General features: G+C 38.6%; 5 protein-coding genes, 1 long non-coding RNA gene and 5 other non-coding genes across 14 annotated transcripts; 7 read left to right on the forward strand and 4 right to left on the reverse strand.

Moving 5' to 3' along the window:
* Positions 1-2,900: 2,900 nt before the first annotated feature.
* LOC144645287 (MAM and LDL-receptor class A domain-containing protein 1-like) lies at positions 2,901-32,463 on the forward strand. Of its 3 annotated transcripts, none has more exons than XM_078504805.1 (17): positions 2,901-3,059; positions 19,259-19,396; positions 19,908-20,155; positions 21,977-22,106; positions 22,717-22,854; positions 23,586-23,848; positions 24,340-24,457; positions 25,303-25,449; positions 25,947-26,185; positions 26,674-26,836; positions 27,431-27,559; positions 28,178-28,425; positions 28,607-28,745; positions 29,482-29,613; positions 29,710-30,041; positions 30,740-30,876; positions 31,329-32,463. In XM_078504805.1, exons 1-16 carry the CDS (start codon positions 2,972-2,974, stop codon positions 30,845-30,847), a joined length of 2,760 nt encoding a protein of 919 aa, XP_078360931.1. In that variant the 5' UTR covers positions 2,901-2,971; the 3' UTR covers positions 30,848-30,876; positions 31,329-32,463. The 3 variants fall into 3 exon arrangements, with proteins under 3 accessions (XP_078360931.1, XP_078360932.1, XP_078360930.1); XM_078504806.1 differs by lacking the exon at positions 2,901-3,059 and adding an exon at positions 12,167-12,302; XM_078504804.1 differs by lacking the exon at positions 2,901-3,059 and adding an exon at positions 16,153-16,306.
* An 8,304-nt stretch (positions 32,464-40,767) lies between these two features.
* Positions 40,768-42,681, forward strand: LOC144645705 (uncharacterized). 2 transcript variants are annotated; one of them, XR_013569329.1, is made up of 2 exons: positions 40,768-41,076; positions 42,278-42,681. It is a non-coding gene; the product is annotated as an uncharacterized LOC144645705 (long non-coding RNA). The 2 variants fall into 2 exon arrangements; XR_013569330.1 differs by having other exon boundaries at positions 42,284-42,681.
* Positions 42,682-46,050: 3,369 nt separating this feature from the next.
* LOC144645881 (uncharacterized) lies at positions 46,051-48,285 on the reverse strand. Its single transcript, XM_078505408.1, has 2 exons — positions 47,976-48,285; positions 46,051-46,748 (listed from the first exon to the last, which is right to left on the reverse strand). The coding sequence occupies exons 1-2, from the start codon at positions 48,283-48,285 to the stop codon at positions 46,051-46,053; spliced, it is 1,008 nt and encodes a 335-aa protein (XP_078361534.1).
* Positions 48,286-62,604: 14,319 nt separating this feature from the next.
* Positions 62,605-62,676, reverse strand: Trnad-guc (transfer RNA aspartic acid (anticodon GUC)). Its single transcript has one exon. It is a non-coding gene; the product is annotated as a tRNA-Asp (tRNA).
* Positions 62,677-66,662: 3,986 nt separating this feature from the next.
* Trnad-guc (transfer RNA aspartic acid (anticodon GUC)) lies at positions 66,663-66,734 on the forward strand. Its single transcript has one exon. It is a non-coding gene; the product is annotated as a tRNA-Asp (tRNA).
* Positions 66,735-72,258: 5,524 nt separating this feature from the next.
* On the reverse strand, positions 72,259-72,331 carry Trnak-uuu (transfer RNA lysine (anticodon UUU)). Its single transcript has one exon. It is a non-coding gene; the product is annotated as a tRNA-Lys (tRNA).
* Positions 72,332-73,113: 782 nt separating this feature from the next.
* On the forward strand, positions 73,114-73,185 carry Trnad-guc (transfer RNA aspartic acid (anticodon GUC)). Its single transcript has one exon. It is a non-coding gene; the product is annotated as a tRNA-Asp (tRNA).
* Positions 73,186-73,835: 650 nt separating this feature from the next.
* Positions 73,836-73,908, reverse strand: Trnak-uuu (transfer RNA lysine (anticodon UUU)). The gene has a single exon. It is a non-coding gene; the product is annotated as a tRNA-Lys (tRNA).
* Positions 73,909-75,217: 1,309 nt separating this feature from the next.
* Positions 75,218-79,537, forward strand: LOC144645395 (vitrin-like). Its single transcript, XM_078504964.1, has 7 exons — positions 75,218-75,602; positions 76,190-76,213; positions 76,383-76,578; positions 76,997-77,167; positions 77,881-78,080; positions 78,654-78,722; positions 79,130-79,537. Exons 1-7 carry the CDS (start codon positions 75,341-75,343, stop codon positions 79,177-79,179), a joined length of 972 nt encoding a protein of 323 aa, XP_078361090.1. The 5' UTR covers positions 75,218-75,340; the 3' UTR covers positions 79,180-79,537.
* A 13,870-nt stretch (positions 79,538-93,407) lies between these two features.
* On the forward strand, positions 93,408-106,647 carry LOC144647539 (uncharacterized). Its single transcript, XM_078507333.1, has 16 exons — positions 93,408-94,044; positions 94,537-94,590; positions 95,495-96,061; positions 96,381-96,422; positions 96,767-97,393; positions 97,855-97,881; positions 98,194-98,832; positions 98,925-98,954; positions 99,106-99,672; positions 100,396-100,425; positions 100,663-101,298; positions 102,483-102,533; positions 103,280-103,822; positions 104,416-105,087; positions 105,500-105,544; positions 106,064-106,647. Exons 1-16 carry the CDS (start codon positions 93,408-93,410, stop codon positions 106,645-106,647), a joined length of 5,751 nt encoding a protein of 1,916 aa, XP_078363459.1.
* Positions 106,648-106,681: 34 nt separating this feature from the next.
* On the forward strand, positions 106,682-113,486 carry LOC144647540 (collagen alpha-1(XII) chain-like). The gene is made up of 9 exons (XM_078507334.1): positions 106,682-106,736; positions 107,249-107,266; positions 107,669-108,304; positions 108,741-108,797; positions 109,544-110,092; positions 110,613-111,281; positions 111,403-111,432; positions 111,879-112,110; positions 113,120-113,486. The coding sequence occupies exons 1-9, from the start codon at positions 106,682-106,684 to the stop codon at positions 113,484-113,486; spliced, it is 2,613 nt and encodes an 870-aa protein (XP_078363460.1).
* The last annotated feature ends 310 nt before the right edge of the window (positions 113,487-113,796 follow it).

Below are 113,796 nucleotides of genomic sequence, written 5' to 3' on the forward strand. Positions count from 1 at the left end.
TATTGAGAAGAGCAGTTTTATGTTTTTATCCAACACTCGAAAGGAAAACTTCATCGAGAAACGGGGTGTAGTACGAGATATTTGCTTCGTTTGTATATTTTACCGGCATTGTGTTGTTTAGTATTTTCTGGGTAACCAACAAGTGGGGCGGATATGTTATGGGGGGGGGGGGGGGGGGGGGGGGGGGGGGGGGGGATGATGGGGAATGTATAATAAAGGCGGGGGGGGAGGGGAAGAAGGTGGGGGGAGGAATTTTTGTAACCAACTATTGTATTATTATACTGCATGTATTATATGAGGTTTGTCAATTGGTTATACTGAATGAGGCCTACTCTTAATGCTATCCTTGATTGTGAAAATAGAAAAGATCAAATAGATATTTAATGACGCTTTAAAACTACAGATTTAGAGCTGAATTAGATAAAAACTTTGCAAATGAACAGCAATAAAACTTCGCTAAAAGTGATCCATAAAAAAAACAAGTAGATCCGTGTAAGATTTCAGGCTCATCTTTTGATCGACAAGAAATCCAAGCTGAAGAAAATTTTCAGATGATGAAAAAGATGCTTTTAAAATATGATTCAGGAGATTAACATCTTAACAATCTTATTTACTAATTAAATTACCAATGCACATTGGAATATTCTGGAAGCACAATAAAATTGCCAAAAATGTAATTGCTTTTTATTACATCCTTTCATAATGTGTTAAATCAAACTTTCATGCTTTTATTGGGTTTAGTTGCACGGAAAAATATCTTTTGTACTGTAGTTCCTTTTGTAAACAGAAAACGGCTTTAATTGTCGGAAACTTTCTTTTAACAAAATATACTGTAACATCAAGAGTTGTGCGTGTTTGGTGCCACTCTTTGATAAAATATTTCGTTATAGAGCACAATTTAGTCGACCACATCTGTACCAAATTAATATTCTGTCCTCAAATCTGAAGCACGTGGCCAAAAAATGATTTTTCTTAACAATTTCACTATTCATATGAAAGGTTACGTTTTTTATTTACATCAAACATGTGTAAAAAAACTTCACATTTAAGCAGAAACCAGACTTAGCAATGTATTCCCCTTCACGTGATTTTACGCTTTTACCTTAATAAATGCAAGGATTAAGACAGGAATATTCCAGAGTATAAAATCCCAACACACACCCAAAGTAGTCCGGAAATAATCCTTTCCATTTAGTTATCTCAGTCACAGCGTTTGGGTCTAATTAATGTATTCCCCTTAGCTGGTGGGCTTAGCCTTTTCCAAGTCAAATAGAATAAAGAATATTCTAGAGTGTAAAATCGGAAACCTATTTATGTAGCAAAGGTAATCTCTTCCATTTGGTCTATCCGTCCCAGCTTCTTAAAAGTAACATCTTGGCAGTGATCCTAATAGCAAAAATCGACAAGATGTAAGCTAATTTGACATTGTTGTCATTTAATACTAAAATACTAACGTACATTCCAGTTTATTTAATGTCGTCTATTTTATGACTTCGCGGCCTTGCAGGCCCTGCTGAAAAGGGTCAGCGAATTTGCTGTTGTGTTGAGTGAAGCTATGCGTGATGTTTGGATCTCAGTTTTAATCAATGTTTTTCCCTTCGCCATTGCACTTTTTCTATAACGTTCAACGTACTAAAGAATATTCTAGAGTGTTAAATCCGGAAATACACATGTATAGGAGTTAATCTTTTCCAATTGGTATATCCGTCCCAGCCTTTACTTAAGTTAACAGTGATAACAACAAACATCAACAACAAGACCTACAATAACTTCTAGTTACCATGGCAACCGGTTCAAGGCTAATATTTCAGTTTACCTCATTTCATTCATCTTTTTGATATTATGATTTGTTATGCTTTTTGTAAACAGCTGATTTGTGGTGTATTTGGGTTATCCTGTTGTATAATTGCCTATTGTTTTAACACGAGACTGTGTTATTCGTTTTTAAGTATTTCATCTTATAACGCAATTTCCAACCCTGTGCGCTAATTAAAATTTTCATTAATTCCGTATGCATGGGCATTCCGCATTACATTCAGTCTGGATGAAAGAGTTGATTTTATTTTCCCGCCGCAAGACAACAAAATTCAATTTTACTATTTTTTAAGGTTTCTTTTTATTTCCATTCCAGATATTTTATATAGGTACATAGAATATCATTCTTATTTCAGCAACTGGAAACGTACTTAAAAAAACCTCGCTAACTTATTAGAAACATTTTTTGGAGTTGGGGTGTGTAAAATGATTTGCGGTTTTGTTGGTGCTGTATGAGGTTTTTGGTTTTAATCGAAATTTATTGCGGTTTGCGGTTTTGAATGCTTTTGGCTTTGCGGTTTCTAATAGGCCCCAATGCCCCCATGTGCCCCCCTATTAAATAACGCAGGCAGCCATTTCAGTAACTTCGACAACAACGTAATTGGTTTGGATTGGACTTACACACAATTTTATAGACTTCAGTTAGAAATTTTTGTTAAGTAAATAAGTGAACAATTAATGGTGGAATTTGGTTTCTAGTAATAAAATCAGGGGTGAATAATTTATCATCCCTTCACAGCTCCGTTGCTTGCATTGTTGGCCAGTGTTGGCGTGGTCAATCAGTTGAAATTCCAGGAAATGCTTGCATTTCTTATTCGATTTTTACTACTTTATCAGGGAATAAAGAAACATCGACTTCATATAATGTACCAATTTTAACTCAGGCATGATTTAACACGTGTACGAGACATTTCTGTTTGCGAGACTTGCAAGGTGCACTTTCACCTGAACAGTTTAATTTACTGTCACATTTCACTGTCACCACTGTTCTGGTTCGGATCTGGTTGAAATGGGGCAGAGTATTCTAGATTGTTCGCCGAATAACTCTCCTGGAGTATTTAACAGAAGCACCTGGCACAGTCAGCGCGGAATAGAAGAGAGAGCTATAGAGGCTTTGTTGAAGAAAACCTTCCATTTCCCCTACACATTCTGAAAGATGGCACGCCAGTTTTATCTCTTTTCAGCCGCTATGGTGATTTTCATTTTCTTTGGTTGGGCAGTGTCTCAGCAAGATGAAATTGGAAGTAAGTGCCGACTTCATGCAGTTTAGCTTTAATTTCAATTTTACGAGGGGTCATATTTTAGGTGACAAGAAGAAAAATTTTGAAGGATAAAATGGGTTGCTTAACGAGCCCTTTATATAGAAGCAAAAACCTATCAACATTTCTTCGCCTTACTTACCGGGCGTGGGTTATTCGGTATTGAATTTCTTTTTTTTTATTGCCGAGACAAAGGAATAGAATTTTATATTGCAAAATGCAAAAAAAAAAAAACAGTTTCTCATCTTAAAATTGTAAAGAATAATGAAGAATTCATGCGACGACCAGTTGTTTTCTGAAAGTGAATTTATACAAAAATTGGGGCTTTCAAACTGTTGGTAAAAGTCAAAGTTTTTATTTTTAATTAGATTAAGAACATAGATTCAGATCGTACCTTAGAGATTTCTTTCGCCTCTAGGATGTCCTAGCTCCACTGAGAAAGCGTTTAGTGACCAATACAAAATGAAATTATAAGTAAATTTGAATTCAGTTCATAAACAATTTAACTGTTGAATATTTTGCAACAATAAAGCAGCGACCCACGATAGTATTAACTGTCCTTACAGTACTGAACATGAGTGATCATAATAATACAATCTCAAGGTTATTAAAAAAATAACTGAGCAAATTTAAGAAGCAACCCCAAAACGGTGTCGTTGGTTATGCAGGCAAGTCTACGTTGACTTTGATATGTCTTGGTTTTGGCTATTGGATCACATTGACTTTTTGATTTCGCTAACACCTGCAATTAAAATTTAAACAGAAACATTTCAATTGAAAGAGTAGCGTTTAAATGCTTTTTCTCCCGCGTTTCGATCACCTATTACAGCTCTAGACCCAGCGTTGTAAGTGGATGATCGAACTATAGCACAACGATGCATCATGAAAAGACAAACATTCACGAACAAATATTCGCTTGAAAATATTTCGGTAATCTTTGTAGCCCTTTTGATTATTGCTCATTCAATTTTTCAATCGATAATAAATGAATAACTATTTCCAAGATTGATCAAATACCAGACTAAAGGGAGTGCTTAAACGTAGAATCTCGCATGGTTTAACGCTAAGCTGCGTACAATTTTCTCAAGTCAAACTTGAAAGGGCAAATATTCAGTATAAAAGCCTGCTTGAATAGCTTTAAGCAGGAATCTGTAGCACTACAAGTTTTCGCCGATAAAACCATTTATGGTCAACGGTGTAGGGTTACCAAAAGTGAGAATAAACCGTTATCATCATTGCTGAAATTAAAGAATTAAAAACAAAAAAAAACAAACAACTGTTAAATAAAGAAGTAGGGAGAAGTACAGAAAAAGCAATCGCTTAATCCGAGTTTTTATTAGAAAAAGGAAGTATAGGGGGTACGAGAACTTCAGAGGGATTTAAAGATTCTCTCTAAGGCACACCACACCAAGCTGCACAATAGTTGTATCTCTAAAACAGCATGCAGCCGTTCTTTGGTATTGAAAATGAGATTTTCGCTATTCAGTTTGTTAATTGAAGTCCATTTCAAGTAAAAATGAAGTGTCTTTGCCTTTGGCTCGGTTTACGAACCCACAACAAGAAGAACATCGACGCGAGAGCATAGATCGAAATTTCGAGATTTCGTGTCAGGTATTTCCTGTAAGTTTATATCGATTTCCGGACACAGACCCACATCACGCCACTCGTCCAGTTTTGTTTTATAAAAATGTGTGCAAATTTCATCAAACTCACCGAAGAGAAGGATAATCTAACCGACTTTATATAGTTACCAGTTACCAATAGCTATTCCCACGTTGACACTTGATACCAAGAAAAGTTAAAACGTTGTAGCCAATATTTGCTTCATTCCTTTTAAAGTAAAGAACTTTGTCGTTCAAACCTCGATCGAAGGATGACAAGGATATTTTGGTGTTCGTAAATTTGTTCAATTTTGTTCTAAACCTATCAAAATTACTGGAACCAATATTTCGATCTGAGACATTTATGAAATGAAACGGTTCTCTAAGCCGATCCGTGTTTTACTACGGCTAAATTTTCAGAGTTCAGCAAAAGTTCGTTGGTGCTCGCGCTACCAATCCAAAGGCTTCTGATTAATCAAACTTACTTTCATCGAAATCAGTGACTAAACACGAATAAGCTGAACATTGTACAACGGCTAGATCATTTGTCAACTGCCAAAAGGAGACAATTTGAAGAAGTTCCTAACTCAGTTGAGACCAAATACAACCTCACTTAGTGGCTAGCAGTTTTACTTGACATTGATTACACTAAGAAGAGTGGAATCCCAGTTTCTTGAACCTCCAATAGAAATGAAATTGGCTTGAGAAATCGGGGGTATAATTCAGTGAATCGGGAACACATTGTATTGTCAAAAGAGAACGATTTTCGTAATAGAAACGTACAAATTGCGCAGTTTCTTTATTGTCAATTTCCACCTTCCTGATGACCTATTAACATGAGCTTTTCTTCGGTGCGTTCCATTTTGTTATCAAGATAAATATTTGCTTTGTAAAAGCCTCTCATGGGGATTTTAATGCTTTTCTGTCAAACGTACTAAAATTGGCAAATTGGTCTTCTCGTACATGAAATGTACCTACATCAAGATGGAGATTGAAAGAAGAACTGAATCATAATTATCTTTACGTGTTTTTCTAGTCCACAAGGACAAAACTTGAAAAAATCAGCCTGACGTTTTCAAGTTGAGATCTTAAGTTCCTGATGGCATCACAATAATATCACTTGTTTATCGCTTCAGTACACTTGCATGGTGTTTTTTTTTTTTACTATTCGTAGTTTTCATAAGTCTTTAGGCTCTTGAGTTTTTGAAGGGAATCTGGTGACAGTGTCACTTTAATGGCTAAATATTTAGCGATATCACCTCTTCTTGACTAACGTTTTGAAAAAATTGTTTCTGTTTGAGTTTTTTGGCAAAAGAAGAAAACAGGGCACTTGTATGACTAGGCCCTTTGCCCCCCACTGTCAGTTTTGCTTCGTATGTGAAGCTAGAAGTTCTGCTAAATCTGCTTTACGTTCGCAATACAGTTCTTTTAGACTGAAATTCCCTTGTTACAAATGAGGTCAGTGTATATTCTAGAAATCTTCATGCCTTTTGAAAGTCAAATTTGTTAATTATAACCTGTTTCCATCTGCATGGGCTTATTGCGTAACAATAGTACTCTTCACACATGTTAATAATTTTCGAGCACTAGTTTACTTTTACCTTAACGATAAGAATGTGATAATTAGCCGTGCAAATGTTATAAGTGGCTTTTGACTGCCGTAGTTTTGCGGGAGCTTTCAGAAGGGATAAACAAACCGTGGGAAACCTTGTCTACTGCGACTGATCGAGACTGAGAGGCGCTCATGGGGTTAACTATTTGCCCCTTACGACAATTGTTCGATATTGAAGCATCTGATAAGAATTACTGATAAAACATTATCAGTACATGTTTTCAATTATCGAAAAAGAAACATTTTACTCCTACTTATCTTGCAGTATTTAATACTAGGTAAAATAATTAGCCCTAACGCAGACGACTTACTGAACAGGGTATTCTTTCACGGTGTTTATTTTCGCTCTTGGTGCAAAATGTTAACGAGGATTTTGTTTCTCATGTAGTTTTCGTGGCTTGAATGTTAGAAGGCAATATTAACGTATGTTAATATTGTATATTTATATTTGTATATTTATTTTAGTGTCCCCAATTAGCTCTTTATCTAAATACCTTTGACATTTAAATAAAGTTTATGTATGTATGTATGTATGTTTTTTTTATGTATGTATGTATGTCTCGGAATGAAAGTGCAACAGTTAGTTTACTTACTAGTTAACGCCATGCATGTGCTGGCTACTGTGTGAAATTAGTTATCAGACGATTTAAAAGCTCGTTTTCTCTTCCGTATCTAAATCATTTTCTTATGCATTCAGACGTGAACTACACAATCTTCAAAAAAAAAATGGTTGGCATTTTGTCTTTGATGAAAGCAGGCTTGTATACGGGTTTTAATCCGTTGATATCAATCTTCAAATTGCCTTTATAAAATTTAAACAGATAAAAGATGGTCACTGTCTAGAAAAAGCGTCAAATCCTTGAAAGGAATTTAGCAGTTCCCCCCTTCCCCCTACCCTGCCAAAAAAAAAACCGTTTTGCCTGGGGCCATAAGTTGACTTTCCAACCTTTACCGACTCCTTTAAAATCCTCTGACAGATGTTTTCTTTTATCTGATTCATCCCTGTGAATTGGGTCAATAAGGCTAATATAAAAACAATGAATTGTCTGGCGAGTTTATTCCGCTATGTGGATCGTTCCGTTTATCGTTTCATTGCGGCGATGTTTCTGTGTTAAAGGTCGTGTATGTTTGTCTACGAGTTACATGTATACGTATCACTAAAACAATTCTTTTCAGCCCTGTACTTGTATTCTCTTTTTAATTTGACGACATCTGTAAGTGTCTAACGTGTACGAAATCGTATCGCTTCTGGACTGAATTAGTGAGTGTTAGTGCAATGACATGTTAAAAATACTCAACTGCTTCCAATTATGTTTTCTGAAAACAATACTTTCCAATCGCTGATAACGAATGAGAGTTCGAATAATCATCGCATGATTATTGCCTTCCTTATCGTGGGATAAGCCGAGCACTTTAGCCATTTAATGCCTGAGGCCTTTTTGGGACCTTTTCGTTGAAAGAAGCGAAAACTACAAATAACTTCTATTCTCAATTGTGAGTGCCCTCTAGACTGGCTTTTGGAGTTTAAAATGCGATCAATGAAATCTTACAAATTAAAAAAAAATCGATTTAAACTTGTTTTAAACAACTTTCTTCCAATCTTGTTCAGTAGTTCGATGTGAGAAGTGGAGGTTCGCTCTTGTGGTTGGGTTTATCAAGGGATTTGTTTGACAGCGTTTATTTATAGGTTTTGTTAATAACGAGTGTTCTCTTTGGAAATATATATCGTTTTGATCGCAAATGACCAAAGGAGATCAGTGGATAATTAATTAGCATGACAAACAATTCAACAGCCATTAATTTTCCCCACAAACAGGATTAGCGGTCAGTATCGCAAATAGCTCTTTCCGTATCAAGTCCGTTATTCTTGACTTATCTTTACAATCATATATCACATTCAAGAGGTAAATAATGACAATTTAAGCATTTGACCGCATGAAAACGTCTTCCAGGGCGAGTCCGAAAAGATGTACGAAAACAATAAAGCATACTTTATACTGACCTTGAGATAAAAAGGGTTAATCTTGTGTTCAAGGATTTAAAGCTTTGAAAGAAAAACCCAAGACTTGATGAATAAGATAATTTTGAAGAGAATGTCTGTATTGTGCCAAAATTAGGGTCATTTGTTAAAGGCTCGTTCACATTCTCGTAACGGCTGGTAATGCAATCAAGAATCTAAAAGCCCAGGACAGTTCGCGGGACAAAGATTTTTAAATCAATGTCTCAACAATTTAACTTACGGCAACTTTGGGGGCCTTTCCAACTGTGGAAAAAAGTGAAAAACTGTTAAAGAGGGCAAAGTGCAGTCGATGGTATTCTGTCTGTTGCTTCCAGAAAGTTCTTTTCATTGAGCAATTTCCTGAAAATCATTTTGCGGGTGTCATTGAGAGAAATATAATTCTAAATTCTTGAGCAATTTACAAAATATTCAACATAGTTAAATCTGAATGAAATCTAATTAGTTTTGTTAATATCATATTAATTTTTACAACAAAGTAAGCAAAATGGTTTCTCGAATTCGATACGAGATAATTAGAAGAGGAAATCACTGAAAGAATTCTTTGGCAAAGTTAATTTTCACGATTGCCGTGTGATCAACATGTGGCCAGTGGAAACTGCATATCACATGATAGCCGTATTTGATTTTATCAGGCGATTAACCGATAAACTGGGTGATTAAAGTAAATGTCTGCAATCTTTTTTTGTAGTCATACTTGATCAACTTAGTATTTCATGCCCAGGCGAAAGCCCACCATCATGCAGAGATGCACGCTTAAAATTTCACACATAACGGTAAGAATTTCGTAATTAGCCATGAAAATGCATAAGTGGCTTTTGACCAGTGCTTAGTTGGAGCATTTAAAGGATTAAAAGCAGTGGGATAACTATTGAGTCCACTGTGTGTCTGTGGTGAAATATTTGCTCAAAGTGGCTTGTACTGCGAACAGAACTTTCGGCCAAGGTCAACGTTTTATTTTTAAAAAAGTACTCTCATATAAAATTGTGATAATACGGTAAATATGTATTCCGAACACTTGTTTGCAAATGAACAGAGTATCATTGAACACGAAATATTTTTTATTATAATTTTTATGATTTACCGTTAAAGATTTGAAGAGGTATTTCATTGTTGCCCTTCCTTAGACTTGGCCTTGAACTTCAAAACTAGTTATTGTTTCGTGATTAAATAACGTAATACTGAAATAAACTGTGGGTGTTGTTGTTTCACTGTGTGAAATCAAGGAGCAAATGATTTTTTAAACTGATTCTTACAACCAAAGCATCGAGGTGGAATATTTGTTGTGGTTGTAATTCTTCGTTTAAGGATCAAATAAGTGAAGTTAAAATTGACAACAATAAATTAATCAATTAAATAATTTAAAATAATAAACTTTATTCAATACTCATAAAAAATGACCTATGTATAGTGCTTCGAGATTTGTATCTGTAAGAAAGAAAATAAAGTCTCTTGAAATATTATTCACGAAGATGTTTTTTTCTAAAATGTTCCTCTGGTAATCAAGGATAAGAATACTAATATAACAATGATGATAATAATAGTAAAAACAATAATAACATTTCACATAATAACAATAACTTTATTTCACACAATCATTAAAAAATACAAGCATCGATAAAAAGATTAAGAATTAAGATGCAGCTGGCATCTTGATATAAAAAAGTCAATAAAATGTCTTTGCATTGGTAATTAATTTTCGTTTACATCATTATTAATTTTTTAAAAATCAAATTTTACAAATAGTGAATATTAAAAAAACTAATAATAATAATAATAACAATAATAATAATAATAACAATAATAATAATAATAACAATAATAATAATTTTCTGTTTGTACTCAATATCCATCAGCACGATGAGTTATGATATACACCACTTTCATAATGGCGGCCAATTTATTTATTCTTTTATATGTATGTTAATTAGCCCTACTGGCCTCGTCAGCATGTGAAAAATTCAAAAGAATTTTTACTCTAAAACGAGGCCAGTAGGGCTAATTAACATACATATAAAAGAATAAATAAATTGGCCGCCATTATGAAAGTTGTGTATATAGCATAGCCAAAAAAAATATTACGTTATCCTATGAGAAAAATTATCAATATCAATCGGCAGCCACAAGTTCGAACGTTTTCAATGTATATAATCAGAGAACGCCTTTATGTTAAACTTTCAAGCATAAGTGTGCATAAACATGGTAAGCCTAGTTTTGACGCAGACTTAAAGAAGACGATGAAAACCACTTTTTGAGTCTAAGTGCTGCTAACCACAAGAATGTCGCTGAAAACCATAAACCAACTTGTCACTTGACTTTTAAAAAAGTTGCACAATGCGTCTAAAAATATGATAACACACAGTGTGTATTTATATCGTGGCTTCACATGAGATTATAAGTGCCAACCCAAGGTAATTCGTTGATAAACATAAACCGGGAGTCACTAGACTTTTAATCTTAAAAAAATGTTGTATTATGCATCAAAATATATAAATATATAATCATTTCGTGCTTGTCGTGACTTGCTTATTATGAATCAATAACTCCCAATCAAAAGAAAGGTATTGGTAAAAATACTGCATTTATACATGAAAATATAATCATTTCATATACTGTGGACGATGTTACACTCAGGTTTTCATTTAAGTTTCTTCGGTAGATGGCGTCGTGACGTCACCAGAGTGAAATTGTCTCGACTGGCAACTTACGAACAACGATCACTTTTTTTTAAGTTGGTTATGTAATATATCAAACACGCGAGAGAGTTTGTTTCATCACATTTCTAAGAGTCGAGAAAACAGCTATTTTGAACATACGACGCGAAGCGGAGTAACTTTGGCGAACGTAACTTAACGAATTATTGATAAGTTTGAGAACTCCCAGTCAAGATCCACTTTTACAGTCTAACCAAGAAGCCATAGCCATTCTTGAAACAGGTGCATGAGCACTTTAAAGTTTGGGTTGTTTGACTTACTTGGAAAGCACTCTTTTCACGATTGATCAACATCAATTTTTTCTTAACAATACCGATACTTTGTTAAATTTTACTTGTAAATATTAATTGCAAGTATCAAAATATTTTTTAGCGTTTAGATTTTAAGATATAATTTTCTTTTTCTTTTTTTTTTTAAATGGATTAATTACTTTAACACACACGTACACGTTTAAACGAGAACACTTGTACTCCTTGGTGCTGCGTGAATAAAAAAAATTGATTTGATTTGATTTGAGTTTTTGTTAAGCTGTCACAAAAGTATAAGAAAATTAACTTTGGGACTCTAACTTGATGTTTACAAACTTCTCCAAACTCAGCCGTGTACAGTAACATTAGACGCAATTCGGAGCTATCCATTTAATCAAAGAATTGGGATTCCTAGGGGTAGATTTGCACCATCTGGGTTTTTCTGGTGAAAACCTTTTGAAAACATCCTGGTCTTAATAAAAGAACCTGTTCTCGTCAGCGACGAGAAAGAATGTAAACTCTGCGACTGATGAAAGACGTGAAGAATTGTACAATAAAAATTTGGACACCCAAGCACTATTTCTTTTTATTCTGGACGTGATAAGAACATTAAAGAATCGTTTTAGCTTTTAAAGATTCCAAGGCAATGTTTTTCAAAATCGCGAGACTCTAAGAAACTTTGGAGACATTCATGGTATCCTTCCTTGTACTTTACTAGATGTGCATGTTTCAACTCAATTACATTTCCCATCGGGAGTCTTTCAGGACTTTCATTAAATTACCACTTAAGTAACTTTATTTTAGCTTGAAAGCAACCCGATTTTCGTGCTTCAAATGCCTAGATATGAGTTTTTCCCTATATATAGTACACCCAAAGAGGGTTTCATAGGCAGACGCTGTATACGCTGTATCAAGGTTTGCAAATAACGCAGTGTGGCATTGCTGACCATGCAGGCCAGAATCTTTTTCTTGTGTTTGACAACTTCCTTTTTGGTTGTCGTCAGTCATGGATTTGTTCTGCCTAGTAGATGGAATGGTAAGGTGCAGTAGTTTAAATAGCTTGTTTCCTTACTTTGTCACTAAATTATACACCACCCAGGCACACACATAAGCTTCAAGCAAAAGTAAATAAGAACGCAGTATGCTCGAATGTCAAGCTGGGATTTCTAACATCGAAAGTTAGCTAGAAGTATGAATTTCACAGTGTTTCAGTTGAGCTATACTTTAATAAGCCACTCGTCTGCAAAAATCTAAAAAAATCGGCCCCGTTCGAAATTGGGTGTGCCTGCAAACATCACATCTTCAAGTTATACCTGTGACGTGATTTTCTACAAAAGATATTTTTACGAATATTTAGACTCTATCACAACCACATGCGTCATATTTTAAATAAAAAACAAAAGAAAGGGGGGAGGTAAATAGGTTCACGGACCGACGGATTTTGCCTTCAAAAACGGACGGATTGCAAACTTTTGCTGGGCGGATTCGTCGTTTTCGAAAATACGGAGGATTGCGGATTCCGGACTCCGCCTGTCCTAAAGTTCGGGTCGTAGATCGTAAACAAAGTTCACATCACGGATCGTTGGTTGGCCTTCCTATTCGTCGGTGTGTTGGCTTTCGTCCAACATAATATTCAGGTTTTATTTCATTTTTTTTACTTTAATGCCCGTTATATCGATGTTTTATATAATGCTGTGACATTACTTTTGTATCTTAAAGCAATGATAGGAAACTTCTTGAAAAAATCGGCATCGAAGAACATTCAAACATCTCCAGTCCCTTGCAGTGCAGCTATACCACAGAAAGTTTACAATTATGTGGATCCAATTTGAGCGAAAAAAGTGGAGAATCGACGGCCAGATAAGGCCAAAAATAGCAAGTATCGGGGGATTTGCGTACCCCTATTCGCCCTCTCAAAAAATTGGGCAGTGTTACATTTGACGAGTAGCCTGTTTAGTTTGCGAACTTTTCGATTCAAACTATATCGTATACTCTTGATTGATTGTTCGTTTGTTTAGAACTTTTAGCTTGATATCTTTTGGTCTAGATGCTAGAACTTTGCTAGGAAATCTTCATATGTTTAGTTGCACAAAGAGTAAGTCAATATGAACCAAAAAATCCAGTTAAAAATTCCAAAGATGTCTCTTATTGAAGAGAAAATAGTTTTGGAGTTTCATTTCAGTGGAAACCCCTTTTTTGCTTTCACTAGTTTTGGTGTGCATTTAGTATTTCGTACCCTTATTAGATATTTCTAAAAGTTCGGTTCAGGCCAAATTCCAGATTTAGAAGTTTAGCACGATAAAAGAGGCTAAAAGCTCTTAATTTTTCATCTAAATTACGTATTTTTCATAAGCAGTCTTCACAGCAATCGGAATAACATATGTTCTAATTACATTGTGTTTACAAAACTTAAATCTACCCCACACACTTGTTCAATTGAATCGTTATTCAACACTTGTAATTGGATATATTGTCGGAGAGTTAAAATAAATAGCGATAATTCTTTAAGTACCAAAAGTAAACAGTACAAGCAATTAAAATTTACATACATTAGAAATCACTGGAATGCCACCAATCCTGAAGGTTTTTTTTTCTTTTACTTCTTCCACCAATCGAGTAAAATATAAAACAATTGCAGAAGTTCTTTAAGATTTTCTAGCATCATATGCGGGCGTTTGTCACTGTAAGGATAACATACTAATTTGAGCCATTTATGTGTTCATTCAGTGTGCACGTGTTAGTCCAAAGTGTTCCTTACGCCTCACGTTTTTGTCCAATAAACAAAATATTTTCTGCTAAGATAGAACATGTGTGAAGTAACGGTATACGCTAATAGGTCCCAATTTTCACGTTTTTGCCTAGAGCAATGTTGCACTGACAATCGAAAAAAACATATGCTCTAAATTAGAACAAGAGTACGATGAATTAAATACATTTACCCACGCTTTAAAACTCACATTTTTGCAAGTTTTGGCCCAAAGCATTATTGAAAGACTTCAAGTAACAGATGCTGCAAATTAATATAAAATAAACAGGTGGACTTTTCAGTTGGAATAGATAACAAGCCTTTGTGTCAATTAAACTGTGATAAGTAATTAAAAACTTCAAAACTTACATTTTTGCCCACGCTTTAAAACTTACATTTTTGCATGATTTGGCCTTAAGCGCTTTTGAAATACAAGACAAACTTAACACGGGCGAAAAGTTGGAATAGATAACAGGCTTTTGTGTCAATTAATTTTTTTTTGGAGGAATCTGAAAATTATACCCAGTGGTAAAATTTATGTGGATGAGAGGAAAAAAACTCTCGCACGTGCAACTGCACGTGCAGAGAGTAGTTTGTTGTCATGTTGTTTCCTTTTAAGGTAAAACCTGTTTCTTTTGCAGAATGTAAGCAAACCTCTTGTGGACACGGGGATATTGAATAACCTAAATTACAGTCATCAGACTCTTGATAAATTAAATTAATTTCTATGTTAGACTATTAATAATGGATTAAACCTATTCTCAGTAATATATAACAACACATGCATAATCCCCAGCTCAACTAACAAAGCGTGCTCAACTAATAAAGCGTGGATTTGTATTCGGATCTTTTTCAAAATCAAGAAACAAAGCTGCGGGAAAGAGGAAGTAATGTAACACATTTTAATACATCAGAGCAATTACAAGCCAGCTTTTACCCTAAAAAATGTGTTTTGAATAATCGAAACAACATGTGTTGTAAAAAATCAAATCTCAAGTAAAATGAAATTCCCCGACACAGAATAGAACGAAACTCCTGTTATGTGAATATACTGGCGTTATGGAAACACATAACACCAAAAGCAAGTTTGCATAGTAAGTTGCAAAAACTACCTATTTTCAAATCCACAAGTAACCGAAATTCAGCTCTTACGTAACTTAGGGCAACAAAGTTATCTCAGTCACTCGAGCTCAAGTTTATACACACATACATATTCTAAGAGGTGGTCTTTTCTTCGCGTTTATGTTGCTACACGTTTTTCGCCCAAGACATTGTTTCCTACATTCGATATGATCCACAATTTACAGTATGAAAGCATCCCTTTATAATTTTTCAGGTGAATCATTCATAATGTGACAAAAGCAAACGTCGATAAGTAATCGCTTCCAGATTTAACTTTTTGAGCTTTTCTCTAGTTATTACACAACCATTTTTTCGTAGTTCATTAATCAAGATTTTCCTACTTGTATTACATTCTTCAAAGCTGCGAAATTAATATAAAGAATAAAATTCACGATAAAACCTCAGCAGGAATAAGTTGTTGGCGTACCAGTCCCACGCGCTAAAAGGTACGCTTTTGACATTTTTCCCGCCACGCCGACATCTCTGCAGAGGTTCAGCAAGGTTCAAAGCGTTTTTCAAATACCTCGCTGAATGTGGACTTGAATTATGCAATTACAATTAAAAAGCAATGCGGTATATCGTTTCTGGAAGTTTTCAAAGAATTTCAAGGTCATAAGAACAGCGGTTACATTCAAGGTCATCAGAAAAACGGTTATGTTTCCCTTTTTACGAATTAGTCAGTCATCAAATAACCTATTCATTCAAGCTCAAAATCGTTGGAGTCTGATTCCATTGAAGTTAAAATAGAAGAAAAAAGTGTTCAACATCAGTTATTTGACCACATTTGCGAGTAATGAGGTACTAAGGACGGTATGAAGTGAACGCAAATGAAAAATTCTCTTCCGTTTCCATAAGAAGGGATTCCCACAGTTAGATCGAAGATCTCCTTTCAACAGCCTTAATCAACTGTGGGGGAACGTTATACGTTCAAACTGTGTTCCACACGTGTTTTGAATACCACCTTCTAGATATAAGGCGCTAAACAGCTTGACGAGTTTATTTTATAGCCAGTGCGAGTTTGCTGCAACGTGAAGGCTAGACGAGAGTGAGCTGTTACTCTACTGACACCACGATGACAAATCTTGCCTTTTTTCGTTTGGTAGTATGTCTGTGCTCGATAATTCTTCCATTTGCTCTGTGCGCTCCGACATCGAAGGATACTCAATCCCCAGGTTGGTAGTGTTACCCTTTGCCGAAAATCATTTTACATGTTCGGAACAAGTTCATGATTACAGTGTTAATCTTCTAAACGTTCAGTGTCATTTGTGCAGCCATGAATCCCTCCAATTAACACAGGAAATTTATGAGTAGGATAAAATAAGTCGGTTTCTAACCACAAAATATCTGTATGGTCTGTTTTGGCATTTGTATATGTTTGGACTTTCAATTTGTGGTTACGTAAAGTCGTCTGAAATGAAGACATCTGGTGTAAAGTTCTTACGAATAGGAACATATAATCTTATACGCTACAAACGTAGATGATAAAACTCTTGCTAGAATGAAATAACAGCGTGATTACCTAAAATCTTTCTTCGTATATATTGAAATGACCATATTCTGTGGAATACTTTTCTAACTCGTGAACATGTTGTAATCTTAATTCGAAGAAATTACCAAAAGCAGTAAACTCTAGAGATTCTAATGTTTGCACGTAATGGACTTTTTTTTAAAAAAAATAACAATATATTATATATTAAAAACCCGATTCCTTAAAGATGTAAGCATGACGTGAATGACCTCGATGCAAAAAACACTATCAAAGGTCGATAAAACGTGACAGTAATGTAAATCTGTTTTTCAAATTGTGGAGTTGTTAGTTAAAATTGTTCCAACTGAAAAAGAAGGAAAACAACTGCATTGAGATAGCCGTAACGTTTATACACGCGGGAGCAGCTTGGATTAGGTTGTCCGTCGTGGAATTGAAGAAGCTGAAACAAATTACTGGAAAGTACAACCGGGACCGGATCTACCAAACTCAAATATGTACCTTAAACATGTTTAAGCTAAAGAAATATTCGGGATAAATTGTTTGAATTTGAAATCCCCAAAGTGTCATCCAGACGACACCAGAAAGATTTGATTAATGTGTTCTTGCTGTTAAGAAACTAAGGTAACCTTTTCTGCAGAATAAATAATTCCATGTCTGCAGTTTTATGAGTTTTGCTAGCATTTTCTTTGTGCATCCTGTACTGGGCAGCCAAGACAAATTGTAAGATAAAGTCAGCTGAGCTATAGGTACCACTGGGTATCATATGGTGCACAGACATTCCTAAGGGATGAATAAATGTTGCGCACTTAGTTAATTACCCATATTTAGCAAGAAAGAGAAAAAGTTCACCAATAACCATCTATGATTTTGAACTAGAGTAATAACTGTATTTCTCGGCCTTTCAGGACGTATTGCTGTCTTTTTGCACACGATTCGTGGACCTTTCTAGAATTCTTCAGATTCCTGATATATAGAGTTTTGTCATTGAGAAAAAAAAATACCACCTTAAGCAAAATGGGAGTCAAATCTTTCCTTGTTAATCCCGTGGTGAAATGTGGTGGCCTTTTTATAGATTTTTACTGTGAAAGGACAGCTACAAAACAGATTGCGCTGAAACTCCATCCATCAGTCCGACAGTGTTGATATCAAGTTCCTATTCATTACATTTCAGATCCAACCGTTATCGATAACAAAATGAAAAACAATAATTTCCGTATAAAGTTTGCATATAAAAATAGTGTTTTTCAATTTAAGATGGGCACACTCCTTGACAGAAAATGTTGTCATAGCCATTAATTATTAATTATTATTTAGAATTGAGGTCCTCAAATTTTACTATCTGAAAAGCTATCTTCTTTTTCTAAATTTTAAGTGATGCAAGCTTTTTTATTGTAAGGGAAACGTTTGAGATGTTCGTGAATTTTTGCAATTTTCAATATTCAATTTTCTTCCTTTGGAAGAGCTTGTATTTTCTCTTCGTGGAGTGACTATCAACGGTGGTTCGAGCAACTCGATCTCTACTAAAACTTGTAGTATGCATGCAGTCGTTAATAATCTTTTAGACAGTCTTGGTAAGAGGCGTGCTGGGTCGGTCAAAAAGCAAACATTATATTTGGTTCTGTCTGTAGAGAGATTAAGCATGACGTTATACGGCAAACGGCAAACGTGAGCTTGCCTTTCATTTTGTTACCTCTCTATGGAATTCTAAAATTAATCCCTTATAAAAATAGGGGGAAAATCCCACATTCTCACAAACAAAAAACTACTCATTTCCGCGTACGAACGCCAAACGGCGGACGGCTGAAGTTGAATTTTTGCCGTTTGCGAGAAAAATAAACGTCATGCTTAACCAAGGACGAGTAATAATCAAAGCCGACCAATAAAGTAAGCTTCAGCATCAAGGGCGGGTCTTGCCAGGATTAAAGCAAAATCTATCAAGCGCTTCGTTCATCTTTCCTTCTCCATCAGACAGGATACCCCGCGTTTGAGAGTTTTTTAAGTAGCACATGCCCACTATAAATGAATATTTAATTGCATGAAAAATGTATACACCTAATTGCAATAAGGTTGTCATAGAAAAAAGTAAAAAGGAAAAAGTCAAATAGGAATTAATTAAGCGCATGCATGAAATTTATTTGTACAAATGGCCTCAAAATGCTTCAAAATACGAATAAATCAATTAATCTTGTAACAGCATAAAAATGTGGACTTAAAAAGTGCAGATAAAACTCGTGAAATTTCTGTAAATGCTACCAGTTATGAAACTAAGCTAATTAATTCCTATTTACCTTTTTTCTTTTTTACTTTTTTCTATGACAACGTTATTGCAATTAGGTGTATCTCTTAGTTTTGAAGATGTTCGCTGCCTCAACTTTGGCAATTTGGTGTATATATTCAAAAATTGGCCGGGACTCCTGTTGTCGTTTACAATACACCGCACTTACAATGATGTCTTCGATTCAGGCTGATAAATTGGCACTCCGGTTAACTGTTGATACAACCCGTCAAAATGTTAGGGCACCTGCCAGTGGAACTATCATCCCATCCATCCCCTCCCTGGGGAGTTAATCACCCACCCACCAATGGGTCATTTTCCTAGGTGAAGACTTTAATTTTTGTTTCCATTGCTCTATAGGAGACTGCAACTTTGATGCCAGGACATTCTGCAAGTGGCGCCAAGAAAGGGGTGACTATGACAGGTTTAACTGGTTGTTGCAAAATGGTAAGACGCCAAGCTCAGGAACTGGTCCAAGTAAAGATAACTCCGGGAAAGGTAAGCAACATAATCTCTTGAGGGGAACATTCCTATCAGCCTGGTCTCCACTATAAGCCTGGTGGTTTCTAGGAGGCCTCCTCGCCTTAATAACTAGTTCTACCGTTATATTACTGTTATATGACTAATAAATGATGATGATGATGATGTGAGGTGATGATGATGATGATGATGATGATGATGATGATGATGATGATGATGATGATGAAACACAGCTGAACTTTGTGAAGTAGGATGGAAACTACGCGAGCAATAAAAAGTTAAAAAATAATAACTGCACCAGCTAACAAACTGTTTTTGTAGTTTCATGATCATTTTTGCATTGTATTGAGGTATAAGGAAATTCTGCTGAATTCATTTTGGTTGAAACTAGCTCGCTTCTACATGTTTCAATCACCCATTTCGGACGAAGCCCTCCCCGTATAGGCCATTACATGTAGCAGCCCCTCCCTCCCCGACGTTTTCCCTGTAGTTGTCTTTAATCGTCGCTAACATGTCGACTCACTCCTAGGTTACTATGCATACATCGAAACATCCTCTCCTCGCCGAAGCGGTGATAATGCCCGGCTCATCAGCGGTCCGTTCAGAGACGTGCAATGTCTTCATTTCTCGTACAGCATGATCGGCGACTCAATCGGAAGTCTAAATGTTTATCACAATCTTCATGGTCAAGACCTTGATATATGGTCAAAAAAAGGTCCACAGCGTTCCTCGGAATGGCACTCAACCAATGTTACTGTGTATGGAACAAACTATTACGTAAGTCTTAACTACTGTAAAAACTAACATCGGGAAAACAACAGGCTGGGAAATGGGATTTGGGCAAAATTTGGGCTGGGAAATGGAATTTTATACCCCCTTCAGAACCCTCTTGTATTGATGTAATTATGTCATGCTCATGCTTATGGTAGTGCCCCCCGTAGCTTTAAAAATACGCGGTGCCATTTACTTCTCTTATCAAGGCCAAATACAATGACAATTCGACTTAGTTTACTTTGTTCTTTGTTTCTTATATGAAGAAACATAAAACATACTAAGTGCAGAGACTTTCTAGAATTTTGCTATGGAAATGATTTCAAGTATTACAGCTTAAAGTACAAGTACTTCTTTCGGCATTTTGGCATCTGAAAGACTCTGAGGTGTTCTTATTTCTACTGAAGCGCAGGGAATAACCCAAAGTACAGTAAAAACCGCGAGTAAGAACCTAATTTTTTAGAACCAGTTAGGCTAACATTTGCCAAGACCCTCTTTATCCTAAAATCTGGAAATAGGTTCTTATTTTCTAAAATCGATTGAAAATGTTTACTTTTAAGGTCGCGGGGGATACCTACTGCATGAATAAATTCATGAAGGGAAATTTTGCTTGACCTGCATCTTTTGAAACGCTTATTTCTCAGCTGTTATTGGTGCGATTAAGCTCAAATTTTACAGAGACATACAGAAATGATGAAAGATTGTGAATGTCATCTTTTATTTGGTAGATTGCATTTAACGGCGATGTTATAGCCTCGTTAGTGCCAAATTGGGAAAAACATGATTTTGTGGCAGAGTTTGCGGAACGAGTAGGAAACAGCACACTGTGATCTTGTCAAAAACTAATCAGTCAATACCTCTAGAGTGTCATAACAGAAGCGGATTTTTTAATTTAAAGTTTGCCAGCAAGTTATGGCGGTTTAAGTGTGCAAATTTGAATTTAATGTCTTCTACCTCTTTCTAAAAGCGCTCTTTTAAAATTCCGCTTCTGTTATGACACACTGCAGTATTCATAGTTTACCTATCTGCAGAGGCAAGTCATGAAGTTCTGTATCCGCGCTGTATTCTCTGCCACAAAATTGTCGGAAAAGTCCAAACTTTGAGATTTCCGAAGGTGTCCCGACCTAAATACGATCATTTTGCCAAGGAGAGATGTAATTATGGTAATTATATTCCACGCTTTCATGGTGAGAACAATGCGTTTTTTAAAAGGACACGATTGTTTATGCCGAATATTTTTGTGATTACTCCGAGTTGCAGAAAAATTTAAATTTAAATGAAAATAAGCTCAAAGACTTCCTACAATCTATATGAACGTATATCGCTAAGGGTTAAAATATCAAAGAAACTGGGATTTTTTACAAATCACGTGCACGCGCCCATATTTTTGTCCAGTCATAAACATCTCGTAAAGTTGTCGATGTCAGTCGTTGTACTTCGTGCATACGCTTTAAATAAATGCATAATGATGAGCCTAAGGTGTCCCCCGCGACCTTAAGGAGACACCTAGGAGCCTTATCTCTCGAGTTGCAGTGTAAATGTAAATGTTGAAAATCATAAAATATTATCCTTGATACAATCACAAAATATAAATAAAGTGTTATGCCAATTTCCCAGAAGGAAAAGGCTGAATAACATTAAAAAATCTATTTACAACAATGTTAATTTTTCTTTAGGAAGTAAAAACCTATTTAGAACCAAAGTAGCCTAAGTTTGTGCTTGTTACCATTTATGTAAGAACCTGTATAGGCTAACTTGGGAAACTGCAGGTTCTTACTCGCAGGTTTTTACTGTATCCCAAATGTTAATGAGCCCGTGTCGTTGCAGATAATATTTGAGGCGGTCGTGGGATCCAGCTACTCTGGCGACATCGCTATCGACGACATTTATTTTACAAAGGGGTCTTGCAACGGAGAGTCCTTTTCATTTCAGAACGACTCAACTGAAGATACCGGAGGTGAGTGTTCGACAATATAATATATTAAAGACACCATTGTAGGTTCTACCAATACAATGTAAGAACGGCTGACGGCAGTCGAATTGCTAAAGTTTGTACGAGCTTTGTTTGACGTTAAATTTTGCTCTTTGATAAGTAGCTTAAAATTTAATTTATCGGTGAATAAATGAGCATTTCACAACAGCTAAAAATTAAAGACGCATTTTTGGCAGGAATCTCCAAATTAGCGTCGCTTAGACCTTCTAAACCAAGTCTTGTTTTTGCAACATAAATTCCGACTCTTAATGTAATATTTTTTCTGCTACCCTCCTAAGGGTCTGCAGTTTATTTTGGCTAATACTGTAGCAATAAAGGGCATTCCGATTCGAAAAGGAAATAGGTGTGTTCCCCCATTACTGCATGTGCTCATGACTTTAATTTCACAGCCACTGTCCTGTCTCCAACCATCTATAAAAATTCAGGCAAAAAGTTTGGGAAAATTCAGTACCCGTTTCATGTTTTTAACAACACTTCGTTATCAGACTACTAAATGTACATAAAAAGTTAAGTTACCTCGCCCTAGAAATTTCCCGTGCTACTTTTTTAACCATATCATTTCCTACCTTTTTAGGGAAGTGTAATTTTGACTTGGGACTTTGCGACTGGGCAAACGATTTGGTTGGTAGTGATAAAAGTCCATGGAGGTTGAGTACTTATAGAAGCAGCAAAAGAACGGCTGTCCAGAGACCAGATCATGGACAAAGACTTGGTATGAAGATGTTTAATTTCTTTGGCTCTTTGTTTTCAGAATTGGTTGGAATTATTCGTTTCGAAACATGATGTCTCCATTAGTGAATGATCTCCCTCTAACTCGCCGGGTTTAAAAAACTTATCAAACTGGCGGTTCCTTCCTCCAGTAGAACAGAATAGAGCAAACAAATTTGTTTTCTTCTTTTTGATTACTTGTGGGGGATAACCGCTCCACCTAAAAATAGTAACTGTCTACAATAGTCGGCATGGTTATGCTCAAACATTGTATACCGCATCCCTTCCCTTGAATGGAACTATAATGTCTGTAATGTCTGACCTCAACTAATATTTTACGAAGTACTCTTTAAAGTGGGCTTTTTACTATGAATTAAAAGCTGTTAAAACTTACGAAAACAAACTTGCTGATGACAAAATGATTGATTGTTTTGTCTCGTAAGTGAATCGCTTGCCTTTCCTTTCGGCTTGGGAAAAATGTAATGTTCTAATATCCTGGCAAGTCACAATAATTATATTGATCAACCTCGTCTAATATTTCAATATCATTCAAAATGTTATAAGCCCATAAGAGAAATCTTTTCTCCCAATTGTTGAGGATGTCTTGGCAACAAATTATAAGAATTTGTGTAGTTCCACACCAGTGCACAAGGAAGACAGATATGTGCTTGAAGACTGTAGTATGTTGACTGGGAACTTTGCTAATTTCTTTGCCGGTTTCGCATTTTCATATAGGAGGAAAGTTTGTGTACGCAATGAAATCGGGAAGAAAAGCGTCCAAGCATCGCCTGGTGAGCGAGAAAGTATGTGGTCCAAAGTGTGTCGAAATATTCTACTTCATGGAAAAATTCAAAAGAAGTGAGTTCAGGCTGTTAGCGAGGAGAGCCAACCATAGCGACGAGGATCGCGTGTGGTTTTCATCCGGAGATGGAACAAAAACAAATGATTGGACAAGAGCAGTGGTCGAACTAAACGCTGAAGATGAAACATGCTTTCAGGTATTGATTAAGTAAAAATAACATAACAACCTTATCACTTCTAAACTTCTTTTAACCCTCAAGGCAACATAAGTTTTGGTACAAACATTTTCGCATAAACATCATCAGGCGAAATACCGGCTCAAAATTCGAGAAAGCGAGTTGTTGGTGGTGTTGGCCACGTATCTAGAAAAAGTCACTTGTGTGGCTTTGGTCAGTAAGCATCTGTAGCCATTTTTGCCATCAGTGGCCTACCTGCTGTTACTGTTATTTCAAAAAGTACAGTGCACACCGTATTGGAAAGCTTTTTCTATAGCAGTGTCTGTAAAACCTGAATAGCTTGGTGTACGTAACAACGATGGTAGCCTCACACCCAACTACATTTTTCTACATTTCATACGGTTTAAAGGTTTTATTACCTTTATAGCAGACAATCTTTAAAAGAACAACGGTCAGGTCTAAACAAGTGATCAATGCAACTGACGTTTGAAACCTTTTTGTCGATTTCACAGCTTGTTCTTGAGGCCAACCTTCGAGGTGAATTAAAATCGATAGTTGGCTTGGATGACATCTTTATAGCAAATGGAAGCTGTTGCCCAATGGTTAACACTCCTGAGGACTCTGCTAAAGGTATTTATCTCCACTGATGTATTAACTCTGTTCTTTAATAGAACTTTACAAAACAGTGATTTTTGAAGGCACTTTATCCTATTTTAAATGTAGTAATTTAACTAGTAGGAGATGGGAAGGTCGTTGCTTGCACTAGCCGTAAGATAATTGAATGCCTACACAATACCAAATACCCTTAATGAGACACGCTTCAAGGGAATCATGGTAGTTGTGTTCTGCAATGCCAAGTCTCGCGCATGTTTGGCTGATACGACTTCATGTACCTTGATGCCCTGCAGGCGAGTCTCATAAAGGAACCTGACCATTTGCACGTTAAAGACATTGATGTGACTTATCAATCTAATACCGGAGTAACCCTCGAGGCCCAGAAATCTACATCAAGGAACGGATGGAATGGTGATGCAAAATAATTAATAGCAATTTACATTTCGATCAGCTTTTTTTAATTATGGGTTGACAGTCAGCTCCCAACGTAGAGGTGCCAAAACCCTTGCTCTTCACTGGATGGGGTCCAACGTTTATTCCACCCTCTTTGGTACACTGAATTCTTGAAGTGATAAGAGGCCCAAATTCCTCGCCTTGGAACCTGGGAGTTTTATAAACTGGAGTCCTACGTGGGTCCCAATCATCCTTACTGCTTCCAGTAATAATAACGTTATCGTTTCCTGGTCATGGAAATCGTAAAAGCAATTTTAGTGTCATGCAATTTGACTATTATGTTCTGTTTTCAGCGTTATTTATCTCCAATCTGTACGAAATAGCATCGTTTTCATTTCATTTTATCAAGAAATCGTTTCTTATTGTTTTTCCAGAAGTTTTAATTAACGTTTTTCACCCTACTCTAGCAAACTGCAATTTTGACACTGGAGACTTTTGCAACTGGAGACCCTCTACAAAATCAACTTTCCTCTGGAGCATCGGAAGCGGACAGACTCCCAGTGGACTAGCTAGCGGTGGCGTGACGGGACCTACGGCGGATTCTTCGGGCAGCGGTAAGCAGTATGATTGACTGACTGACTGCTTGCATGCTTAATTGATTGATTGATTGATTGATTGATTAGTTTGTAGATTTCTTCTAACTCCTTAATTCGCCAGCTATGCAGCGTATAAACTACTTACACAGTACCAGCCTGTCTCGACCTAGATATCCAAACAGTTAAAGATAAATCAGGTTTTGTGAAAAACACCGATAGGTTAACTTGGTAGGAGAACTAGAATTCCAACTTGTCTGCCCTAATTGCAATGCCGCCCTTTCCGCGCTTCATGCTATTAAACTGAAGTAAGTACTGAAGCTGATAAACCATTTGCTACTTTGAAAACGACAGAAAAAACATAGAGCTAAAAAACATAGAGAAAAAACATAGAGCTAAAGCAGTAAAATGACTTTGTGCCTTGCATGTTTTAGTCCTACTACTTCCTTGTAATGCAAGAAGATGGTAACGAGAAAGTCTTTTGAAGGTAATAAAATCCAAATTTTATGAATTCACAGGGAAATATGCATTCATTGAGTCGTCTGAGCCTCAGACACTGGGTGATAAAGCTGTACTGGTCAGCGACATGATGGCTGGACAACAGTGCATGCGCTTTAAGTACTACATGCACGGTGAAGACGTTGGTTCACTATCAATTTATAGGCGAGGATTTATTGTATGGAAAGAAATTGGTAACCATGGAAACCAGTGGCTAGAAGGCCAGGTTGATTTCGACTGTAGCATGTCCCAATACCAGGTTAGTTTCATGCTATCTGCCGAACTTTATTTTTTCGAGTTCCATCTGATTTAGAATGGCTGTGATCTTGAATTGTGCAGGTTCTAGGACCTACCTGACCTATCCTTTAAGAAAGCAAGTAAACTAATTTGATAACCTATAGAACGGTTTTCACTTGAGTGTCGAAAGTAATTTGCGTTTGCTTTGGTTCTGTATTACTACGCTTAGTGATTGGTTTAAAAATCTTGCGCCACTTTCTTAGCCAATCAAAACTAAAACTAAAACCTATCGTGTCTCGCTCGCGCACGTTTCCCGCGCTTCGTGTCTGCGACATATATCTGCTTCGAGTTTTGATTGGCTCACTGGTTTGTATGTGTACCTTGTGATTGGCCAGTTTAACTACTTCGCTTTTGATTTTACGACACTCAATTGAAAACTGCTCTATAGTAAGTGATATAATATGGGAATTAACCAATCTCAATCAATTTAATTTATATTCGCACATGCAGGTTGAAATAGAGGCCACTGTGATTGGATGGCGCGGTGACATTGCAATCGATGAGCTTACTTTCACTCCAGGACTCTGTCCTATAAAGTCCATAGCTGTCGCTGCCGGATCACATCAAACGCCGCCAATTCCGACTACCACCCCTCCAATAGCACCACCACACAGTAAGAAACTACATGTAATTCTCATAAATATAGATTGAGAAATATGTTTACCACGTACAAATCAAGACACTTCCCTACAATAATGCAGACTAGATGATGTTTTAGTAACTAAAAATAATAGCCCAAGACCCATAATTTTCTAGTTTAGCGATGATGTCATCCAGAGAAACATGCAGTAACTGTTGGTTCACGCCCTGGAACAAATAGAAATTGCAATTGCCAAAATTGGATCCTATTAAACAATTGTTCGATTCTTTAAGTACAAGACAGTCACTCAATCCGGCCTATTTTCTTAGGTTGCCTGAGCATTACAAAAATTCTTGTTTAGATAAAATTTGAATAATTTAGATACATGGCAAGAGACAACTTAGGAAATTACGGATAAACTCGCACTCCGACTAAAACTCTACGATAATTTAAACTTACTTCTCCATTCTTGCTTCTTTTTGGCAATTTTTGATAACCCCGAGAGTTTACTTAAAGTTGATACCCATCGTATCGCCTTAATGTACCCAGATTTATGGAACTTTTAAAGTAATAGCACTTACTCTTCTGGTATCGTAAAAGATCGTATTTCCTTACTTCCTCCTTAAGGTATCTGTACATTCAATAAGAACTTGTGTGGCTGGACAAATGCCTTCAACGATGATGGGGAATGGCATCTTCACCATCATGAAACGCCGTCATTTGAAACTGGACCTCAATACGACAGCGATGGAAATGGTAGGATTTATTTCTTCTGTATTCTTAAAGAGGTTGGAAAAGATTTGGGGAGGGAGAAATGTCCTTTAGACAAGCTATGTTTGCAGTTATTGCTACTGTACTTTGACACGGTATGAGAGCAGAGCTTTTTCTCTTTTCCGATGAATGTTTGCTTCTGTTTGAGTCAATGACATGATCTTCTACTTCCTGAACTTTTCAATACATAAATTTTTTTTGTTAACTTCTCAGATTATAATAAGCGGGTTCACCAGGCAAATTGTATTTTAATTCATTACCAACTGGGTTGAGTTATCACAATGTTAAGCAGCACTCATTTAGTTTTTCTTCAAGGTGCAATTTTATAGCTACCATTTTTCTGTTAATGTAGATCTTTTTTGGTTTATAGTGTAAATTAATTGTTGTTGTTGACAATCTAGACGTCCTAAAACTTTCTTTAGTTTTGGCCCAATATATACATACTTTTTCCACACAAGTCCAAATGCCTAAAATTGTGTTTATATTTAAGGGGGCGGTAAACTGTCTATTTAAATTTCTCTACTCTTTAAAGTCACAGAAGGTTAATTAAAAACAGAAATTTGGAAAAGATTACTAAGAATGTTGCGTTATTTCCACTCACAGGGTACTATATCTTCATGGAAGCCTCAGACCTGCTTAAAGGACAGAAGATCCGTTTAGAAAGTCGAGAGTATTCTACTCCAATTTGTTTACATTTTCACTATCACATGTACGGCAAGGATATCGGCGAACTGCGGTTGGAGCAGCGTGACCTTAAAAATAATTCAACGAAGGTCATCTGGTCAAAGACTGGACAACAGGAAGATAACTGGCACTTTGGCTTTCAAGCTTTTTACGGAGACCATTACACGGTAAATTTGAGGACTAGATCCTGAGTTTAATGTTGACATGTTGCTGTTAGGTCGAATTTTGGACAAGCGGCAAGGCGTGGACCATGCATTATGGTGTAACTTGTCTGAATTAGCTGATTGATTGTTTGCTTCGTTGCCTTCAGTTTGAATAAGACTGTCTATTTTTGTTTCTTCTATACAGGTGTCATTTGTCGGTGTCAGGGGTAACTCATATCTTGGTGACATTTCTCTTGATGAAATCAGTGTTAGCGAGGCAGAGGATTGCAAAGTTTTGGAAGGTCTCGGAACAGCGAACGATGTGGTGTTTAATGGAGATGAAGGTGAGCCTGTTATAGCAGCAGATCGAGCCATTCTGCTTTTTAAGCAAAACGGTTATAATCTAAAAATTTTGATTTGGTCTGCTCGATTCCAAGTTCTTCACTCCTCCTCGCTCCTGTCGATGGAGTGAGGAAGGAGCAGGGATGGCGCAGTGCCGAGAACGCTCACCTCCCACCAATGTGGCCCAAGTTCGATTCCCAGACTCGGCTGGGTTGAGTGTGTTGTTGGTTCTCGTCCATGCTCCGAGGGTTTTTCTCCAAGTTCTCCGGTCTTCTTCCCTTCTGAAAAACTAACATTGCCAAATCCAATTCGATCTGGAAAGAGTACCCGCATGAAAACCAGCAAGAGCTGATGTGGCTTCTTCTCTTAATATAGTAATGGAGCATTAGGAATGAGAAATCTTCCTCTTCCATCCTGAGAAAGATGTAAGATTTAAGGCTACATAGTATTCGACGCGCTAGGGTCAAAGTGGGCCCATCATGCATTTCCTGTGATGCTCTTGAGATGTCCACTGTCTCAAATGGGTTTTTCCACCAAGCTTCACTTGGTGGCTCTTTACCTTAAACCCGGTAATGTGGAGTAACAAAAGCCAACGTGAGCATCCGGAACCTTTACATTAAGGGAATACAGAGCTAATCTAATGAAAGATTACCCGGGACAGTCTGCCAGGAAAGTCGCCTAAGTGTTTCAAGATCATCTATTTAATGTTTATCTTTTTTTTACTTTTTGTGTCTATAGGAAACTGTGACTTTGAAAAGTTTGAAACAGACTGCAAATGGTTGAATGAAAAGGGTGACAATTTTGACTGGACAATTCACTCAGGTAGAACCCCATCATCGGGAACTGGGCCGTCATTTGATCATACAAAAGGTAGATGTGAATTCACGTGTAATTTGTTTTCAAATTCATGTTCTTAATTCTTCTTCGACAGACCACGCAACTTTGATCTTTACTTTTTTATTACAGGTCAGCGGGGACAAGGCAAATATATGTATATTGAAAGTTCCAGTCCACGTAGAAAAGGCCATGAGGCCATGCTTCTCATCAAACTAGAAGGTCGGGCTTTCTGCATGCGGTTCTGGTATCACATGTACGGAATAGACACTGGATCACTTTCAGTTATGCGGATTGTAAAAGAGCCATCTGATGACCATAAGCCAGAGAGAAAGGACTTTAGAGAAGATCACGTATCTTGGGAAAAATCTGGAAAAGACAAGGATCAGCTGAAGGATCAGTGGAGGCAGGCTGAGATTGAACTTGAAGTGGACCGAGCGGTGCGAAAGGGAACTATTAATTGGGTAGGTTGTTTGCTTCCCGTCACTTAAAGGGGCTAGGTCACGGTATTTTAGGTAATTCTATTTATTTTCGTTAATTAGGAGCTCTAAACTCTAAATTGGCAGAACAAAAGTCTTTTATTGGCAAAATTACGGCCACATAACAAACAAGGATAATTTTTGAGCATTGTAAAATGCACTGTCATACAAATTGAGATAAACTTGAAAAAAGTCGGGCCGACGTTTTTCAAGTTTAAACCAACGCAATCCGTTTTAATCTCCTCGAATTTTGCCCATCCATCCCCCTTTTTGGCCTTTCTGTGTTTCTTTTGAGTTATTCTACAGTTTAAGCCGTCATTGTGATATTCAATTAATTCTTTGACCAATTTCTCAGGGCCGAAATTGTCTAAAATTGCGTGACATAGCCCCTTTAAAGTCCTGTACAGTTCGCTATTTCCGGCTTCAAGAGTCCTCATGGGCCCGATGAGGATAAGTAAGTAAGTAACTAGTACCGTTCGCTATTTAAAATGAAAACAACTAGCTTGTATAGATTGCGTCCCACTTAACACTGTAAACCTAATTGGGTTATGTTTGAATAGAGCAAGGTGGTGCAGTTTAGATTGCTAATAGAGACCTCAAGATAACCTCTCTGATTGCGATGTTCTGCAGAGTTTCAAACGAAGTCGCTTACTAAGCATGATCATGTTGATGTTTTTTTCTAGATCGCAATTGTGGGTACAGTTGGCCCCGCATACAGAGGGGACATCGCAATCGATGATATTATGTTTACAGAAGGACGCTGCTCCTCAAAACGGAGATCTCAGCATTAAATACCACCAACTCAGTGCTTTGTCTTCAGGTAGTAACCGTTTCCATGGTAACTAACTTCAAACATTAACATTGTTACTTATGTTATTCTTATTTTTATTCGATTCCGCTCTTTTCTTTTACTTTTTTCTGAGTGCCACTTACTTTCTTACTTACTGACTGACTTACTTACTTACTTAGGCCGACTTCACATGAGTCGAACCTAATGCAAATGACCAAAAACAACAGGTTTTGCTTATTTGCATTAGCTCGACTCATGTGAAGTTCGACGTTTGGCCCCGGCCTCACTTACTGACTGACTGACTGACTGACTGACTGACTGACTGACTGACTGACTGACTGACTGACTGACTGACTGACTGACTGACTGACTGACTGACTGACTGACTGACCGAATGACTGATTGAATTCAATAAAAAGTCACAAATCGAAATACTATTTCCTCAATTAACAACTGATATTTTTCTGTCTTGTTTTATCCAGGGCAACCTAAACTTGTCAGACAAAGTAGGAGTGACGTCATGGCCGATTAATTGCACTGTGCGCTTTTCGCAGTATAAATAAATTAAAAAGTCTTCTCGATTGGGTTATACCCTAAATAGGACAGTAAATCATTTAATGGCTCTTAAAACTCAGTTTAACTTGCCAAAAACAACATACCTAAAATTATTATAGTTAAAAACTCGCAATGATTCGTTTGATTGTTAAATGGGGCTACAATGTAGGTCTCGTTTTTTACTCTCCTTTCAATTAGTCAATAAATGAAATACTTTACCTTCAGACAACGAATCTGTGAGCATTATAGATGACGCTATCACACCGATTAACTATAAAAAAAAATTAAGAAGCATTGAGACAATTCTTGGAATGGCTCAGTGCTTCAACTTAAGAACGTTTCCTCGCGTTCTCATGATAGCAGTTATTAGAAATGAATTAACTTAAGCCCGTCGGCCTTGCAGACATTGAGTCAGATTTTTGTCAAACCTCGATCATTCATGAAGTTTTGTCAAAAGTAATCTGGCTGGCAGGAAAATGAAAAAAATTGAAACACATTTAATGTAAATAAAAAATATATGATAAAATAAAAAATAAAAGGTTCCTGTTTCTACGCTTTTTGGCTTCTTGGTCCTTCTTCGGTTTCATATGCTTGTATATTTGCATATTATATACCAAAATATAATTCAGGAAATGAATATCGTTTGAAAATGGACTGAATCAATTATACACGCTCTTTATGGCTTGACTTCTGGTGTGTTGAGAGGAAGACCATGTTACGATGTTTTTAGACATCAGTACAGGTTTAGGTTTGTAGACATGCAGATGTCGGAGCTTCAAAAGAATTGTTTAGCCTAAATATTATTTCAAAAGCAACGGCAATATTAATATCACAAGCAACTGCACTTTACGTATATTCCCTTCCTATAAATGTCATGTTTTAATCCTCTGTAACTCAGTGAGTGACAACCTCTGGAATTGATGTTGTTAAATATTATAAAAAAAATTTTTGGAGTAATCAAATACATGTATACTATCAGTAATGAGATAGTTGTGTAAAAAAAACTGTTGTCTTGAGATCTGTAATATGAGTGATTTTAATAAAGACTTCATCAGTTCAAAATGTTTATTGTTCGAAGTGTCCATAAGGTTACTGCATTTAAACAACTATAAGGCCTACCACAAATAAAACAGGACAAAAAACAAGATGATCAAGAAGGGCTCAGGATCATTGCACACAAAACGAAAAACGAAAATTAAAGATAATTCAACTGACGTCCTCACTGATTAAAATGCTCGCTAAATTACTTGAAGTTACTAAAATCATTTATCTTTTGGTTAAGATGGGGAAGTATTGTATATCTTATACTTGTCCTCTTCTAAATTATTTTCTTGTAATGCCGCGAATGATATAATTTTTTTTTACAGTACTGACAGAGTAAGACACCCATTCTTTACAAGTTATACATGTATACAATTCGACATTCCAAGGTCAGGTCTCGATAGTTATATTTGCAGGTTTATAAAGGAAATTTTGCATTGGAAACACGACAAGTGAAATTCCCATAACTAAAATAGAATCAAATATATATAGAGGATAATACATGGTGCGCGGAGATATGAAATTTATCTTCGAGTGTTCATGATCAAATCGATAGCTCACGAGTAAGCGTAGCGAACGAGTGAGATATCTGTTTTGAACACGAGAAGATAAATTTCATATCTCCAAGCAACCATGTATTATTCTGTTTATTACATAAACCTACTAAACTTACTACTACTTTGACGATTTTCCGAAGATTTCCGACCATTTTCCGAAGATTTCCGAAGATTTTCAAAATATTGTCTGAAGGCCGAACGAATGATTCCGAACAATTTCCGAACTTTTCCGAACATTTTCGAAGATTGCCGAGGAAGATCCGAAGATGTTTTGACTTAATATCGATAAACTTTGGCTCATTGAGCATTGAAACATGGGAAACTCTGCAAGCTGATTGGTCAAACATGATATCACACATGTGTGGATACCATTTTTATCCACACATGTGTGATGCCATTTCTCGATTTCCTACCACTCGCTATACCACTGCAGTTTATATAATAAATATGGTTATCAACTGGGAGAGAATTTATATTTTGATCTAGCCTAGAACTTGAAAAAATACATCAAAGTAAAATCCTAAGTAAAATGTCGTTATCAAATCAACATAAGCAGATAGATAGACTTACGGAGCCGCCTGCCGGCTTAGAGTTCAAATAGTATATCAATTTTTCGATGTTGTTTCCCTTTCTTCTCTTGTAGCACGGAAACAAGTTTGACTTACCGAATTAAAATTGTAATAACTTACATTTCTTATCAGTAGTTTTTCGATATTTATCACAAAGGCTAGAATTTCGCAGTATTCATTTCTTTAATTTGTGGTCTCATAGGACACTACTAGCGAAAAAGATAAGTAAAGGTCAAGATGAATTTCACCGATAATCGAGCAATAAATCTTTTAATTCTAAGACAGGTCTGCACTATTTTGACTTTAATGCCGGCGATATTGGATGATTAACAAGACGGGTTTAACTTTCATATATCAATCATATACTTCAGTCACGAAAATTACTCCGAAGCGCGAAAGCAATAAATGAAAACATAAAACAAAATACGCGTGCTCTGCAATGGCTTTCAAATTAAACAATTCAGCTTTTTCCATCTTGGGTTCAAGAAGGAGTCTTAATTCAAACATTCAATACATTTGAACAACACGGCAAATAAAACAAGTTTCTTTTGATTTGTAAAGATTTAGTTTTCATTCTTTGTTTGCTTTACCAAATTAAACCGCCGGGATTGAGTTATGAAACATTCAAGTTTGATTGAATGGCAAAGCTACGCGGAAGCGACTAGGATCTATTGTTCCGGTAAAGTAATTAAAACAAGTAATAATTCGTTATCCTTTAGGCTTGAGAAGTTCATAAATAACCTGCTTTTATTACTATCGCATATTCGACACGCAATATAAATTAAACTTGCAGTTCCAGAAAATTCACTTTTACTCCGTCTTCGACTTGGTAGGTAAGTTTACCATAATAGCATGTTAGTCACATGTCTTTTTTATAAAGTGAGATTACGTTGTGTTAGCTACTTGTATTATTTTGTTATTTCTTAAGCTGCTTAAACAGTCAAGTTTTAGAAAAACTTTGATAAAAATATTAACGTAACGAGATTAATACTTTCATTAATTTTTGGCTAGCTTTAAGATTGTGGTCAGCTTCGAGTCGAAATTTAATGAGTCGCGATATATAAAAATTATGAATACAGTTTACATGTAATCCTTCAGGTGATTTCAATGTTAAAACCCTCGCCCGCATTAGAAACGAGAATTTAAACACTCTAAGGTTATCTCTGGATATTTACTAAGGAAAATCTAAAGAGGAAGATCGTAGGCAACTGCAGTCATGCATCAGCCGTACGAACTGAGATTCAGCCGTACGAACTCCACATACTCACACAAATACAAGAAGAGGCACCATATATTAGTTTAATTTATCGTTTCGTTGGCCCGCGATATTTAGTCACAACCAGTAACTTAGAGCAAGTTCTAGGTTCCTCCAAACGTGGCAATTTATATGGCTAGAAAAGCTTCATTCATTGTCAATTTCAAAATTGTCCTGTTTCTTTTTGGTCTTCCTGCGGATGCAGTAACATTCAAAACTGTGACTTGTGGGAAAAATCTCATTGTTTAAAAGACAGAACCACTGATAGATGATTGACACTTCGTGACGTCGGCAACATTGACTACAGAACATCTTTTTTATTATTTTTTCAGCCAAGCACAAAATGATTCATTTTTTCATCAATGGTTTTATTTCTTGTTTGGAAGCCCGAGGGAATTGAATAAAATGATAAAAAATTAGCACGATATCCTACTCCATTGTTCGCCATTTGTCCAAGCTTTCGATAACTTTTAATGAACAGTTACTTTTCTATATATATATTTATATAAAGTAACAGTGAGCTCATGAAATGCCCATTCTGAACAATTAACATTTCAATAAGAAAAGACAAATTACATGATATATACATTCAATTTAATATATATTAAAAACTCCTGCAAAGCTAAACGAAAACAAAAAACAATTCACTTCCTTGTTTTAATAGAAAGGGGGAATTATTGTGAATTTTTAACTGACAATAAGTCATTTAACTTTGAAGAAAATATTGATAACTAAAAGAGGATGTGCCTTTAACGGTTGAAAGCTAAGCCCCCCAAAAAAATGTTAACATGCCAGTTGATAGTCAAACTGTCTTCATATGGAGCTCCAAGATTATTAAAAATAGAAAGATATATTTTATTTCATAAATGCATAAAACATTTCCATAGCCCGAAGGCTTTTTATTACACCTGGTTGAATTTATTTTCAAGGAGTCAGTCGATAAACTCTTTGCATACCTGTTCGCCATTTGATAAAGTACGTATCAGTCAATTAATTAGTTTGACAGAAGTTAACAAAAGCTGAGAAAAATAAACAAATCGAAAGAACCAAATCAAAGTATTATCCAAAACCTAACATTAAGCAGAGTATTATCTTTGTGTTATAGGTGATAAAAAAAGTGAAATGCCAAGTTTCTTTTACAAGAAGCTGTGTCACATTTTTGGACAACCCTTTCGAACCCTTCTTGTCAATTCCCGAGGGTAGATTTTTTTTATCCAATAACTATGATAATGAAAATTGTAATCAAACCTTTCTGAGTAGAAAACCCTTGCGTATATCACAAGAGCCCAACCATAATTTTTCTTGATTCGGTGAAAAGCACTCAACAGCTCCTTGCGAAGTAAGAAACGGAAGTTGAAGCAGGACAAAAAAATAAAATAAATGTTTATATTTGTTTGAACGGTAAACGGACGCCACAAAGTAACCCACCCACGGGTTAACTGAACTCGCCTACAGTAGATTCTATAAGGGAAAGCAGGGAAAGGGAAGGGTAGCAACGGGAAGGTCTTAAAGGAGCTATATGTCACGGTATTTCAAGTCATTCTTACTTTCAAATAATTGAGGGAAACCTCAAAATAATAGTTTTCTCACGTAGAAAACACCATCAGAGGTATAAAGAGCCTAAAATAAACAAGGTTGGTTTCGACTGACAAAGATTAAGATGGACTACGAATGACAAATTTGAAAGCATTTGCTATTTCTTTCATAATGTATTGTCCGTGACGTGGCGCCTTAAGGCGAGGTTACATTTGAAGTCCGTTTAGCTACCGCTTAATATCTTGTTCGCGTTTTAAGCAATTCAAAAACCCTCTATGTTTTGTGGTGTTTTGTTTTGATTTGTTTTTTGTGATTTTCGGGGGTATCTGGGAGGAGACAGTTTTTCTCAAAGGATTAGAGAAATAAGAAATATCGAAGATTTAATGTGATTTTAACATTTGAATTTAAAGTTAAAAATTAGTAGATGGCCACCAAACAGTCCCCCTGGCAACCTTACGTGCGGGAGGGGTCAACTGTCTGGTGATGTTCCATTTTCCCCCTTCTCAAAACCTCTTAAAATTTCACTTAAATCCACGTTTACCTCCGCCTTAATACACTCTATTAGTCCTCGTTCTAAAAGCCTGTGGCTTGACAGGTAGTAGGATGTATGCGTATTCCTCGCTCTAAAAACGGGAAGTTGACTTCCCTGTGGGCGAGTCAAGTACCCCGTGGGTAACGCTCAAATAAACATAAATCATTTCTATTTCTGCATTGCCGTGATATCAACGTCCGTTTCATAGAAGTTCTTCTTGCTAAATTTCCCTTTAAAAATCACAAAACAAATGTTCTTAACAGTTTTTTGATAAGTATGTGTGGGAAAACTCATGGCAATATTTCCTTCCGTTGACAAGTCCACTCGTTTGTAGGAAAGTTAACATGTTTGCGACTTTTCACCTGACTTTTCAACACGGAGATGAAGAGCTCAAAGAAAATAATCTGCATCAAAGCAATCAAATTAAATACAAATTATAATATTACGCCCTCGAGGAAAAGGAAATATTGTGATTGTCAATTCCGATTGGCTGATTGCATATCGACGCGAAATTCTTTAACAGTGAAACAAAAAAGACGTGGTCTCTTTGGGTGTCGACAACATCGATTGTTGTTTAATGCCTTAAAATATCGCGACTTTAACGCAGAATACTGCACTAATAATAGTTGAAAATCGCTGCAATTTACAATAGATGCATTTTGAAAAAAACAAATTAAGAATTTGAGAGTTTTGAGAGTTTCGACGGGAAAATTGTTGCTGGTGAGCGGTATGAGTGGGTGGTAGAAACGGCCATTAGACACGCACAAAGCCGGAATGCTCTTGACTTGCTTACATATCCGATCATGGGCGGACAGCTAAAGACGGTCATTTTTAAAGGAAGGTGAAGATAAACGAAATTATTTATCAACTTAAAAGGCTTTACTTCGTGTGGACTGCTCAGTTCAATTCAACTAGTCTTGAGACACTGACTAAGATTGTTCAACGTTCTGAAGGAGTCAGGTAACCGACTAAGCATGCATCAACAGTTATAGCAACTTTAGTAAAGGCGCTCTAAAAGTTCTGTTTCATATTATATAGACCATCGTAATATTGACTGAAAATTGCCCCCGTTTTTCTGAATCATGGCACGTGATAGTGAACTCACTAAGACACACCTTTTTACTCAAACACAATCGGAAGGGAGGGATATCGTTTTTTGGGCATCGGACATGAGTTCATGTTGGGTGTTTCCGTCGATAAACTGTTTCTGTCTTATATGTTTTGTTCTGCTTTGGTTATTTTTCACATTTCTGGTCGCAGCCAATCTTCACCAAAACGGATACTGAATGAATAATCACCTTAACAAAATTTGTTTTTAGACACAACCTTTGCTCCGCAATTCCGCAATCACGGAAAACACAAAAATGTTCAAGGAAGTGAAACAAGTGAAACCCACTGAACAGATTCTTAAGAAATAAGCGAATGGGAAAATTGTAATGTTGACAGCTTTAATTCACCTTGTGAGGGCTATTGACCGATAATATACAATGGTTTGTCAATGCTACTGCTGTGAATATAATGACGATTAATAATGACGAATAATGAATATTAACGGCGATTCCAAAAGTATTAATCTTTACTTTGGAGTAAAATCTGTACACTTTATATCCTAGAAATTTGAAATTTGAATGTGAAATTTGTTCAATACAATCGAAATATTCTGTCAAGTTTCTGACCTGCAAGCAAACATACAAACAAACGTAATGGCCTTTTAAAAAACAGACACAATCAGGCACAGGTGAAAATCGTCAATTGAAAGGATATTGCCTTAAGGCGCTACCAAATTCTCACAACAAACATTCCACTCGATATGCGACAAATTGTACGGAGACTCAACACTTTAAACGAACAGTCCGTTTTGCGCAAGACTATGCCGGCATGATGCAGCGAAAGGTCGATCCATGAGTCAAAACGATTACTGTTTATATAGTTTGCTTGACCTTTCTCAAGATTTCTCATTAATCAGAGAATTGAAGACAAGCGATTAAATATAGACCATGCACAGAAAAATTGTGGAGTTCATTAGAAGCGATAACCAAAGGCATCGTATGTAGGAGTTCATCGTATATAGTATGTAGTGGTCACTTACAGTATATAGTATATACGTATATCGTATAAAGTATACAAGGCTCCGTAATATTCAGTTACAGAATTCTTTACAAGGGTGAATTAGAAATTACATAACGTATAAAGAAAAACCATAGAATAATCAATAGTTCTTAACTTTGCTTTCAGTATTATCTGCATTTTTTTCTCTTCGAAGAAAAAACACGATTTTAAACTATTTTTTTTTTTTTAAAAAAAAACCTTGTTTCATTTAATAAGACAGTTCTAGATCTAGAATTTAATTTATCCTTCACATCGGCGTCCAAGCTTGGGAATTTGCAAGCCAGTTTTTATAAATGATAAACATTGAAGCATGGCGCTGAGAACGAAAATCTGCAAATAACAAAGACAAATATTTGGGATCGTCGCGAGCATTTATTTTTGGAATATGTAGTTTTGTTTGCGGTTTGTTTGAAGAGCACATAGAGAATTAATTCAGTGCCGTCTAATCCTAATCAGATGATATATTTCCACGTCCGACAAAAACCAATGACGCCAGCGGCCACTAAGTTTTCCGACTTGACTGAAAAAAGTTACGATTATGTATTAAAGCCTATTGTGTGCCATTTGCCACAGAGTTTCAACTTTCAGTTTGGCGTCGGGAATGATGTCCGAACGTATTAAAACACTTGAAATCGAAAGCAGTCAAAAAGTCTACCCGTGAACAATGACATGACACGGAATGTAACCCCGAACGTTTCGGAGGAAAAAAAGGTTTTGTAAAATATATGAATTTTCGATGCAAAGATTTCGAAAATAGCTGCCGAAGTCCAATCGGCTTTCGAAGAAGAACGTGAACACGAATCTTTTCTTACTACGGTGTAGGTGTTCCACCGCAAAAGGCAATTCTTTTAAGGAAAAGGTTATCTCAGGCAGCATTATCTTTACATCGGCGGTAATAATACTAATTTTATAAATAGAACAGGGAACTGAAAGATATGCGCACCCGCGTGTAAAATCTTTATACTGAAATTATTTTAATGATATTGACTCACTGGATATACTTCATAAAATATCAGAATGAACAAATAAGAGGTTCTGTGAGATATAACTAATTAAATATACCCAACTGTAAACAGCAAATTTGCAGCGATTTCAAATTGCTTTCTTATATTCTTTAAGTAGTCTGGCGTCATTGTTTTTTTGGTAATAAAGCAACATTTCGGCACATATGCCTAGTTTCTCAAGCTGCTATTAACGAATTGACTTTTTAAACACAAATTCGTGTAATTAACCTGCTGTTAATGATACCTGTATCGTTTTGTAAACAATAGTAAGTATAAATTACGGTGTATTTGACAATCGCGCAAATGGATTCGATTAACGATTTCGCAGGGCTATTAAAATACATTTAGAAGTGATTTGAATGTTATTGATTTGAATACGACAACATTTTGGCAGTTTTTCGCTCCCCGTTCCACATTTCTTTACTATTTTTTCGTTTTGATTGAGGTGGCATGCTGAGCCGATAATATAGTGTTCGGTGGTTTCAAGCACTAAGTCAATTTCGTAGAGAAAAAAATTTTGCACTTAAACTATTTGAAGAAGTTATCAAAAATGTAAACAAAGGCTTTGCGCGTAAGTCGAATATATTAGCCATTGTAATGAGATAAAGCTGTGTTTATAGTGACCGCTTCCTTTGGAAAACTTTCAAGTCTATTTTGGGCATAAACTTTTTGTCTCTGACGCGCCACCCGGCAAGAACACGTTTCCTCAACTTAAAGTTGAGGTTTCCTCGTTTATTCAAAGTTTTGTGTTTACCGAGACGTAATTGTTTTTTTCAAGGCGCAGCAAGTTTTAGAATCAAAGAACAATGCTGCTTTAGTAAAAACGTAATAAAATGAGCTGCAGCTTCGGTAGCAAGCTCCAAAAGATCTTCGCGTCCCAGCACCGACTACAGACGGAATCATCCTCTCTCGCGTTAACTTCACCATCATCGTATCGTTTATTTTGCAGTCAAATCCAGCATTGCTCAACTAAACCATGGATAAGAAAATCTTGTTGATTGCTTTTCTTCTTCTGGCTATTTCCACCAAAGAGATGATGGCGAGAGATTTTCTCAGAGCGTACAGGGAAATGGTAAGTTTATGAAATTGTGTTTGCTAATAAAAAGAGTCGCCGCGGGTAATTTTTTTTTCTCCACTAGTTCATTCCGGCTTTATAAGGGATTCAGTTTTGCTATCAGTCAAATGTACATGTCGGCGAAAACGAGAGCTTAGTATCGATTAATTTTTTTAGATTTAACGTCCGTAATTAATCATACATCGTTGAAATAAGTTGCGCAACTCGTTGGCGCGGAGCACATAGCCCTTTTAACGAACGACGATTAGTTCAGTTGAGTTGAGTTAATGTGACCAAATGTTTTCAACGCCCCCCCCCCCCCAAAAAAAAAAAAAATAAAAAAATAACTGACAAAATTAGCAGATTAAAATTTCTGTTCTTTTAAAAACTCACATTTAACAAATACAAAACACAGATATCGATCACTGCTTTCTGGAAATAAGATTAAATTTATATGCTGTATATAGTTTCAACCTTTATTCAATCAAGGGCCGGCCGTGAATTGGCAAACGAAGTATATGTTAAAGTTTCCTAGAAAAGCGTGTGTAGAAAAGACAAGCCGTGATAAACAAAATGATTATTATATAATTTTCCAGAATTGAGCTATTTGTTTGCCATGAACGATTGTAATTTTTGTCAAATATATATAATGAACTAGATAAAATATGAAATGACCGTTACCAACATATAGTTCACTGATTAACCAACGTACAGTCATTTTTCCACTTTTAACTTGAAGACAACGCGTTACAGTCATATAACCTCAGTTAAAGGGACTGTGTCACGGCTGAGTTAAGTTTATTTTATTAAGTCAGTTGCTAAATACTCGCTACGAAACTTAATTGTTTTTAAGGAAATAACTTCTATGGATCGCAATGGCAAAACCATAGCTTCATTACAACCAAACAGGTCTTCCGGGCGTTATAATTTTAAGTTACAAGCAAACGAATTCAGCGCAACAGTATTTCAAAAACCCACATCGCAATCCGTTTCAATCTTCTTCACATTTGGCCATCCGTTCCTTCTTTTGCATTTGCTGTGTTATTGAAATGTTCCGTCACTATTTCAAGCAGTAATTTTTTTTATATTTCACCAAAAAGTTAGTGGCCATTTCCCATGTCTAAATTTCGCTAAAATCCGAGACACAGTTCCTTTAAAATAAATAGACAAAAATAAATTATATAAATAATTTAAATTACTTTTTTCTATCTTTTCTCAGCACCAGCGTCCAAAACGAGTCGCGGACGGGTGTCTGTCAGTGAACACCCCTTGTAGCGCAATGCCCTGTGAGGGACTGAAGTGTGAGGGGGAGCCCCTAGGATGCTATGATGGCATGTGCATTCCTGAAAGTGCTGCACCATACAAAAGGAAACGGAGTGTTAACTTCCCAATGGAAAACTAAGGTGTTTTTGGCCCTCGGTTTGTACATCTACAATGAACACTTGGCCGAAGATATGGACCAATAAGGACTATATGAACAACATATAGTTATGTATTAACGGACAAAACGAATAACTTTTCGCGAAAGTTTCTATTTTATTTTGTATTTATGTAGATATATCTACTTTATTTCCAGAGTTGTAATGTTCCATATTATTATTATAAATCAATAAAATTGTTTGAATCTGATTTGAAACAATTTATTGTTGTCATGAAATATACCGCGCCGGCCGGCATTAGATTTACCTCGTACGTTGCCAAGGAAACCGCTACGCGGTATTTCGTGCGTCTTGTGCCTCCAGCCATGCATTACTTTTTAGTTACGCATACATATAGTAGAAGTAGTTTTCCATTGATTGTATAAATATTGTAAGTGTGATACTTAAAAAGACGCAAGATTCAGTGTTTTCCGCATTTTATCGCTCTTTCGGTAGGGCTATCCACAAGTTGCTCGAGATTTCCCAAAAAGTTGCCCGTAATTTCTCAAAAAGTTGCTCAAACGTTGCTCCAAAAAACCAAAAAAGTTGCTTCTGATAATAAAAGTTGCTCCAAAAAATCCAAACCGCTGCTTCTAATCAAGATAATTTTTCTAAATACATGCTAATTTCCCTTGGAGGGTAAGAGTTCTAAGCAGGGTTATACATTTTTACAGCAAAAGAAGTATCTTAAATAACAAGGATTTCTTTAACTGTGAAAAATCGTGAAGATATCAATGACTTCATGTTTGCTGACGAGTTTTGTAATGCTTTAATGCAGAATGAGCCGAAAGTTGAAATGTCTTCAGATGTTCCTCGTAAATCTTCGTAAAACTTCGGAAACGTTCGTATTGCCTTTGAACAACACTCGGGTAATCTTCGGAGATCTTCGGTATGGAAATTGCTCAAAATGCAACAAGGTGCTCGAGAGGAAAAAAGTGGCTCGAAGGGGAAAAAGTTGCTCGAAACATAAAAAGTTGCCAAAAAGTTGCCGAGCAACTTGTGGAAAGCCCTACCTTTCGGGGTTCCGCCGTCACATTTCCCAGTAGAACACTCGCCGGTCCAGTTCAGCTTTCACCAGATATCAAATTTTTTATTCCTCTTGCCTCCTTTTAGTCGATTTCAGCTGAGCAAGTCTAGTCGACTTTCTCGTTTTAACAGTACTAGGCTACTGACTCCTGGACTACCTCCTTTTGATCAAATTTGATTTGTGTGTTTTTCCAGTCTAGCTATGTCAATTGATCACCCGAGGCCGAGGTTGCCTCGTTCCCAGACGCCTCAAAAGTATGTAGCGTCTGAGGAGGAGGCTGGCACTGAGGCATTCTATTTTTTATTCTGTTTGTTTGTTGATTTTTTGTGACCACTGATTTACATGAACTCGTAAAACGCGAAGTACCCGACCCCATCGAGCTCATCCAGATTACAAAATTTCACTGCGAAAATGTCTATATACAATGCTAGCTCGCGCACAATGCTAAAATGCTCGGCCATGGCTGAGCCCAGTCATAGTTAGTCGAGGAGACTGGTTATGAAAGCCGGCGGACTTCAAAGGCGCCAAACAATAGCGGCTCTCGGATGATGAGCCTGCACGTCACGTGACACTGACCCTGCACACACTGAAACAAGATGGCAGAAGATATGGACGCGCTTTTCATATTTAGAGATGATTTGGAAGCAATTTTTGACGCATTGGAGGAAGATGAAAATGTACAAGAAAACTTTTCAGTTGCTGTGAGTAATGAAAGTGTGAAAAGCGGATTTTTGACTCGATATGTCGATCGAACATGCTAAAAATCTACACGATTTTGTTCGTATTTAAGCAAAACTCGCCATTTTTTTCCAATCGAGCGATCTTGTGTTCGATACAGACATTGCTTTTGACTTTTAAGCATCCATCTACTAACTACGGCCTAGTGAATAGAGCCTATTATGACCCTAAACGTCCCACGGGGTCTGCAGGCCTATTTAAGGGCCCGATTATATGGCGATTATATGGCGAATTTCAGCCCGGTTTGCCGGGCTGGAATTTTGTTGCTATTACATGGAAAATTTCAGCCCGGGCTGAACACTTTTAAAACTGAATAATTATCGTGGCCGCTATCTTCTTTTGTTGAAAACCACCACTGCGCATCCGCACGTGCATCCAGACGTGTTTATAAGAAGATTTGTTTTGGAAGCCGGGCTGAGATTCGCAATGTAATCAGGCCCTAATCGCATCAATTCAGCAAGGTTTTCTTCCTCTTTCAACAAGATTTGCGGTCTTGCAGTCTAATCCACGCCGTACGTAGCAGCGTTTTCATCAATCGTATGGCCCCCTTGTACGCTTCCGATGCTATCAATTCGATGTTTTGTGCCGGTCGAAGCTCATCATAGTGCAGATTTACTTCCTCAGCAGATGGGCGCTCGCTGTTAATGTTCAGGTATTTGTCGTCCAATTTACATATTTAGTTTGCTTTGGTCGCCTTCTTGATATTTTTTAGAGGTTTATTTATTTGAGTAAGCCGTTATAGTAGTCCGCTTATTTTCTATTTTCACTGCAAAAATGTGCACGAAACAAGTCCACGCGCAAATCTAAAAATGCTTCCAGTGCCTCATAGAATATATAGCTGGCAATGACACTTAAGTCCACAGGGACTTTCTCACCTGTATGGAAGCCCACTTTTTCAGGTTTTCTGCCTTTTTCGGAAAGTTGTGTCCATTGTTTACCTTCTCACCTCCTCTTTGGCTCCGTGTACCTGTTTTTCACATCTCTGTCGTGTGGCCCTGTAAATCTCGCCACCCATACGGTTCGGGCGTTTTCCATTAGTCGGAACCGGACCGGCATATTCGAGAACATAATTCCTTTGTTAATCAGATTTGTCCTATCAAAACCGTCGATACATAAATATTATACACTGTTGTGGTGGATTTGTGGAGAATTCTCGTGGAAAAGGGGCCATTTCACATTCAAAACCACCGGACCGCCGGCCAGTTCAGACTTATGGGAAACGCTCTTAGCGTCGCATTGGCAGTTAATGGTTATACTATTCACAGTGAACATGGTTTACGATTTCTCTTCGTTTCAAATTTTAATTTTGAATCACCGGCGCCATTCTTTATCTGTACACAAAAGACCTAGCAGAGTTTACAAGAAAAGAACTGGAAACTACAATTCAGTAAATATAATTTGAAATTGGTGGAATGGAGTTGCGTGATATAATAACTTATTTCATATAAAATTATCAAAATTTTGGCACTTTTATGACAAACGAATTTAAACACTTTATTCTTCTGAAGTTTAAAGACGACAGTACTGTCTACGCGTTTTAAATTCAGTCTTTACGCAAAAAACAAATAAACCTTTAAGATATAATTTTAATATTTTTCAAGAAACATATCCGCCATTTTAGTTGACAGTGTTTTCTCTCAAAGGTTTAATCCTTTACTTCTTAAAAGTTCCATTACATCTACCTTACCTTTAAGTTGAAAATTAAATTTCCTAAAGGTATTATTAACTTTAAGTTGTGATTTGGACCTTTAAGTGCCATTTAATTTCCTTAAAAGATTAGGAAATCTGTCATTTCGTCCTGTGAAAGAGTCAGTCCCAAAGTTCGTCACGTGTCTTTGGTGAGGAATTCCTTTTCATGCCTGCTTTATAAACTCTTTCAAACGATCGACACTTCCATTTTGCAACACTGATCTGTCGCGAGTTGAGTGCCTCGTTATAAACCTGCATGCACGATATACGACCGCGAAAATTACGCTTGTCGCCGATTCGAGCGCCCATTCTCACAGGATAATTAGTCGCCAATGAAATGTTGCCAATATATTTGTTGTCTTCCAGCTTTCCATTTATCCACAAGCTTGCCCGTCCAGAATTCTGATCGTAAACTGCGCCGACAAAATTCCACTTATTGGGTTTGATGTGAGTGCTTTTTATTGCGGGTAAACGTGCCTCTTGCTCGCGGTCAACGAACCGTGCAAACAGCTTTCTGGGTCTCGCCATCCAAAAATTTACACCCCAACCGTCTGTCTTGTAGTTAAAAATTGGACCTGCCTGTTTTGGTAAAACCCACGCCAAGAGGGATATAGAATTTTTCGCGTCTAATTTTCCGTTATTTGGGAACTCGATATAGCTGTCCGGGGCGCCCAGAAATGAGAGAGAATTGCCGCTTTGGTTGAAAGGTCCCGCTGCCGGAGCAACATTGTGTACAACTCCAGGAGTATTTCCACCAATCACATCTTTCGCTTGGTATTTGGCGCTGAGGGGATACAGAGCAACTGGCTTTGGATAAGCTGAAAGAAAAAAGTAGGCATTAGTATTAATTTATAGTCGTTACTTTTTTATTAACTGATCATGTATTGATAGTAAACTTCGGTAAACTCTTGACATTCTCTGTCTTGTATCACTGCTATAAATTTCGCTGAAATCTCAGCCCTCGTGTCAGCCCTGATTTCAGCGAAATTTATAGCAGTGATACAAAGATATACAAATACTTTTTTAATATTTTAACTCCAAAATCGTGCGTTCAAAGAATAACAAAGACTGAGAATGTCAAGAGATTACCGAAGTTTATCTTATTCTTTTATCGCTCCGACAAAAGAACTTTCTGAAGGATTGATAGTAGATCTAGAGAAAAGCAATTAAGCCCCTTTTCACGTTCTCTTTTGTGGTATGATAAGTTGGTGTGTAACATAATACAGACAACACCAGAAACCTAGATTTTATAGCAACGAATTAGAGTGTGTGAGAGAGATTAAGCTTCACTTTCTAACGGCAAACGTCAGAATGCAGCTGATTCTCTTTACATTTTCTCTAATTATTGAAATAATCAATCAGAGAAATAGAAAATAATTGACTTATTCACACTACTCACTTTGACATACAAGCGGCAAACGACAAACGGCAAAATTTGTATTTTTTGAAGTTCGCAGGAAAAACAAACGTGAAGCTTTATCTCTCTAGTACACTTAGTATTTCTATGTATCAAAATCTGACGCCATTTGATTCTCGAGACTTTAAGGTGTGTTCTCGTTTGTGTTCTCGTAGTGAAACAATTTTCATTGGTTGAAAAATGTGCATTGCACATTTATATTAGAGAAGGTCAAATGATTTCAGACCGAAACAAGAACATTGCTCCGGCTACACATGTCTACTTGTGTCCTATTCCGCCTTCCACTCCACTGGTATGAATTTTATTGACCCCTCAAATGCTTTCAGTATACAAACAATTCGAAGTTTGGGGCAGTTACACCTCAGTAAGAAAAATAGTAATTTTTAAGCTCGGTAAATAAAATGAAAAAAAAAGATGTAACTAATTTTCTTTTGTCAGTTAGTTTGCTAAGAATTAAGCTCCCATGCGTGAGACAGTTAAACTTACTTTATGCAAAAGCCGTTTAATGATCTTAGGAAAACCACGATGTTAAGTTTGTGCCCGAACCGGCCTCGGGTCTATGTTGCACTGTCTTGTCATCTGATTTGAACGAGCTATTTGAACGTGAAGTAGGAGCTTTTCGACTTACCACTTATCTTCCTAAGTCTTGAACCGACTTTCAATGCTGCCCCCTTAACCAAAGGCCTTCCTGTGAAAGTCAGTGAGTCGTTTCTTCTCGAACGAGGCGCTTGTTTGGCCGCTGACTTTGCCCTCAGTGACCCTGCCCATTGCTCGAACATCTGTGAATTTGCTCCATTTGTGTAAACTTGCTTGTTGGTGACGTTGGTACTTTTCTCATGTACATGCGAAGAGTGAAGTAGAGACTGTTCAGCGATACGCTCTTCGCTTGTATCGTTCTTAGGTACTTTCACTTTAGATACTCTTTTCCTCCTATTCATGGGATAACCATCCGAGGACTCGGATTTTCCTTTAAAAGTGACCTCTGGAGTATGTTGTTTGACTTCGCGAACCTTTATTTTCCATTTCATCTGGCGTGGCGGTAGTTCCGGTAGCCCTATCTGGTGATTCACGTTGAAGTTTTGCATACCCTGCTGTCTTTGGCGCTTCACTTTCACGAGAGAGCTTTTTTGCTGCACCCGTTGGCCCTCGTCTTATGCCTTCTCCCAGCAAGTTTTTGTCCTCGTTCATTAGATAACTATCTAAGGTTGAAGATTCTCCTTGAGATGACACCGAAGGAGTATCTGGTTTACCACCCTCACTTAAACTCTCCTTTTCATCTAACATTTCTGAAGCTCCCATGCCCCTTCCGGCCTTTCCTTGTCGAGGTACTGCATTAGATGCCGTCTCCATCCCTTCAATGTCACTGCTATTCCTAAAGGGTCTTAAAGCTTCACCAGTTGACCTCATTCTGATATCGCCTCCAGTCATCATTATACCAAGACTTTGTGGACTATTTCCTCTCAGTTTTATTGCCTTTCCACTTGGCAAAAGGGGCATACCATATCCACCTCGACTATCTACTCCATTGCGTTCACTCTCAGTAATACTTGATCCTTCTACATAATCAAGGCCATCAGGGGTCGCGTATGTCCCGAACCCCTCACCAAAGTTTTTTCGATCTAGTTTCTTTTCACGATCTACATAAATATTTTTAGACATAAAATACTGTACGTTAATATGATATCAGTCTATTAGTTGACGATGGCTGCAACGGCTGCTCCCTTTGCTCATCTTATACCTTTATTTAGTTTTATATCATTTTTACATCAACTTTTCAGCGATTATAATTCGATTTTTACACTTTTAGACCAACTATTTTTAAGTTATTAGATTAGTATGATTATTATTAGATTTTTATCTTAGTATTGGTATTTTACACAGTTTTTAATATTATTAATTGTCACTTTTTGTATTTTTTAATCATGTGTACCCAAACTAGTTAGGGAATCTTCCCTAGCTATGCGGTTTTGACACTTCAATTAAGATTTTCATTTCATCCATTCATTCGATTGAATTCTTCCGGCTTTCGTTTTCGATCCGATATGTTACCTTCTTCTTCAAACGCCGTTTCCTCGTCTTCATTAGACCCAAATTGCTGCTCCATTCCTCCTTCACCAATCATTTCCCCTCTAGAATTTTCATCGTCCACCATCTTTTCATTTTGCGGTCCAAAATTCGTGACGTCATCTGCTCTGATAATACCTCCACCTTAAATAATAGAATATGTCATAAGACTGAAAAAGTAGATTTCCTTAAAGGCCCTCTGGAACTACAATAAATGGCCAAACAAGAAAAAAAACACATACCTATTCTTTGGAGTACTCCCCCAGATCCTAGAAAAAAATAATGAATTGATTGAATCGTTAATTTATCTTCACTATCAGAAGGGTCACAAGACAGAATATGTGATCCCTTCCTACACTGATTCCTGAGTTAACGAGCGAACTTAGGAACTATGCATTTGATTATAAAGACGCGCCGTTTTATTGACACCCCAAACTATATATAGCCAAGTTAACTGATATCGTATTATTAGTGTTGTTATGTCTAAGGTACGTGTGAGCAGTGTCATCAATAAAACTGTCCGCCTTAGTTAGTTGTGTAATTGCAGTGGATCAAAAAGTTTTCAATTTTAGTACAGAAATGAGCACGCTTAGTGAAAATCCGCTCTTTAATATAACATCCAACGATAGCTAGCCATGTTAGTATAGGTGTAGAAGTTAAGCGTAACATTTTACTTTTGCAAGTCATCGCCAGGAGTGACAATTAAAACTCGGGTGTGTCCAAACGTTAATAGTGCATGAAACTTATTTTAACTGAATTACTCCTCCTATAACATCCAAAGTTAGTTAGTAAAAGTGTTTAAAAGTTAGTTAGTTTAAAAGTTAGTCTTGGCACAGGAGTGGAAACAACATTTTACTTTTTTGCAAGTCATCGGGATTGACATGATAGAGAGCTTAAGCAAACTACTACGACAACGTGAACAAGAACGTCACCAAACAAAAGAGCAGAACAATTCCTCTACACGTGCGTTTCAAATCCTGGTACATTTCTTGAATTGGCCTTTCTCTTTGAAGCAACATCGTGAAAGCACCAAATTCTGCGTATTTTAGACAATGTGAACGACGACTGCTAAATTTTCATATTTCTATTTGGAGATGAACGCTCTTTCTAGATATTTAGCTGGAGCTAGTTCCTTAACCAGTTGATACACTGAATACATCTGGATAATCGCGAGACTATCGAGTAAAATATAAATTCATTTTTCTCCAGACGTTGTCATTTTTTTACAAGGCGTGGCCGCCGTCATTGCTTAAGCTTCCTTATTATTAAAACCGGAGCGTCCAAGAATTGAACGTGTGCACACACAAGATATGTAGCAGGTATATGCTCTAATAACACGTCCCATCATGGCGCAATGCATGGGTCATGTCGCTGCAAAGTGTTCCTGTTACATTTACTTGGGCGTGTATATGTTGTGAATTTGTCCCTACTACATGTCTTTGCGACAAGTCTCTTCGTATTTCAGCACTTCTAGAATGCTATCGAACTTACTCGTGCAAACCTTGTCTTTGATCTTCTCAACTAAAGATGAATGCAAATGCGAAAAGTCTGATGTAAAGACGTGATCGTGATCAGGATCGGTTGCCATGGCATTCAGTTGATTGACGTCATATTCTCTCCCAACACCTAAGCTCAAAACTGTTACACCCATATCTCGCAATCTCTTTGAAGGTTGGTCAACATCATCCTTTAAGATTTGATAAGAAATTATATTAGAATAACAAGACAGCTGTAGGTACGTATAATTGGCATGGGTCATATGTCCAGTACGAAATGTTTTGAGTAGATTATGAATCTTAAAAAGGGAACTGCAATTTATGTTTTTATCATTTCGAGAAATATTCTTACTAGGGTCATTATTTACAAACGTCCCCTTACTCTGTATAATTTATCCCATGCTTTTATAGCACATTTGTGGAGTGTTCACTATTCGAAATTATAGTATACAGTCAACTCTCTCTAAGACGAACACCGTCGGGCACGGCTTTAATTGTCCGTCTTAGTGAGGAGTCCGTCTTTTAGGGAGTTCAGCAACGGTAAAATGACTGAAAAACGGTAGGGACGGGAAAAAACACCCAGGTGTCCGTCTAACAGATGTGTCCGTCTTAAGATGGTGTCCGTTAGGAGAGATTTGACTGTGTGCTAGTTTAGTATAAAAAGCTGTTCTTATATCTTAGTTATTAAATTTCTTTATTTGTTTAATCAGCCGATAGAGTTCCGCTTAGCGTCCCTCTATTCTGTTTGCAGCGATGAGTGTGTGTGTGTTTTTTTTTTCTCTTTTTTCTGATCATGAGCTCCTGTTCCCTTTCCATCTGCAGCTGAGGGCTCACTTCTTCTCATGACGTATTGTAGTTTGGGCTGTTTAGGAATGAAAGGAGCCGGTTGCAATATGCCAAAAAAAGTCGTTTAAAGAGTTCTTCTTACATAAGTAATATTTGCGCCGTTTATATCGATTTTATCGATTTTTCACTTTTAAAAACTGCCTGTGACTAGGCCTTTCTGATTATTGTTTTTTTTGGTTTTTTGGTTTTTTTTTTTTTTTTTTTTTTTTTTTTTTTTTTTTTTTAATTTTTTTTTTTTTTTTTTTTTTTTTTTTTTTTTTTTTTTTTTTTTTTTTTTTTTTTTTTTTTTTTTTTTTTTTTTTTTAATTTTTTTTTTTTTTTTTTTTTTTTTTTTTTTTTTTTTTTTTTTTTTTTAATTTTTTTTTTTTTTTTTTTTTTTTTTTTTTTTTTAAAAAATTTTTAATAATAAAAACCTGTGACGCACTATCAGTCACGACCAACAATATCCTTGGTACTCCTTGCCTCGCGCTCGCGTCAAACAGTTGGGTCCGCACCGCGTCAAGACCTTTTCCAATGAAAGTACCCCTTTGCGGGTGTTTTATGTTATCAATTGCTTTCAACATCGTCCAGATATTGAAATATTTCTCGAATCCAAATACGGTTTTTGCGTCTCGAGCGAAGACGACAATTCCCACGTGTGTTCCTTCTTTGGCGATATTAAATCCACTAACAAGTTGCTTGATAAACTGTAGAGATCTCTGATAGTTTCGCACAGCAAGTTGCTTGCTAAACTGTACGGATATCCGATATCTTCGGTCAGCAAAATTTTCTACGCTCTGAGATGCGTCGATGAGGATGGCGAGATCCAATTTAGCTCTACACACTGCAAGATAATTTAATTAGGAGTGTATTGATCAGCCTCTTTTAACTTGTACTCTCTGGGTTCTATATTATATTCTTTTCTGGCTCGAAAGGAGAAAGACTAAAACAGAATAGTGGATTTGCATTGAAGTTTGCCTATTAAGCCAGGCCTAAGATGCATAGCTTCATAGAACTTTACTATATTGAAATGCAAAACAAGCTACAAAAGCTACAAAATAGAGCAGCCCGTGTTTTGACATTCTCATACTTTGACGCGCACGCTGGTGATTTATTTGACATTCTTGGATGGAAAAATCTAGCACGCCAGCATCAAAATCAAAGAGCCACGATGGGCCTCTGCACGGGTTGGCTCCAGACTCTCTTTTCTTCCAATTTGAAAAACGAGAAACTGCGTCCAACCTAAGGGACTCTAAGAACAAACTCAATGTTTACTACCGCGCACTAACTATTACAAAAATAGCTTTTTCTATAGCGGCGCAATCTTATGGAACAGCCTTCCTTCCAACGTAAGACAAGCAGAGTCCCTTGGGCAATTTAAAGGTCTATTAAAACAAGTACTCTAAGGCACGGCATTCGTGGAAAATAGCCTTTCTTAATAATAGCTTATCATCTTAGAGCTAAAGTATTTATGTAAATTAGGATTATAGTATTTTTAAAGCTGATGAATTATCCGTGTGACATACCTACCTTACCCACCTACTTTGCATGGCAGGTAAAATAATTATAAGACATATTTTGTACTTACCTGTAGGAGCTGGATTTCCGGGCAAGGAGTCATAAGCGTAAAACAAAAAACATATATCAGTTTTAATCAGATTAGTTGATCAGTTTTTTTAATCATTTGCACTTAAAGTTAATAATTTAAATCTGGAAATATGCGCGTTTTCTAAATTAATTGTTACGAACGTTCAAAATTTCACATAGTAAAAAAAAGACGCTTGATGCTCTTGTTCCAAGATGCAGATTTAAAAAAAAGTTTTTTATGCATTTCTAATGCCCGAGTACAATAGAGCAGTTTTCAACTGAGTTTTGTAAAACCAAAACCAAAGTAATCACTCTGGCCAATCACAAAGGACACAGACAATCCAGTGAACCAATCAAAACTCGAAGCAAATACATGTAGCTGGTGCGAAGCGCGGGAAAACGTGCGCGAGCGAGTCACGATTGGTTTTGGTTTTACTCCTGATTGGCTGAGAAAGTGGCGCGAGATTTTTAAGCCAATCACTAAGCGTAGTAATGCAAAACCAAAGCAAACGCAATTTACTTTCGATACTTAAGTGAAAAACGCTCTATTTGTGGTGAATTACTACTTACGTGGTGCTCGTATTATTCCACCGGAACCTAAACGCAAGAAAAAATTCTATAAATATCTCGGAGTGTTGCTGGGTTGCATATACGTAGAAGACAGAGAGACAGACAGACAGACTGAGGCAGACACGTAGACTGGCAGACAATTTAGACACACAGACAGACAAAACAAAGCCGTGAAAAATTTAAACTGATTTCGGAAATTCATCTTTGCTTAGTTATTGGAATTTAGTGCTTTTAATGTTTATTTGTGAGCCGTAAACCAAGTGCTGACGGTCCGCAAAAAAACTTTCATTGTGAGAGAAAGGAGTCGATTAAACGCTTTTATTATATGGCTACAATAGTACGCGCGCTCTGATTGGCTGCTGAGCGGGCATTATTTTCTTGTAATGACCGGGCATTATGAAAAATTTTCTCGGCTCGGCGGTTTTTTGAGTTGTGAGTAAAAGCTACTAGCGCAATTGCGAGAACGACAATAAATACCGACAAAATGTAACTATCTTTTCAACAACTGAAAGAAAAATATTAGCATACCGATACTTCTTTAGTATGAGCGACGAAGAGAGCCACAGAGAGCGAGAGCGAGTTTCACCTTGGTGTTTTTTAGATATTTCAGTTTAGAATACCGCTAAAAGGACATATAATAAATAACTTATTAACCTCGTCCGTTCGGTCATTACAGGGCATTCTCATACCTCGGCCTTGATGTATTGACCTCGCTATCGCTCGGTCAATACATCAAGGCCTCTGTCTGAGATTCCCCTGTAATGACCTCACTCTCGATTAATAAGAAGTATTTCACTGAATTACTTATACACATATTAGGTAGACTGTAACAACAAAGAACATAAAGGTAATTTACCCCTGCATACTCTATATTTAATCGATGTAGCAAGCGCATCAAGGTCATTGAAGTCAACTTTATACACGTGTTTTGAATCTGGGTCTGTAGCCATTACTCTCAGCTGCTGAATGTCGTAGTTACCAACTCCAACGCTAAATATGGTCACGCCTGAATCTCGGAGTCTTTGCGCAGCTGCGGCAATTGGGTCTTGCGAGCCCCCTCTAGTGAAAATAATCAGCATTTTGGGAAGCCCGTGTCGATCACTTTCGTGGTAAAGCTTGTTTCTTGCAAAATCCAAAGCGACTCCAATGTTCCTGCGACCTCCAGGGTATCTGATTCCAGCAATTGCTTCAAGGACGCTGCTTCTATCATAATGATGCTTATTGAGACCTGAAACGACCTAAAGGAAAAGCATTTTGTGGTTGATAATACAATGAATGACAAAACACTTCTTAATATTGGCGGGAAATTCATTTTAGGACCCTTTTGGTTTTGCAGGTGACTTCCAATATGGAGTCGAAAACGATGGCCTTTGAGGAAACATGAACAGATAAAAACACATTTAAGTGGGAAAGCTCATTTATGGAGATATTTTGTTCATACGTGTGGCATGTGATGATGTGAATTCGAGGGAAAACATGTCAATCCATCAAGCCTCGGAAAGAAGTTCACAATTCAGGTATGTCCAGTTAATTTGGTCGCCTATTCAGAACACATAATATGTTATTATTTTTCTCGACAGGTTATCGTGAAATTATAGGATACAACTAATTTCACATGCATTTTGTCAATATTCGTTTAATCTCAGGCTCTAGTCTAAAAGCTCGAGAAATAAATAGTATTGTGACAAAAGGCGATTAAACTCCACCTCATGATTAGATTACTCACTCTAGTATTTGTACTTTAAAATAAAATGCAAATTTACGTAAAAGTCGACTAAAAGAAGGCAAATGCATTACTTTTACCACTAAAGAAACATGTGAAACCAAAAGAATTCGTTTACTGGATTCATTTAAAATGTCGTGCATCTAAAGCAGAGTGCAGAGATTAATATTACCAGTATCAAGAACAATATTAAGGAATGGCTTATACAAACCCTGGGACCAGTGGAAAAAACAATAACTCCAACATGTACACCATATGTGGAGACTTCGAAGCCGCTAGCAATTTTCTTGACAACGCTCAGCGTCCGCCTGAAATTTTCTAACCCGGATTTGTCTATACTTCCAGACCCGTCGATCAGAAAGGCCAACTCGACCTTGGCTGCGCAAACTAGCAAATATAAAACATTAAAAGAAATTAACAAAAGTCATTGACATCACTCTCATAGAATAGAGACACTAGAGCTTCAGTTCTTTTAACAAAATCGGATCCACTTTTGAGTTTGCAAAACATGCATAGGACTTAGGATTCTTTACAGAGTCCAGTTATTTTACCACTCTTCTGGCTTTTTTTTAGCTCGGTGGTATATATCAAGAAGAGTCGAGAGACCAAAATCGACAAAATTTGAGTGCTCCCGATCTCATTAGGGCCGTTGTCAACACGTACGTCGTTGACAATCAAAAGTTACAATTTTTGTTGATTTTTGAAATCTAGACATGAAATACAAATTACAGTTCTTGTACAAACAAATACCTATCCAATCAGAACCCTGCTAGTTTATATGATAAATGTTCAAATTCGACACTTTCAGACAATCGTAACACTTGAGGCAAGTTTTTAATATCTACCAGTCTTTTCATGAGTCTGCGACCAAGGTGTTTTAGATAAGAAGAAGCTCCGTATATGTGAAAACCAAATGCCAAAAAAGTTCTTGAGTCTGGGAAGTAAAACCTGGATGAAGGGCGAGTATTTAACTATGTATTCTTACCAGCGACCCCCCTCCCCCCTCCCCCCCCCCCCAGTGACCACAACTAGATATTTTTTAGATGCTCACCTGAAGACTGATGCGGTGATGATGGTAGAAACATTAGGCGTGGAGACTGGGAAGGAGGCGTTGCTGTTGGAATCGCAGTAGTAGGTGTTGTAGTTCCAGGTGGTGCCTGCGTGACTAAAATTGATGGTCAGTGAGAATCAACGGATTTATTGGTTGCAAAAAAATAATACTGCTTAACGTTAGGGACATTCACCTAAAGTCTACTACGAAATCATTTTCCATTATTAGAAAGACTTAAAATATAGACTTAGGTCGTTTTAGAGCGCGTTTGGAGCTCTTTATCTCAATGATATGTGATGTCCGTTTGCAGTAACACTATCATACACACTGTTTAATGGATCAAACAGCATTCAACAGCTGAGTGAAGATTTAAGCACAGACGAAAGCGCGTCCCGCAATACGTTCCAAGAGGTTTCAGTTTGCGGACGCAAAAAGAAGTTCTTGCAAGCGCGTCTTTATAACTGGGCTGTACTGTATTTATACTCCAGGTTAGGAAGAAGCTAAGCACTGTGATAATAAACTGTGTTGGCCAAGAACATAAAGCGGATCTTGCTATCAGACCCCAAGTGCTAACCATCAAGTCCTTGCGCCTAAAAGTCAATCCTAGGTCAAACCTTTCGATCTGACTGCATGTTAAAAGTGAACAAGGAAGTTAATCTATTGTGAGTTGTTATATAATAGGTATTGTTCAGATTGTTAGGACTGCGCATGTGCAGTTACACGTGTTATTCGGATGTTCAGATTAAAGAGAATTGAGTTGCGTTTACTCAGTGTTTACTTCTGTTCTCGATAATTTATCCGTTTACAACATCTGGCGACGAGGATGGGATCCTCCAGTGATGTGTTGCTGTCTCCATGGCGATTTTGAAAATTACGAAGTTCTTCTGTGCGTTTAATTTCTGTTGTCCGTGCACGTGGTTGCTTGCCTTCTTGCTTTTTGTTCGGCCGCCATTATGGCTTCCCCGCTAGTTGGTTCCATTGGGGAGTTCGATACTTCTACGGAGACTTTTACGGCTTATCATGAAAGACTTGATCAGTATTTCGTTGCGAATAGTATTGGCCATAACGCTCCTGATGCCTCCACAGCTGATAAAGCAGCTGCGAACAAGAAGAAGGTTGCAGTGATGATTTCAGTTATCGGCAAGAAGACATACGGAACACTTCGAGATTTATGCAGTCCAGCAAATCCAAAGGACAAGACATTCGAGCAGTTATGTGAATTACTTGAGCTACATTTCAAACCTAAACGATTAGAAGTTGCACATCGTACCGATTTCACCGTTGTTTTCAAGAAGAGAATGAAACTGTTTCCGTGTACAGTGCTCGTTTACGACATCTTGCTTCCAGTTGTAATTTTGGTGCGTTCTTAAATCGTTCGCTTCGCGACCAGTTTGTTTGTGGGATTCGCAATCCGGCCACTCGTAAAAAGCTTTTAAGTGAAGATCGCACCTTCCAACAAGCGATGCAAGTGGCAATTGCTGATGAGATAGCAGCGAAAGAATCCATGCAAGTGCAGCAGCAATTGTCTCAACCAGTACATGCAGTCGCCAAGGACCCACCTGCCCTTCCTTCGCGCCGAAGTTCAAGTACACCTCCAGTCTTACCACCAGCTGGTCGTCAAGGGTCATTTCCTAAATCGCCTCGACGGTCTACCTCCTACACTTGTTTCTCATGTGGTAATTCTGACCATACAAGGTCTAAATGCAGATTCAGAAATGCTGTGTTTCACAACTGCAATGGAACTGGACATATTGCTCGCGTTTGTCAGAAAAGTGGAGTGAATAACATGTGTGTCGAAGAAGGGTTTCCCGAAGAACAGGTACCTGAAGAAGAAGAGTTGTATGTTGTGTATGATGTTAATGCTATGTCCAAGTCTGAAATTTCTGTGCCATTGAAGATTGAGAACAATGATTGTTTAATGCAGTTAGACACTGGGTGTGCTTTGTCTCTTGCACCACTTAGTTTCATAAAAGAAGTTTGTCCTGATGTTACTCTGAAACCAACCAATGTGGTTTTGTCAACCTACACAGGTGAAACTGTGCATCCCTTAGGGGAAGCATCTGTGAATGTTGAGTATTCGGGATCACAGTACTCATTGCCCTTGCTTATTGTACGAGAAGGATCATGTGCTTTGTTTGGTCGGAATTGGCTCATGGATGTCAATTTAGATTGGAAAAACCTGCCAGGGTTGAATCACATTGGCCCCTTACCCTCACCCACTTCATCAGTGCCAGGTTCGACAGGTAACCAGACTTTGGACTCTGTCCTTGAACAATACAGTGAATTATTTCAGACCCGACTTGGATGCTACACGGGCACGGCTGTTGTATTAAATGAAAGTAAAGAGGCTAAATTCCACAAAGCTAGACCAGTTCCTTACGCCCCGCAGTCAAAAGTGGAGAGCACATTGCTTAACATGGAAAAGGATGGAGTTATTGAAAGAGTTACTTCTGCTGTCAGTGCAGCCCCTATCGTGGTGGTTGGAAAGAAAGAGAGTGAAGAAGTGCGTGTATGCGGAGATTTTAGTGTAACATACAATACATGTGCTAATGTAGAAACTTATCCTATGCCTCAGATTGAGGACATGCATTCAGCCTTGAGGGGACGCACCGTGTTTAGTGTCTTGGATATGAAACAAGCTTACCACCAGATACCCATTGCAAAGGAATCACAGCCTTATCTCACTATCAAGACTCACATTGGACTATTTGCATTTAAGAGGTTGCCAAATGGTATACATTCGGGTCCAGCCATTTTTCAGAGAATTATGGGCAACTTACTGTCTGACATTCCGAAGGCAGTGAGTCGACTTGATGACATTCTGGTGGCAGGAACAGATCAAGAAGACCATCTCCACACTCTTTCTTTGGTTTTGGATCGACTTCTTAATGCTGGCTTCCGACTGAACAAGGCAAAGTGCAAATTCCTCCAGGCGTCAGTGGTTTATCTTGGTCACAAGATAGATGGTGAGGGCTTACATCCCACTGAAGACAAACTTACAGCCATTCGTGACGCCCCAAGACCTAAAGATGTTGCTGCCTTGAAGTCCTTTCTGGGACTTATATTCTATTCACGATTCATGCCACATCACTCCACAGTCCTGGCACCCTTACACAACCTATTGAAGAAGAATACACCCTGGAAATGGTCTAAAGTTAAAGAAGATGCATTTGTTGCCGCTATGCAGCTGATTCTTAGCTCAAAAACGTTGGTACATTATGATGAAACACTTCCCATTTTTCTATCATGTGATGCTTCATCGTATGGTGCTGGAGCAGTTCTGTCTCATCAGATAGATGGACAATTTCGGCCTGTTGCCTTCGCCTCTTGTACCCTGACACGAGCCCAACAAAACTACTCCCAGTTAGAAAAGGAGGCATTCAGCATCATTTTTGGATTAAAGCGATTTCGTCAGTACTTGTATGGTCGCTCCTTCACAATTTTAACAGATCATCGCCCTCGATCTGCTCACCCTCTTTGGACCACAGCAGCCAGTTCCTGCTCATGCAGCAGCTCGACTTCAAAGATGGGCCCTCATCCTGGCATCGTACAATTACAAAATTGAGTACCGCAGCACTACAGCGCATGCTGATGCAGACAGCATGTCACGTCTTCCTTTGCCACAAACATGGTCACCCAAATGTGAAAATGTCGAGTGCTTCTTCTTAGAACCTGAAGTTGTAACCAATGTGACCAGTCAGATGATCAAAAGAGAAACCCAGGTTGACCCCGTCTTATCCAAAGTGTACAGTTATGTCATCAGTGGATGGCCAAGTGTAGTAGATCCGACATTAGTACCGTTCAAGAATAAACGAGATGAACTGACAACCCAACAAGGCTGTGTGTTGTGGGGTACTCGGGTTGTTGTACCACCTTCCCTTCAAGAGAAAGTATTGCATGAACTTCATGAAACACATCCAGGAATTTCCAGAATGAAAGCACTATCAAGGTCATATGTATTGTTCAGATTGTTAGGACTGCGCATGTGCAGTTACACGTGTTATTCGGATGTTCAGATTAAAGAGAATTGAGTTGCGTTTACTCAGTGTTTACTTCTGTTCTCGATAATTTATCCGTTTACAACATGAGTAAATTACATTCTGATATAGATGTTACCTGTTTGATTGAAACCTGTAAAAAGAAAATTGCACTAACCGTTAAAAAATAGTGAAACATGTTTGTGAATGCAAATTGTTAAACGAGATCGCCTGTGAATAGTTAATTCACGTTCTCTAGCTAATGATTAGACTGTTCACAGTCCCCTATTTTTCCATGAAGTCGTAGAGATCGATCGCTGGAGAGAATGCAAAACCCCGTGGCTATAAGCACCCCGCTTTCCTACCCACGGGGTTTTGGACTCTCTCCGTTTTTCGCTCGCGTTTAAGAACCAAGATGGCGACCGTCGAACTCAACGATCGATCTTTACGACTTCACGGAAAAATAATAGGGCATTGGGAACAGTCTATCCAATGAAAAAAGCGCTGATTTCCTACAAACCTGGACAAATTTGTACTTCGCATGGGCGAGTTTCAAAAGTAGTAGGGCACCCCTGTGGCAGCATCGGGGCACTGTCTTCAGAAGTGAAGCATGTGCGATTGCGTACTTGCACCACACTTTGGCTGGCATCTTGGCAGGTCTGTGGACATGGTGACCAGGAAGACCAAGGATTGTAACTGGCATTGACAATCGGCTTTCCGTTGTTTCCAAGAAAACTATTGAAAAGATAGATAATATTTACGATGTAAACATAATATAATCTAAACATTGAAAAAGAAAGCAAAAACTAACAAAAAATACAGACGTTTCGGTGTCTTCACAATGTAAATTGAAATTTTCGCTCGATTGGCTAATCTGGATGAATAGATGGACTGCTAAATCAATGAACTAAAAATTGCGCGCAAACGTTTTCTTAGTTTGTAATTTTAAACAATCGCACGGTCGATCAACGTTATAATATGAAATATGCGCTTCGAAAATTATCTGCTTTTAGCAGCTTGACCACTTTTTTAACAATCAGGGAGCCCAGCCACAACATGCCCACCTGTAAACTTCATTGCTCCACGGTCCTCCTTCGCCATCTCCTAAAAAAATGTGAAAGTAATGTTTAGTTTTAAAGGGCCTTATTATTAAAAATGGAAATGCAATGGAGTTATTCAGTGATAATGAAACTTTTAAGTAATGTTACAAATTCATGACGAGTATCTTGAAGGACTAAATATGTGGAAGAAATAGGCAAATAACAGTGCACCAAGTTCAGTTCTTTAAAGTGATAGTGTGCTTTGGTTTAACACAATTTATGTCAACTTGAAACGCAACGCCATTGTTGCAAGACATGTACAATAGAAGAAAACGCGCGTACGGGAGCCACACCCCAACTGTCGCTGATCGTGTAACGAAACCTTACGTTTAGAGTTATACCATAAAAGTTTAACAACAGGTCCTCTTAATGGTCCTCGCAATGCTTCAACAATTTTCACAAGACTTACCGCAGCAAGCTGTGCTAGGCCCGTACTTCCTAAACGTCTTCTCAGAATCTTTTCCGCCAAAGCACTGTCCGCCATTTTGCAAAGCAAACATTACAAGACTCATATCAAATGCTGCATTAGCACATTTCATCAATGCGTTCACCCGGGATTTGTAATCTGGGTCCTTTAGCAAGCGATGTTTTCCTTCCAATATCTCTATCGCGCGATCTGGATTGTCCCTCCAGCACCCAATGCTCTTGAAAGCTGTGTTATAATGAGGAAATTTTCAAGTGGTGATTAAAGAAAACGTTTGCTTCTAAATATAGAGTACATTATCGCTCTAACACGAGAAAAAACTGTAAGCTGAAAAGTGGTAACTGGCAAATAAACACAACCGACGAAAAACTTAGTATCAACAATAATAGAATCTATAGCTGTGCGGCGAAAAAAGGGGTGTTGACGTCAGCAAAAAAATTCTCCCCGGCGGGGAATGGAACCCCGGTCTCCCGCGTGACAGGCGGGGATACTCACCACTATACTACCGAGGACACTCTGTGAGTTTTACACCAAAATAATAAAAACAGAAGCTTATCGTTGTCACAGTACGTTTGAAACTTCGCCTTACCGAAAGCTATGGACTATGGAAATGCCAGTTATATTGTAAATCATCCGCTAACCTCAATTTGATTTTAAATTCCCGTTCCTGTTAGTAACATATTAGCTTAGCACACGACCTCACAAGCTTTCGCTTAAGACCTGATCGTGTATAAATAAAGATGATGATGATGATGATGATGATGATGATGATGATGATGATGATGATGGGGCAGTACCATAATATAATGGTAGAAAAATTTACAAAAAATAAGTTTCTTAAAAATTGCCATTCAATAATTACAATAGACAAAAGTCGAGGTAATTATAACGCCGTCTGTTCCTGACTGACACAAGCTGCACAGCATTTTGTTTAGATCCTATTGCACTAGAAGCTAGCCGAGGCCAATACTGAAGATAGGAAGCAGTAATGTACCAAGTTTCTACTCATAATTACATTTATAGAAAAAGCTAAAAAATAGTGGCCCATTTGACCATTTTCAGCCTAGTTACACATGTTGGTGAATATTTCGAACCCTTTTTTGTCATTAAACGGCTTTATCGCCAACTTCAACTCCTGAAAAATATAATCCTCTTAAATCCCGGGCCAAAGGAGGATGAGAGTTGATGAGAGTTCAAACTCTCGCCATCGTTGGGCCTTAACCTCCCATGCACTCTCGTCGACTTTGAACGTGCTCAAGTTTTCGTGAGAGTTGAAGAGAGTTTGTCGAACTGACTCTCGTTCTCGTTTGGCCCGAGCTGGTGATATATAGTGGATGAGAGTTGACGGAAACTCTCATGAGAGTCAACTCTCATAAACTGTCATCCTCGTTTGGCCCAGGTTTAAAACCCGGCCCTTGCCTATTGCATAATGTTAACTTACTTTTCCCTTTAATTTCAAATGTCTCGCTCCGATTCATTCCAGGCGTACCAGGGTAGCTGAGGCAGTGGTATTGGCCAGTCTGGCTAGCGGGATGACCCGCGTAGGTCCCTTCATTTGTGGCCACATCGTTACCATCGAACGAGGTAGGATAAGGAGAGGATGCGGGATACGGGTACGAATAGGGATAGTACGATGCGGGATAAGCTGACGGACTAGGATTGTAGTATGAAACCGGGTATGACTTTTTGGAGAAAGTACGAGCTGGCTTCCTTAAAGCTCTTAGGAAAGAATTAACTGCATGTTGCGGACGCTTGCCGTGTGATTGAGCCTCTACAAAAGAAAATATAGATTGAAGTGACGATATTAATCCGTTAATATTCCGTTCAAACCGTTTTTTTTTTTTAACTCTCAATTAAAAAGGCTTCTAACTCGTCACGTTAACATCTACAACAATTGGTTTGTTGTTGTTGTGGGGTGTGTATTTGTTGTTGTTGTTGTTGTTGTTGTTGTTATTGTTATTGTTGTTGTTGTTGTATATAGCATTGCCTTCATGCAGTTTATCTGCACACTGAATTAATTTTTGTAATCACGGCACAAAAATTGGATTGAACCCATACATTTGACATAGGGTAAAGGTGGTAAAGGCCGTCTTTGCCAAACTTGAGACACCTTTGATTGCGACAAAGGCCGTCTTTGATTTTGTTTGTATATATATCTTATTAACCACGCGCGAGGGGTTGGGCGAATTTGGGGTTGGGGGGGGGGGGGGTGATAAAAAGTTTTTTTTTTTTTTTTAAAAAATGTACGCTTTAAGCGCTTATCAAAGCTGTGACAAAGGGATAGTGAAATGTATCTCTGACTACGGTCAAAGATTCCTTTGTCTCGAGTCAAATCTATTGCTAACTTCGATGCACGTCAAATCCCTGTCATGACAACGGCGATATTAAAGGACTTGCTTACCTTGACACTTGTGTCAAAGATAGTAATCCACATTTGTCTCCCTTTTGACGCGAGTCAAAAGTGAGCAAAGCCAAGTAAGTAAAGATGGGGTGAGGGGGAAGCCGGGGAAGTTCACTTAGGCTTGAAGCTTTTTTATATGTTGAATACATTGAAAATCAATTGACGAGATTGCCTTTTAAAACTTATGACTAGTTCCCAGAATCCTCACATTACATCTTCAATTTTTCAACATAAATCTTACCGGTTCGAAAAATGGTGCTCCTTGTTCTTATAGCTTCATGCATATACACTTCTTTAACCATTGATGCAACCGTTAAGCAGAACCACCACAAAGTCACTGTCATATCTTTACAACGCTGGGCGCAACCCTCTACCTTAGTAGATAACAGTAATATATATTTGAACGCTGGTTATAGCATTTCCAATAAGTATTTGTGCAACTAACGCAAGGACGACAACAATTAACGTACTTTTTTCTTGGGCTTATATTTGCCGAGAGCTTGGGAAGGGGGAGGGGAGAGAGATATTTGGAAGGAATATAGTTGGGTTTACATTTAGAAAGTCGAATTTGGCATCTGAAACCCGTGACTTTAGATTCATTGGAGAATACGACATGTAAAGTCATAAAAAGAAAATTCTTATGTTTTAAAGCTTTATGCGGGGAGAGGAAGATCATTGTCATTTTGTTGTCAAATTGTCATGGGAAAATTTTAGCACCATACTCCCTGAATGAGAAATTGATTCGAAATTTAAGTCAGTAATTGTAAGTTCCTGTCCTTTTTTAAATTTCTAATCTGCAAATTACTTTTCTCATAACACAACACAACATTCTTCTTGTTGATTTGTCTGACAGAATAACCGATCCCGTCATAACTATATATTCCAAAACACAAGAATTAAGCTTGAATAAGGCAAATTTTTTGCAAGGATGGAATTGGGATTTATTCATTTTGGTAAATTAAAATTGATATTTCTCTAGAAGCACCTGTTCTCGTTGTACTGTTAAAGAAATCGACTCGAACATGTTCGCTCAATTAACGGGGATACTTACTTGAAATCCCTATAATTCACTGAACCGTCGACTCAAACACAAACAGGGAATCAAATTCACTTTATCTGACTTTTTATCTTACTCCATTACTTGAATAATTATAGATAGGGTGATAATTGTATGCAAAAGAAATTTTAAACTGATGATCCGATCTGTAAATAAAGTGGAAGATTTTTGCTTACCTGAAAATCTTCCTGACAATGCTACTGACCAGTTAAATTTACGAAATTCCAGGTTCAAATTCACAAATATTGATACTTTTCCTTGTGTTTTGTTGCCAATTTCAACCCACGAACCCCTTTCTAAAGAACAGGTTTTGGTATACAGTTGTCTGTCAGAGGGGCGTGGGAAGTACATGATCACATTTTAATTTATCTTTGTATCCTCGGTATAAGACTGGAACTAGCTTGCAGTGGAAGCTTCATGGCATCCCCTGGCATCCCCGCATTCATTCTCGTCCCCAAAGCCGCTTGTCCCTCCTAGCTGGAGGAGCTTGGGGCACGAGGAACAAGTGGCTCTGGGGACACAAGATAAATTGATCTTTAACAAAAGAAATTTAAATTTCGCAAATCAAATTGTTCCTCGTGCCCCAGGCTCAGTCGGCTAAGAGGGACAAGCAGCTCTGAGGATGAGAATGCCCCCATTAGCCTTCAATCAAGTTTCAGTACAGTGCAAAAGAGGAAACAGCGCGAATACAGTGTAAGCATTTAGACTTTTTGGTCATGTTTGAAGATTGCATCGGCCAGGTTACAAGTTCATAGTACCGGGTATCAAGTTAGAAAAGCTATTAAAGCGAGGAGAATCTCTAAACAGCACTACTGAATTTTCGACTGTAAATTTCTCTTGCTATTGTTATGCAACCTAATGCGGCACTGCCTTGAAGGGGTTTTGATTTACAATATGACTGGCATTTCCAGGGTCGATAGCTTTGAGCGTTTCGAAGTTAAAAAATTACAAACTTGTGTTTTTTGCTAATGTACTCTTCAAAAGATATTTTAATGTAAACAGCGATTTAATAGTAAAACTGGACAATGGTTACCATCAATTCCTCGGTAGTATAGTGGTGAGTATCCCCGCCTGTCACGCGGGAGACCGGGGTTCGATTCCCCGCCGGGGAGGTAATTACCCTTTTTATCGCACAGTTACAACTTTTATAATTGGAGATAACAAACTGTTTGTCGATTGTGTGCATTTGTTAGTTACCACTTTTCAGAGCTAATATATTTTTCTTTTTGTTCGCGTAAGAACGATGTCTTGTATAGAAGCTACAAGAAAAGCATAAATTATGTGAGAAACAAGAACATTGAGAAGCTTGAGAAGCTTAAAATCGGGCGCTTTGCCTTGAAAGGCAGGGTTCAGTACAGCAGAAACCACGAAGCAGTTACTTAAGTAGCACTCAGTCCGACTGTGTTTGTGTAAGTCACAGGGCTTGCATGAGCTGTATTAGTGTGCATAATATAATATCTAGAACGTTGTCGAGATTGCATTATTACTTAATGACATGATGGTTTCAATTTATAAATGTATCTCACAAAATACAGATAAACGATTGAAGTAGACGACTAGACAATGTAAAGTTTTAAGACTTAGCAAAGTGCAGTGTATTGGTAATACTGTAAGGTGCGGTTTCACCTGAAGGTCGTGTGCTTTTCGGTATTTTCCAGGCATTGCACTTTGATGGGACAGTACTACAACTGTTTACCGGGGAACTACTATTGTCAAGAAAATGATCACAACTTGTTGATGAATGATTGAACATTTGTTTCATACCATTACTGTAATAGCAATTGATGAAGGCTTTTAGTCCTGAACCAAAGTATAAGGACTGGGAAATACTGAAACCCATTATCAGCCACCTTAAACGGAAATATCTTGTTGGTGTTTCAAGGAATCCAAGGAAACTTCACTCATCCCATGTATCTATGTATTGCGGTATTTTGTAATTTTTTGAGTGATTTTTGGGGATGTTTGGCAGGTGATAGTTTTTTTAAAAGAATTAGTAAAATTTAGACAACTAAGAAATATTGAAAATTTAATGTGAATTTAACATTGGAATTTGAAGTTAGAAATTGGCAGACGGACACCAAACAGTCCCGTGACATCCTGGAGTGTTTTTGCATGGGGGTCAACTGTGTGATGATGTTTCCATTTTTTTCTTCAATCCCCACTGATAAAGAACTGTTGTTGGTGTTATGTTGGTGTTATCACATGTCAAGCCTTTAACAAGGTATGAAAGAACACAAGGATTTAAATTATTCTGGTGCTCAATTTTTGCGTAACTAAAATTAATGTTACTCAAATTCCTGATGGATTCTGTCTTAAACTGTTACGAGCTTAGTATTTCCAAATTATTGCATGTCAATGTAAGGCAAGACAAGACATGCCTTGGTTCTTATGTAATTCTCTTAAAAACACATAAGATATTGACTATAATTTTGTCTGTGCTATGGCAATTCACAGTGGGGTGGTCTTGATGTGTCTTTAACTTGTAGACTGGACTGGACTAGTAAAACGCGGACTAGTAAAACGCGGACTTGTAAAACGCCTCTAGACACTTCGAATTCCTTGGCCACAATCATCTTACGGCTCTCTTCAATACATAATGTCTCAAAAAAACAGTAACCTCAGAAAGAAGTCAGAAGCAAATAAGGTCGAAAGACCGAATTTGAACATATAACGGCAAATGTTCTAATGTCACGAACGTAGGAGTCGTGTAGGCCCGTCACCTTTATTTACCACATACTGCCCCCAAATTAAAACAGTACCCTCAGAAAGAAGTCAGAAGCAAATAAGGTCGAAAGACCGAATTTAAACATTTAACGGCAAATATTCTAATGTCACGAACGTAGGAGTCGTGTAGGCCCGTCACCTTTATTTACGATTGACTGTTGATTTCTGGACGGGCCCCGTTCTACCTCGTGCGAGCAATACAAACGACTGCACTCAACAGACGTCAAGTAGTGGAAAGAAAGAAACATATGCACACAACTCATAGCATCAATCCCGTTGTTTTAGTAGGGGTTTGCAGAACGAACATGTGCTATACTGCAAAAACATCTCCACGCTAAAACAGACCATAGAGTGCTCAAAAAAGCTAGAAATATGCCGTCGAAGAAACACACAAGAGCTTCAAACACAAATTGTTTCGCTCGCTAAACCGTTTAGTTTTATCCGATTTACAAGCGCTTGTTTTACAAGTCCGCGTTCTACAAGTCCGTGCTTAACAAGCCCTCGTTTTACAAGTCCGCGTTTTACAAGTCCGCGTTTTACTAGTCCTCGTTTTACAAGTCCGCGTTTTACTAGTCCGCGTTTTACTAGTCCGCCCTTTACAAGTCCGCGTTTTACCTGAGTCCGCGTTTTACTAGTCCGCGTTTTACAAGTCCGCGTTCTACTAGTCCGCGTTTTACAAGTCCGCGTTTTACTAGTCCGCGTTTTACTAGTCCAGTCCAGTCCTCGAAATACAGTATGCCAAAACTCCCCGCCCTCTAAAGATAAGTCCTTGACGGTTCTTGTCGTTTTTCGGTGCCTATTCATCTTCGGCATCTTTCTCATCCACCTCTCGTTCTGTCCTGTGTCTGTCATCACACGAAAGAAAAGCTGATTCTCAAAAAATCTGCCACAAAAGGAAATTGACAAAAACAATATGAAAACCATATATCGAAAGTTTCTTATTCTAAAATTTTATCATACGTCTTAATTCAGAGCTACAAAGAAGTTCCTCCTTTTGAGTTATTGATACTGTTCTTACAGTACCCTCTTTCCACTAGCGAAATTTTACAAAATTCCTTCGCGGCGAAAAGGTAGCGCGAATCCAGAACAGACTCCAATCGAGAGTGGGTTAATTCTAGATTACTATTAATTAACTATTACAACATTCATTTTTAAAATAGTTTCCCAAGCCGACTAAGCTAACTAAACGTCGAGTGTATCTTTCAGTAAACAAAACATGCCGTTATGACGCCGGAAATCCAGCTCACGCATACTATACCCCGTGACTCACGCAAACCTCCGACTTACGTGCTACTACAGTCATTCCTTTCTAAACATTCTTTTTTTGACCACCACCGTACCTTTCTACCCAAAAAACGCATGAAACCGCCCGGTTTTAACCTGTTTTAACCTTTCAAAAATTAGAGCGTTCGAAACTAAATAAGATCCGTAATCACAAACAACATACAGCCTTTTACCAGCACTCTTTAAAACTCCTGAAACCCTTCAAAATCAGGCAAAATAAATCTTTGAAATAACCTTTATCAATGTTTCTTATTTTTTATTCAGTTCTATAAAATGCCTTTCATACACTACTGTCAAACAAAAATTTTAATTTCCTCAAAGTTTCAAGACAAAAGAATAACAAATATTTCGTGCACAATGTAATTTGATTAAGCCAATATTATCACGTCTAAAAATACTTCAAGCAATTCAGTGAAAACCCGTTTTTTTTTCGTATCAACGAAAACCACTTTCGAATAATCAATACATGAAAATAACAATAAGATCAAAAGGAAGAAAGGAACCTTTCTAATTATTTGAAGACTTTCAAAGCCGTGATATTATGCATCCAATCCGCGATAAAATTTAATTACAACAAAATCCAAGTTCTCATTTTGAATTCCATTTTTTTCAGTTGATACCTTTATCCAACTTGTGAAAAATTCCATTCAAGTTCCTATTAATACTGTACATTCCCAATGTTTTGCTCAGGTCTTCAGAAGCGTCTTACTAACCAAATCTAAAATAATTCCAAAACATGCTGTACAAACATTCTACTCTTTGTGACAAACGACTTGACGACCAATTGTTCAGAAATGAAAATCGACACAGTTCTTGCTAAATAAAAAAAAAGTTTTACGGCGGAGTCAGGCTCAAAAAATATACCGCAAGATCACACCCCCATTCATAGTCAGAAACCAGCAAACCATCTAGTTTGCTAAAAAAAACACTGCGTGACATCAATGACGTTACCTTTTTCATTTACAAAAATAACTTTAACTTGTCAAAGTAAGTGCAATTTCACAATGGTGAATATCAGTACAGTATGGGGCCCAGTTCTCGGCCACTTTGTGTTTAACGCGTTTTTTCACACTCCAGTTGAATCAAAAGAAAAAGGTATTTCCTTCAAACGATAGACTGATTCATGTGCTTTAAGTATCTTGAGTTTGATCGTTCAATTCGATATAGAAAGCTCACACGTCGAGTTTACGCGGAGGTAGGTGAATTTGCATTCCCGAAAAAGTTGTTTGTTTACGGCTCCAAATTCATGGATGTAGTTAAATTCGTATTTTATCCAAAAGCCCCCACCATACGAGCTAATTTTTGGCATGTGAAACGTAGAATAATTCAGCTTTCTGCTTTAGTTAACTTTTCGTTGAACCGTTGTATTTTTTGGTCTTAATTTACTTCGAAATTTTTTCTTGCGACGTTTGCGTATTTGCCAGTTCTCGGCCACCCTGCTCGCTATCACAGCTTAGCGCTTGGTTTTTAATATAATTTCATCTGCTGCTGCCAGAATGAAAGAAATAAATGTTTTAAAAATAAAGTTCAATCTTATCTCTAAGTTTTGAGCTGACTCTTGTCTTGTCTATTATTTCTACAACACCTAAATCTTTCAAGACCTTTTCACTGCAAAATAAACCATCTAAATGCACGGGTCACACAATGCGGTTTTGCCAGAACCTGCACATAGGCAACTAGGCGCGTTAAAATCCTTCTTTTCTAAAGTAAAACAAAGCATCATAAAAATAATTTGGGATCGATATAGTATAAATAGGTTTACAGAGTGATTTTATGACTGTGAAAATTAATTGAGCATTTTTTTACAGATAATTACGCACAAGCTTTTTAGTGGCCGAGAACTGGGCCAAGGTGGCCGAGAACTGGGCCCACAAATGGAGCTTTTATTTTTATTATTGCTCGGGCAAATTAATTTTTGACCGGTCGATAGCTTTACACCAAAAAAGCTGAATAATGTAGCTAGCTCTGGGAGAAATTTCAAGTTCCTGCGGTTCTTCTGAGGTAAGAAATACAAGTTTACGTCAAAAGTGGCCGAGAACTGGGCCAAGGTGGCCGAGAACTGGGCCCACAAATGGAGCTTTTATTTTTATTATTGCTCGGGCAAATTAATTTTTGACCGGTCGATAGCTTTACACCAAAAAGCTAAATAATGTAGCTAGCTCTGGGAGAAATTTCAAGTTCCTGCGGTTCTTCTGAGGTAAGAAATACAAGTTTACGTCAAAAGTGGCCGAGAACTGGGCCCCATACTGTACTTTGCCCCGTAAGCTTTTTTCTCTGTCCTTCCGCCGAAGCAAAAAAACACAACCTGATTACACATTAACCCAAAAGTCGACCAAGTGTGCCTGCAACGATTTCCTGTCAAAACTAAAATGAAAACCATTGCGGTATGCGTCACCCGTAGCGGTTTTGTAGCAACCCCAAGCTGTCCCCGTCTTTTTGGCCGCGCCAGGAGACTACGCTCTAGGACGACCAAAGGGTAAACTATAAATCGGCCACGCCCGATTAATAACAAACATTACGAAAATATTTATCAATTCACGAATTATTATAAATTGAATTTTTTTCCGGTGACACAACACCGTACAGCAAAAAAATAGTAACCAAATTGTTTTTAAAAAAATTATCGTGCGCCCGATATGGGACTTGAACCCATGACCCTCAGATTAAAAGTCTGATGCTCTACCGACTGAGCTAACCGGGCTCACATATTTCCACATCATTAAAAATTAGAAGTTAAGCATGACGTTAACGGCAAACGACAAACGGTGAAAATAATTCTGATTTTGCTTACTTTTTCTTTAGTACTTAAATTAAGCCAGTCGAGAAAAAGGAAAAAAAAATCCCTTAATCACAGTAAATGCAAATAATTTCCCTAAATTGTACAAACGGCTAAAATCAGACACCAAAAGTTCGATTTTTGCCGTTTGCCGTTTGCCGTAAACGTCATGCTTAACCTCTCTAATATTAGCTTGAACCTAAGTTGACCTAAAATTATGGTTTTAATAACGTGGTGTTGCCTGTTTTTAACTGACAGTTTTAATTTATTTGAAGCTTCTTATTAAAAACACGAAGTTACCGAGAGGGACCTGGGTAATGGCAGGTATACCCTTGGAAATCAAAACAATTGTCATGAAACATGATGGTTGTGAAGTTATAATGCCTGCAATAATAGAGAATACAACGATCAAGTCTCTCACTGCTTGATTTTTGACCAGACAATAACTCATGGCAATGCAACTGAAAAATAAATCATGAAATAAAGAAACAATGTAATTCGAATTGGTTTCAAAATCTAAAAACTAGCTGGTCAGAGAGATTCATTTGTATGACCAAGCATTTCTTAGTAGTTAAATGCGTTTAGAGTGGTTAATTAAGTATCAGAAACAAAAATGATCGGAAATGATTTTCTATCCACTTTCAGAAGAACTACGTCTGGAGCACTTTATAATTTGCTTTCAAAATTTCGTTCTAAAAGATATCTAATCCTCGGTAGTATAGTGGTAAGTATCCCCGCCTGTCACGCGGGAGACCGGGGTTCGATTCCCCGCCGGGGAGGATGAGTTTTTCATTTTTCATTCTTATGTTATACTTCTTTTTTTATTTCATTTTGCTATTTTATTTTATTATTTAATTTATTTTATTTCTTTATTTTATTATTTTACTTTATTTTTTTGATTACTTTATTTCAATTTATTTTATTTTATTATATTATATTTTACTTATTTAATTTCGAATACAATATAGAAACAGAATTCTTATCTTGCATAAAAGCTTGATTAAATTAAGCGGACATCTAAAGAAAACTTTGGACATTTAAAAATTTATCGAAAATTTGATTTTTTGTTGTCAGTGCTCAGGCCTCGCGCATTCGAACGAAAGTTGACCAGTCGGGTATTTGAACAGCGCTATTTACTTTTGAAAACTTCGGGTCCTAAATTAACTATTAAGATCAACTTTCACCTATTGATCATCTTGCGAAGTGGCGAAATATTGTCATTTAATTCTGAAAACTACGCCCACTTTATGATCAACTTAAGGCTTAATATTCCCACTCGGTCAAAATCTTATATATAACAACTGTGAAAGACGGACGTATGTGAAAGCGAAAAAGAATTGAAAACTGTACAAAACTTAGAGAAAAGTGCGAATCTTTGCCTAAAAATCAAATTGATTTTGAAATAAAAATTAAAACAAAAATATAAGCTCGCCCGATATGGGACTTGAACCCATGACCCTCAGATTAAAAGTCTGATGCTCTACCGACTGAGCTAACCGGGCTCACATGTTAACGAGCAATGAAAAATAGTTAGAGCCCCTTTTTTTCAAAAGATATTTTATTAAAACAAATTTATTACTTGTCTCAAGGGTAGTTCAGTTCATATATTGACTTTATAAGTTAAAGGGACCATGTCACGGATTTACCAGATTATTGAACAGCCATAATTTATATCTGTGTCGCAGGAAACCTAGCTGAAATAGTCCAATTTTATTAAAAAATTGTTAACAAGCATCTTTGGATGCGGATGGCTCGGATGGAAATAGATTGCAACTTGAAAATATTTACTTTCCGAGTTGTTTTCGCGCGTCTTCAAAAAATCGATTTTTATAGCCGTGACTTGATTTCTCAGTCCGCAAATTAAGGTTATATCTTTCTCTAGATGTTCAAAGATAATGTTTTTATGAGTTAAGTTGCCTAACATCGCACTAATTTTAGAACAGTTAAGACCAAAATCTGCGAAAACCCCGTGACTTAGCTTCTATAAATGAATCGTTGATATGACCCGTTGTTGGCCGCCATTTTGTTTATTATGTGAACCAAAAAGTACCTGTCTTTATGGCGGGTGTTAACCCGTTAAATAACAAAAGAAATTTGTTTCGCTGCATTTAATATACGTCAGACAAAAGAGTTCCCGCTGTGGAGCTAAAACTTATTCCTATCAAACGTTTTAAGCTTAAATAGGTAGAATTTGACGGGAAAGATAGTTTAGTAGTGATCAACAAGCTTAGCTCGAAATAAGTATATGGCACTTCAAGAAATTATGTTGCTTATTTCCAGCTCAATTATTTTTTGTTCATTGTTCCTCTTTTTACCATCTTTGTCGTGAAATATTCTCAGAGAACGTTTTTGAATTGTGACCACAAGCAAAGTTTTTTTTAAGTAAACGGGCGCGGAAAGGGCGGTGTACAACCAGGCAAAATAAACATGTTTTAACGCCTACTTTATGATAGCGGTAATGAAGTGTACCTTGAAAATACTTATCATAAGGCTTTGCTTAACACAGAACCGAAATGGAACAACTGCAACGGCGTTTGCCGGGATCATGGAAAACTATCGCTGTTGAATTCATCAGTATCCATCAACCATTTCTTTGATATATGTTTTTACTATGAAGTAGACAATAATCTTCTTAAAGTTCCTGAAAATTGGCCCTTAGAACTTGGCGTTTATTCTTAGTGAAATTAAAGTTTATTAAATAAAACCATGTTTTTCATAATTTTAGACAGGTATATTGAACATGGGAGAGCTACCGTTGGATCAAAAATATCAACATTGCTTATTTAGACTAGTTGAACGATCAGTTCGCCCATGATTTCGATATTCGCCAGCCTATGATCCAGGACGCTGTAAGGCAGAGCGAAAACAGATTTGTTTCTATTATTCTTTATAGAAGTTTTAGTTTTAGCATTTGACACCTTGGTCCTGGAGACGATGTTAACTTTTTTTCACGTTATCTCTTGGCTACTGGTCATAGCTATTTACGGTTACAACTTTGAAGAGGACAAACAGAACGCTGTCCTTCACAACTGTACTTCACAAAGCTTGCGCAATTCAAATAGTACTAATACTGACTATGAACAAGAAGATGTTACATCCTATTTGAGAAAGCATTTTCAGGATTCAAGACTTATTAAGCACAATTACTTCTTTCACGACACTCAACCTGCAAGGCCTCCTGGGTGCTCCCCGTGCCGTAAGTTCATCCTTCTTTTATCAGTTGCACGACCGAGCAAGTTTGTTAAATTAACATTGGTTGGTCAGTTTGCACATGTTGGCTCGTGAGCATATAGTTACAGCAACAGTATCAGTTAGTAGTCTGCTTACGTTTTCGTTTCTCAAAGTTAAATTTTACTTTATTTTGTAGTCAAGAGTCAGTAACAATGATAAATACCGTGACACTTTATTAAAGACCATTATATAGTCGCCATCATATCATGGCGTCACCGTCAACATCACTATGAACATCAGTGTCGTCATCATTATCATCAAAATCATCATCATCACCATCGTCATCGCCACAGTCTTTGGGAATCCTACGATCAGTTTTCACTAGCTGTTTCATATCATTTTTTTTAAATTTGTAGTTGTTTGTCTAAGTAATTTGTTGTGATCAATCGCTCCGGTTGATTTGCAGTTTGAATGATAAATAAATTCATGAATTCAGTCACATGACCGATCGAATATTCAAATTGATCAATCGATCGAGATCGATCGACTGAGTGACTGACCGAACAAACTGATTGATTGATTAATTAAATTATATTTTTGTTTTCTTTTCAGCTCCGTTAAGAAAGCCTGGTCCATGTAAGTTAAATTTTCTTTATTTTCTTTGATAATGATCGTTACAAAAAATTAAGATGATAAAAGCCCAGTCCATTATTGTAGATATATTTTATACCAAAACCTATCTGTTCTTGTTAACTGTAATCTGAATTTAATCCTACCCACGAGGTGTTTTTAAATTGTTTTTCAGTTTGCCATGCCAGGATGGATTTGGGATTTGTAGTTGAAGCTTCAGCCAGCGTGGAGAAACATGGCAAAGGAAACTTTAGAAGGATTCTTGACTTTGTTGAAATGACAGTCCGGAAATTTTCAATTTCGCGCAGGAAAACACGTGTTGGCGTAGTTACTTATGGCGCCACAACCGATCTGGTGGTTGATTTTGAAAGGTATATTATGGGCCTTCGTTTTTACTTTGTATAACTATTACTTTCCGTATAACTTTGCATACCTTTAAAGTTCTAACAAGGTTCTAATAAGCCCCCTTCTCCCTAGAGGGTAAGTCATGACCAGCTATAAACAAAGAAACAAAACCTGTACACTACATTTACTTATTACTGTTGCTATTTTGCGAAAATGTGTTACCGAACAGCACTAAAACATTAAAAAGGTAACTTTATTTCTTTTATATTTTACATACCCTAACTGATATACAATTTAAAATACCCCCTCCTCCGTCTATAATAAGCCACTCTCTCATCAAACTCAAGTCTCATTTCCAGGGAGTGGCTCAAAAGACTTTTGGAGTAATCACAGCTGTAAAACGTTGCCTACGCTGATTTCAAATCCTTGTCATTCTCCTTGCAGTCAGCAAAGAAAGTCTTCTATGGTTCGCGCTCTACAGAAAGCTTCAACACAGAGTTTGCCTAGTTCAAATACAGGTTATGCTCTTGGTATGGCAGGGCATCGCTTATTTAACAGGAAATTCAACACTCGCAAAGATGTCCCTAAAGTTTTAATAGTTATTACTGATGGAAGGTATAGAAACATGTTTCCGTCATTGATTTACTATAACTAATTAGCATCTAACCTGTATTGTAGTTGATTTAAAATGAAAGTATGGTTCCAACGTTTGTTCATATAAGCCGTTGCAATGCTAGAATCGTTTTTAAGTGTTTTGGTTAAAAGAGCTGTGTCACGGCTGAGTTAAGTTTATTTTATTAAGTTTTGCCAAATACTCGCTATGAAACTTAATGTTTGCAAAGAAAAAGGAATTAGTTCTATGGATCTTAATGACGAAACCACAGCTTTATTACAACCAAAAAATATGCCTCCCGGGCGTTATTATATAAAGTTTCAAGCAAACGAGATTAACTTTGAAACTGTTCAGCCCAACAGTATTTCAAAAACCCACATCCCATATTGCAATCCGTTTCAATCTTCTTCACTTTTGGCCATCCGTACCTTCTTTTGAATTTGTGTGTTATTTAAATGTTCCTTCGCTGGTTTAAGCGGTTATTTTTATATTTTCACCGAACTTTATGGCCATTTCCTATGCCTAAATTTGGCTAAAATCCGTGACACAGTTCCTTAAACTCAGACCATGGTTATATATATAACAGTATACAATTATATGCATGCGTGGATTGGCTAGATTAGTTTTGTATTTTGTACATGTAGGCTTTGGGCATTACTTTTTTGCTGTTGCTATGTTACTGAAAAAATCCTAATAAGATTGCGTGACGTTTCAGGTCAACTGACAGCGTGACCGATCCTGCGCACAGACTCAAACATTGCGGTGTCCGCATCTACGGCGTAGGAGTTGGGTATAACTTTGATATCAAACAACTGGAAATGATGTCTTCGAGACCAGTCAGCGAAAATGTGTTCATTGGTCCATTTAACAAGTTGCAGTATATAAGAGATGACCTCGTAAGAAGTGTATGTTATGGTAAGTTAATAACATTAATATTAGTCATAAATTTTGTATTTTAAAGGAGTGGGCTTTTAACAGCCCCTAAAGAAGAACTGAAGTGATTAGTTCCATCTTCGCCCTCTTCCCAAACAGAATAGACCAGAAACTGTTTTTTGTTCCCGCCGTTTCTACTTGAAGTGAAACCTAATAAAGGTACCATATACTGTATGATTCAGTTACTTAGTTTTTGTCCGAGTGTGACTGACACACATTCACTCGACTTTCTGGTTCTTTTAACTTTCCTGACAACTCTGCGTATAAATAACCGCTCCATTCTTTGCATGCATTTTTTTCCTGATGGGGAGATGACGTGGCTCAACAATCAGTCAATCTATCAATCACTCAATCAATCTGTCAATCAATCAATCAATTAATCAATCAATTTATTATAGTCATAACGCGGGATGAGGTTGCCCTCCCTATCCGAGCCGGAGGTTCATGTATAAAGCGCAATAGCGCATGACTCTCTCTTCGTTAATAAGTATCTCGCTGCCGTTTACTACAATAAACTGTCTAATATTGTTTCATTTTTTTATTGTTGATTTCCAGGAGTTGGTGGTTTCTTAAAGAAGCCTGGAAACAAACAGTGCCTCTGCAAACAAGGAAGTAAAAAACCAAGTGAGTCGCGAGAGAAGCTTTGATGTGACGTTGTGATAAAGCTATAAAAAGACAGTGAGTTACGTTTAGGTCGGTTACAGTGACTATCGTGTAACCAAAACCAAAGTTATGCTCAGAAAATAATTCCATCTGGGTCGGCGTTTGGAGATTTCCTGGGGAGTTTCCTAGTGATTTCAAAAATGATTGCTAGCGATCATATCGAAACCGCTCTTTGCACAGAAGAGCCAGTAGCAATGAAAGGAAGAATATAAACCGTCCAGCACGAGGGTAAAATTGTAGAACTCTGTCTATTCTACGGCCCTCTTCCCTTTGTCGCTTTTGATTTATGAATATCAAGCTTACCGTATGTTCCTAACAACTGTGACAGGCAATCAGCACTAAAACTTCTTTCATTTTTTATTCTTTAGTTTGTAATTCCGACGTATCAAAATCCACAGAGGAAGACATACACTTTTGAGGATGTTTTAAGCCTTCATTGTTGATATTGTTACACTTTGAAGCCAAGGAACTGCCTACAAGCTGGACACAGCTAACTTGCTTTATGGGACTCAGTTTTGAGAAGAGCAAGGAGGTCAGGGTGCGCCTGCAGTCGATCTTTTGTTCTCGTGTATATCCGGCCACCAAAAACAATTGATAATAAACATAAATAATGCTAGCAATGTTTGCTCCTACTTTCCTTTCCTTTTTCTTTTTTTTTTTAAACTGACAAACAATATCTCTTTTGTGTAATATATAAGAAATGCTTTACGGCAACTTGCGTCCGTAAGGTTGTTTGAACAATATTATTTTATTGTATTTTAAAATAAAACATATCAGGTCAATTATTTGAATAAAAATGGTGTTCTTCTAACCTTTTCCATTTCCCGTTCACGTAAAATTTCGCCCTTCATATTTATTTTTTCGTAAAAAGACTAAGACGATTTTCATTTTGAAAGAGAGTGTGTACAGGGTCCCCAATAGGGTTTTCGGATCCCGCCATCCCGACTAAAACTTTCCCTCAATCCCGTAATACCAAAGGTTTTTATTGCCTTATCCCGAACTCGACCATTTTTTTCTTAATCCCTTGCCTCGACGATAAGAGGACTTTCAGTGGGTGTATATTCCCTCCCAGCACTGGTCTTGAACTCTTTCGTCTTTCGTGGAGAACACGGGTAACTCGTGTAAGTCGTAATAAACGCTTTGTGCTGCCTTTTGCGACGTTCACGAAGATCAAAACTTGATTTTCTACGCAAGTACATTTTTTTGTCGTCAGACTTTACTGATCTTCTTCCTTTTAAGTGACGTTTCCTGAATCCCGCCTCGTAAAATCGCCAATTCACGTGTCCCGTTCATAATTTCAATCCCGAATCTCGCTCCCTTTTCCATCAAAGATCTCAGCCTTCGAATAAGCCGAATCCCGGATCCCGGAAAAACTACTGGGGACCCTCTGTGTATCCATGAAGTGGCAGTGAGAATAGGCACATTCATCAACCCTTCACTTGTATCTTCTGATCTTCCTACAGTACAAAATAATGCTAGTTTTTTTAAATGCCCTTTCTCCTCGGTAACTGAATAAAAAGCTTGGATTCTATTCGAGGACAAAGTTTTGTTACGAATCTGGCTGATCAAGTGTTTTGTCGCGTCCTGATGGCGCCACTGAGACAAGGCGAGAACCTTTTAAATATTCGGAACAACTCGGACTGTTTTTTGATTGGTCGATAATAATCAATTTTCCGAGGGTTTTTCGGGTGCTTCTATGACGATTTTGGCTAAAACATAACGGCACTTGTTTCTAGGTGCTTCCCGACTAATTGCTTTTGTAAACATTTAAAGGACCTGCCCTGCTACACGTGCAGCCACATCAAAACATACATGGACATAACTACAAACGATGTGCTTTTACAAAACTTCTAAATACTTTTAGTGGCATAACACAAAAGAGTCGATTTGCAATGAATATTTCAACCGAAAATAGTGTCTTGACGGTCCTCGTTCTGACTTTTTTGCCGACTAGCCACTTTTCTGAAAGATTAAAAAGACTTGCTCTGCACTCATGCTGACAAACATCAAAACATGCATGAACATTCTTGACACTGTTAGAAACATAGCATTAAAAAAGTCGGTTTGCAATTATTTGAACTGAAATCCGTTTGTTAAGTTTCAGGATGTAAGATATATTTTTCATCATAGTTTACAAAACAGAACCGCACGTGCTTGTAAAAGCCGTATCTAGACTTTTCGAATAATATCAATTGTTTAAATTAAACTATGCTGGTTGTTTATCGTAATCGACCTTTCGCAAGGCAGCTGTTAACAAGTACCAGGTTACGAATATTATTTTGATATTGACCGATAAGTTAAAGACACTTTAATAAATGAAAAGGGAAACGGTTTCTTTGTTTGCACGAAAGTTAAATTTGTCTTTGAAAATGGATTAACGCCAAGGACACGGTAATCAATTTAGGCGAGGTAAGTTAATTTAAATTGTACGTTTTTTAGATTCTAATAAGAAGATAACATAAGTTCAGAACTATGGTTTATCTTTGCCTTAACTTTATACAATATATAATTTCAGTTATGGCTAAATTTATTTCGCCGGCCGCTTGAAATGATAATAAGAATACGTTGATTTAAAATTGCTCAAAGGCATGAGCTATGCCTAGAATTAACGAGTTACTTAGTTAAGTTAATCTTACGATTTTTGATTATTTAACGTCTTAAAAATTTATCAAATGAGAATTTACACTTTCGTTCTTGAATTAACACAAAATAAGTAGCCAAAACTGAGACTGCAAGTCTTCATGTACTATACATTTTCAATATTTTTGTTAGTTTAACAAAATCATAATGCTAAATACTATTTTCTTGGAGATCTTATGCTTACATTAAGTTCAAAGTTTCAGCCTTTGGCAAAATAAATTTTGTCGATGTTTTACTGAAATTATTACATAATTACTAAAGGCGTGAATTGCTTTTGTCATTGGGTGAAACAAATCTCTAACATTAATACAATTAATCCGTTTCAACACGCGTCCATATAATACTGATGATCACAAAACCCCTCTTCTAACTCTTTGTAGTTTCCAGTACTTCACTCGAATCTATCCGTGATCGTAGCTAGCGAGTATTGGCCTTTTTCCGGGCCTATCTCCGCAAAGCTTTAGGTTTGTCGATTTGAAGTACATAAAATTGATTTTGCAAAGTACGATGTAAAAAGGAGGGAACATATATTTTTTGTAGAGGAATAGGGTACATTTAAACGTTTATATCAGAAAGACACTACTGAAACAGGTCGGCGGCTTAGCATAACTATAATAATGGTATATTCCATTGCAAAAGAGCTAAAATTTGCTTCCAACATGTAATACAAGTTGTACTTGGTTTGCGAGTTGAACAATGTCTCAAATATGATGATTTTTCCCTTGTAAATGTTGCAAATGCACATTAACTAGTTGCTTGGTACTATGAGGCCCAGTGCGAAGTTAGTGGTCACATCTCCGTAAACGCTAATCACGAACATAATTCTTAAATAAATTTCAAGATTAAAAGTCACCACGTGTTTACTTGTCAGTAAATCGGAAAGATAATTATTGTGTTCTTTTAGTTTCATATTATGTTTCGTTTTACTCATTTTAAGTGTTTTTGTGCTTATATGTACTCGCAAGAGCTGCGTTAACTGCGTGCGTTAACTGCGTGCGTTAACTGCTTGAACTGAGATGTACTTTCACTTGACAAATATGGTCGCAGTAGGTAACTTTTAAAAATTTCTAAAAGTTATCGACATCTTAAAACATGAGTACAAATTATCAAGTTGACATATATCAAGGGTAAAACAACTTGGAAACAAATTGTCTTCATTCTGGTGTGCTACAAAATTCTCAAAACAAACATTAAGTTCGTAAATGGCAATTAGCAAGGATAATTTATTTTCGATCAAGCAAGTTTTTTATCATATGTGCGTCGCCAAAGATGGAGTGTAATGTCCACTTTTTATGAAGTTTTCAGACTATGATTCTCTTTTCTTTTAGGTGAGGATGCTCAGCTCTTCGCTGTTAAGAGCTGTCTTGTTCTTGCTAGTTACTAGCCATGTGTCTACCAAGGAAAATAAGACTGTTTCCTCAAATCAAGATAGGAAAAATCAAACCAATGAGAAGCGACAAAATATAGGTGAGTGCCTATTGACTGTGACGCCTTGAATTCAATTGTATTGCTTAACTGTTTTGTCGTGTATACCCGGTTGTTTATGCAAGGGCAACAGCGTAAAGAGCTTTATGATTGTTAATATTGTTGTTGCTTTTCTAAGGCAAAAACCAATAATTAAAACACAAAAATTGTAAATTGAAACAAAAACATCCATTCGCTATACTGTCACTACGGTGCGTAATTATTTTACTACTTTTATTGAACAAAGTCAAATAATAATACATTATTTTTTTGCCTTTAAACCAGGAACTCAATTTTATTTACTCTCATATAAATTTTGTTGTTTTTTAAACTTGCTACAGCTTATAATTATCCTAACGTTGTCAATCAATATGGCGCTGATGGGATCCCTTGTTGTCCAGCAAACACGTTTTGCACAGGTACGTAAAACATTTCCACTTTTTATAACTGACTTTTCTTTTCACCTACCGTATTTATTCATGCATGTCTCTGAATAACTGTTTAATCATGGTGTTAGTTAGAGCTAGGCGTTGTTATAAGTGGTGCTTGGAACTGGGATCTCTACGTTACCTCATGCAGCGAGAGAAAATGTCATGAATGTCATAATGGTGGGTTGGTCCCTTCATTCGCGACGCTTTACTTTCCAGAATCTGCAGTACATAATTTTATTCAAATATAGGTCCAGGGCTTTCTTAAGTGTTTTCTTATACACTGAACCTGTTTACAATAAGACGACATAGCTAAAGAGTGCAACTTTGACTTTTTTCTTAGTTATTTTTGTTTGCGTTGTATGAAATAAAAAAACGAGCGGTCCGTACGGACAGTGTAGTGTTTGATACAAATGTGCTACTCAGGAAAATATTAATAACCACCCCCCCCCCCCCCCCACCCCAACATCCAGCATCTCTGGAAATTTCGGTTTATCTTCATACTTTATTTTAAAAGTTTAATTGTGAGACCCCCTCCCCCTCTCCCATCAGAATTTCCAATGAACCTCTGTGGGGTGGGTACAAAGATTTTCTGGAATCATAATAAAATCTTGTTAGCAGGCAAGTAAGAAAAAAATCATGGGTTGCACAGGAATGTTAGAAGTTGTATTGTCAGTGTTCAACATAAAATGCGAACAGTTAAATACTCGTGATAATCAATCATGATCTCGCGAGGTTAGCAATGAATCGCTTCCTACCACTCGAGCTACGTAGACTCTTCAAACTCAAAATGGCCGATGAAGGGACAAATGCATCACGTGATAAATGACGCTTGCGGCAATGTATGCCCGTGAGAAATCAAGTTTTCTGCTTAAAATCAAAATCCACGAGGACAACGAAATTCTGCTCAAGTCTGCTCATCTTACGTCCCTGTAAAGGGTGAGGAACTGGAAATTTGATTTTTTCTTCTGCTATTTTTATTCATGGAAGGAAAGACTCCAGAAAACATGAGAAAATGATCAACTCGTGACGGGATGTTGTTTTTATTATTAAGAATGCGTCACCGAGGCTATTAAATTACTAAGTGATTGTAAATTAGAAAACATTCGCTTTGACAAATAAACTTTACTCGCTACTTTTGATTTGACTCTTACTTTTAACCCGAGTTTTAAACATTCAATTCTTAGTTTTAGTCAAGTGCTTGCTGTGTTACAAATTTTTTTCGTGGCGAAAGACAAGAAAGTCTGCCAAAACACACTTTGCTTAAATGCAAAGATTTGAATCTTGTACATTAAATTGCGTGCGACCTTTGAAAGCCCCAAAATGAATATTGTTTAAGAACAAAAAAAAAACGCCATGCAAAGCCCTTTGTAAGTTTAGCACGCACAGTGGAAACAGCTGCTCTCAGTACTTTAAACGCTACCAAAATCGCCGTCTTTAAAATTTGGATCACCAATTGCAGGATTTATTTTTATCATCAGTACACTTCAATGCAATGCACACATGCCGACAACAAATAGTGGCAGCTTGCCGAACATGATATTTAACATCACGCGAAAACTTTACCGCTAAACGGTCAAATCTATTGTCTCACGGTCTGAAAACATAAGCCCCCGTCACACAGTCTAAACGGCCGGTTTAGGACTATATCGAGGATATTGCGACAAGTCCTGCTGCAAGGCAGGCGAGAAAACTCAAGCCAATAGTCCTTGTGACGAAACATTCCGCTCTCAGACGAAGGAAATGACATTGACATTTCTCCATGTTCAATTTCAGGCGTGACCGATTGTTGATGTTTTAGGAAAAGAGCATGCTGCTTTAAAATTACTCGTGGTTCCTTTAATAAAACAATCGCTTTCATGTTTGACAAATAAACTTTACTTGCAACTCGAAGTTCTTGTCATGTATTTGCTGTTTTAAGACAAGAAATTCTTGCAATTCATACTGGGAAACGCGAGGATTTGAATCTTGCATATAATTACATACGATCTTCTGAAAGCCGATCTTTCGAAATGAATGGCACGCTTGTTCTACTCCAGTGAGCATTAGTCCACACCTAGCGTTATCCCGGTAGCACTTTTCACCTCACCCACAACCACCGCATAAGTGTAGTTCAAACACTACACTAAAAAACTGTTATCACTCCCATAGACAAGCCGCCATGTCCCCCAGCTCTGATGTCGGACGTACCAAGCGCCCCACTGGATGCCGGGTTGTCGTTGAACATGGTCCCTGGTGGCGGTCCGGTGCCAACAGCCCCATCACAACCGGCAGCGGTTCTCTCTGTTCCCATTCAGGATGAGCCGAAACAGCCCACGCAGCCGCAGATCCCGTTACATGACAAGCACCCTGAAAATGACAAAGAAAAACTGAAACTGCAACCCAACAGAGATCAAGTGTATCATCTGCGAGGAAGTAGTACGTAAAATTCCTAGTTATTGTTCTTGTCGTTGTTTTCGTTGCTGTTGTTCAGTCGTGTTGGAGTTTGAAAAAGGTAGAAGAAATGAGTTGATGCAGGCTCACTCTTATACGACAGTAATTTAATTTACTCGTCCGCTTTGGGGTTGCTATGCAGCGGAAGGGTGGAGTTAATTAGACCCCTATTTTTTTATTTATGGAGAAATGCAACAGAAAAGATACCCTACTAATGTACTACTTAAGTACATTAGTTAGCTAACATTGAATCCTGGGCCGGATTGTTCAAAGTACGATTAAGCTAATCCAGGAGTAGTGTGAATTTTGATGTCAGTTTTTCAACTTTTTTGCGAGGTTTTCTGTTTTTATTTTCTGTTCTCCAGTTTTGTCGTCGACCTAAACTCAAACTCGATCCACAAAATACAAGCAATCAAAACGCTCTTATACAAGAGAAATTGAACCCCTCAATCAATTTTTTATATAGTGTTAATCAGCCTTCAAAATAACCCGGCTCAGGCTCTTCAGTGCATCTTTGGCTTTTTTAGGACAAAAAACGCCAAAAAGCGTTAAGATTTTGTTACTGAATCGCAACTCGTAACTCACAACTGTATTTATGTGAAAAAAGCGCGTAGCTACGGGTTTGGTAGCTAATTTTAGGCTTGCGATGACACTAGCGATATTGTAGAATACGTAGCAGGGGTAAGAAGGGGGAGGGGGTAGTAGGAGGATTGAGGGGAATTGGGGAGTGAAAACAGAGTGTGATCGGGGGGAGGGATGGGGAGAAGGGAGGGGAATCCTTGCCGTTCCCCTCTCCCCCTTTCCTTTTCTAGTTCAAGTTTTCTCGCTGTTGATAACAATGCCGACACTGAACTGCTTCGCCTTCCCAGGTTTCAAGAGTCTGGGTTGCTGGAAGGACACCTGGGACCGAGCCATCCCCATAATGGAAAAGAAACACGCGATGCTCTTTGAGCCTGACTACAAGAAAAGAACCAACGCCCTTATGAAATGTGCCGAAGCAGCTTTAGACAACAAATTCACCATTTTCTCCCTTCAAAATGGAGGCCAGTGTTTCTCTGGGAAAGACGCCGACCAGACATACATGAAATATGGTGTCAGTGATACGTGTAAAGGTACAGGCAAATAAAATGATAGACAAGATATCTGTCAAATTGTGTGCATTTGGCAAAACATTTAACTGGAATAATCGGCAAAACGTGCAGTCGTCTGATTGTCTACACAGCCAAAAAAGATACACGTTTGGCACATAAAAGGCACTTTTCGCCAAGATCGAGCAGGCAGACGTGAAACAAGATTTTGCTTGTTTCCAATTTGTTTCAAAGGTGTTCTCCTTGTTTCACAACCTTTTTTTATTTTTATATTTTTATTTAACTTTGTTTTGCTAGAACAGACATTAGAAGTGGATGAACAAGCAGTAAGCGTTGGCATCGTGCTCCTAGTTTCCATTAAAATGTTAGCCTAAAAAACATACGATTAAATTCCATCCAAGCTTAATTCTTTTCAGTTGACGGTAACCCCTTTTCAGACTGACTTAGCTCATTCTTATTATTAAGAAACTAATTAAGTCGATGTGTTTTCTTTGCTTAGCCGATGGCGAGGGAGGGCCTTGGGGAAACGAGGTTTACCGGTGAGTAATTGTTTCAACTTTGCAGATTTTGTATTGTGAACTTTAATTTTCCTCGTTCTCAAATGACATCTATTTTTCCCGAAATAGATTCAGCAAGGGAAACACTTCGGTCACTGCAAAGAACGATGAAACAGAAGGTGCTATTTCAAAGGAAAGTATTGCTCAAACGAATCTGACCCCAACGACGGCTCAACCAACCACACCACCGCCAACGGAGCAACCCTCCTCCGCGCCTGAGGCAAGCAAGGTTCATGTAAACAAGTCGGAAAGCACCAACCCTTGGGCGCAGCTTCCCGAAGAGAAGCCCACTGATAATGGTAGGAAGCCTGACTTGAATCCCTTCAGAGACGAAGTAGAAGAGGACGCCGTTATTGCGGAGAATGAAGCAGATAAACAGGCCCTGCTGAACGAAGTTTCAGCGAACAAAACTGAACCAGAACCAAATATCGATGAGCAGAGCAACGATGCAATAAGCGAAGAAATTCCTTCCAGTCAAACGGATCTTGAAGTTCTCAATGTGCGTCCACCGAGACCAAAGCTTGTTACCCCTTTTAGAGGAAGATGCCCTGTTTGTCGTAAGTATTTTGAAAAACCATTTTTTTTTTAACTCTTCACTCATAATCCACCCTCAATTTCCTCAAATATAACCCGTCCTTGTTTCACAGACCTACAAAATTAGCTCAAATTAATTGTAATTTTCTTGAAAATTATATATTGCGCCTTTTTGCGTCTTTTGGATTGCACATCCGCATTTGGCCAGCGGCTACCAATACTCTGTCACGGCGGTCACGCAAGTTTCCCGCTTCCTGAATAAACGGTGTTCGCCGATCGCGTAAAGAACTTTAAATTTCTTAGAAATTCGACGGCTGTTTCGTGATTTCGTGGAGAATGTCGATTTCTGTAAACAAGAAGATGGATGACTTAAGAAATTTCAGCGGAAAGGAAAGGTACATGTATTTAGATTTGTTTATCTCGTCGTGTTTTGCATGAAGTTGTGCACGTGGCGATCGACTTGTTTGTAGCCGATTGTTGTTTCGGTGTTGTTGATGCAATGTTCTATTGAATTGTATTTGCTTTCTACTGAATTGGGTTTGCTTTCAGTACGTATGCTATAAATAAGTGTAAACCGTATACGTAGTACAACGGAAGAGGCGGTTTATCACAATTATCAGAAGCAATAACTGCAAATATTATTTATATTGATATTTAATATATACATATCGTATTTGTGCACGCTGTTGGCTTTCAAATATCCTTGTATCGGTGAACGTCCGAATTTTATTGTTGTATTTAATTGCTTGGCACAGAGGAACAAACATAACAGATGATGTAACTCTATTTACACTGTAATTCATTGAGACAGTACCTGAGTTTGTTTGTTATTTTATATACCTACCACCCATTCAGACAGGCTATGTCTGTAACGCAACAAGTAACGCAATGTAATGCAATGTTAAAAGAACTTCGTCACGGATGACGAATCTTGAAAAAATAGCCTTATTTTCCTGTCTTAGTTATTGACAGTTTTTATCACCTCACCTTTTTTATGCTTTTTCTACGTAGTTATAAAACTATTAATATACCTTTTCCTTTGTGTTGTAAACAAACTAAGTAGCTAACGAATTTTATTTTGTTCTCTCTAGCAACCTTGAAGCCTACAGCTCCTATGAGTAAGTATGATCCCTACAATATTTTAATCTTAAAGCCCAAACAATGAAAATCAATGTTCTCTTCTTCACCTGAATTTGCAGCCCGGCCTGTTAAAACAAAACTTGCTAAATATATTTGTATTGAAAGTTCCAACCTAGCTGTGAACCTGTCTGATCTCAGATGGGTCCTAGCCTGCCAAGTGCTGTGTCACAGCAGTCACACAGTACAGTGATTTGTCCATCTCATGTGTGGTAGGATAGATTGCTTACCCTGATACTCTCTTTGAAACTGAGTTCCAATATAAAAGAAATGGCACAGTCTATATTTTGCACTAAGCTGGAGCATACTTACACAACTTGTGAAATAATAATAAAAAACATAATTGCAGAATAACAAACAACTGGTACAATGTTTAAATTGATAGAAAGTTAACAGAAAGTTGGAATAACTAGACCAGGCCCTTCTTATACCGAAATTTCTTGTTTAAATAAGCGAAAAGCTGAACACCGTATTTATTCGATTAAGCACCCTGGGCGCTTATTTAATTTTGGGACCTTGAGAGTGGGCGCTTATTCGAGGTGGGCGCTTATTCGAGGCTGGGCGCGTATTAAATTTTCACCATTTTTAGCAAGTAATACGTTTATTTTGCAAGAAAACAATGTATAGTAACTAAACGTGAAGGTGTACGAAAGATGAATTTTAAATGTTCATTTAAAGTTTCAGTAAAAAACTAAAGAAAAACTCGGTCTTCGGGATCGTCTTTAAGTCAATTTTAATCTCAACTTCAACAATAATCAAAATTGCTCTTGTGCCCTCATTTTAGGGGGGTGGTGGTGGGCGCTTATTCGAGGCTGGGCGCTTATTAACTTTTCCTTCCTACAGGGTGGGCGCTTATTCGAGGTGGGCGCTTATTCGAGGTTGGGCGCTTAATCGAATAAATACGGTATTTGATAATTTTGTTTCAAGTAGTGTTCAAACTGAAATAAGATTAGATTTTAAGTGAAAGCTAGGATAAAAACAGCTTTTTATGTTACTCCAATATGAATGCTTATGTCGCTGTCTCGTATTACGCTCTGTTACCATGGCATGCCAGCAGCAAAGCCCGATATCTGATGCGAGACGGCTGTGGACACAGGTTAACTTTTGTGTTGGGTAATATTTGTCTAGATGTTTGTTTTTTGTTTGTTTCTCGACAGCATGCCATACAGCCATAGATCTCGCTTTTCTGGTCGACGGCTCCGCCAGTGTCGAGCGATACGGCATTGGCAACTTCAGGCGATTGGTTGATTTCGTCCGGGATGTCGTTCTCGGTTTTACAGTCTCCCGGACTAACACACGCGTGGGAACAATCGTGTTCGGTACCAAGCCCTATCTGCTTTTCGGCTTCAACAGTTACACGAACAACGGCGGTGTATTTAACAGGTTCAATAAGGGGGTCCAATATCCGAAATCAGGGAGCCGTATTGGCAGGGCCTTGCTGATGGCCCAAAATCAGCTGTTTCGTAAGAACCCTAGGCGCACAAGAACCACTAAGGTTGTCGTGGTTATAACCGACGGCAGCTCGATGGATGACGTTGCAGCGCCATCAAATGCTTTAAAGGCTCGTGGGGTGCGGATCTACTGTGTAGGGGTGGGACGGTACATTAATGGTCGTCAGTTAGATATAATGGCTTCTCCGCCTCGCAAGAATCATATCTTCACCGCGGACTGGACTCATCTAGGCATCGTGGTCAACGAACTAAGAAACGCTATTTGCTTGGGTAGGTTTAGCTTCTTTTTCGTTTCCACTGAAGGCGTTTCAACAAGTGAACAAAAGTGTCCCGTACTTAGAGTAGTTGGACTGCATAACGTTGAATTTGTTTATCAAAGACGCAATTAATAACAATTTGGATGAGGGTGAACATAATCTAGCAAGAACTATCCCGACTAAATACTCGTTGTAAGCCAGCGTCTTTCGTTTTGATGCCCGAATTTTAGGGAAATTATGACGTCATACTGTGTGGATAAAATCTATGGTCTACTAGATTAACGTCATCACATCACATTTGCATGCAATGAGACTACTTTTTGCGTAGCATGACGATAGTGTTAATAATTCTTGTTGTGATTCACCTGCAGGAACTGGAGGAAACCTTTTACCAGCGAAGCACCGTGTCTGCCTCTGTCCAATCACCAGACCAACAAGTAAGCACTTAGTTTTGATTTGCAGCCTTTGGTAACAGATATAGAGCGGTTTTCACTTGAGTGTCGAAAGTAAATTGCGTTTGCTTTGGTTTTGCATTACTACGCTTAGTGATTGGCTTAAAAATCTCGCGCCACTTTCTCAGCCAATTAGAACTAAAACCAAAACCAATCGTGACTCGCTCGCGCACGTTTTCCCGCGCTTCGTGCCAGCTACATGTATTTGCCTCGAGTTTTGATTGGTTCACTGGATTGTCTGTGTCGTTTGTGATTGGCCAGAGTAATTGCTTTGGTTTTGGTTTTACGACACTCAATTGAAAACTGCTCTATCCCCAACTCATCCCTATCAACTGTGAGTAATACGTCTCAACTTCCTGCCGAAAATTCGCATTCCTAGCATGAGAGAAATTAAATATTCGAGAAGAAACTGATACCACAGCACTGCAGACATTCGTTTAATGTTCCTCAGTAGTTGTTACCTGGTTATCAGTGATTTTGCGCAAGTAACTTCCAATCAAAGACACTGCACGGATCTCTGTAGTGCTACTACTTCGTCAGAACAGTCACAATAGAAATGCGCGCGACGAGAGATGTGTGGTTTTTAAGGCCATGCTGATTATGCTCATAAGCTGCTGCTTGCCTAGATAGAGGAGATAAGTGTAAAACCAACTTATACTCAATTCATGCCTCTTTTAATTTCAGGACCAACAACGAAGCCAACTAAAAGACAGCGTAAGGAAATTCTATTAAATTGTGGTAGCCAGGCTATGTACCATGTCGACAGATCTCTAGTGACTAGATCTCCAAATTTAAACTCCATATGATTGTCTTTAATGAGTAAAATTGTGACTTTGTAATCGTCGTTATGAGTATGTTTATGACCTCTAAAATTCCTCAAACTTAGATCTTTAGTACACTATTGAGGTGTTTGGTAAAAAGAGTCTCGTGGGAATCATATTCTGGTTTAAACCAGATTTCCTTCAGAAGCGTGTTATATTAACCATGCTTGTTTTATCATCATAGGTTTCCCTCGCATTGTTGCATTTTACCCGCTCAGTAGAAAAACAAGAGGCAAGGACATCAGCTCCAGCCAAAATCCCGAGGGAAAGCTTCACAACGTCCGGCCGGCCCCCGGTCCCGACGGACTTCCAGACGGCTCGTACTACTTCTACGGTAGAAAAACCAGCTTCATAGATTTACCTAATAACGGGAAGCTGGACTCCAGATACTCACTGACTCTCCTTGCTTGGGTCTACCCAGAGGGTTCCGGACCAATCTTTCACTTTGCCCCTGGTGGGGTTCGCTTCTGGGTCGTCAGACCCAACACTCTCTTCGTGCGTTTTGTTCGGCGCACGGGAAGACCAACCCGACAGCTGTTAAGTCGCTCGTTGATTCCAAAACAGTGGAATTACGTTGGGGCATCGTATGACGAGAAAACAGGAATTGCAACTCTCTGGCGCAATTCGCAACCGGTTAAGTCCCTGTTTATCGGTCGCATTCGTCTAGCGACCAATCGGCCTGTCAGGATGGGTGCGTTACCACGTGACTTGCGGTACTTCCGTGGAAGGATCTCTTGCATGCAGGTGTATAGTGTACCTCTGTCAGGACCAGAGATAAAGAGAGCTGAAAGGGTCTGCTTCCGAGCACGTGAGTAATACTTCCGTTACAAAGTACATAAACAGTACCTCACACAAAAATTAACAACTCGTACAGTCGTAAAGCGTTCGTTTTCATGTCTCACATTTGAAATACTATCTCTCTTTGTAGGTCCAACAAAAGCACCAACACCTCGTCCACGTAAGTAATTCAAATGTCACGTCCGAAATTGCTTAATTAAACGGCCAAATCGATATTAATTAGAACTTTTGCGTATGCTACAATAGTCCCTTTCACTGCCGTTATGTTGGATTGTCACGAAACTCTTACGTGACGAGCCAAAAGCGTTACATGACGCCCCCCTCCCACCTCACCCAAACCCTCTAAGGAGAAACAATGGTAGGAGATTCGCCTCAGTGTCGGTGAAAGTGGTGGATATTAAACAAGCCGCGCACAACCACTATTTACCTTTACTTCGATGAAAAATGGATAAAATTCATATAGTGCAGTGAACACAAAGACAAAGTGGTGTGAACACTGAGAATAAATGCATTATTCGATAACTTGCCACTTGGTTTGCCAGTTTAAGTTGTAGGAGTTTCAAAGTACAAACCTCTGGTTTGTTTTATGTCAGGTCTTCCAGATGCTGTCGCCTTCTATCCTTTGACGGTAAACTATCGTGGCTACGACGTTGGTCCAAAGAGAAACCCCCCGGGAAAACTATACAACGTACGACCAGCGCCGGGCCCCGATGGGAGACGTGGTGGCTCGTACAGTTTCCGTGGATCCCCGGACAGCTTTATCGAGTTCCCTAACACGGGGTCACTTGACGCCAAGAACTCCATAACACTCCTTGCATGGATCAACCCCCAGGGAGGTGCCGGACCTATCTTCAACTACGATCCCAGGGGTTTCGGTGTCCATCTTTGGGTGACACGTGCCGGAAGACTATTCGCGCGTTTCGTTCGACGCACGCGCGCTCTTACACAACCACTGGTCAGTCGAAGACTGAGGCGCAAGTCGTGGAGTTTTGTTGGTGCCACTTACGACCACAGAACAGGAATTGCAACGATGTATGTTAACGACAAAGTAGTTGTTACTAAAGCTATTGGTCGAATACGTTTATCGACAAACTATCCGGTCAGGATGGGAGCAAGGATACGTGATCGTCGATACTTCCGGGGTTGGATCACGTGCATGCAGGTTTATGACGTGGCACTTCCGCTGCGACTTATCAAGATCGCGAAGAAACTTTGTTTCAAAGGTATCTGGTTCTTAACCACATCGTTTTAATCGCATATTACTTATATTTTTACTTCTTATGGCCAAGATTAAAATTTACCATCTTTGTATTTACTGCCATACTTGATGCATTCGACATTTCTTGTCCTAGCAGTGCGCGAATGGTATACAGGAGGTGTGTCACAGATTAGATCTAGTAAATGCCCTAATTCAGCACCAGTCTCCCTGTTGCTCAGTGTTTACAGCGTCCGAACAACGTGCAGAAGGTCCTAGGTTCGACTTCCAGCGGACGACTCAGAATTGTTTTTTTTTTTTCGTCTCACACTCGTGACAAACTAAAAAGAGTTATATATTATTTAATTTCTCTACTTTCGTTTAGTTTTGTTCCTTTAACACAGAGGCCATAGTCAATGCAAGAAAGTATCGTTATTTTAAATTGTAGCAAATGTCATAGTACCGGTACCATTCCTAATTAAATTCCAAATCTAATTTGTTGTGTTTTAATTTTCATCAGCTTTCCCCACTCCTGCACCGCCGACTCCAACTCCATCGCTGGCGCCTGGGAAAAGTAAGCTTAAGTGATGTTTTTTCTCATGTCAACATACATATTCTCCTTACTGGGTTACATCCACTTCTAGTGAAACTATTTGGGGGAATTTGATTAGAGAGAGAGAAATTGCATTTTTTTGGTGATCAGCTGTTTTATTCTCTTGAACACCATGCTTGAATTTTATGTTGATATTTAAGTGTGAGTCAAATGGTTTATCTAAGTTAGGGCTCAACTGAAAGCTTAGCTATCTTTTGATAGAATGGGTATTTTTCCTAACGACCTTTTTCACACTGATTTGGTAAGCGGTACTTTGAAGTTTTAATGTAACTTACACCGCCGTTATGCCGAGAATATAGAAGAGTAAACCCTCTTATTAAGCCTATGCCGAAGAATTTAGTGGAAAGAAGTATTACTTCTCCTTCTGGTTACTACGGGTACCCTCCTCCCTCCCCTCTCGGTATTTGCCGGTTTACCCCCAACAAATTCTCTCTCTTTTTTTTCTCGTTTATACATTAGTTTGGGTGACGCGCTGGCCTAATGGCTAGTGTGCTGGACTCCGGATTGAGCGGTCCGGGTTGGATTCCTGGCTGGGGTCATTGTGTTGTGTTCTTGGGCAAAACACTTAACTCTTTAGTGCCTCTCTTCACCCAGTTGTATAAATGGGTACTGGCAAATTTAATGCTGGGAATAACCCTAGGATGGACTAGCATCCCAACTTGGAGGGACTCCTAAAGGCTTCATGCTATTGAAACCGGGATAAGCTCCGGCCTGATGGGCCACTAAGCTCAAACGGAGACCTTACCTTTAAATGGGGAAAGGCACAGAGAGATTAAAGCGACATGAACACAACTTTTGTTGTCTGGTGCTAATAAAGAGAAATGAGTTAAGATAAGCTTTAATTTCATTTCAATTTGCTCTTTAGTCTGCAGAGCTCGCATCGATCTTGGCCTCCTCATTGACGGTAGTGGCAGTCGATACAGATTTAGCCAAATCCTCAATCTTGTGCGCCACCTCATCAGATATTTCGACATCTCGAAAATCTACACTCGGGTCGGCATCATTACGTATTCAACCAGTCCCATCCCGGTCTCCAACTTCGCCAGCTTCTCGCGGCGATACGACTTGTTACGCGCGGTCGGAAAGATAAGATTTCCTCGAGGACGATCCTACACCGGAAGGGCGCTTCGCTTTGCCAGGAGGTACCTGTATGGTAGACGGCCATCAGCTACGCGCGCCAGAGTTCTTGTTGTCGTCACCGGAAGTCGGTCGTCGGATCGCGTCAGACGACCAGCAGAGATGCTGAAACTAGCTGGGGTTGAGATTTTTGCAGTTGGTATGGGTGGAAGGAGCAGTAAGACTTCGTTGTCTGCCATAGCAAACGACCGCTACCACGTGTTCACGGGTCTAAGATTGGGAGTAAGAAATCTTCTGTCAAAATTGGTGGCGAAGATTTGCGCGGCTACTCCAAGAACAAAACCAACAACGAAGGGTGAGTCAAGCCTTCTTGTTGTTTGTGCCGTTTCTGTTTTCATTTAAACTGTATATTGTTATTAATGACGATGTCTTTCGGTATGTTTTCTTTGATCAGTCGAGGTTTCAGTAACTTAGTTGCAGCAGTATTTCAAACGGCAAATTTGTTTTTTTTTAAAAAAAAAAAAGAAACTAACGCCTTTAATGATTGAATGTATGCAAAAGTTTTTGGCTATAAGATTAGAAAAGTTACTACGCATTTTGCGACGGTTTTTATTATAGCCAAGTTGATGACTATTGTTCTGAGTTTGATATATAACTGTTATTCTGCTTTACAGGACCTACTCCATATGTCACACCAAAACCAACACAAAAGCTAGGTAAGGAATCTTAGTATTTTTTCCAGTGTCATTCCGCTATCCGGGAAACTCTTTTTTTTTGGTCTGTTTTTTTTTTTTTTTGTTTTTTTTTTTTTTTTTTTTTTTTTTTTTTATAATTTTTTTTTTTTTTTTTTTTTTTCTCGCTCCTCGGCCCGTGCTAGGAGAATATCGGCTCTCGTTTTTTTTTCTTTTCTGTACAGACCCTGCTGTGCTCGATCGGTACTGTCAAGACCAAGGGGCAATATTCATCTAGTACGGCCCTCGTGATAAGTTAATAAGTTGATATTTATCCTGGCTATGTTGTGTTCAACTAATCTAACCAAGGGTTTCGTTCTTAACCACAGTTCCACCGCCCGCGATGGCCATCTATCCGCTGACCGGCATCCAACGCGGAAAGGACATTGGACCTTTTAAAAACCCAAGCGCCAAACTTGTCAACGTCGTTTCTAAGAACGGACCAGATGGTCTTCCGGCGGGCTCCTACCAACTCAAAGGGTTTGCTAACAGCTTCATATACTTCCCCAATACCGGGCGCCTGGATACGCAGCAATCGATCACCATCCTGCTGTGGCTGATGCCGGAGAGCGCTGGACCCATCTTCCACTACATGCCGCGGGGCATCGGTGTCAATCTGCGCATGATCAGTCGTAAGGTAATCCGCGCGGAGTTTGTCAGTCGCGATCGCAAGACAACCAAGAGAATCTCAAGAAGGATAAGATCTCGAGTGTGGAACTACATCGCGGCTACTTATGATTACAACACGGGTCTAGCCACGATGTGGCTGGATTCCATCCCCATTACTCAGAGGAATATTGGAAGGATTCGACTGGCAACTAATTACCCGGCCATTTCAGGACGAAGACCCGGCGATCCCCGGCATTTCCGAGGTCGTATATCATGTCTTCATATTTACAACCTCGCGCTGAATTCATATCAGATAAGGAAACTGAAGAGATTCTGTTTCCGTGCAAGTAAGTTGTTATATGTTAACTCTTAATAAGTAATTTTTGTGTTTTAATTTGTGTTTTAATAATGATGGGCAAATATCGTCGATTCTAGTTATTTCTGGTGCTCGTTTAGTGCATGAATTTTGTTCCGATGCCATTTGAGATATTTTGTTAGCCTGCAAAACTAGCGCTAGTTGAAAGGCGCGTACGAGCAAGAGGAGGTGCTTCTTTTGTGCATGCAACGCAGACTAATATATTGTATTGAAGTGGAAATTTTTAAAAGTTCTATGTTAAGCATTCCAAGCATGCCCAACTTCAGTTTTGCGTATTGTGAACGATCGCTTGCAAGGTTAGGTCTTAAAATATTCTAAATATATAAAAGTTATTGGTTTTGAAGGTTATCAAGACAAAAGTGGCTTTAGCTACTATTCTTATTAGCAGGTGTGTTTACATTTAAACAACACTTCCATTTCTTTTGTTTTTAGAGCCTGCGACACCATCGCCAAGGCCAAGTAAGTTATAACTAAACTGATATATAATAAAAACGTCAAAAGATACTACAATGCATTAATCGTGTTGACATATTTAAGAAGGCTGTCATTTTCATTTGCCCATTGCCATTACACTTTATTTTCGTGTTTCTCACAGTTATGCTCGACTGAGATCTTGAATTCAGTTTCGTTTGATGACTAATCACACGATCGCGATGTTTTCCTAAATGTTTTGAAACATTCTATAGCTAGATGCAAAATCACATTTAAAAAAATTGAACCCAACTATTTTTACGACGTTAACTTCTGTCACTCGCTATTTCTTTCGCACAGGGCTACCACGTATTGTTGCTATTTACCCACTCGATGAGCAATACCAAGGCCGTGACGTCAGCAGAAATAAGAACCCAACTGGTAGACTCGTTGGCGTAAGAACAGGCCCAGGCCCCGACGGATGGCCGAACACGGCAACCGAGTTCTTCGGAAACAAAAACAGCTACATCGAGTTCCCGAACACAAACAAGCTCGACACACGTAGTTCCATAACTGTTCTGGCATGGGTCCTGCATTTGGGTCAAGCGGGGCCAATCTTTAACTACAACCGCGGCCCGCGATGGGGCGTCCATCTATGGATGACAAAACCACGCCAGTTCTTTGCACGGTTTGTTAAACGGAATGGTCGTTTCACCACACCGCTTGTTACCCACGGGAACAACGTGCGATACAAAGCGTGGAATTACATTGGCGCAACGTACGACGGTAACACAGGATTGGCGACTCTTTGGGTGAATAACCGACCAGTGGTTCGGTCCAACATCGGGCGAATTCGGCTGGCGACGAACCGTCCCGTACGAATGGGCGCGAAGATTGGTGATCGCCGCTACTTCCGGGGCAGAGTTTCGTGTGTTCAGGTGTACAGTGTGGCACTGAACCGAAAGCAGATCATCGATACTGCAAAGAGATGTTTCAAACGTAAGCAAAACCTGCTTCAGTCTACACTATAAAACTGGCTGTTTTAGTTTTTCATTTTTGTAACTCAGTTTTCTTCTTTTTCATTCTTTTAGGACAACCCCCTCCAACGCCTCCACCTCCAGGTAGGGATCTATTAATCCCTTTTATATTTTTCCAGCGCATTTATTGTTCATCCATTGACATTATCTGACATTTTCCACATTCAATGAATCTAGATACTTTTTGAAATTATATTGAAAACGTTTTCTTTATACTTTTAAATTTCCATTTCAGTCTGCAAAACCGTTGTAGACCTAGGATTCTTGATAGATGGCTCGGGAAGCATCGAATACCATGGTCGCGGTAACTTCAGGTTAATGCTTAACTTCATCAAGTCCATCGTGGTCACGCTACCTGTTTCAAGAACTCAAACACGAGTTGGTGCAGTTCTGTTCTCCACCAATCCCATACCACTGTTTAGGTTTGGACAGCTGAACACTGTCACGCACATACAACAAGCCATCGACAGCATTCGGTACCCACGTGGACGAACCTACATCGGAAAGGCGTTAGCCTTTACCAGGAGATACCTATTCAGAGGACGTAGACGCCGTAATCGCAAGCGTATTTTGATCATGCTGACAGACGGTATATCGCAAGATCGCGTTGCTAGGCAGGCGTCACTGCTGAGAGCGAAAGGCGTCGAGGTTTTCACGGTTGGCATTGGAAGAGCGCTGAAGAGACGTCAGCTGTTGCAGATTGCCACGGATAGGAATCATGTTTCTGTTGTGTCGTTCAGAGGATTGGCTACATTGTCCAAGGCGATTAGGTCAAAGATCTGTCAACTTATCAAACCTACAGGTCGGTGTATGTTATTGTTATTAGTTCGTAGAAAATTATATGAGAAAATTGAAATCAAAACAGAAAAGCAGCGTCAATTCAGTGGTGTGTTTTTGATACACCAGAGTGTCTGGAGGGTGTGGATGACAACTAGCAAAAGGTGGAAAATTAAGTGACAAGTAACAAATTACCAAAGTTGTTACGTGAATAAGCGAGCTCGTCCTCGACCTCAATATTCTTAATGGGTCCTGGAACAAGGGCCAAAATTTTTACTGAAAACTTGCAAATGACCCTCATTTTAATATCAGCTGCGTTTACACTTTCTCGGCTCCATCCAGATCCTTTGTGTAACCTGCGGAAGTAACCTCGTTTTGACCGCCAGCTTCCCGCTGGATTAATGTAAGGCCGTAAATAGCTGAATAGAAATATTATGTAAGCTGGCTAAATTGCGGACTCGTTATAACACTATAATTCAGACGGAGAATCTTTCATAGCGCTTTTCTACAATGACTGTAGAAAACTTAAGCTGTAGTAAATGTAAATCTAAACGGTAAGCACGGCCCGACTTTAATTTTTGCGTGGGTGCGTGCGTTTGGGTTTTCGTCTTCTCATTTGCTCCTTCTTGCACCTTCGTACAGATTTGTTAGAGGGTGTTTTAAGACAATTTAAAGAAAACAGAAATACTAAGGAAAACACTTGTCTAATCGGAGCTAAGTATTTATCTCTCTTTCTTTTCGTTTTCAGTTGGGCCAGTTATACCCACGCCAACTAAAGGTGAGTCTTACGATTTGTTTTCCTTTTCAAACTGTTGCTTGGCAAGCCTAGAGGACCAGCTATATAGAACGTTATACTCTTCAACGTGGACCAGTACTGGACCTCCTCTTGCAATTTGCAGTGTTTTTACTCGACAATAGTGATCGATAGTGATCAAAATAACAAAGTTCTACCCCGATTTGAGTGCAATTTATCGTAAAAAAAACCTCCAACTTATGAGATATATATCTCTTGCAGTTGTTATTCCGCAATCCCTAGTCGTGTACGCGTTAGACGGTCCGAGACGTGGAAGAGATATCAGCAGAACCAAGAACCCCTCAGCCACTCTCATGGGTGTCCGCCCCGCCCCAGGCCCAGATGGCCGTCGGGACGGATCCTTACGATTTTACGGACAACGAAACAGCTATGTGGAAATTCCTAACACGGGCAAGTTGGATACTCGATACTCGATAACCATCCTTATTTGGGTGTTCCACGAAGGCAGATCAGGCCCTATCTTTAACTACAATCCACGAGGCTTCGGTGTGCATTTATGGATGACGGGTCGGCGCCAACTTTTCGCGCGCTTTGTGAGACGGTCGCGGCAGTTCACGAGACCCATTACAAGCGGACGTATGAAATACAAGGCATGGAACTACGTTGGTGCAACGTACGACGGACGAACAGGCATAGCCACTCTGTATATTAACTCGCTACCAGTTGCATCCAAACGAATAGGCCGCATTCAGTTGTCTACTAACTATCCCGTGAGGCTTGGCGCTCGGAAAGGGGACAGGCGTTATTTCCGTGGAAGACTCTTTTGTGCGCAGGTCTACAGCCGTGCGCTTAACAAGAAACAGATTTTCCAGCAGAAGCGGAGGTGCTTTTTACCAGGTTTGTTTTTACCGTTTTCTATTTATAGTTTTGTTTTCTTACTTCTTAGGCTACGTTTACATTGACACGGTTATAAATTGACACGGTTTCATAAGCCTCGAAACCGCATCGAAAACGACACGGCTTCGAAGTGTTATACGGAGCCTTTTTAACGATTTGCAGACTGTTTTCGAATATGATCCTGTATAAGTAAGCGCTGCTCTCTATGCTTGATTTCACCATGCTTACCCTCCACAAGATCAGACAGTTCGTGCCAACATACAAGGCCGTTTTCAAATCGATGCGTTTTTGTGCGTTTTTGACCGTTTACACGACAACGAAAGCGTATCGTTTCGAAAACACTCCACTTTTGAGGCAGCGTTTTCAAAACGATTTTGTTTCCTTCGTGGTTTTGATCGGTGCCGTCTCCCGAAAGGTATAAGCCGCCTCCGCTTATCGATGCGGTCACCAAATGAAACCCTGTCCGAAGTTGTATAAGCAGGGCCTCAAACTCGAATTCTACGATATTTCATCAAGTAAAAACAAAGAAAAACACAACCGTGAAGGAGGTTTGCATACCCGGTCTTCATAAGCATAAATTTTTACGATTTTATTTTCCCCGTTTACTCCGTAGCTTTTTTGTTTCGATTGAGAAGATATCAGTATCGAACACTTGAGACAGTGTTTCATTAGCTATCCAAACGCCTCGTATTTCATCAAAAATACTCCGCTGCGCATCTTATTTTCAACTCTCTTTTCGGTGTTTGGATATCCTGAAACACTGTCTCTCGTGTAACTGATTACGGAAAGAGGGAAGAGAAATATTTGTTTGCTCAGTGCACCTCGTTTGCAGCCAATATTTAATCTTCAAGTAAAGCTCCTCTACACTAACTAACTGAAAAGGAGATGCGTTACATGGAGACCCAAATAACAGAGGTGAAGTTGACTATGTATCTGCCACGAAGTCGCAAAAATTGCAGTTTTTGTATTCTTGTCCCAAAGTTAAAAAAAAAAGAAAAATAACTATCCCCTCGCGGCATAAAAAAAACTACTACATAACGAAGAAAGCTTAGAGACCATGTTTCGATTTTCCATTGTCACCCAAAATCATTTTTTTTGACTTCATGTGAAGTGTTAACCGAAGCGAACTCCTAAAATGGGATAAAGGTTATGACATACCGTTTAAAAGTGATTTTATTTTGCAGTTCCTCCTCCTACCGTTCCTCCCAAGCCTAGCCCGACTCCAGCCCCACGCGGTAAGATTGATTGATGTGTTTATACCAGTTTGGGGGCTAATTTCATATTGACAGATTGAAGTAAATATTAAGTTAAATACCGTCACCCTAACCCTAACCCTCAAGAGTATTAAGCTTTAGCAAGCTAATTGTGGATACCTTGATTATTTACTTATACTGTAGATGTCAATACAAATTCACAATAGTTTACCAGCAATGGTTTAAAAAACGACAAACGCAATCAGCACGACTTAAAGAAGGAAATAAGCATTCCCAGCTGAAGGCAGAACGACATGATTCGCAGACTCTGTTTATCCTTGTAAATCGTATTTTACGGTTAAGGTGCTTCTTTTCCCAACTGCTGCTGTTTACAGGGCCGTAACTAGCAAAAGCGCAAGATGAGGCACTTGCCTCGTCTAGATTTTAACCCAAAACTAAAAACAAAATATGTTAAGTTGGGAAAATAATCCCCAGTTGAACAAGATTAAATTTTTTCAAGAAATGCCTCATGAAAAATGTTCATGAAAGAGTTTCAGAGCTCCTAGGAATCCAAATTTTCTGAAAGGGCATGCCAATAAAACCTCCTAGCAAGATCTTGCCTGGTCTATGCCAAAGGTCTGGTTACGGTCCTCGTTTATTCTCTACACCATCTCATGGACCTTACACGCGTAAAAAAAAACACGGCAAAGGCAGTTTAAGAATTAAAAGGTATATTTATTGCGAGGCCTGGGGCTGATATCTCACTTTCTTTTCCATTCAATGTTTAGTTTGCAGACAGCGAATCGATCTTGGCTTCCTCGTCGACGCGTCCCGCGGCAGATACAGCTCCCGCGGGATCCTGCGATTCATCAAGGAAACGGTCAGGCGTTTTGAAGTCTCCGCCTCAAAAACTAGAATCGGCATCGTGCAGTACACCTCCAGGGTCAGACTTATTTTGGGGTTTGGAAGAGCTTACAATCCTGTTAGAATTAGCAGACTGATAGACCGGATCCGACTGAACGGTCGCGGTGGTAGATATCTAGGAAGAGCCTTAACTTATACAAAGCGGTATCTCTTCAGAAGCAGGCCGCGCTGCGGCCGTAGAAGGGTTCTCATCGTTTTGACAACCGGAGAGTCCCGCGATGCAGTAAAAAGGCCCGCGGGACGCTTGTTTGCGTCTGGCGTTGAAATTTACGCGGTTGGTATCGGTACGGTGAGGAGGCGATCACTGAAGAAGGTTGCTACTGTGTGTAAGCAGGTGTTTAGAGTCCATGTTAGGCAACTTGTGTCACTTAGTAGGATAATCAAGGACAAGATTTGTAGCTCAACAGGTAAGTTAGTTAAAAAACGTAAACGGTTAAAAATAAAGCCTGGGCCAAAAGAAGATAAGAGATGATGAGAGTTTAAACTCTCACTCTTGTTTGGCCTGAAAATCTCATGCACTCTCATCGACTTTGAACGTGCTAAAATTTTCATGAGAGGTGATGACAGTTTTCTCTCGTTTGGCCCGAGTTGATGATAGTCGATGAGAGTTGACGAAAACTTCTCTCATGGAGAGTCAACTCTCGTCAACTCTCAATCTCGCTTGGTCCGGGCTTTACACCAAAATAGTAGCATCACTAAACAAACGTCTCTTCTCCAAAACTTATATTATTATACTTACTTATATTATATTAAATTATACTAAAACTCGATAGGAACAAAAAAAAAATTCTAAGATACCGCTGCGAGGGAATGAAAGGAAAATTTTGTATTCGTTATTTCGCGCCATCATTACGTCAAAAGTACGGATTTTCGTACGTGCTTTCTCACACGTGTTTTTTTTAAAATAAAATATATTATTTTGCTTGAAAAGAACAAAGAAGTAACTTTTTCATCTCAATCCAACTGTCGTACTCACGTGAGACTCTTCCTCGATCTGCAGTAATTGTATCAGGCGGAGCTGTTGCTGTGTACCCATTCACAAGTGCCACAAGCGGACGTGACGTCAGCAGGTACAGGAACCCCACAGCAAAGATTAAGGGGCTGTCATTCATTCAAGGCCCAGACGGCCATCCACAGGGAGCCTACTTTTTCCCAGGGTTGCGAAGGCGCAGGGGGAGAGGAAGCAAAGGAAGTTATGCTTTGATCCCAAACGACGGATGTCTAGACACCCGATACTCTATCACAATAATTGCCTGGATCTACCCGGAGAAGCCTGGACCCATACTACACTACAATCCTAAAGGATGGGGACTCCATTTGTGGCTGACGCACCCGAACGAGCTCTACTTCCGGTTGATGCCGAGGCGAGGCTCACGCCGTAATGTCAAGCCGCTGACAACTCGAGGCGTGAAGCCGTACACTTGGAACTACATCAGTGCTACGTACGACCATCGCACAGGACTTGCAACTCTTTGGATCAATGGGAACCCTGTGTCTCAGAGGAATGTAGGAAGATTTACCTTGGGTCTCGCTACTAACTATCCTGTGGTTGTGGGTCACAGGCCTGGGGATCGCCGCGTGTTTCGTGGGCGTATCGCTTGTTTGCAGGTGTATAACGTGGCTTTGACCAGAGCTCAGATTGTCGCCAGGCAGAGGCAGTGCTTCAGAGCAGGTAAGCAACACAGATTACGTAATATATCAAAGACTCGAGACAGTGTTTCATCACATTTCCAAACACAGAGAAGCGAGTTGAAAATACGACGCGCAGACGAACTTCAATGTGCTTTGTGATATCATTAAACATTGTGTTTGAGTGTTTGATTTACCTTCTCAATCAAAACTTAAATTAAGAAGAAAACGGAGAAATAAAATCGTAAAAAGCTTTGCTTATTCAGAACAGATATTCATACACCAACACGGTTAATACGTTTTTCTTTGTTTAAACTTTATGTGTTATTACGGAGCTTAAGATTGAAGAAGATTTACAATGCTGAGGAACTCATGGTGATGTAACATGTTGGAAAGGTGATCGATTGCTTATCAGGCAGTTTAAACTTGATATTATTTCCTCCGTTTATTTTCAGTTCCCACTCCAAGACCAACACAAAAACCAAGCACTGCAAGACCAGGTTTGTCAAATAGAAGACTCCTTTCAAATTGTTTACCATAATGATCACATTAGCCTCTAACACAAGACGCCATACTGTCTGGTTATCCTATGCACCGTTACTTAACAATGTATCGTAAACTAACGGTTAAAAGCCCCCTCTTGCGATTATAAGCCCCTTGATTATAGGCTCATCTGCCCGCTAACAACAAAAATATTCCGGTTATAGTTCCCCCCCCCCCCCGATATAAGCCCTCCCCTATCCCACCTTTCCATATTAACTTACAAACATTATCACAGAACACTACTTCAAAGAGAAACAGGCAAAGAATAAGTTTACAAGTAGAGTGCGAGTCATTTCTTGTCAGTATATATATTTCCTAATGCATTTTTCATAATGCTTGCAAGGCCCTCCCCTACCCCCTTTTACCCCGATATAAAGCCCACCCAAACTCCTTACGAAGCTGTATAAGCCCAGGACTTAACAACCGGCATGTTAACGTATTTTCTTACTAACTTACATTTCTTTCTTTCTGTTTAGTTTGCGCAATATCCGTGGATCTAGGCTTTTTAATTGACGGTTCGTCCAGTATCGAGCGCTACGGCCGAGGTAACTTCGCTCGCCTGTTAAACTTCGTCAAGTCTCTCGTGAGCTTCTTTCCAATCTCTCGCCGTGAAACCCACGTTGGCGTCATCCTCTACACGCGCCGAGCTATACCCATCTTCAATTTCAACAGATACTACACCAGGGCGTCTATCTTAAAAGCTATTGACAACCTGAGGTATCCCCGTGGGGGAACCTACATCGGCAAGGCACTGTCATTTGCCCGACGGTATCTTTACTCAGGGAGACCCGCATCCGGTAGGAAAAGGGTTCTTGTTGTGCTCACCGACGGCATATCTCAAGACCGTGTAAGAACACCGGCGCGGAGTCTTCGAGCTACAGGCACGGAGATCTTTGTGCTGGGAATTGGACAAGGATACAGGAAATCTCAGCTGAAGCAAATAGCTACTGATAGTAGTCATATATTCACGGTGTCGTTCAGATCCCTTGGAAAAGTTATACAGAATATTAAAACCAAAGCCTGCCAGAAACCATCACCCACACCAAGTAAGAGCATCTAATTTTGCATCCATCATAACTGTAAACGCCTTCATAATGTTGAAAGAGTTCACAGTTATGTTCATTACTTGTTTAGCACTAATGCTTGCGGGTTATATGGTGTGATGTTTCAAAGAAATGTGTTGACTTCTGGTCCTTAAAGCTTATGGTGCCGAGACTTTCTCGCTGCCTGAGGGACATGAATCTTATGGAACTAAGAATGAGGAATCTATATGTTGTAGCTTTAAACTATATCATGCCTTAAAGTTTTAAAAGCCGATTTTCATTTGTAATTTTATTATCATTCTTGAGTATATAACTCGTTACTTACTTTATGATATTATTTTCTAGTACATTGTCGTTACAGTAAAAGCTATAATATCGTTTACCTGCCTTTCTAAAGATTTTGATTAAGCCGTTTTTGTTGCTGTCGTTTTGTGGCTATATTACATCCCCCCCCCCCCGCCCCCCGCCTCCCAGACTAACATGCTCTCGATTGGTTGTGAGGAATGGCAAAACCGTGGAACGTGAAAGTAAAAAATTAATCGAACTGTATCGAGAAAAGTCTATTTCTCTTTTTTTTTTCATTTGGTTTTTAACAAACTTTTTTTCTTTCCTTTTTAGTACCAACAACTCCAAGAGGTAAGTTTATTTTAAGAACTGAAATTCATTACAAGTTCTGGTAGTAAAAGTAAAATTCAAATGTAACAAGTATGTTTGATGTCCTTTTAGCCGTCTCTCGATGTAGTCTGAACCAAAACGGCTTATTTTCCAAGTTTCTTTGTAGAAATGAACGTTGCCTTGACATAGTCAGCTGACGCCGAAAGAAAAAATAAATTGATCTACTTAAGTGCGAAATTCTTAAGTACAATATAATCTCACTTTTTTGTCGACGTTGTCCTCGGCATCGCCGTATTACTTGCTGAACCTCCTTATTATCAAATAATTCAAGAACGTTGTCGGCCTATGTTCTCGTCGTTTTCATGTTTACCAATCGTTTTGCTGTATGAAATGAAGAATTAACGTGTCTTTATGTTAATTCAGTTCGTCTTCCAAGTACGCTTGCTGTCTACCCACTTGATCGCCCAAGACGCGGACGAGACATCAGCCGCAGCAAAAACCCAAGCGCACGAATTGTTGGTGTAAAATACGGACCAGGCCCTGACGGCCGTCCTGACGGCTCCACGGTATTCTACGGAAGACGTACCAGCTACGTAGAAATCCCCAACACTGGAAGACTGGACGCGAGGTACTCCATTACTATCTTGATCTGGATATACCACGAGGGGCGCTTAGGCCCAGTTGTCAATTACAATCCCAATGGATTTGGCGTGCACCTGTGGGTGACAGGCCGACGGCAGTTATTCGTACGATTTATGCACCGTAATGGGCGAAAGACCCGGCCTTTAAGAAGCAACCGGTTCAAGTACCGGGCTTGGAATTACGTCGGTGCTACCTACGATGAGCGAACTGGCATTGCAACGCTGTGGGTAAACTCTCAACCAGTAGTAAGACGTCGAATTGGTAGAGTGCGCCTCTCCACCAATTACCCCATTCGACTTGGTGCCACCAGGAGAAGTCGAAGCTATTTTCGCGGAAAGCTCTTCTGTTTGCAGCTTTATAGCGTTGCCTTGACCAAGAAACAGATCTTTGAAGCCAAGAGAAAGTGTTTCCTGCCAGGTAAGGTTACGAAATGCTGCAGTCAGTGCAATTAACGAAAGTAGTTTGATTTTAGCTGGAAAAAGGCCATAGTTAGAGAACGCCAGTGTTGCCTGCCCATACAACGTTGGTCTTTCGACGTAATTTTTCAATCAGTTGATTACTTCTTAGTACAGTCTTTTTTCTAGTGTGTTTTCTACCTTAGCTTATTATTACTAAGAAACCTACAATATGTAATATTCATATTAAAAGTGTTTCTGCTAAGAACAGTCTCGCATATCGAAAACTTTTTCGAGAAAAACCATCTAACATCTTAACGTGTAAATGTCCTCTTTTACCAAAATCACTATTCGGCAACCATCTCACAATGAATAGTTTATCGGCGAAAATGTACATGATATAAATCATATTGATATGCAATTTTCTAATTCAAAAATTATTTTGCTTTCATTTCAAGTGCCTACGCCAACGAGACCGCCTATCCGCACCATACCAACAACTGCGCCACCAAGAGGTAAATAAACCAGTTGTTGACTCTTTGTTTATGCGAGTCCAATGCAATAATTGTATCACTTATGCGTGTCAAGATGAGTAAGCTAGTTCGAGGTCACTGGCATGTGCACTGTGCACTGTGCAGCTTAAACACAGCCGCCTTTCTATTACACGGACTCCATCGGGACCTTGCCAACATCAACCGTAGATCTGGGAGGTGTCCACTTTAGAGAGAATCAGAGTAACTTGATACCAGCAATTCTGCGATTGTCTATAGTTGTGTTACAAAATTATTAGTTTCAAAAGAAACTATTGTGCTGCGTCGGTAGGCAAGTGACACACTCAGTTGGTTATCTAATCAACGGGAAGATGACACAGGTAAATAAAGCGCCGTAGCAAATTTGGGAAAGCTGACTTGTCGAGCGTTAGGCCTTCGTCGGAACAAAAGTGTGTGACATCTGTCTGTCTGTCTGTCTGTCTGTCTGTCTTGTGTCTGTACGTTTGTCTACTTAATTACTAGCTCACTAACTAACTGTCCGTCTGTCTGGTATCTGTAAGTTTGTCTACTTGCTATCTGTATGTCTGTATAAGTATCTTTCTGTCTGCAGGTGTGCGTGTGTCTGTCTGTCTGTCTGTCTGTCTGTCTGTCTGTTTGTCTGTCTGTCTTTTAGTCTGTCAATATCTTTCAACCATAATTATTAAAGCCATTGACTCGGAATGCGAATTTAATTATATGGCTGATTTCTTTTGTTTTCTTTCAATCATTAGTTTGCGGAGCCCGAATTGACCTTGGCTTCCTTATCGATGGATCCCGTCGAACCGGCAGAGTCACTTTTCAACGTATAATCGAATACGTGAAGGAAACAGTCAGAAGGTTTGACGTCCAGACATCTCAAACAAGAATAGGTCTGACACTTTTCGCTACAAGACAGCGACTGGTTTTCGACTTCCGGCGATCTCATAGTCGAGCGCAGGTTTACCAATATTTAAAGAGATTGCGTCTTCTGCGTGGAGGGGGAAGGAGAACAGCTCAGGCCCTGATGTTTGTCAAGAGGTATCTCTTCCGCGGCAAGCCCACGTGTGGCCGAAGGAGAGTGCTCGTCCTTGTGACTACCGGTGTATCACGTGATAATGTGGTACGTCCAGCGAGGATCTTGCACGCCGCGGGAGTCGAAGTTTATACCGTTGGAGTCGGGCGTGTTAGTGTGAAGTACTTGAGGAAGATTGCTACAGACCGGTTCCACGTGTTTTCTGCTAATGTCCGTAATTTGCTGACTATAGTGAGAACACTCAAGGATAAGATGTGCCATTCTCCGGGTAAGTCACTTACTGATATGTTTAAATTCTCCTTACCTATTCCTGTAATATGTATTATATTCCCTGGGAGAATTTGGCACTCTGTCAGCATGTTTTTCGAAGTGGAACGGGGTTTTTAAAGCAGTATTAGGCTAAACAATCCTGAATTAGTGCCAAATTCGAATTCAGTTTTAAGTTATTAACTATGATCTCTCGGATTTTTGTCCAGTATTCTTTACTTTAGACAGATTCAAATGCGTGCAAATTATAACTTAGATAAGTCTTGAAAACGCCTTTAAACGACAAAATAATGAAACCTTGGTTATTGGGACATTATGACATACTATGCGATATGGTTCGTTGGTGCTTTAAAGAAAATAAAAGAAAATAATGGCACAGGCATTCACTGAATTCGTAAACTCGCAGTAAACCTACTGATATTAACACACTGTTTTGCATAACTGAAACCAAAATCAGTCGTCGGATTGCAGTAAGTGTTTCATGTAAGCTCAAAGTTTTTTTTTTTAACCTCTCCCTCTAGTGATTATATCAAGAGGAGCCGTGGCCACTTATGCCTTCACAAGTGCCGTAAGAGGCGGAGACATCAGTCAGTACAAGAACCCCCCTGCACGACTTGTACGGGTGAGGTACATCCAAGGACCCGACGGACACCCGCAGGGGGCTTACTACTTCCCTGGAAGAACACGAGTAAGGGGAAGGACGAGAGTAAGCTATGCTATTATTCCGAACAACGGCTGCCTTGACACGCGCTACTCGCTGACGATGATATTCTGGGTGTTCCCCGAGTCCCCAGGACCGCTAATCCATTTCAACCCGAAGGGATGGGGAGTCCATTTGTGGATAACTCGTCTGAATCAACTCTATTTCCGTCTGATGCCCAGGAAAAGGACTGGGCGCCGGGTGAAACCGCTGATTGGCCGCGGGCTTAAACCGAGGACTTGGAACTACGTCGCAGCGACTTATAACCACCGAACAGGTTTGGCGACTTTGTGGTGCAATGGCCTTCCGATAGCGCAGCGAAATGTCGGCAAGTTCCCGAGTGGACTGGCCACTAATTACCCCATCATTATTGGTCGGAGGCCGGGTTCTCGTCGCGTGTTTCGCGGACGACTCGCGTGTTTCCAGCTGTTTAACGTGGCGCTCACGCGACCTCAGATTCTTGCCTTACAGAAGAAATGCTTCCGCCCAAGTAAGTACCACTATTTAATGACATACTTCTTTCGCTCTTGCCTTTTTGTCCTTTTTGGCTATTTGCTGTAGTTGTGTTTAATAGTGATATTTCTGAGCACTCGTTTTTGCCTTCATTATAGTTCCAACGCCCGCGCCAACTCCACGGCCAGGTACCTATCCTATGCTATATAATACTGTAACATTTAGTTTTCATTTTTCTTGAGCCACAATAAACTCACAATGGCTAGATAAAGGTTTTGGTTTTAAAGAAAGGATTTACGATTAAGTCCATGGTAATTAAGTTATATCTAGACAGATTATTTGCTGGCCGTATTCATAGAAAGTGATGTTTTCAAGAGAATTGCAGCTGTAATTGAAAAGGTTCACTGACTCAAGTTTATAAAATTGAATTGGCTACCTCCTGATTCACAAACAAGGAGTCATTTTAGTATAATTTTCAAGCCATTAGGTAACGTCATCCAGACCCTTATGAACCGATAATAACAAGACAACTGTAACGTGCGAGGTTATTTTACGTAACCCTTTATCGCAGTCTTGCACCACAGCGTCCGGTATTTACAGCTGGTTACAATAACTCTTATCTTTTCACTCCCAGTTTGCAGATCTCATGTGGATCTTGGTATTCTTATCGATGGTTCCAGAAGTGTCGGACGAAGGAACTTCCGTAAAGTCATTGACTTCCTGAAGTCTTTTGTTAGTTTCTTCCCGCTGTCTGCACGAGAAACACGCGTGGGCGTGACGGTGTTCTCTTCGCGATCTCGAGTCGCATTCGGTTTGAACAGATATGGCTCACGGACGCAAGTCGTGAGAGCCATTAACCGTATAAGGTTTGTATAGTGAAGTAGTTGAATTTTTTTTAAAAGTGCTTAGATTGATTATAAAAAAGCTGTGACATATGAGTGTTTCTTTTCCCTTTCCCCTATGACTGTTCGTTATTTATAGTCTTTTCCCCTTCTAAGACGTTCAAAGTAACCATTAGAGAACCCCTTCCCCTTTCCATACCTATCTCACCCGAGATAAAGCTGTCTCGAAACAGTTTAATCCGGACGATACCAAAAAGGTTTAGCAGTCTTACCTTAATAGAACTGAATGATATGAAAATTATACCAGTAAGGTCTCTTTAGATTGAAGTTTGGTATAATGCATATTTTGCGAGCAATTGATTAACGGGAAACCTCAAAATCAGTAAAACTTAATTTTGAGACACTTAGCTAAAATCATTGACACAGCTCAGTTGACAGTACTGTAGCGAGCATTTTGGCCTTTTCTATTCCGTGTAGTTTGTAGCTATGCCTGTACGAAGGAGAATAATACTAATACAAACAAATGTTGACCTGAATTCGCCGAACCATACCACAGTCAAAACTAACGGTATAAAACAGTTCACACTGGACCAAACTGAAGCGAACTATCCAGTTATCATTTTGTCTATTAAATTGTCGAAAATATCAAAACGCCAAAGAAAATAATGTGGTGAAAGACTGAATGTCACAAGGCCTACTGTAAGTACAGGTTGTATTGTAGTAATATATCTAACTTAAGAGACATTGTTTCACAAGGAACATTTAAAAAGAACAGCTCTGTTCAGATTTTATAATTCTCATGAATAATTATCATGACTTATGGATGGAGGCGGGAGGTGCGGTGGTGTATAAATGGGTACCGGCGAACTAATGCTGGGGGTTAACCCTGCGAGGGACTAGCATCCCATCCGGGAGGGGAGTATAAATACGCTTAGTCGCTTCATGCTGCTGAAACCGGGACAACCTCGGCCTGTATAGGCCACTAGGCTTTACCATGACTTCAGATGTAAACCACGTAATGATATTTTTACAGGTACCGGCCACGAGGACGCGGCACCTATATTGGACGAGCTCTCCGAAACGCCAGAAGGAGACTGTTCCGCCGACGGACCGTACGTGGACGCAAACGCACTCTGCTTATCATAACCGACGGCTCGTCTTCGGACGGTGCTACGAGACCTGCATCACGTCTCAAAAGGGACGGTGTTGAGTTGTTCGCCTTGGGTATTGGTTCTCGGTACAGCAGGAGTCAGCTACGGCGGATCGCTTCAAGCGCTCTTAATGTATTTACTGCTGGTTTTAGTCGCCTTGGTAAAGTTGTTCGGGCTGTTAAAGAGAAAGTTTGCCGACCTGTTGTACCTACACCTACACGTAAGTTTACCCGGGTTTCGTTATATTGAGAGAAACGGAAAAATACTGGCTGTGGTAATATTTTATAATTTGCCACATAAAACCACTGCAAAATATAGAAAAAAAATCTCTGTGTTTTGAGTTAAGCATTAGACAATTTGTGTTACTTACACCAAATGCGTATATGATACTCTCTGAAATTTTCAGAAATGTTTGCAGTCCTATAATTACCGTGTTTAAGGGTTAGTACCCCATTTTTAGAGTTCACGACATGAAAGATGGAACCTTTTCCCCACTTCTCTTATTTTATATATTCATAATGAAGGAAGTGGAAAAATTATTGCTCATTGACATTTCTAA

The sequence above is a fragment of the Oculina patagonica genome, chromosome 3 (assembly GCF_052425735.1).
Source record: "Oculina patagonica isolate OP01 chromosome 3, crgOcupat, whole genome shotgun sequence".
In the NCBI taxonomy this organism is placed as follows: domain Eukaryota; kingdom Metazoa; phylum Cnidaria; class Anthozoa; order Scleractinia; family Oculinidae; genus Oculina; species Oculina patagonica.

What these genes read in the sequence shown, in the direction of transcription:
- LOC144645287 (XM_078504804.1), top strand. Translation starts at nt 16,207, where the DNA reads ATGACAAATCTTGCCTTTTTTCGTTTGGTAGTATGTCTGTGCTCGATA. An exon ending in GAAGGATACTCAATCCCCAG is followed by an intron (nt 16,307 to 19,258) that starts GTTGGTAGTGTT and finishes ATTGCTCTATAG; the next exon opens with GAGACTGCAACTTTGATGCC. An exon ending in GGTGTTTAATGGAGATGAAG is followed by an intron (nt 28,746 to 29,481) that starts GTGAGCCTGTTA and finishes TTGTGTCTATAG; the next exon opens with GAAACTGTGACTTTGAAAAG.
- LOC144645881 (XM_078505408.1), bottom strand. Translation starts at nt 48,285, where the DNA reads ATGAATAGGAGGAAAAGAGTATCTAAAGTGAAAGTACCTAAGAACGAT. An exon ending in AAGACTTAGGAAGATAAGTG is followed by an intron (nt 46,749 to 47,975) that starts GTAAGTCGAAAA and finishes TTTTTCTTTCAG; the next exon opens with CTTATCCAAAGCCAGTTGCT.
- LOC144645395 (XM_078504964.1), top strand. Translation starts at nt 75,341, where the DNA reads ATGTTAACTTTTTTTCACGTTATCTCTTGGCTACTGGTCATAGCTATT. An exon ending in CTGGTGGTTGATTTTGAAAG is followed by an intron (nt 76,579 to 76,996) that starts GTATATTATGGG and finishes TTCTCCTTGCAG; the next exon opens with TCAGCAAAGAAAGTCTTCTA. An exon ending in ATAGTTATTACTGATGGAAG is followed by an intron (nt 77,168 to 77,880) that starts GTATAGAAACAT and finishes GTGACGTTTCAG; the next exon opens with GTCAACTGACAGCGTGACCG.
- LOC144647539 (XM_078507333.1), top strand. Translation starts at nt 93,408, where the DNA reads ATGTCAGGTCTTCCAGATGCTGTCGCCTTCTATCCTTTGACGGTAAAC. An exon ending in AAAACCAACACAAAAGCTAG is followed by an intron (nt 96,423 to 96,766) that starts GTAAGGAATCTT and finishes TCTTAACCACAG; the next exon opens with TTCCACCGCCCGCGATGGCC. An exon ending in GCGGAGGTGCTTTTTACCAG is followed by an intron (nt 101,299 to 102,482) that starts GTTTGTTTTTAC and finishes TTTATTTTGCAG; the next exon opens with TTCCTCCTCCTACCGTTCCT.
- LOC144647540 (XM_078507334.1), top strand. Translation starts at nt 106,682, where the DNA reads ATGTTGAAAGAGTTCACAGTTATGTTCATTACTTGTTTAGCACTAATG. An exon ending in TAAGATGTGCCATTCTCCGG is followed by an intron (nt 110,093 to 110,612) that starts GTAAGTCACTTA and finishes CTCTCCCTCTAG; the next exon opens with TGATTATATCAAGAGGAGCC. An exon ending in GAAGAAATGCTTCCGCCCAA is followed by an intron (nt 111,282 to 111,402) that starts GTAAGTACCACT and finishes CCTTCATTATAG; the next exon opens with TTCCAACGCCCGCGCCAACT.